At 44.6% G+C, this 144179-nt stretch overlaps 1 protein-coding gene across 1 annotated transcript; it reads right to left on the bottom strand.

The window, feature by feature from the left end:
* Positions 1–47550: 47550 nt before the first annotated feature.
* On the bottom strand, positions 47551–137923 carry COL6A3 (collagen type VI alpha 3 chain). The gene is made up of 44 exons (XM_064286502.1): positions 137810–137923; positions 123319–123436; positions 121153–121770; positions 113988–114590; positions 107998–108582; positions 105369–105968; positions 103360–103932; positions 101334–101936; positions 100163–100768; positions 97795–98409; positions 95706–96305; positions 94338–94675; positions 93229–93307; positions 91889–92034; positions 89379–89471; positions 88316–88369; positions 87052–87123; positions 86320–86346; positions 86165–86209; positions 85997–86050; positions 85476–85538; positions 84757–84822; positions 83945–83998; positions 81298–81333; positions 80690–80752; positions 79258–79320; positions 77327–77389; positions 76215–76277; positions 74215–74265; positions 73947–73982; positions 73124–73186; positions 72013–72075; positions 70697–70729; positions 70573–70609; positions 70457–70468; positions 69867–70360; positions 67844–67940; positions 65666–66364; positions 63786–63888; positions 60611–60981; positions 58276–58539; positions 57339–57437; positions 49082–49246; positions 47551–48332 (listed from the first exon to the last, which is right to left on the bottom strand). Exons 1-44 carry the CDS (start codon positions 137870–137872, stop codon positions 48292–48294), a joined length of 9591 nt encoding a protein of 3196 aa, XP_064142572.1. The 5' UTR covers positions 137873–137923; the 3' UTR covers positions 47551–48291.
* Between the last annotated feature and the right edge of the window lie 6256 nt (positions 137924–144179).

Here is a 144179-nt window from a genome sequence, read left to right as displayed (position 1 = left end):
GACGCACAAGGTTTTGTGTAGTTTTGATATTGTTGGCATCAGCAGCTGCTCTCAGAAACCATTTGGGTCAGTTCTACTCTGTCCTATAGGGTCACTATGAGTTGGAATTGACTCAGTGGCAATGGGTTTTCTCTCCTATGTATGTCTCAAAAACTTGGTTATTCCCTCTATCCTGTTCTTTATTTCTTCAGTCTCTCTCTTATTTTGTAAATATCCTTTGTGTTGATTTGGTTCCTTTTATACCATTTGGGCCACATTTACCCTGTATGGGTGGATGGTACATATATCATGGTAAAGTGAGTTCTGTACACACAGAATAAAACAGAGATTAGAGACTCAGTCCAGAAAATATTTAGTCTATGACTCTAGCCTTTGAATTCCATTAACCAACTCAACCAGTATCCCAAAAATATCCTCTATTGCTTAATGGTTTCTGTTATTTGCAAGTACAATGTTTTACAATAAAGAAAATAATTGCAAGTAACTAACCCTAATATATGGAATTGGCTCAGTAGAGATGGATTGGCAACTATTTAAGATCCCTCCACCTTTGGAAGGAAAACTGGCAATGCCTTTGTTTTCTGGGGCTCAGTCCATATGCCTGCTGAGGCTACTGCTTTAAAAAACTTGTTAGCAAATGTCATGGTGCCAAAATGTTTTGACTCCTTCTTTATACCTTTAGCTATGAGTTGAAAGATAATGCAAGCTGTGGTCCAAGGTCTGTGCCTGAAACCAGAGAAATAGCAGCAGGACAAGTTTATTCTTTCTTAGGGGAAGTTCTTTCTCCCTATTGCCAGAAATACAATACACTAAGTTGCAGATAAACATGGCATTAGCTAAACTGTACCAGGGGAATTCTCTGCCAGCTCCCATATCTAAAGCTAAAGTTAGGGTGCCGATAAGGAAAACGATGGATCCTCATGAATGGAATGAAGACATCTAGAAAGATTTGGAGGAATTCAAGATGTTAGCTCCTTTGGGCCCAAACCAAACACATTCCTATCTCAGAGGCTCTGTATTTGTGGTCGCTTCTTCCTGGGATAAGGAGTCCTCGTGGCGCAGTAGTTAAGTGCACTCAGCTGCTCACCATAAGGTTGGTGGTTCAAACCCACCAGCTGCTCTGTGGGAGAAAGACGTGGCACTCTGCTTGCATAAAGATCACAGCCTTGAAAACCCTATGGGGCAGTTCCACTCTGTCCTATAAGGTCACCATGACTCAGAATCGACTCAACGACAGTGGGTTTGGTTTTGGTTTTGAGTTCTTCCTGGGATATTCCCTCATCACCATCACCACTCCCATTCATAATATCTTCCAGGACGGCTCACATCTTCACTTCCTCCTGTTATCTGCTCAGACAGCTTCTTTGCAGAAAGGCCTTCCCTCAACACCATTTATAAAACATACATACATTATAAAACACCCACCCCCAACACCCATACACAAACACACACATAAATAAGTTTTCCTACCCTGCTATACTTTTCTGCTTAACACCTTTCACCACTTAACGATTCATTTACTCTCTCTATATATTACTTACGGTAGGCTAATCTGATGTAATAACAAGTAGACCTAAACATGCCATGGCTCAACACAATGAAAGTTTTATTGCTTTTTCACATAGCCATCCTGGATAGGTATTCAGGTTAGCATGTCAGTTCTCTTCCATGCAGTCATTCAAAGACCCATGCTCCTTCCATTTTGTGGCTCCATCATCCCCTGAATCCAGCAAACAGAAGATAATAAAACATGGAGAGATGTGCATCGGGGGAGGGACCATTGGCTAGACCATTGGCTAGGAATTGGGACATGCCACTTTTGCTTGTTTGGTTGGAAAGGACTTGGTTATGTGACCATACATAACCCTAAGAGGCATTGGGAAACAGAGTCTTGGTGTTTGTCCGAACAAGAGGAGACTGGATTTTGCTGAACAGGCTGCACTCTCCATCCGACACCTCGTCACTAAAATGTAAGCTCTTTGAAGAGCTTTCCAGCCTCAAGAGTTCACCTGCATTCCTTGGCTCATGGCCCCATTCATTTCTCCATTTCAAAGCCGGCAGCATAGCATCTCTCCGAGCCTACTTCCATTGTCATGTCTCTTTCTCTCACTCTTTTCTTCTGCCTCCCTCTTCTACTTTTAAGGACGTGGAACCAACAGTTAAATGCTTGACTACTAATCAAAAGGTTGGCTGTTAGAATTCACTCAAAGGCACCTTGGAAGAAAGGCCTGGTAATCAGCTTCCAAAAGGTCACAGCCTTGAAAACACTGTGGACCACAGTTCTACTCTGCACACATGAGCTCACCATGAGTCAGAATTGACTACACAGTGACTGGTTTGGTTTTTGGTTTATAACCGCATTGGGCCCATCTGGATAATCCAGGATAATCTCTCTATTTACTGATTGTTGCTGTTGTATGACATCAAGTTGATTCTGGCTTGTCACAACCCTATAGGAAAGAGTAGAACTGCCCCATAGGGTTTCCAAGGACTGGCTTGTGGATTTGAACTGCCAATATTTGGTTAGCAGACAAACACTTAACCACTGTGCCACCAGGGCCCCATTTGCTGATCAGCAAACTTAATTCAATCTTCAATCTTAATTAACTTCCCTTTGCCACATAACGTAACATATTCACAGGTTTCAGGGATTCTGTCTACAAGGTTGCAGAGACAACATGTGGCAGAGCTATCAATGTGAGCTTTGTCATTAGACTTCTGTCTACAAACACAACTGCAAACACGAGTGTCACGACAAAGCTCAAATCCATAGCTGTCATATTCTCATGTCTCTTGTCTGATTACCTTGCTGCTTTTTCTGCCCCTTGATGACTTCTTGGGACACCTCAAGTATGCCTGTATCGAAAGCTTCCTTGTTCTTCAAAGCCCAGCATGACTTTCATCTCTGCCATGGAGTATTTCCTGAGTAAACTCTCACAGCATCAAAGCCGCGTGGCCAAACTCCCAGCTGTAGCCTCCCTTCCAAGTGTTTATACAGTCTGGGCTTGAGTGTATTCAGGATAAAGCATCAACCCCAGCCCTGTGTAGCCTATCTTATTTTCTACTCTCTACCCATCTAGTTCTAAACCTTAAAATAATCTCTTGGAGCCCTGCTCGCACAGTGGATAACAGCTTGGCTGCTAACCAAAAGATTGGCAGTTCAAATCCACCAGCTGTTTGGAAACCCAAAGGGACAGTTCTACTCTGTCCTATAGGGTTGCTATGAGTTGGAATCAACTCGAGGGCAACGGATTTGGTTTTTTTGGTTAATGGCCTCTTACCAGGGCCGCATTACCCAATAAGCAACCTATGTAGAGGTCCAATTTTGCCTTCCCAACAATCTGCAGTGCACAATTTCATCTGTCCTCTGCCACAACAAAGTTGTGGTGAGACCCATGGATAATTGCTCACCACAGGTTAGCAAGAAAATAAAACTAAGCCCTTGCGTACCTTGCTCAATGCAAGCCGGTGCACACCTCACTCACTGGTTAATCTTCCCCGTCTCTTACCGCCACATCTTCTTTTTGCCACCCACAGAGCCACTGAGTGGGTTCGAACCATCAGTCTTTCAGTTAGCAACTAAACTCCTTGAACTGATACTAACATTGATTAAATTTCTGAGATACTTGCAATATGTTACATACTACTATTAACTTACACTTCTGCGTGGTTTAAAGTCAAGAAAGAGGTGCGTCAGGGTTGCATCCTTTCACCACACTTATTCAATCTGCATTGTATGGGCAAATAATCCAAGAAGGTAGCCTATATAAAGAAGAACGGGGCATCAGGATTGGAGGAAGACTTATTAACAACCATGCAGATAATACAGCCTTGCTTGCTGAAAGCTAAGAGGACTTGAAGCACCTACCTGATGAAGATCAAAGACTACAGCCTTCAGTATGGATTACATCTCAACATAAAACAAAAATCCTCACTTCTGGACCAATAAGCAACAACATGATAAACACAGAAAATATTGAAGTTGTCAAGGCTCCCATTTTACTTGGATCTGCAATTAACACTCAGGTAAGCAGCAGTCAAGAAATCACATGATGCACTGCATTGGGTAAATCTGCTACAAAGGACTTCTTTAAAGTGTTAAAAAGCAAAGGTGCCACTTTAAGGACTAAGGTAGGCCTGACCCAAGCCATGGTGTTTTCAATCACTTCATATGCATGCAAAAGCTGGATGATGAATAAGGAAGATGGAAGAAGAATTGATCCCTTTGAATCATGGCTTTGGAGAATATTGAATATACCATGAACTGCCAGAAGAATGAACAAATCTGTCTTGGAAGAAGTATAGCCAGAATGCTCCTTAGAAGCAAGGATGGTGAGACTTCATCTCACATACTTTGGACATGTTATCAGGACAGACCAGTCCCTGGAGAAAGACATCATGAATGGTGAAGTAGAGGGTCAGCTAAAAAAAATGAAGACCCTCAATGAAATGGATTGATACAATGACTGCAACAATGGGCTCAAGCATAACAACAATTGTGAGAATGGCACAGGACTGGGCAGTGTTTTCTTCTGTTGCACACAGGGTCACTATGAGTCAGAACTGACTTGAAGGCACCTAACAACAACATGGTATTAGCAGTTGAGCACAAAAGTGGTGTATGACACTTTAGCAGAATGAGATGAACGGGATTATAAAATTTTTAGTGGATGTGGGTGCCCTAGGCTGGGTTCTATACAGAAGCAAAACCAGTAAAGTGTATACATATATATAGACAGAGATTGATATCCAGGAAATTGCTCACGTGGTTCTAGACACTGGAAGTCCCAAGTCTGTAGGTCAGGCTGGAGGCTTCTACTGATCCACGTAGCTGCAGGGGCTGATGAATCCAAGATCAGCAGTCAGAGAGCAGCGCCGTGGCTCACAGGCTACGAATATTGAAGATGAACAAATCCCAGGATCAGCAGGCAAGACTGCAGGTAAGCTGCTAGCTCAAGTCCCAAGAACTGGAGGTCAGATGAATGGGAGCCAGCTGCAGGATCCTGAGCTAGCAAAAGCCCACAAGCCTTGCTGGAATGTCCACTTATACTCTATGCAGGCCACATGCCCAAGGAAACACCTTTTCAACTGACTGGCTACTAACAACAGATCCCATCATAGGGATGATCACATAATATCAGATTTCAACATGGAAGTGATCGCAACATCATACCACTGCCAAACCACTGAGAATCATGGCCCAGCCAAGTTGACACAGAATCTTAACCATCACAGCAGGGTACTAATATTTTATTATATAACACATTTTCTACAAAAAGAATATTCTACAGCAAAGAAAATAAGTGAACTTAGTTGTTTCAACAATCAATGTAAGGTTCTGCTGATCTCCCACAATGAAAAGCTGACTTTCACCAATTTTGTTTTAAATGGCTCATACTTCAATTTTGTTGCTAGTTTCAAAATAAGTGCTATAATTATAAATGAGCACATGAAAAGATATCATAAAATAAAATTTAATGATCAAAAAGCAAATATTATAAATCACTAATTTTATTTTTAGATAGATATTTCATCTCTAACATGTTATAATCAAGAATATTTCTTTCTATTCTTTGCTCTTACAAATTCAATGACTTTATCACAATTAAGCTGCCAAACAATATCTACTTCCATACATAACAAAGATAATGAGTTGAGTCTTTCTTGAATAATTATTTTACACTGAGGGTTTTTGAGTCTCTTTAAGGATGAAAATAAGCATTCTGCTGTGCAGTCTGTGATCATTAACGTTAGGAATCTGCATAAAGAAATTTCAACATTGGGAAATACACGTTGTATTTTATCTTCTATTATGGGATCATACATGCCTATGTGAGTAAAATTTGTCTTTCCTGAATCTGTAAACTTAGTTCTCACATAAGAATGAAATTGTTGCCCTTCTCCGTAAAGGTTTTATTTAAGTCACCGTGATAAGCCCACACTAATTTCTTGGATGCCTTCATGCATTCTTCATCAGCTATGTTCACATTGTTTGAGAAGGAAAATCTACTTGAATGAACTTCATACTCTTTTGCCCTTCAAGTGTGTCAAGTGTGTCAAGGATGGTGTAGTGTGTGGTTATGTGAAATTGGTCTCTGGCACTCGATGATACTTCTGGAGCGCTTCCGTCATTTACTCATTTATTTCTAATGCTTGTGCAACGGTGAACTCCTTGATAGTATTTGGCAGTATTTGTTTTGTTGCATTTTTTAAATTCTCAAAATCTTTTCCTAAATTATGTAAATACCCTGTTAATAACTGGTAGAGATCTGTGCATGTCTTTAAATTTACTTCTGAATTTTGGAGAGCTTGACTCATCTGATGAAAATGCTGCAATATATTAGTCCACATAACCAACAGAAATACACACCCTAGTGTTTGCTTTTTGTTGGCGATATTTTCAGTTTCTCTTTTGGTATCTCCTTTTTGGGTCTGGCCTTCAGCATTAATTTTTTTTTTTTTTAACTTTTATTAAGCTTCAAGTGAACGTTTACAAATCCAATCAGTCTGTCACATATAAGTTTACATACATCTTACTCTGTACTCCCACTTGCTCTCCCCCTAACGCGTCAGCCCTTTCAGTCTCTCCTTTCGTGACAATTTTGCCAGCTTCCCTCTCTTTCTATCTTCCCATCCCCCCTCCAGACAAGAGATGCCAACACAATCTCAAGTGTCCACCTGATATCATTAGCTCACTCTTCATCAGCGTCTCTCTCCCACCTACTGACCAGTCCCTTTCATGTCTGATGAGTTGTCTTCGAGGATGGTTCCTGTCCTGTGCCAACAGACGGTCTGGGGACCATGGCCGCCGGGATTCCTCTAGTCTCAGTCAGACCATTAAGTATGGTCTTTTTATGAGAATTTGGGGTCTGCATCCCACTGATCTCCTGCTCCCTCAGGAGTTCTCTGTTGTGCTCCCTGTCCGGGCAGTCATCGATTGTGGCCGGGCACCAACTAGTTCTTCTGGTCTCAGGATGATGTAAGTCTCTGGTTCATGTGGCCCTTTCTGTCTCTTGGGCTCTTAGTTGTCGTGTGACCTTGGTGTTCTTCATTTTCCTTTGCTCCAGGTGGGTTGAGACCAATTGATGTATCTTAGATGGCTGCTTGTTAGCATTTAAGACCCCAGACGCCACATTTCAAAGTGGGATGCAGAATGTTTTCATAATAGAATTATTTTGCCAATTAACTTAGAAGTCCCCTCAAACCATGGTCCCCAGACCCCTGCCCTTGCTCCGCTGACCTTTGAAGCATTCATTTTATCCCGGAAACTTCTTTACTTTTGTTCCAGTCCAATTCAGCTGACCTTCCATGTATTGAGTGTTGTCCTTCCCTTCACCTAAAGCAGTTCTTATCTACTAATTAATCAATAAAAAACCTCTCCCTCCCTCCCTCCCTCCCCCCCTTGTAACCACAAAAGTATGTGTTCTTCTCAGTTTTTACTATTTCTCAAGATCTTATAATAGTGGTCTTATACAATATTTGTCCTTTTGCCTCTGACTCATTTCGCTCAGCATAATGCCTTCCAGGTTCCTCCATGTTATGAAATGTTTCAGAGATTCGTCACTGTTCTTTATCGATGCGTAGTATTCCATTGTGTGAATATATCACAATTTATTTACCCATTCATCCATTGATGGACACCTTGGTTGCTTCCAGCTTTTTGCTATTGTAAACAGAGCTGCAATAAACATGGGTGTGCATATATCTGTTCGTGTGAAGGCTCTTGTTTCTCTAGGGTATATTCCGAGGAGTGGGGTTTCTGGGTTGTATGGTAGTTCTATTTCTAACTGTTTAAGATAACGCCAGATAGATTTCCAAAGTGGTTGTACCATTTTACATTCCCACCAGCAGTGTATAAGAGTTCCAATCTCTCCGCAGCCTCTCCAACATTTATTATTTTGTGTTTTTTGGATTAATGCCAGCCTTGTTGGATGGAATCTCATCCTAGTTTTAATTTGCATTTGTCTAATGGCTAATGATCGATAGCATTTTCTCATGCATCTGTTAGCTGCCTGAATATCTTCTTTAGTGAAGTGCGTGTTCATATCCTTTGCCCACTTTTTGATTGGATTGTTTGTCTTTTTGTGGTTGAGTTTTAACAGAATCATATAGATTTTAGAGATCAGGTGCTGGTCGGAGATGTCATAGCTGAAAATTCTTTCCCAATCTGTAGGTGGTCTTTTCACTCTTTCGGTGAAGTCTTTAGATGAGCATAGGTGTTTGATTTTTAGGAGCTCCCAGTTATCTGGTTTCTCTTTGTCATTTTTGGTAATGTTTTGTATTCTGTTTATGCCTTGTATTAGGGCTCCTACGGTTGTCCCTATTTTTTCTTCCATGATCTTTATCGTTTTAGTCTTTATGTTTAGGTCTTTGATCCACTTGGAGTTAGTTTTTGTGCATGGTGTGAGGTATGGGTCCTGTTTCAATTTTTTGCAAATGGATATCCAGTTATGCCAACACCATTTGTTAAAAAGACTATCTTTTCCCCAATTAACTGACACTGGTCCTTTGTCAAATATCAGCTGCTCATACGTGGATGGATTTATATCTGGGTTCTCAATTCTGTTCCATTGATCTATGTGCCTGTTGTTGTACCAGTACCAGGCTGTTTTGACTACTGTGGCTGTATAATAGCTTCTGAAATCAGGTAGAGTGAGGCCTCCCACTTTCTTCTTCTTTTTCAGTAATGCTTTGCTTATCCGGGGCTTCTTTCCCTTCCATATGAAGTTGGTGATTTGTTTCTCTATCACCTTAAAATATGACATTGGAATTTGGATCGGAAGTGCGTTATATGTATAGATGGCTTTTGGTAGAATAGACATTTTTACTATGTTAAGTCTTCCTATCCATGAGCAAGGTACTTCAGCATTATTTTTAAAGACTTCTAGAACGTGAGTATACTATTCCAGGATTGCACTCATTCCTACAGCATGTGCTTCCCAGTGTGTATTAAGAAAGACTTTTTTGTTGTTCTTGTACTTTAAATGAAGGTTTACAGAACACACTAGTTTCTCATTAAACAGTTAGTACACATAATGTTTTATGACATTGGTTAACAACCCCACAACATGTCAACGCTGTCCCTTCTTCTCTACCTTGGGTTCCCTATTACGAGCTTTCCTGTCCCCTCCTGCCTTCTAGTCCTTGCTCCTGGGCTGGTGTGCCCTCTTAGTCTCATTTTATTTTATGGGTCTGTCCTATCTTAGGCTGAAGGGTGAACTTTAGGAGTGACTGTATTACTGAGCTGAAAGGGTGTCTGGGGGCCATATTCTCAGGGTTTCTCCAGTCTCTGTCAGACCAACAAATCTGGTCTTTCTTTTTGAGTTAGAATTTTGTTGTACATTTTTCTCCAGCTCTGTGTGGACCCTTTATTGTGATCCCTGTCAGAGCAGTCAGTGGTGGTAGCCAGCGCCATCTTTGTGCTGGACTCAGTCTGGTGGAGGCCATGGTAGTTGTGGTCCATCAGTCCTTTGGACTAATCTCTCCCTTGTATCTTTAGTTTTCATCATTCTTCCTTGCTCCCAAAGGGTGAGACCAGTGGAGTACCCTAGATGGCTTCTCACAGACTTTTAAGACTCCAGATGCTATTCACCAAAGTAGAATGTAGAATATTTTCTTTATAAACTATGTTATGCCAATTGAGCTAGATCTCCCTGAGACCATGATCCCCGCAGCCCTCAGCCCAGTAATTCGGTCCCTCAGGGAGTTTGGATGTGTCTATAGAGCTTCCATGACCTTGCCTTGTACAAGTTGTGCTGGCTTCCACAGTACTGTGTACTGTAGAAAGACATTTTAACACATGATAATTTCATAAATATGTTTTAAGAACTGCATATCTGTGAGTAAAGGGGCAGCAGAACCTCCCCGCCACGTGTCTGTCAGTTTGTCATACTGTGGGGGCTTGTGTGTTGCTGTGATGCTGGAAGCTATGCCACTGGTATTCAGATACCAGCTGGGTCACCCATGAAGGACAGGTTTCAGCTGAGCTTCCAAACTAAGACAGACTAGGAAGAAGGACCCGGCAGTCTACTTCTGAAAAGCTTTAGGCAGTGAAAACCTTATGAATAGCAGCAGAACATTGTCTGATATAGTGCTGGAAGATGAGCCCCCCAGGTTGGAAGGCACTCAAAAGATGACTGGGGAAGAGCTGCCTCCTCAAAGTAGAGTCAACCTTAATGACGTGGATGAAGTAAAGCTTCTGGGACCTTCATTTGCTGATATGGCACGACTCAAAATGAGAAGAAACAGCTGCAAACATCCATTAATAATTGGAACCTGGAATGTACAAAGTATGAATCTAGGAAAATTGGAAATCATAAAAAATGAAATGGAGTGCATAAACATCGATATCCTAGGCATTAGTGAGCTGAAATGGACTGGTATTGCCCATTTTGAATTGGACAGTCATATAGTCTACTATGCTGAGAATGACAACTCGAAGAGGAATGGTGTTGCATTCATCATCAAAAAGAATGTTTCAAGATCTATCCTGAAGTACAACGCTGTCAGTGATAGGATAATATCCATACGCCTACAAGGAAAACCAGTTAATATGACTATTTTTCAAATTTACGCACCAGCGACTAGGGCCAAAGATGAAGAAATAGAAGATTTTTATCAACTGCTACAGTCTGAAATTGATCAAACATGCAATCAAGATGCATTGATAATTACTGGTGATTGGAATGCAAAAGTTGGAAACAAAGAAGAAGGATCAGTAGCTGGAAAATAGGGGCTTGGTGATAGAAACAATGCCGGAGATCAAATGATAGAATTTTGCAAGACCAATGACTTCTTCATTGCAAATACCTACTTTCACCAACATAAACGGTGACTATACACACGGACCTCACCAGATGGAACACACAGAAATCAAATTGACTACATCTATGGAAAGAGATGTTGGAAAAGCTCAACATCATCAGTCAGAACAAGGCCAGGGGCCGACTGTGGAACAGACCATCAATTGCTCATATGCAAGTTCAAGCTGAAACTGAAGAAAATCAGAGCAAGTCCACGAGAGCCAAAATATGACCTTGAGTATATCCCACCTGAATTTAGAGACCATCTGAAGAATAGATTTGACACGTTGAACACTAGTGACCGAAGACCAGATGAGTTGTGGAATGACATCAAGGACATCATCCATGATGAAAACAAGAGGTCACTGAAAAGACAGAAAAGAAAGAAAAGACCAAGATGGATGTCAGAGGAGACTCTGAAACTTGTTGTTGAGCGTCGAGCAGCTAAAGCAAAAGGAAGAATTGAGGAAGTAAAAGAACTGAACAGAAGACTTCAAAGGGCCTCTCAAGAAGACAAGTAAAGTATTACAATGCCATGTGCAAAGAGCTGGAGATGGAAAACCAAAAGGGAAGAACATGCTCGGTGTTTCTCAAGCTGAAAGAACTGAAGAAAAAATTCAAGCCTCAAGGTGCAATAGTGAAGGATTCCATGTGGAAAATATTAAACGAAGCAGGAAGCATCAAAAGAAGATGGAAGGAATACACAGTCATTATACCAAAAAGAATTAGTTGATGTTCAACCATTTCAAGAGGTGGCATATGATCAGGAGCTGATGGTACTGAAGGAAGAAGTCCAAGCTGCTCTGAAGGCATTGGCAAAAAACAAGGCTCCAGGAATTGATGGAATATCAATTGAGATGTTTCAACAAACAGATGCAACGCTGGAGGTGCTCACTCGTCTATGCCAAGAAATATGGAAGACAGCTTCCTGGCCAACTGACTGGAAGAGATCCATATTTATGCCTATTCCCAAGAAAGGTGATCCAACCGAATGTGGAAATTATAGAACAATATCATTAATATCACACGCAAGCAAAATTCTGCTGAAGATCATTCAAAAACGGCTGCAGCAGTATATCGACAGGGAACTGCCAGAAATTCAGGCTGGTTTCAGAAGTGGATGTGGAACCAGGGATATCATTGCTGATGTCAGATGGATCCTGGCTGAAAGCAGAGAATACCAGAAGGATGTTTACCTGTGTTTTATTGACTATGCAAAGGCATTTGACTGTGTGGATCATAACAAACTATGGATAACACTGAGAAGAATGGGAATTCCAGAACACTTAATTGTGCTCATGAGGAACCTTTACATGGATCAAGAGGCATTTGTTCGGACAGAACAAGGGGATACTGATTGGTGTAAAGTCAGAAAAGGTGTGCATCAGGGGTGTATTCTTTCACCATACCTATTTAATCTGTATGCTGAACAAATAATCCAAGAAGCTGGACTATATGAAGAAGAACGAGGCATCAGGATTGGAGGAAGACTCATTGTCAACCTGCGTTATGCAGATGACACAACCTTGCTTGCTGAAAGTGAAGAGGACTTGAAGCACTTACTAATGACTATCAAAGACCACAGCCTTCAGTGTGGATTACACCTCAACATAGAGAAAACAAAAATCCTCACAACTGGACCAGTGAGCAACATCTTGATAAACGGAGAAAAGATTGAAGTTGTCAAGGATTTCATTTTACTTGGATCCACAATGAACAGCCATGGAAACAGCAGTCAAGAAATCAAAAGACATTGCATTGGGCAAATCTGCTGCAAAGGGCCTCTTCAAAGTGTTGAAGAGCAAAGATGTCACCCTGAAGACTAAGGTGCGCCTGACCCAAGCCATGGTATTTTCAATCGCATCATATGCGTGTGAAAGCTGGATAATGAATAAGGAAGACCGAAGAAGAGTTGACGCCTTTGAATTGTGGTGTTGGCAAAGAATAATGAATATACCATGGATTGCCAAAAGAACGAACAAATCTGTCTTGGAAGAAGTGTGGCCAGAATGCTCCTTAGAGGCAAGGATGGTGAGACTGTGTCTTACATACTTCGACATGTTGTCAGGAAGGATCAGTCCCTGGAGAAGGACATCATGCTTGGCAGAGTACAGGGTCAGCGGAAAAGAGGAAGAACCTCAACGAGGTGGATTGACACAGTGGCTGCAACAATGAGCTCAAGCATCACAAGGATTGTAAGGATGGCGCAGGACCGGGCAGTGTTTCGTTCTGTTGTGCACTGGGTCGCTATGAGTCGGAACCGACTCGACGGCACCTAACAACAACAACAACAGAAAAAAACCAACTGTTTCTGGACAATAATCTACTTCATTGTATCCAATAAGATTAAGCGAATTCAGAGCACATGGTATGAAAATTGCATATTCATTACATTCTGTAATTTTCTGTTGCATGCCTTTATAAAGCCCTGACATATTGGCAGCATTTTCGTAAGACTGGCCTCTGCACTAAGAAAAATCAGTTTTGCAAACCATGTAAACAGTGAAGTACTTGATTTGTAATCTCTTCAATGATATGATTTTTTAAGCTTGTTGTTGTTGTCAGGTGCCGTCGAGTCGCTTCCAACTCATAGCAACTGGATGTATAACAACAAAACACTGCCTGGTCCTGCTCCACCCTCACAATCATTGCTATGTTTGAGCCCATTCTTACAGCCACTGTGTCAATCCATCTCACTGAGGATCTTCCTCTTTTGTGCTGACCCTCTACCTTGCCAGGCAAGATGTCCTTTTCCAGGGACTGGTCCTTCCTAATAACTTGTCCAAAGTATGTGAGATGAAGTCTCGCCATCCTTGCTTCTAAGGAGCATTCTGGCTGTACTTCTTCCAAGACAGATTTGTTCGTTCTTTTGGCAGTCAGTGGTGTATTCAGTATTCTTCTCCAACACCCTAATTCAAAGGCATCAATTCTTCGGTCTTCCTTATTCATCGTCCAGCTTTCCCACGCATGTGAGGAAATTGAAAATATAATGGCTTGGGTCAGGTGCACCTTAGTCCTCAAAGTGACATCTTTGCTTTTCAACACTTTAAAGAGGTCTTTCACAGATTTCCCCAATGCAATAAATACATCATTTGATTTCTTGAGTGCTGCTTCCATGGGTGTTGATTGTGGATCTAAGTAAGATGAAATCCCTAACAACTTCAGTATTTTCTCTGTTTATCATGATGTTGCTTATCTATTCAGTTGTGAGAATTTTCTGTTTTCTCTATGTTGAGGTGTAGTCCATACTGAAGGCTGTGGTCTTTGATCTTCGTCAGTAAGTGATTCAAGTCCTCTTTGCTTTCAGCAAGCAAAGTTGTGTCATCTGCATATCACAGGTTGTTAATGAGTCTTCCTCCAATCCTGATGCTGCCTTCTTCTTCATATAGTCCATCTTCTCAGAGTATTTGTCATTGTACAGATTGAATAAGTATGGTGAAAGGATACAAACCTGATGCACACCTTTCCTGATTTTAAACCACACAGTATTCCCTTGTTTTGTAAATGTGATAAATAGCTCGAGAGGTTTTTCATCTATTGGACATACATATCTTAAGACAATACTTAGCTGATCTGTATGAGATCAGAAGTGGAATCTGAAGACAAACCAAAATATTGAGTATACTTATTTCACTGAAAATAGATAATCACTTATTAAATTCATTAATTTGTCACACTTTGTTTTTGACATATGCAGTGGGTTTCCCTTTTCTGTGTTACCATATTTTGAGATGCAACTTGCTAAAAATGGATCAAACCGAGCCACAAGTTCAAGTAAACCCAAAAGTTTTCCATTTTATGGGAACCCAAACACTTCATTTCTTCCTAAAAAGACAGTCCATATTCAGTGATTGTTATAATGACATCAACAATGTGTTGCAAAACAGCTTTCCAATACTGATGTTCTTCATTAGTGTTTCCAGCTCATGAGTTAAGCCAAAGCCATGTCTCCTATTTGAATATGACAACATACAATCTCTATAAATTGAACTGTTTCATGTTTGTCAATCATGTTCGAGTTGCACTGATCACCAAATCCATCTGTAGCAAGTGAAGAATTAAATGATTTAGGACTGAACAGTTTGCAAACAAAACAAAATACAGAGCTGACTGATAGAGAACACAGTAGCCACTCCCTCCTATAATTTTCACTGGTAGCTTTGCACCCTAGAAATATATTCTGGCTACAGAACCTTGCTTGTTTACCATCCAGAAATTTTCAACGTGAGTTTTCAAATGGTGCACTGTGATGTTGACAATCACTTGGCGCTCTTTCAATCCAATAATTTTCATCTTTAGAAGAAAAATTGTTCCACAAAGCAGGATCTTCATTTCTGTTCTTTATGGAGCCTGCAGATGCAACAATCTCAGATTTTAAAATAGTTTTACTTTCTACACCATTATTAGTTTTTTTTTTACTACAGAAGGAATGGATGAAGAATTTTGACAAATACTGTTTTATTCATATTGCTATCAGTAATTTCAGTATTTGCAGAACTAGTACAATGGTTTGCACCCATTAAACTCAAGTGCTCAATGGAAGAAGTCTCTTCTGATTCATTACATTTTAAAAAAGAAGTTAATTTTCACATTGTCTTCAGGGATTCACAAATCCTTTTCTTTTTATCTTCTGCAAGATTTCATTTTTGTGCTCCACTTAGTTGTTGCCATTTCATTTTACCTGGATATAAAATTATGTCACATTTTAAATTTGTTTCTACCATGGCAAATAAATTTGAATAATTGAAAATAAAATTTACAGAACAGGTAAAATCTATAAAGTAAAATTTACATTTGAATTTGGGCCTAAACACAAAAATTTATTTTTGAAAATTAGTAAGTAAAAAAAATATTAGGAACATATAGTTTTATTTTTCAGGTTTGGGATTGTCAAAAGAAATAGTACTCACAAGGCAGTTGGAAACAATTTCATTCGTTTGTCATATGATGTTTGTTGGCGGGCCCTTCACAGATCTCCAGGAGTGTTTTTTTCCTCTTGAAATAATACTTAAAACCTTGCACACTCAGTTTCTGCCTTTTGGTGCCGCGTCTTCACACTTCATTGGAGGACTGCTGATACCTGATAGGGACAAGAGCAATCGGAAAGAGCATGACACAAATTCAAAGGTATGCTCAGTCTTAAAAATGTATTTCTGTTTGCTTTGCGCAGGACCAGAGCATGTCACAAGTTACATGATTATAGTGCCGCTGGCACCTTCTATTTGGCTGACGAGAGAGAACTGAATATGACGTTATACCCGATGGGTCTGAAATGAAAAGGAAAATATAATAGTTATCATATACAAAATTTATAAAATGTATCAATTTCATTTAGTGCCCTGCCAATTCCCTTCCACCGTAGCACTCGCTTTTCCTTGTGTCCTGTCTGCTTGGCATCTGTGGGTCTTTGACTTGGACAAGGGCCCGTGTTTGGTTGATGCCCTAAGCACATGCTTAGCCTGCTTATTGGGTAACCCATCCCTACTGCTTCCGTAAAGATTTACAACCTTGGAAACCCTACGGGGCAGTTCTGCTCTGTGCTATAGGGTTGCTATGACTCGGCATCAACTCACTGGCAATGGGTTTTAGTTTAGAGATGACAAAAGAGAAAATCAGAAGGCCAGAGTCATATAACCAGGCCTGTCTTCTAAGCCTTCGGACAAGTTGCTGAGATTCCTCTTTCCTGTCTGTGAAATGAGCATAGTATCAGCTCTGCCCGTCTCTCCGGGTTACGGTGAGTATCAATTTGGCTGAGATAATTGTGCTGGGAAAACCACAAACACACTCTCCAGTGTTGTATATTTGGGGCAACTGTGATGTCATCCACAACACACCTTTCATGGACCTGCCTCAGTATCCTCAACCAGCTCAGAAATGCCATAGGTCCAAGTGCAAACCCCAGGTAAGATTTACTGGCAGTAAATTCCTTAAAAGTGAACCTTCTACCTCTGGACAGTTTTGAGGTTAAAAACAATGCATATGAATGAAAACGTTGGTAGTACTAATCCCAAGAGAAAGTCAATCCTGCTTTGTTTTAATAAAACAGGTATCATACTTCACAACCCAATTGCTATGTATGAATGTGCTTTAGAAATATCTCTAGCATTTTGGGGTGGTTCATAGAAAGTAAGGAGTTAGACGATCACATTGAAAGAATACTTTTGATCACTTACCTTATGAATGGCCCTGTGCTCTGGGCTGCGGGATACACCAAAGCACCATTTCTGCCCTCAAAAAAACTTCAGGTGTGTCAGATCTCATGCACGTACAGCCGCATCTGCTAATTGGTGCCACTCAATAACCAAAGGGATTGATGAGCATGTGTTTTCTCGACTTCCCGTCTGAACACACAGCTGCTATTGGAGGTAGCTGAGATGTGGTGAAACAAGGATTACAGGCAAAAGACAAAGTGTGCTTCTCCCTCACCAGATGGGGTGACCTTAACCTAGCCACTCAGCGTCTCAGAGCTTAATGTCCTCATCTGTAAGGTGGGTTCGTAGTACCTTCTTCACGATAGTGCCTTCCTCATCATAGTACTTTCTTCATAGTACCTTCTTCATCGTAGTACCTTCCTCATCATAGTACCCTCTTCATCATAGTACCTTCCTCATCATAGTACCCTCTTCATCATTGTACCTTCCTCATAATAGTAGCTTCTTCATCATAGTAGCTTCTTCATCATAGTACCTTCCTCATCATAGTACCCTCTTCATCGTAGTACCTTCCTCATCATAGTAGCTTCTTCATCATAGTACCTTCTTCATCATAGTACTTTCCTTATCATAGTACTTTCCTTATCATAGTACTTTCCTTATCATAGTACCTTCTTCATCATAGTACCGTCTTCATCATAGTACCTTCTTCACCATAATACCTTCTTTGTAGAACTGTTGCAAAAGTTAAATAAAATAACTTACAGGAGTCCCCGAGTTATGAACATTTGACTTATGGACAACACGTTCTTAAAAACAGAATGCCATAAAGCCCATTGTATTAAAAATTTGAGTTAAATACAATGGTTCTCAGTACAATACTGTATGTAGTTACTTTTATTATTATTGTCTGCTATATTATTGTGTTTAAGATGTTTTGTATATTTGGAAGTATTTCATTAAGTGTTTTTATATGCATAGAAAGCTAAAATATATACAACATATTAAGACAAACATTCGACTTTCTCGTTGCTGTTGAGTCAATTCCAACTCAAGTAGACCCTATAGACAGAGTAGAACTGCTCCATGGTGTTTCCAAGGAGCGTCTGGTGGATTTGAGCTGCCAACCTTTTGGTTAGCAGCCGAGCTCTTAACCACTGTTAGTCACTTAACATCTGACTAACTGACTCTAAATAAGAACCATATGTACCTATTCTGACTTACCTACAAATTCAACTTAAAGACAGACTGAGGAACAGATCTTCTTCATAACTCTTTGAACAGCCAACCTCTAAACCACACAAGACCACAAGATTTCCATGACTAACACAGCAATAAATGTTTTCCTTAATTCATACAAGACCAACTCTGTGGATAACTGAATGTTGCTTTTGATCTCAAGCTTAGGATGCATCATGGTGTCAGAGCTCCCACCCATTATATCATGACTCCAGGCAGATCCACTTTTAGTCAAAAATAGAAACTCTGTACAGTAAAACCTGCAAAAGCTGGAACCTATGTAAGGCAGAAATCTGTCAGAGAAGGAAAACGCAAATATTTCCCATAAATATAGAGAGTGATATAAAAGTGGTAAGACTGCACCCTGTCAAAGGCAGAAAACTTGCAACACCTGGAAAAACAAGGCAGTCCTGTCATGTTCCAGCTCTCACAGGTTTCACTGTATAATGTATAAGCACTTTGGAGAAATTAATTGGGCACATCTAGACTTGAAATAACGGAATTCCCAGACTTGTTAAGAAATTATTTAAGGAGGCGGAGCCAAGATGGCTGACTAGGTAGAAGCTACCTGGGATCCCTCTTGCAACAAAGACTCAGAAAAACAAGTGAATGGATGACATGCATGACAATCTACGAACCCTGACCATCAAACACAGATCTAAAGAGTTGACCTGAGTGACAGAGACTGACAACGAACAACCACGGGGAAGCAGCGACTGTTTTTGGAGCCTGGAGCCAGCGTCCCAGTCAGGAAACCTTGGCGCCGGGCTTTGGACTGGGCGCAAGGGAGCTGAGCACAGCATCCTGAGACAGTGCAAACAAGGGACGCAGCCCTAGCCCCCAGAAGTGACCTCGGGGGAAGCCCAGCCAGTGCACGCAGGCAGCACAGCGATGAGGCTGACAGGAGGAGAAGTCACTGGGAGGCAGTGACTGGTTTTGGAGCCTGGAGTGCGGTGTCCCAGCCGGTAAACCTTGGTGCTGGGCTTTGGACTGGGAGTGGAGGGAATGACCACGGCATCTGAGACAGCACAAGCACGGGACGCGGGCCTGACCCTTGGGGGCAATCTCTACCCAGCCAGCGCACACAGTCAACACGCCCCTCGGGAATCTCAGATAAAACAGTCAACCCAAGCAAGATAAGTAACTTTGTCTATATTCCAGAGTGCTACTCTCTCCTATTCATCTGATCCCTCCCCTCCCTTTCCCAGGCGGCTTCATTAACATTGGAATTTCCTGAGCCAGAGAATGAAGTGCTCTGCGGTTTTTCTTTCTTTTTTGTTTTTTCCTAACCCATTCTCCTGCCCTGAGAGAAGCAGCTACAAAAAAACCCAGGGACCAAAAATTCTTCCCTAATTGGACTAAAAATACAGAACCGGCTCCAGCCAAGCATATGAGATGCACAGTCTTGGGCTTTCATCCCTACAGGGAACAAGCTGGCTATTATAATGCAAAGGCAATTCTGATAGGGATCTGACTGCAATTGTTTTAGGGGATTACTGGAAAGACAAGTTTCCCAGGTCTGATATCTCTGCTTATTCAACAGAGCCCTCACTGACCCACAACAGGGAACTGAGGGCTGAAGCTCCCCCCAGACCACCCAGCCTCCTGCCTTAGGGGACTAAGGAGGGTGACACCTACCAATCTGTAGAGGTACTTGCATTGCAGGCCTAAGGTACAGCTGCAGAGCCTGCCCAGCAAGGTGCTTTAGGAATAGAGACACACCTACCTCACTGACACTTGGGGGAAGCCGGTCAGCATCCTGCCCCCTCTGGAGTGTGAACCCCAGCTGCTACTAGAATCTGGTGCACACAACTATCACCACTACTTCTCGAGGTGGATAGGAGACAGTCTGCATCACACACTTGATGACCCAAAATCAGATTCTACTCAAGAATAGTGAAGGGACTCAGGCATGTATACCTGGTAACAGCCCAAACCAGCTGGTAATAGGACATAAGTGAGTCAAGGGCTACAACAATCCAGGCAGCGCAATCTAATAGCCCATCTACGTATATTGAAAGAAAACAAAACAAGATAAGACTCAGTGAGCAAATATAGAATAAATCACTACAATATCTTTGAGATGGCTCAGAGACAGCAGTCAATATCAAACCACATAAAGAAGCAGACCATGATTGCTTCTACAGCTCCCCCAATTAAAAAATCAAAATCTTTCCCAAATGAAGATACAATCCTGGAATTGCCAGATGCAGAATATAAAAAAACTAATTTACAGAATGCTTCAAGACATGAGGGATGACCTCAGAAATGAAATAAGGTAAACTACAGAAAAAGCCAAGGACCACACTGATAGAGCAGTTGAAGAACTCAAAAAGATTGTTCAAGAACATAGTGGAAAAATTAATAAGCTGCAAGAATCCATCGAGAGCATTCAGAAATCCAAAAGATTAACAGTAAAATTAAAGAATTAGACAACTCAATAAGAAGTCAGAGGAGCAGACTCAAGCAATTGGAATGCAGGGTGGGGGATCTGGAGGACAAGGGAATTGACACCAATATAGCTGAAAAAAAATCAGATAAAAGAATTAAAAAAAATGAAGAAACCCTAAGAATCATGTGGGACTCTATCAAGAAAAATAACTTGTGTGGGATAGGAGTCCCAGAACACGGAGGGATAACAGAAAATACAGAGAGAATAGTTGAAGATCTGTTGGCAGAAAACTTCCCTGACATCATGAAAGACGAAAGGATATCTATCCAAGATGCTCATCGAACCCCATATAAGATTGATCCAAAAAGAAAATCACCAAGACATATTATCATCAAACTTGCCAAAACCAAAGATAAAGAGAAAATTTTAAAAGCAGCCAGGGATAAAAGAAAGGTCTCCTACAAAGGAGAATCAATAAGAATAAGTTCAGACTACTCAGCAGAAACCATGCAGTCAAGAAGGCAATGGGATGACATATATAGAGCACTGAAGGAGAAAAACTGCCAGCCAAGGATCATGTATCCAGCAAAACTCTCTCTCAAATACGAAGGCGAAATTAAAACATTTACAGATAAACACAAGCTTAGAGAATTTGCAAAAACCAAACCAAAGCTACAAGAAATACTAAAGGAAATTGTCTGGTCAGAAAACCAATAATATCAGATACCAGCACAACACAAGGTCACAGAATAGAACATCCTGATAGCAACTCAAATAGGGAAATCACAAAAACAAATTAAGATTTATTTTAAAAAGAAAAAAACACTCAAAACAGGGAATCTTTGAAGTCAATATGTAAAAGATCACAATAATCAAAAAGAGGGACTAAATACAGGAGGCATAGAACTGCCATATGGAGAGGCAAACAAGGCGATATAGGACAATACAAGTTAGGTTTTTACTTAGAAAAATAGGGGTAAATATTAAGGTAACCACAAAGAGGTATAACAACTCCATAACTCAAAATAAAAACCAAGAAAAACATAATGACTCACCAAACATAAAGTCAACTACTATGAAAATGAAGAACACACAATTTACAAAGAAAAACGTCTCAGCACAAAAAAGTAAGTGGAAAAATGAAATTGTCAACAACACACACAAAAAGGCATCAAAATGACAGCACTAAACACATACTTATCTCTATGCTGAATGTAAATGGACTAAATGCACCAATAAAGAGACAGAGAGTCTCAGACTGGATAAAGAAACACAATCCGTCTATATGCTGCCTACAAGAGACACATCTTAGACTTAGAGACACAAACAAACTAAAACTCAAAGGATGGAAAAAAATATATCAAGCAAACAACAAGCAAAAAAGAGCAGGAGTAGCAATAATAATTTCTGACAAAATAGACTTTAAAGTTAAATCCACCACAAAGGATAAAGAAGGACACTACATAATGATTAAAGGGACAATAGACCAGGAAGATATAACCATATTAAATATTTATGCACCCAATGACAGGGCTGCAAGATACATAAATCAAATTTTAACAGAATTGAAAAGTGAGATAGATACCTCCACAATTATAGTAGGAGACTTCAACACACCACTTTGGGAGAAGGACAGGACATCCAGTAAGAAGCTCAACAGAGACACGGAAGATCTAATTAAAACAATCAACCAACTTGACCTCATTGACTTATACAGAACTCTCCACCCAACTGCTGCAAAATATACTTTTTTTTCTAGCGCACATGGAACATTCTCTAGAATAGATCCCATATTAGGTCATAAAACAAACATTTGCAGAATCCAAAACATTGAAATATTACGAAGCATCTTCTCAGACCACAAGGCCATAAAAGTGGAAATCAATAACAGAAAAATTAGGGGAAAGAAATCAAATACTTGGAAACTGAACAATACCCTGCTCAAAAAAGACTGGGTTATAGAAGACATTAAGGAGGGAATAAAGAAATTCATAGAATGCAACGAGAATGAAACTACTTCTTATCAAAACCTCTGGGACACAGCAAAAGCAGTGCTCAGAGGTCAATTTATATTGATAAATGCACACATACAAAAAGAAGAAAGAGCCAAAATCAGAGAACTGTCCCTACAACTTGAACAAATAGAAAGCGAGCAACAAAAGAATCCATCAGGCACCAGAAGAAAACAAACAATAAAAATTAGAGCTGAATTAAATGAATTAGAGAACAGAAAAACAATTGAAAGAATTAACAAAGCCAAAAGCTGGTTCCTTGAAAAAATTAACAAAATTGATAAACCATTGGCCAGACTGACTAAAGAAATACAGGAAAGGAAACAAATAACCGGAATAAGAAACGAGATGGGCCACATCACAACAGACCCAACTGGAATTAAAAGAATCATTTCAGATTATTAAAAAAATTGTACTCTAACAAATTTGCAAACCTAGAATAAATGGATGAATTCCTGGAAAAACACTACCTACCTAAACTAACACGATCAGAAGTAGAACAACTAAATAGACCCATAACAAAAAAAGAGATTGAAAAGGTAATCAAAAAACTCCCAACAAAAAAAAGCCCTGGCCTGGACGGCTTCACTGCAGAGTTCTACCAAACTTTCAGAGAAGAGTTAACACCACTACTACTAAAGGTATTTCAAAGCGTAGAAAATGATGGAATACTACCCAACTCATTCTATGAAGCCACCATCTCCCTGATACCAAAACCAGGTAAAGACACCACAAAAAAAGAAAATTACAGACCTATATCCCTCATGAACATAGATGCAAAAATCCTCAACAAAATTCTAGCCAATAGAATTCAACAACATATCAAAAAAATAATCCACCACGACCAAGTGGGATTTATACCAGGTATGCAAGGCTGGTTTAATATTAGAAAGACCATTAATGTAATCCACCACAGAAATAAAACAAAAGACAAAAACCACATGATCTTATCAATTGATGCAGAAAAGGCATTTGACAAAGTCCAACACCCATTTATGATAAAAACTCTCAGCAAAATGGGAATTGAAGGAAAATTCCTCAACATAATAAAGGGCGTCTATACAAATTTCTTTTTATACAAAGCCAACAGCCAAGATCACTCTAAATGGAGAGAGCCTGAAAGCATTTCCCTTGAGAACGGGAACCAGACAAGGATGCCCTTTATCACTGCTCTTATTCAACATTGTGCTAGAGGTCCTAGCCAGAGCAATTAGGCTAGACAAAGAAATAAAGGGCATCCGGATTGGCAAGGAGGAAGTAAAATTATCTCTATTTGCAGATGACATGATCTTATACACAGAAAACCCTAAGGAATCCTCCAGAAAACTACTGAAACTAATAGAAGAGTTCGGCAGAGTCTCAGGTTATAAGATAAACATGCAAAAATCACTTGGATTCCTCTACATCAACAAAAAGAACATCGAAGAGGAAATCACCAAATCAATACCATTCACAGTAGCCCCCAAGGAGATAAAATACTTAGGAATAAATCTTACCAAGGATGTAAAAGACCTATACAAAGAAAACTACAAAGTACTAGTGCAAGAAACTAAAAAGGACCTACAGAAGTGGAAAAACATACCTTGCTCATGGATAGGAAGACTTAACATAGTAAAAATGTCTATTCTACCAAAAGCCATCTACACATACAATGCACTTCCGATCCAAATTCCAATGACATTTTTTAATGTGATGAAGAAACAAATCACCAACTTCATATGGGAGGGAAAGAAGCCCCGGATAAGTAAAGCATTACTGAAAAAGAAGAAGAAAGTGGGAGGCCTCACTCTACCTGATTTTAGAACATATTATACGGCCACAGTAGTCAAAACAGCCTGGTACTGGTACAACAACAGGCACATAGACCAAGGGAACAGAATTGAGAACCCAGATATAAATCCATCCATATATGAGCAGCTGAGATTTGACAAAGACCCGGTGTCAGTTAATTGGGGAAAAGATAGTCTTTTTAACAAATGGTGTTGGCATAACTGGATATCCATTTGCAAAAAAATGAAACAGGACCCATACCTCACACCATGCACAAAAACTAACTCCAATTGGATCAAAGACCTAAACATAAAGACTAAAACGATAAAGATCATGGAAGAAAAAATAGGGACAACGTTAGGAGCCCTAATACAAGGCATAAACAGAATACAAAACATTACCAAAAATGACAAAGAGAAACCAGATAACTGGGAGCTCCTAAAAAAAAAAACACCTATGCTCATCTAAAGACTCAACCAAAAGAGTGAAAAGACCACCTACAGATTGGGAAAGAATTTTCAGCTATGACATCTCCGACCAGCACCTGATCTCTAAAATCTATATGATTCTGTTAAAACTCAACCACAAAAAGACAAACAATCCAATCAAAAAGTGGGCAAAGGATATGAACACGCACTTCACTAAAGAAGATATTCAGGCAGCTAACAGATGCATGAGAAAATGCTATCGATCATTAGCCATTAGACAAATGCAAATTAAACTAGGATGAGATTCCATCTCACTCCAACAAGGCTGGCATTAATCCAAAAAACACAAAATAATAAATGTTGGAGAGGCTGCGGAGAGATTGGAACTCTTATACACTGCTGGTGGGAATGTAAAATGGTACAACCACTTTGGAAATCTATCTGGCATTTTCTTAAAAAGTTAGAAATAGAACTACCATACAACCCAGAAACCCCACTCCTCGGAATATACCCTAGAGAAATAAGAGCCTTTACAGGAACAGATATATGCACACCCATGTTTATTGCAGCTCTGTTTACAATAGCAAAAAGCTGGAAGCAACCAAAGTGTCCATCAATGGATGAATGGTTAAATAAATTATGGTATATTCACACAATGGAATACTACGCATTGATAAAGAACAGTGAGGAATCTGTGAAACATTTCATAACATGGAGGAACCTGGAAGACATTATGCTGAGTGAAATTAGTCAGAGGCAAAAGGACAAATATTGTATAAGACCACTATTATAAGATCTTGAGAAATAGTATAAACTGAGAAGAACACATACTTTTGTGGTTACGAGCGGGGGAGGGAGGGAGGGTGGGAGAGGGTTATTTACTGATTAGTTAGTAGATAAGAACTACTTTAGGTGAAGGGAAGGACAATACTCAATACACGGAGGGTCAGCTCAACTGTACTGGACCAAAAGCAAAGAAGTTTCCGGGATAAACTGAATGCTTCAAAGGTCAGCGGAGCAAGGGCGGGGGTTTGGGGACTATGGCTTAAGGGGACTTCTAAGTCAATTGGCAAAATAATTCTATTATGAAAACATTCTGCATCCCACTTTGAAATGTGACATCTGGGGTCTTAACTGCTAACAAGCGGCCATCTAAGATGCATCAATTGGTCTCAACCCACCTGGATCAAAGGAGAATGAAGAACACCAAGTTCACACGATATCTATGAGCCCAAGAGACAGAAAGGGCCCCATGAACCAGAGACTTACATCATCCTGAGACCAGAAGAACTAGATGGTGCCCAGCCACAACCGATGACTGCCCTGACACAGAGCACAACAGAGAACCCCTGAGGGAGAACAGTGGGATGCAGACCCCAAATTCTCATAAAAAGACCAGACTTAATGGTCTGACTGAGACTAGAAGAATCCAGGCGGTCATGGTCCCCAAACCTTCTGTTGGCCCAGGACGGGAACCATTCCCAAAGACAACCCATCATACATGGAAGGGACTGGACAATGGGTTGGAGAGAGATGCTGATGAAGAGTTAGCTACTTGTATCAGGTGGACACTTGAGACCGTGTTGACATCTTCTGTCTGGAGGAGAGATAGGAGGGTAGAGAGGGTTAGAAACTGGCAAAATCGTCACGAGAGACTGGAAGGAGGGAGCGAGCTGACTCATTAGGGGGAGAGTAAGTGGGAGTATGGAGTAAGGTGTATATAAGCTTATATGTGACAGACTGACTTGATTTGTAAACTTTCACTTAAAGCACAATAAAAATTATTAAAAAAAAGAAATCATTTAAAAGTAGAGAGAGGTGATATCACTTAGTCTTTAAAAATATTAAATAACAGAAATGCATAGTAGCTGCCAGCATGAATATTAATATTAAATTATCTTTTGATAATGAGAAAAAGTAGTATTCTATAACATCAAAAGTAAACATTCATTAAACAGTTAAAATGAAAAAATTACATTGAACTGTGGAGTTGATGAAGAACATTTCACACACAGCAGCTCAATGCAGCCCTATTTTGCAGATGAGGAAACTGAAGGGTAGAGAGGTTAAAAAGCTTCCTCAGTGCCACAAAGACATTTCAGTCTCCAATTTGATTGTGGTTCAGATCCACCTTCCTCACTCCCTGCAAGTTAAGTTTGGCCTTGTGATTTGATTCGACCAGTGACATATAAGTGGCTGTGTTGGACCTGAAAGGCAAGTGATAAATAAACCTTCATTGGATTAATCCTACCCCATCCTAACTGATTCATCATCTCTTCCATAAAGTCACCTGCATATGGGCTTTGAGGCACGTGATAAGACCCGAAAAAAAGCTCGTTGCTGTCGAATTGTTACCCTATAGGACAGAGTGGAACTGCCCCAGAGAGTTTCCAAGGAGCGACTGGTGGATTCGAACTGCCGACCTTTTGGTTAGTAGCCAGATGCTTATCCACTGTGCCACAAGGGTTCCCAGTGACTATTTTTCTGTAAAATAATTTCCTCAATGAGAAGCAAGGCTGCATGGTATCCTGTGATGGTGAATGAGTGTCCAGTTCATGGACAGTGGTGTTGGCAGGAGCATGGTAATCTGGACAAGTAAACCCAATTTCAGAATAAGTGTCCATTTCAAGTAGACAAATCTCTGCACCCTTAAGGTGGACTGGGTCCAAAGTTATCAATCTGCCATGGCATTGTTGGTTGGTTCCTTCAAGGTACCACATCAGGAAGCTGAGGTTGGTCATGTTGCTGGCAGATCTACCATACAGCAGAGGCAATGACCAGGCCAGCCTTGATGAAATGGAGTCCACATAGCTGATCCTATACATATTCTTTGTCATATGATCCGGGGATACTTTGACGTTTAGCCCAAATCCTTGAGGTGGCTCAGGAAAATGTTGACAAATATACAAAGGTTGGGTCATCCCATCTATCTGATTATTAAGAGAATCCCCTGCAGTGGGAGCCTTTGGGTAGACTTTTATACGGAATGTCAATATTCTCAGCCCCAGGGTTTATTTCTAAAGGGCCAGCCTTTTACTCAAAACCTCCTCGTTTCTAATCCTTCAGTCTTTGCTCCCTTCAAGTCCCTGACTCTCCAGTTACTGCTCATGAATCAGTATAAATCCTCATCTCTTGCCATTTCTTCTCCCCGGTTACTCTGAAAGCAGTTAATGTGAGAGAGCCTAGTATGTAACACTCAACAACTAGTTGTTATTATCCCAATTATTAGCATTATTCCATGCAAAGTGAACAAGACGTTTGCTCCAGGTTCTGACTTTGGGAAGCTTTTCCCTGCTCTTCTGTTCTACTGGGTTACTCTTGAATAAGAGTTTAACATTGCGCGTGCCTGTTTTCATATGGCACTGGCATACCTCGCAGTGGTTTTTGTGTGTCATAGAGTTGGTTCTGACTCTTAGCAACCTCATATGACGGAGTAGAACTGCCACCATAGGGTTTCCTAGACTGTAGTCTTTATGGGAGAAGATCACCAGGTCTTTCTCCTGCAGAGCTGCAGGGTGGGTTTGAACCACCAACCTTTGGGTTAGCAACCAAGCCCTTAACCATTTGCTCTACCATGGACCATTTCTACTCTCCTCAGTAAAACAATCATGAGAGTGGATTGAACAAGGGGTGGCATTGGGATGGGCATAGGCAGCCTGCAGTGTGAGATTTTGCTCATGCCAGTTTCTTATGTCTGCAGACACGGCTTGTGCCAACCCATACCTTCTACTAAATAGTGGAGTGTTGCCAGCACACCTGACTTCACAGGTTGGTAGGCTAGGTAACAGCTGGTCGTGGCTGGTAACTTAGGTAGAATGGTCACCTGGTACTCACTATCATGACAGGAGCTATTTCCAAAAGGAGAGTTCCTATGTGCTCGAGGGAATATGTATTGGCTCCAAAATATGCTCTACCATGATTTCACCGAGTCAAAGCTTAACACAGGCTCTGTCAAGCTCCCTCATCCCCACAGAGAGTTTCAGAAGGATCCTATCTGCTGGATCAAAGAGACATGTGCCAGCCTCACAGATGGCCCCCATATCCTAGTTTCATCTGCCCATCTTACGATAAACTAAAAAGTCTTTAAGGAAAATAAGCTAACACAATAGCAGTAAAAATAAATCAAAAGTCACAAGGCCTGAAGTATAAGAAGTTAATTTTAAAAAGAATGAAAAGATAACTAAACAACCTAAACAAGCCATCAAGTTGGCTTCCCGCTCACGGAGACCCCACACACAGCGAAATGAAATGTTGCTTGGTCCTGCATCATCCCCATGATAGGTTGTGAATTGGACTATTGTGATCCATAGGGTTTTCACCAGCTGATTTTCAGAAGTAGATGACCAGACCTTTCTTCCTTGTGGTCCCTAATGACATCCTAATATCCTTCACCACCTAGCAGCCAACAGCCGTTCACGTACTCACCATTCTATGCATGTGCATTGAGCAAGAGACTCTCTGGGTCTCTAAGGGACATGTTGTTGTTGCTGCTGTCGTTAAGTGCTGTCAAGTCAGTTCTGGCTCACAGTGACCCCGTGCACAACAGAACGGAACACCGCCCGGTCCTGCACCAGCCTCACAATCGTTGCTGTACTTGAGCCTGTTGTTGCAGCCACGGTATCAATCCACTTTGTTGAGGGTCTTCCGCTCTTTCACTGACCCTCTACTTTACCAAGTGTCATGGATTGAATTACGTCCCCCCAAAAATGTGTGTATTAACTTGGTTAGGCCATGATTCCCAGTATTGCGTGGTTGTCTACCATTTTGTGATTGTAATTTTATGTTGAGAAAATTAGGGTGGGATTGTAACACCACCCTTACTCAGGCCACCTCGCTGATCCAAGGTAAAGGGAGTTTCCCTGGGGTGTGGCCTGCACCACCTTTTATCTCTCAAGAGATAAAAGGAAAGGGAAGCAAACAGAGAGTTGGAGACCTCATGCCACCAAGAAAGCAGCACCAGGAGCAGAGCGCATCTTTTGGACACGGGGTCCCTGCTTCTGAGAAGTTCCTCCACCAGGAGAAGATTGAGGACAAGGACCATCCTCCAGAGCTGGCAGAGAGAAAAAGCCTTCCCCTGGAGCCAGCGCCCTGAATTTGAACTTGAAACTTGCTAGACTGTGAGAAAATAAATTTCTCTTTGTTAAAGTCACCTACTTGTGATATATCTGTTATGGCAGCACTAGATGACTAAGACACCAAGCATGATATTCCTCTCCAGGGACTGATCCCTCCTGACAACATGTCCAAAGTATGTAACATGCAGCCTCACCATCCTCGCTTCTAAGGAGCATTCTGGTTGTGCTCCTTCCAAGGAGGATTTGTTCGTTCTTCTGGCAGTCCTTGGCATATTCAATATTCTTCGCCAGCACCATAATTCAAAGGCATCAATTCTTTTTCAGTCTTCCTTATTTATTGTCCAGCTTTCCCATGCATATGAGGCCATTGAAAACACCACGGTTTGGGTCAGGCACACCTTAGTCCTCAAAGTGACATCTTTGCCTTTTAACACTTCAAAGAGGTCTTTGACAGCAGAGGGACATACCCATGAAAAAAACCAATCATAAAATCAAGTTTTAAACTACCCAAAGTTGTAGAATTGTGTGTAGTAAGTGAAAGTGATATTGAAGGACTTCTGGAATCACAAAGTCTGGTAGAACTGTTACAGACGAAAAGGGCACAATTCAGAGAACTGGTGATGTGTTCTCTGTGACTCACCACAGAACACCCCAGACATCAAAGGAAACAAGAGACCTTGGAGATAATGGAAGAATCCCTAGAATGTTTTAGCAGCAGTGACCATCTTCACGAACTTGCTAGTGTCAAATAAAAGATGTTGTACAGGGCTATCACACATTTTTGTGGTCGTAGATCAAGTCAAGCCTTGGTCTGATCCACCATGGATCCTGGAACATGAAGTGCACCACAGAGTTGCCCTGCCTTGAGGAAAAGTTATGAATACCCTAGAATAAATTTTCAAGGAAATTTTCTGAGCTGTAACTATCAAACTGAAGAAAATATTTTTGATAAATATTTTTTATATAAGTCAACATAATTCTGAATTTAAAAAACCTCAATAAACTAGAAAGATTTTTTTTAAAGTACATGATTTTTAAAACTCTGAATTCAGGAACTAAAATCAAACAACAATGAATAAGTCATTTCCAGTGAAGATAGTATTGCTTACTATGATGCCATGATCTGTAAAAAAAAAAAAAAAAACGAGGCAATTCAATAAAATAAGAAAAAAAAAAAAATGACAGCTATAAATGTTGGAAGCTAATAGCAAAGACCACAGCCTTCAGTTTGGATTACACCTCAACATAAGAAAACAAAAATCCTCACTACTGGACCAATAAGCAACATCATGACAACAGACCAAAGACTGAAGTTGTCAAGGTTTTCATTTTACTTGGATCCACAATCAACACCCATGGAAGCAACAGTCAAGAAATCAAATGACGTGTTGCATTGGGCAAATCTGCTACAAAAGACTTCTTTAAACTGTTAAAAACCAAAGATATCACCCTGAAGACTAAGGTGGGCCTGACCCAAGCCGTGGTGTTTTCAATTTCTTCATATGGAGGCAAAACCTGGACAATGAATAATAAAGATGGAAGAAGAATTGACACCTTTGAATTGTGGTGCTGGAGAAGAATATTGAATATACCACGGACTGCCAAAAGAACGAACAAATCTGTCTTGGAAGAAGTACAACCAGAATGATCCTCAGAAGCAAAGATGGCGAGACTACGTCTTACATACTTTGGACATGTTGTCAGGAGGGATCAGTCCCTGAAGAAGGACATTATGCTTGGCAGAGTACAGGGTCAGTGAAAAAGAGGAGTTTGTTCTCTTGGCTTGCTTTTCTTTTGGGCCTGCTTATCTATTTTCAAGTGTTCTTTATTTACTGAGTGGCTTTCACAAATGGTGCAGATTTTAAAATGACTCGTCATTGCCTTTGTTTATGTTGCTTTAAACTTTTGTGAACGCAAATCTACTATTGTATTTTTTCCCTTACAAACTTTATCTCTGCAGCCACTTATAAAAATACCACCTTTACTTTCAGATTAGAAAAGCAGACTAGTAGATGCTGTTTGGGTGTCTGTCCCGCCCTTGTGCCTCTTCTCTGAGAACCACCACTTGCCTGCCTCCTCCCAGCAGTGCCAGATCACCCAATGAGCAAGGTAAGCACCGGTTTACTAATCTGTAGTGAGCAATTTCACATTTTCTTCACCACTTCCAAGATTCTGCTTGGCTGGCATCTGTCTTTCTCTCAAACCCACAGCACCTTTCTATAGAATCAAAGCCTCTTCCCAAATTTACAATCCCTGATTTTTTTGGCGGGGGGGAATACGGGTGGAATACCCAGTAAGCAAGGTAAGCATGAGTTTTCTTGTGATTACTTACTATTCTGTTAGTGAACGATTCCACAGTGAAACCCACATGGGTTGTATCTTAAGTCAGCCTCTGAGCCACAGCTATCCTGTTGAGGATTGAATTGTGTCCCTCCAAAAGATTTGTGGAAGTTCTAACCCTTACACCTATAAACATGACCATGTTTGGAAATAGGGCTTTCTTTTGTTACGTTACTGAGAGTAGGGTGGGTTCTAAACCTCATCCCTCCCCTGAGAAGTATCTTAGGAAAAGAGCAGAACAGACAGAGACACACAGGCAGGGGGAGGTGGAGAACAGAGACAGATGCTATCTGGGGACCTGTCTTCAAGCAAAGGATCGCCAGCGGACAGGCCAAGCTAGGAGAGAGGCCCACAGAAGGAACTGACGTGGCCGAGACCCTGATTTGGAATTTAGCCTCCAGAACTGCTAGGCAATAAATTCCTGTTCATTCTTTCTTGTTATGTTTTTGTTACAGCAGCACTAGGTGACTAAGACGCCCTTCGTCTTCAACATGAACAGCTCCCATCAAAGTTGGCAGGATTAAATGCGATAACATGCGCCGGGCACGGAGCGCAGTCCTGGGCCCATGTAGATGTCACAGCTCATCTTTTCACAATCATTTAGAATAATTTCAGTGTGTGTGAAATTTTAACTTCACTACTAAAGAAATTAAAGTAATATTACTTCATCACATTTGCAACGATTTAATAAAACGAACGTATCCTCATCAAAGAGATGAAGTGTTTCAAAGATCATTTTTGATGTTATATGCCAAGAGTCAATTCCAATTGATAGTGACCCATGTGACAGAACTGCCTCATAGGATTTTCTAGGCTGTAATGTTTACAGGGCAAACCCTGGTGGCATAGTGGTTCAGTGCTACAGCTGCTAACCAAAAGGTTGGCAGTTCGAATCTACCAGGTGCTCCTTGGAAACTCTATGGGGCAGTTCTACTCTGCCCTGTAAGGTCACTGTGAGTCGGAATCAACTCGACGGCAATGGGTTTGGTTTTTTTTTTTTTGGTTTTTAATCTTTACAGGAGCAGACCACTAGGTCCTTTCTCCCTTTAAAGACCATGAGTGAGAGTATAAATTGGTCTAGCTTCTCTGGTGGACGATTCAGTGGTGCGTACTAAAGACTGAAAGATATGCGCACCCTTTGACCCGTAGATCCCATTCTTATCTTTTGCTCTGAAGAAACAAGCAGATAACTGTGTGAATATCTGTGTCCCAGCTTCCTTATCACTGTGTTGTTTAGAATAGGGAAAAAGTGGGAGGAACACGGATGTCCAAAGAAATGCAACAGCCCTGCATGCAAACCTATGGGGGATCAGGAGCTTATGAAAACAGGGCTGCAGAATCATAATCAATAGCAGGAAACATGACGTGTTCACTAAGGGCTGGTGACATTCTCCTTGGAGGAATCCTCTTCCCCCATCCCACACTCTTGTCCTCCAGAGCTGACCTTCCTTATCCTCCTGCTCCCCCTCCCATTCCGCGTCAGCCTCTGCTGAGGGTCTGCCCCTGGATCTACCCTTAAATGTTGCCATCCCCCAGAGCCTGCCCTTGCTTTTCTTTAACCCACACATGCTGCCCAGGCAAAGCATTTAAATCCAAGGCTTCGACTGTACCGAATTCCTTCCGAATCTCCATCACCCCATTGACTTCCTACTCCTCTTCCACTGCGTGGGTCTAACTGTCTGCTTGTTAGCTTATGCCTCATAAGAAACTCCAGTGCATGATTTTCTTGGATTCCTTATTTTCTTGCCCAATCTATAACTCATCATGCTTTTCCTGTCTTCAGGAATGGCTCTACCAGTCCCCAGTTATATAAACCGGACAGCTGGGAGATATCTCTGACTTGCCCCTCTCCTCCCCGGCCACGTCAAGCCTGCCACCACGTCCTCCCATTCTGTATCCCCAGATTCTGCCACTCCTTTCCACCTCATCATCTCTCTCTAGCTAGACTGTGAATGGCCTCCTGCCTGCCTCCCTGTTCCACTTCACGTAAATCTAAGAGCTCATTACAGCAGGAAGTGAGGGTAGATTGCCCTGCTATAATGAAATAAAATTAAGTCACTTGCTTAAATTTTAGTCCGTGTCCCTTTCCCCTTGCTGTACTAAATATAAACTCTTTTGTATAACAAGCAGGGCCCTTCAACCTCCATTCTTTGGCTATCTGTCCAGCCTCATCTCCATCACCCCAGCAAGATCCCGCAAGAAAGAAACAGTTCATGTCCTAAGCACCTTCCTTTCTCCAAAGCCTCCGAGCATTTGTACGGATGGATACTCACCTAGAAGCACTGCCCCATCCTCCAAACTCCACTGGCATGCTAGCCCCGCCTTAAGCCTCCTCTGGTGCTTCTCACCTCCCACCCTTCTCCATACTCACCTCTACTGCAGCAACAGTATCTCGTGTTTCCTTGTCTGCACATCTCTCTAAATGCTGTGTACGAGCAAGAACCATGACTTTTCATTTCCTTAGCTGACTGCCTCTCACAGCACCTAGATTCCTAGGTGGGGCAAACAGTTGGCACTGGACTACCAGCCTAGAGGAGCCCTGGTGACTCAGTGGTTAAGTGCTCAGCTGCTAACCAAAAACGTTGGCGGTTCAAACCCACCAGCAGCTCTGTGGAACAAAAGACCTGGCAATCTGCTCCCACAAAGATTACAGCCTGGGAAACTCTATGGGGCAGTTCTACTCTGTCCCGCAGGGTTGCTACGAGTCAGAATCGACTCGACGATACACATGAACAACCCTAACCAGAAGGTGACAGTTTGAACACACCCAGCAGAACCACAGAAGAAAACGCCTGGTGATCTGCTTCTGTTAAGATTACAGCCAAGAAAACCCCATGGAGCAGCTCTACCCTGTAACACATGGGGTCACCATGAGTCGGATTGGACTGGATGGCAATTTACAGCAAGGACAGCAATAAGTTTCTGAGTGCTCCTCGACTACGCGTGTGTCTTTATCAAAGCTCTTGTCACACGGCACTGCAGGTATATTTTATATGACTCTTTCCCCTACTGGACTAGGTGAACAAAGGCACCTTTCATCGAGCACCGCAAATGCTGCAGGATGCACAGTACTGAGTGGTTGCTCTCTAAATGCCAAAGGAGTTAGACGCTAAAACTTCACACAGACTTCCACCCACTGCGGCGTGATTGCCCTTAGGGCTGCCTGGGATTTATGATGACCAGGTATGATGATAGCCAGAAGAGGTCAAATCCCTAAGTCCAGTTTGAGAAGGAGGCCCTGGCCTGCAGTTTTGCTTCCAGAAGTTCTTTCTCCAGGCTCTTTGCATGTGAAAATGACTTCACCATTTGGATCATCTTGCAGCCTCGTCTGCTCTTTCCTTGTGGTCCTGAATGTTTAGTTCATCCAGGACGTTCACCTGCGTGGTGTCAGGACACTTCTCTGCCTGCATGGTGTCAGGACGCTCACCAGCAGGGTGTCAGGACGCTCACCTGCACAGTGTCAGGACACTTACCTGCACGGTGCACCTGACTGCACAGTGTCAGAACTCTTACCTGCAGGGTGTCAGGTGCTTTACTTATTATTTACCAAAACAGCCTTGCTTACCATGAATGGGCTTAAAACAGCTTCAGCAACTCTCATATTCACACGTATTTACAGTGAAGCCTGTAAACCACACCATCAGTACAATCCTTCTGATGGGGTCACGTTCAATGATTCTAACGTTAAGGGTCCCCTACTTTACATGGTTTCTTTCTAGCAACATATGTCCTTATCTAGCAGAGAGGGCCAACGAAAACAAAGAAAATCCTCATGAGATGGACTGATACGCTAGCAACAACAATGGACTCAACCATATTAACAACCATGAAGATGGCGCAGGACTGAACGACGAGTTGTTCTGTTACACATAAGGTCACCATGAGTTGGAGGTGACTTAATGGCAACTAACAATAACACATGCCAAGGGGATCATTTCCAGGCCAAAGCTGCAAAGGTTTACCCAGTTGCGTACATCCAACCAAACAGAGCCACATTGACTTGGAAATTAGTTCTAACTCAGCACCTCTAAACCAGAGACTGCAATCTGGTTGTCCAAGGGCCAGATTTGCCTAGAAGATTTTTTTTTTTTTTGTAGCAATGTGTTAAAATCTTCCAGCCTGAATGCCTATAAGATGGACATTTCTCCCTGCTTTGCCTCAAGCCCCAGCTGTACCTATTGCTTACCTCTCCTGTAGCCTGATTCATTCAAAAACCCTCCCAGCCCTTGAAGGCATTAGAGTCTGTGACCCTACCTAGCCCCAAAATCCCAAATGAGTCCCCAAAACACCACCAGGGACTGAGCCTGAGCGTGGCCTGTGAGACAGAGTCACAGTGGTGCTAATATATTTCCTGGGCATGATTTCACTCCACCCACTTTGAAACCCCCTGGTGAGAAAGGTGAGGACTCCTGGGCCCTGGGAGCCACAGGAGGCAGCATCCTCACAGACAGGACGAGTACAAGAAAGTGTGGAGGGCCATGAGTCTTCAGCCTGTTTCCATTTCTCTGAGAACCAGAAGTTAGTTTGGGGTGGAGTTTGAGTAGCAGTTTTGCCAAACAAGGGAATTGGCACAGTTCTGACGTGACCCAGCAGACAGCCCCTATACTTTAAGGCAGATGAAAATGATTGCTGGAGCAAAGCCCGTTGAATGACACCGTTATTTTTAGCGCTCCTCCGCCATGCTGGTCGCTGTGTCCCCGCTCAGTGGCAGGCAGTGTGTCCCCTGTGTGCAAACTGGAATGCCGTGTGCGGAGAGCCTCCAGAGCAGAGCAGGCTTCCTTAAAAGGCAGGAGAGGCTCAGAGCACAGCAAGCGGATGAGCACCTGCACCCTGGGCGGGGGGTGGGTTTCCATCCCAGAGAGCTCTATGGGGACAGCAAATGAGTAACAAGCCCCTACTTCTGAGCTCCTTTATGTGAAAATGCATTTTTATTTTGAAATTCTAATAAAGGTAAGGAGCTGAGCCAGCAGTTAGATTGCATTCTGGTCATCTGAGGAAAGACTGTCCTTGAATGATTCATGGCAGCAGACTCCAGAGCCACTCACATAAATTCCCCTGAGACATTTACTTTACAAACCAAAGCCACTTGGCCAGTTGGTTAGAGGCTGATATGAAACAGACCTAGTCCCCAGACTCAATCCCTTACCGGGACAGCCTCAGAGAAAGAAACGGCTCTCTAAACATACTCTAAGACAGACAGAATGCATAGAGCAGAACAGAATAGAATTAGAATATATCCCAATTGGGGACCTTTATTTTGAATAATATAAAACAAGTATATGCTTTTGTTTCTAGAAAAGGGTAACAATTCACTTTTGTTATCATCAGAAGGATTAATTCCTTTGAGGTGGGAAATTCAACAAATTATTTATCGTGCATAGATAAGTGTGAGATACTCCGTTGCCAAAGTCCTCTGAAGTAGAGAAAAACCAGGCCGGAGAAAAGTTTTAAGTATTTTCACACGACACTGAACTCATACTCAACCACGATCCTGTCTTCCGATCATTGCCGTAGGTCACAAGCATCAGACTTGGCCCAGGGATTAATGAAAGCACCGGAAATCAAGAAGGTGGAGAACTTGGAGCGGGCTGGAGTGCTGGGCACAGACCAGCAACATCCAAACCTAGACATGCAGGGAGTTGGTGCCGAGTTGAGGTGGTTGAGTTGATAGTCACGTACGGGCCCATTTGGCCCACGGTGAGAGAGTCGCAGTCACGGCTCCAAAGGTCAGCTAAATCCATTAGTTCAAGTGCTTCCCTTTAACCAAAACTGGAAGGTTTTTTTCCAGGGGCAGATTAACCAGTAAGCACAGTATACACCAGCTTGCGTAGAGCAAGATACCCACAGGCTTAATTGTGTTCACTTGCTGATCTGTGGTGAGCAATTTCACACGGGTTTCACCACACCTTTGACATGGCGGGGGACAAGTGACATTGTTTACCACAGATTGGTGGGAAGGCACGATTGGGTCTGTGCGTACCTCACTTATTGGGCAATCCGGCCCTCTTTGTTTCTATTTTGATTTTTCTTCAGAGCTTCATAATAGGTCATGTATTAGTTACCTGCTGATGTTGTTGTTGTTGTCAGTTGCCATAGACTCATGGCAACCACATGTCTAACAATGAAATTTTTCCATCCTTGCCATCCCCACAATCATTGGTATCTTTGAGTCCATTGTTGCAGCCACTGTGTATTTGTGCTTTCCATCCTAGAAGACTCACCTTCCAGTGCTCTATTGGACAATGTTTTGTTGTGATCCAGAGGGTTTTCACTGGCTAATTTCCAGATATAGATCTCCAGGCCTTACTTTCTAGTCTGTCTTAGTCTGGAAGCTCTGCTGAAACCTGTCCACCAGGTGATATACTTTCCAGCATCATATCAACATGCAAGCCACGACAGCACTGCAAACTAACAGACAGGTGGTAGATTAGCTACCTAGGGCTGCTTCAGCAAGGTACCGCAAAGTCCATCCTCCCTTCTGTCTCTCCATGGCCAACACCTGGTTCAAGTCCCCACCTTCTCTAAACGGTACTGCAGCAATCCCTCCCCTGCCACCCGCCACCTCCCAGCTGCTCTCTGGGCATTCCCTATAACCTCTGCAAACCATTCACACAGTAGCCTGGATAGTTTATTTTATCAAATCAACTCATGTCGCTTCCTTGCTTAAAACCCTCAATGTCTTTCTATCACACTTAAAATAAAATCAACAAATTCTTTACAAAGTTGACAGATTTACGTAATCTAAACTGGCTGACCGCTCTCTGACTTCAGCTGCCTTTAAAACTCCTTCCTTCAGTGTTTTGCCCTGGCCACAATGGCTTTCTTGCTGTTTCTCATTTCCACCTGGGTGCTTTGATCCGGCTGCTCTCTCAATCTGGGATCCTCTCCCCTCAGGTCTTCCCGTAGCTTCCTTCCTTGTCCTCTGGCTGTTAGCTTAGAAGTCAATTCCTCAGAAAGGCCTAAGTTAGCAACCTGTAGCTCATCAGAGCCTCTCTGCCACAGCTGATGAACAGTTCGCATTGTTTGCCTTCCATCTCCTTTGCTGGACTGTAAGCTCCGGGAGGGCGAGAAGTGTGTATTATCCACCCCTTTATTCCCAGTGCCTTTTATAATGCCTGGCACATGTTAGGTGCTCAGGAAACATTCATCAAATGAATGACTGAATGAATGAAGGTGTATCAGCTGCATCCTAGTTTGCAAGCAACAGAAACAAACCCTAGTTAATATACAAGGAAATTATTATATTGGAAGGGTAGTGAGTAGCTTGTAGTAACAATGGGAAATCTAGAAGTCCAGGTCTGAAAATAGGAACCACGCGGGCTGGGCAGCCAGAGCACAGCCAAAAATATACATCACAGACACGTCATAGTCACTATTGCATTCGCTGGAGCCCCTGGATCACGGGACTCCAGGTGGTCCTTTACTGGAAAAGTTTGCTGGCTTCCATCTGGTGGAGAGCTGCACATATACTGGGCTTATCACAAGAACTCAGAATCTTGGCTCAGTAAGTGAGTCTCCTCATTTCTCTCCATTAGAATCTGGAGCCACCCGAGTTGTCGTGTCCTTTGTAGTCTTCATCTAGACAGCTCTCTCATCTACTTGATTTTATGTTTCCACTTCAGTTTGTATAGTTTCATGCCCAACTTGGCCAATGCTGTTTATGCCCTGCCATTCTCCTCAGCCCACCTCTGAGGTCATCTGCAGCCACAGTGGATGTGTCAGGGTGTGCTGCCAGCACCTCACCTCAAGGGCTTATGTCTCTGCTTCTCTGCCTGAGGCCTTTCTCTAGCAAGTGCGTGCAGAGCAGCCTGGGAGTGCTGAGGACTTAATGATCCCAGCGGAAAAATGAGAGTCAGTAGACAAACATCCAGCTTCTGTTTTCCCATTGCACTCTCTGCAGTTTCTCAATGGATCTCCAATGGGATTAGTCCAGCTGCTCATAGTAGTAATCTGCTCATGAATGCACTTCTTTTATTGACTTTTCTCAATTCTCTGTCTTGCTTCTCAGTTTCTTTATATTTGCTTCCTGGGATACCTTCCCAAACAAACTACCTGCAACCAAAACTTTGTCAGAGTCTGCTTTTGGGTTTACAAATGATCAGTCAATCCACTGAGCCAGAACTCATATCAAATGCAACTGCTCTCATTAGGGTCCTTAGAGACGGAAATATCCTTTCTCCACTATATAAGCTCCACATTTTTTTTTATTATGCTAACTGTTTCTATTTGTAACACCTCCTGGAAAATTCATGCAAGTACTGGAAATCTAGCATTCCTTTTGAATTCAAACATGCTTGGCTAATTCCCTCTGCAGATGCCAAATGCCTTCTGCTAGATGGCTTTTTGCAACAGCAGTGTGAAGGTTTTCACAGACATCTCTGACTCAAGACAGGAAAATGGTATCTGTTTTCCACGTTAAGTATTACTTGGAAGGTGCCACCATCACAAAGAAGCCCTTTCTTCTTTCGTTGTTTCCCAAACCACCCATATCAAATCGCCTACTACCAAATGGCTTCTGGCTACAACAACTGGATTTTTAAATGTTATTCCTTTGATGTTTTGCTTTTCAGCAATTTTATGCCCACCATGGGGTCACAGAATCATTAAAAATGTGGAAAGGGATTCATGAGCTGGATCCAATCTGAGCCTCAAGACCTCTGAAGGGCGGTCCAGCTCAAAGAGTACATGATTCCAAGCTAACAGGAAGACCCCCTGGGAACTCAATGAATCTAAGAGCAACTCACCAGTGGCACTTCAGCTCCAAAGAAAGGCAAGACACAGGCAGCATCAAAGCTTAGGCCAAAAAACTAAAGTCATGGAAGGAACAGACTAGAGGACAGCTACCGGACCATGGCCCAACTGATCCATGCCATCAGCCCCCAACTTCTCCAGAAGCCATGCCCCAGTGGGTGGAAGCCAGAGAGGCTGGCTCCCAAAGAACTGCTAGACTCAGTTGAAAACCTGACAGCGAGGAAAATTTGGCTGAAGACTGTGAACCATTCCTAAAAATGAATCATCACAGGGAAGAAATTTCAAAATGATCTTGAGGGTTCACAATGATGGCTTCATACAGAAAGGCTGGCACCCATCACATGGGCTGTGGTTTCTTTGTAATTATGTTGAAAATTGTAAAGAAGGAGAAGGGAGAGAAGAAACCACTTCTATTCACAAATGCAGCAAAGATGATGTTGAAAGGGCTAAAATGTGCTAACCTTGAGTCCAAACAGATGTCCAAGGACATGACCTCAGAGGCCCAGGCCATCTATTCTTGGCACAGGTCACCTTCCACACAAGCCCTTTAACATGTGTCCGAACATCCAATGTTTCCAAGTCCTTTCCTAAGCCACAGCAGCTTTGAATAATGAAAAAGAAGTGGAAAAGGCTGTAATAAAAGGAAGGGGGAAGGATAGGGATCACTGTCTGCTAGGAGTAACAGAAGGTCTTGGATATGGTCTGGGGAACCTTTGTGCTGGAAAGTGTACTGCCTGCCTTAGCTCAAATTCACCTTCCAGAAGAACAAGCAGAAGCCTTTGGAGAATAAGCGAGGGTCCCACAGGAACCAACACACCCTTGGGAACCCTGGAAGAGCTTCCAGGTCATCATGATTCTCTCAGATGCAGCCTTCCTCCATTAGGCAGTAGCTGGTGGACTGGACCTCTCTGAGCCTCTGTTTTATCACCTGTAACTTCAGGAGATGATGGCTCCTGAACTGTATTGTCTGAGATAACATGTGTGAACCACCTAATTAGGTGTCTGATGTACAACTCCTGCTAGATAAAGGTTAATTGTCTTAATTAAGGTAACCTTAGCTACTAGAATGTATGGATTACACCTCGACATAAAGAAAACAAAAATCCTCACAACTGGACCAATAAGCAACATCATGATAAACAGAGAGGAGATTGAGGTTGTCAAGTATCTCATTTTACTTGGATCCACAATCAACAGCCATGGAAGCAGCCGTCAAGAAATCAAAAGACCCATTGCATTGTGTAAATCTGCTGCAAAAGACCTCTTTAAAGTGTTGAAAAGCAAGGATTTCACCTTGAGGACTAAGGTGTGCTTGACCCAAGCCATGGTGTTTTCAGTCGCCTCATATGAACATGAAAGCTGGACTATGAATAAGGAAGACTGCAGAAAAACTGACAGCTTTGAACTGCAGAGTTGGTGAAGGATATTGAATATACCATGGACTGCCAAAAGAATGAAAAAATCTGTCTTGAAAGAAGTACCACCAGAATCTCCTTAGTAGCAAGGATGGCGAGACTACGTATCACATACTTTGGACATGTTATCAGGAGGGATCAGTCCCTGGAAAGGGACATCATGCTTGGTAAAGTAGAGGAAGACTCTCAACAAGTTGGATAGACACAGTGGCTGCAATAATATGCTCAAGCATAGCAACAATTGTGAGGATAGTGCAAGACTGGGCAGTGTTTTGTTCTGTTGTGCATAGGGTTGCTATGAGTCAGAACCAACTCAACGGTACCTGACAACAAAAACAACAGCAGCTGGAACGGCCCAAGATCTCAGTGCCTTGCCACAATCAAAGTTTATTTCTTGCTCACGAAATCCACCTTTCACATGACCAGGCTGAAGCCTGCTCTGGAGAGAACTGTGTGGATATTGGGTTCAGGAATAAGCCAGGATTCAAAGAAAAATCCAGAGCTGGTGGCATGACCTGGCAAGGATACCCAAAAAACACCCATTGCCATTGAGTTGATTCTAACTCATAGCAACCCTATAGGATGGAGTAAAACTGCCCTATAGAGTTTCCAAGGAGTGCCTGGTGGACTTGAACTGCTGATCTTTTGGTTAGCAGCAGTAGCACTTAACCACTATGCCACCAGGCAAAAGATAGATCTTGGAAATAGAGATCCATCATCAGTCAGGAGGGTCAGGAGTCCTGCTACTCAAATCATGCTCTTCTGAAACTTAAGCTGGGACATAGGATCTAACCCAGAAAAATGTAAAATATTGGACTAAATACAAAAATTGTATCAATTCTTGCATATTTTGTATCAAAATATTTATCTTGCATGTAGTCAAAACTCATCAAACAAAAAAAACTTAAAATGGGTGCATTTTAATGTGTGTAACTCTTTAAAAAAAAACCAAACCTGCTGCTGTCGAGTCCACTCCAGCTCATCGACTCCAACTCGTAGCCACCCTATACAGAGTCGACTTGCCCCACAGAGTTTCCAAGGAGCGCCTTGAGGATTTGAACTGCCAGCCCTTTGGTTAGCAGCTATAGTACTTAACCACTACACCACCAGAGTTTCCAATGTGTGTAAAGGGTTTCCAAAATACATTTTACTGTACGTAAAGTTTTTTTTTTTTTTTTTTTTTTTAATGTGATGGGGTTAACAACTCCCACGTGAACACTGCCAGGAGCAAGAGAAGTCCAGGAAGTAAGATGTCCGCTGTTCTGCCATTTTGTTCTCTCAGGTGAGGTGCCCTAGGATTTCCTGGAGGAGATCTTAAGCAGCTGGGGGAGGTAACAAGAAGGGGATAGTTAACTCGACCATTGGGAGAGAGGACTTTTGCACATGAGAATGGTTCATTAAAGGGAATTTGTATGAAGTGAAGCTGCACAGAGCTTGCTGAAAAATTTTTCCCTTACCTTCAAGAAATACTCAGTAAAATGTCCATTTCTCACTAATGTGTCGGGGAGGCAGATCTATTTGCAGATGTTTTGATGGGCTGAGTCTTCCTTCAAGGAGGGTAAGAGGCAAGAAGAAAGACTAAGCATAGGTAAACAGTCATACAGGAGTTAGACAAAGGTGAATTAGCCCCTGCCCCTTTCCCCTTGCAGGCCCTGGATGGTACAAACGGTTGACATGCTCAGCTAACTGAAAGGCTGGATATTCAAGTCCACCCAGAGGTTCGGGTAGCCCCAGGCACTGCTTGGTGTTCCTTGGTTTGTAGATTCTCCTTTCCTCTGTTGTCCCTTCATGTACCTTCTCCTCTTTCATACAACCTCGTGTTGACTGGTAGCATCGTCAATGACCACATTTCCAAACAAGGTGACATTCACAAGTACCAGGAGTTAGAACTCCAATGCGTCTTTTGAGGGGACCCAGTTCAACCCATGACAGGGCCTGCCTGAATCGTCCTGTCCCACCCGTGTCTTGGTCTCTTAGTTCTTCTATAACAGAAATACAAGTGGGTAGCTTTAATGAGTGGAAATCTATTTTCTCACAGTTGAGGAGACCCAAAGTCCAAATCCAGGGCTCCAGCTCCAGAGGAAGGCTTTCTGTCTCTGTCGACTCTGGGAAAAGTCCTTGTTTCTTTTCAGCTTCCGTTCCTTGGTTCCTTGGTGATCTTCATGTAGTGTGTATTTTCCCTCTGTTTATGTTTACTTCTCTGTGCTTAGTCTGCTCTTTTTATGTCTGAAAGGTGATTGGCTTAAGACACACCCTACGCTGATATGGCCTCATTAGCATAACAAAGAAAACCCTATTCCCAGATGGAATTACATCCACAGGTTTAAAACCTAATCCAACTCATAGTGACCCCATAGGGTTTCCAAGGCTGTAAATCTCTGCAGAAGCAGACTGCCACATCTTTCTCCCATGAAGCCACTGGTGGTTTCAAACTGCCAACCTTTTGGTTAGCAGTCGACTGCTTTAACCACTGTGTCACCAAGGCTCCTTTCCACAGGGGTTAAGATTTGTAACATATATTTTTTGGGAGACACAATTCAATCCATAACAACCACCAAGTCAGGGGCTGGAAGCCAGCTCTCAACTGAAAGTTGCCTAGCCACTGGTCGTGCAGGAGCACAGTGATTGAGCTGAAAGAGGGAGGCCAGTTGGTGTGACAAGGTGGTGTGAGTTTCTGATGGGTTGAGTAACCCACAGAAGGTGTCTGGACTTAAGCCAACTTTCCTACACTGTACCCCAAGAGAGTGGTTTCCTGGATGAAGGGACCAGGGCACCAAGAATGTGTGGGATGGACTTCCCCAAAAGGGGGTTGTGGGAGGGGAGGAAGAGTTCACCAAAGCCAGCTTGCCCAAACTAAGGCCCCACAGATTCCTCCAGAGAACCAATATATTCCCCGACAAGAGAATCAACATGGGAAGACCTACTGCAGACAGGGAAATAAGGGCAGGTCAACGTCAGCTGAGGGAGAGTCAACAGCAACCAACAGAAAGTGAAGTCCAGCTAGGAGCTCCAACACAGAACCTACAGGACTGGAGGATAAAAAGGAAGGTGCAGGAAAGAAAACCACGTTCCTCTCTACCCCACAAACTCCATCCAGAACTGAAAGTCTAGCCTGTGCCAGTGTTTAGAAAGGCTTATGAATAGGGCCTGACATCTAATATGGTTAGGACTCATCCTTGAGATGTAATAGGGATATATATATATATACTTATAATAATATAATAAAATAGTGATGGTTCTAATAACCAAAAGTGACTAGGAAAAGGTAGAATTAGGCTAACATCTTTTCAATACTACCTAAGAGTTAGTGATGGGTCAACATAGCAGAGTTGGGAGTGGGTACTGGAAATGCTAAGATTTCGTCATGTTTACATCCCGCTATACAACCAGTAAAGCTCCTCTTCCTTAGCCCACTGCACACATCCCTTTGCTCCAATGGGATGGACTCAGATGATCACACCCAGCCTGGGGGGAGGCATGCCAACTGATGCATATGGAAAGGGGCTGTTCCTGTGAAGCTGGAGAAGTTTGAGGTGGACATCACAGAGAAAGTTCGAGAATGCACATTTCCTACCCAGGAAAAACGGGTATCTGAAGGGAATTCATGACCATAACTGAGCTCCTTTGAATCCATTGGGTTGGCCTCATGCTGAGAAGGGGAGGCCTTCAATGATGGGAGGGGCGGGCATGACTTAGAGTGCAGTAGGGACCTATCAGAAGGAAGGGATGGTTTGGTGTGTTGCTTACCAAGAACAGTGATGGACAGAGGCCTCCCACGGGACTCGTGAAGGCCACCTGAGCAGAGGTAGTCCAGAGACCTACCTCACTGTGACAAGCCCCCCAAACTTTGCGATTCTCTGAAGCTGCCCTGATGCTGCCAACATCAAGATCACAAAATCCTGAGTCCTTCCCAAGGTCCCTACAAATTCCCAGCTGCCCTCCGCCAATACCACTTTCCACTTCTCCCTCTTGTCTCAATCCTCTCCTCACTGACTAGGGCACACAGTTCAGTTATTTCACCAATTTCTACAAAGATGTGCTCACTTGGAGTATTTTGAGAGTTTAGAGATTTTATTTAAAAATCCGGTGGGCAACGCAGGGATGGTCTTTGCGATTCTCCCATCTCCCAGCATCTCTCTAGCTCTACACACATCCTTTCTCCTTCTCTCTCCCCTCCAAAGAGACGAACTCACAAATTCACCCTTTGATCTTAAAACAGCTCTACCCCAACCCAAGACCCTTTCAGCTCCACCTTAAGTATGCGTCAGGGTAAGTGCATTTCACCAAGTAAATACAGTTGCCTTCCTAAGTAGAATTTCGGTGCCACCTAAATGTGTGTTTTTGTTTTGTTTTATTGTGATAAAAATATATGTAACAAAACATTTGTCACTTCAACATTTTTCACGTGTGAAATTCAGTGATAATAATAATGTTTATCGTGTCGTTCAACCATTCCATTTCCAAATGTTTTCATCACCCCAAACAGAAGCTCAGTGTGCCCTAAAGAATGAGTCTCCTTTTCTTTCCCTCTTGCTTACTCCTGGTAACCAGTAATAAACTGTGGCCTTTATACACTTGCCTATTCTAGATATTGCCTGTAAATGATACCGTATATTTGTTTAAATTTGTATTGTTGTTTGTGTTTTGTGCTATCTCTGATGACAGGAGAAAACAGTCTTAAAGGAAAGAAAAAAGAAAAAAAAAGAGCTTAGGCTTTGTCTTTGAGACTCCAGAAAAGGGAGCCGGGAGAGTCCTGGGGAAATGGCACCTTATCTCTCAGCTACTGTGGGTGAGGGCAAACTGAACCCCAGGGAAAGAACCATGTCAAAGAGGAGGACAGGGAGGAAGGCTGAGGCCCAGGCTCTGGGCCCCAACTGAAAGTAAAAGGAGAGGTTGAAAGACCAGAAGACTCCAGGGATCCCAAGGTAAAGAATGGGATCCATTTGGCCATTGGACATTGGAGAGGGTGCGACCTGGATCCATGAATGAACGGATGTGCATCACCATCAGGTCTCCTCAAGCTCTGTCTGATAAAGCTCTCTTGCCCTGGATAAGAGATCTGGTTATAAAAGGGTGGTACCCTAGACCATGGGCCTGAACTGGGCCTAATCTCCCAGGCCTAAGCATGATTCTGACAATTGGTGCTATGGAAACAAGGCAGCCAACAAGACCACAACACTTTCAATATACTTTATTAAAAAGTTTCTTTGTATAAATTTCCTAAAATTTTTAAAATTAAAATTAACCCCCCCACAAAAAAAAAAAAACTACAACATTAGAGGAATGCCAAAAATATTCTATATTATGACTTTGTCAAAATTCTTTAATCAAGACATTGGTCCCAACAGTGCACCTAGATTAAGGGATTTTGCTTCATTCTAACTAGATCATTTGTTACAGGCTTTAAAAGAAGAACACTAGCTTGAAATCTAATCCAGGAAGCTGGAAAAAATGGAAAAGTTGGACTCTTTTTATCCACCATACACAGGCTTTCCATCTAAAATCATGCTTAATTAAGGGGGAAAAACGAACCAAGCGAAAGTATATAGAGTAGCTGTGAAGTTGAGGGTTATCTTCTAGACCTTGCATTTGCCTGAAACAGGCATAACATGAAACTCCAGAAGGAATCGGAGTGTACAGAAATGTTCACATAAACACCAGCAGTGGGTAACTGTTACACAACGTTCAAGGTATACAATGTAACTGCCTGGAGACAAAAAGCATTGGGTCCACAGACACATTTAGCACCATATTGATAGGACATGCAGCAGAACGTATCCTCTCAAGTTCGAGTGTAAATCAAAGCATGAAATGATACAGGGCAAGGTCATCTATACCCACAGCTTCTACAAAGACAAGTTGGAAATGGCTGACTCCTTCTTCTTTAAGAGGTAAGTGTTGCTGGCCGGCCAAGTCTAGGTTCCTATTGCAGTGATGGCGCCGGGGTTGACAAGTACTGGACGTTCATGGAGGGATGGGCGGGGTGAGGGGTGAGAAGAAGGGAGGGAAAAAAAGCACATTACCGACCAAAAAGGACACCATGCATTTACCATGAGAGTGATCGCTTTGCCTCTGGTTTTCATGGCTAATCTCACTTCTCTGCTCAAATACCTTCAATGGTTCCCATGACTTTTTGGCTGGTGTTCAAGACTCTATGCAACCTGAGCCCTTTCTTTTGCCTGTATCGTCTGCCAGGTCTTTAGACAAGCTGCACTCTCCCCATTTTGGTACTGGCCCCAGGCTCTGTTTAAAGATGTTATTTTGTTACCAGTTGAGCTCCCCAATGTAATAAAGATATTGGTTGGTCCCAGTATTAACATTACTATTTATAGGAAGGGAAATTAAAGAAGGATATACAGCAGTCCTTTACCTTTGGTGTTCTCTATAGTTGTTCATTATATTACCTTCTTACTAATCATGATTGATACAGTAACAGGGACTTAGTAGCATTTCCAAAGAGTGACAAGTAGTCAGCCCTGTGTTTCTTCATCAGCAAAAGCGCAAGTATACAGGCATGTTTTTAAGAAAGAAAATAACATTGCAGAAAATGTATTTCATGTGTTTTACTTGAATACCTTTCTGATCTGAGGCTACAATTTATTTTCTTTTTCATAGTGTATCATAATCATCACAATTCAAATGTTTTCCAAAGGCAAATGATTGGCCTGAATTGCTTATGTTACTTGGAAAGGAATGATCACTTACCAGGAACGCAAACTTTTTCACATTCTTTCTGTGAATTGAATCTGTTTTCATTTCCACCACAGCCTCCATACCAAAATCGGGCACAGCTTTTGGTCTCTGCATCATAGTACCATTTTAACATGAACTTTCTGCAAGTTCCTTCTTCTTTTGGCAACTTGCATATATCTTTAATAGAAGACGAGAAAAGGGTATTAATTGCATTGTGCATGTCACTCTGCTTCCATTGTTAGGGGCTGGGAGGCTGATCACAGCACTGTTGTCGAAAGAAAAGAGAAGAGGGTTTCCAGGTGGACAGTCTGTCTGTGAAACTCCCCAAGTCTCGGCTTCTCCACTGGCTAATGAACACAATCGTTTATAGCAGCGTGGGGAATAAATACAATGACACTGACGAAAAAACTTCATCAACTGCCGACGGTGACACAAACGTTGGCTATGAATACTGAATAATTAAAAATGAAATGAACTAACTTTCCCCCCTTTTTGATCATTGGCCCTTTGATTTTCTAATCCCTTCAATGCTAAATCCCCAGAGAAGAAACTGAATTTTAAAACCTTGGAGTTTTCTACTTGTGGGAAAAAGTGGCAATTAAATTGTGTCCCAAATGCAGTTCAAAGGTAAGGCTGTGCATTTCAGCACAAGCCGGGAAAGTAAAAGTTAACGTAGAAAAGAAAAATCCTTCATGGGCGATATGTGTGTACGTGTGTACGTGTGTGTGTGTGTGTGCGCGCACAGCCAAGGGCCTTCGCAGCCTGCCAAATTAAACAAGTCTGTAAAAAGAGCTGCTAACACTGATATAAACTTCAGGAAGGCAAAAATGTCCCACAGCAAAGCTACTTTGAAGGAAGAGGAGCCTTCTTTCTCCAGTTAAGGAAGTTAACGTTTTAAACGCACACTTCTGACGGATGCCAGCTGCAAAGGAAGATCTACAGCCTCCTCAGTGCCTGGAGAAGAAAGTTCACAGCTCTCACACAGCAAGGCTTCTGTTTACAGAGCTTTCTGGTAAACCCCAGAGTGTCTGGGAAACCCCAGATTGCCTGGGAAGGGGAGGCATTGATGTCTCCCGCTAACTATCTAAAAGTTGGAAACATGTAAACCTCCTATCAATAAGACTCCCTGGAGCCGATGATACTTCATGTTGACAGGAGTGGCTAACATGTAGGAATCATCCCGCACGCCCCATAAAAGGGATACAGTTTCCATTTGCCTTTATCCTCAGCTACATCAGGCTGCTCACAGCCCCAGAGGTGGTGAACATCTGCGTTCCCCACTGATATCAAAAATAAAAGGAAAACCTAAGTCACTGAGGTAGGGAATCAAAGCTCGAGTCAACCGTGATGAACCAGACTCAATGGGACCACAGGGCTGAGGGCTCAGAGAGGGGCTAACACACTCTGCGTGTCCCTTCGGGGAAGCTACAACCCAACCATGAAACTCAGTGGATGTGTCTACACCTTATCACCTGATTGCAAACCCCCTCAGAGGTCCAGAAAGGCCAGCTGGGATACCAAGAGCTTTTGAAGACCCAATGAAGCCAGAATAAAATGATGACCAATTAGGAAAACAACTTCTTTCTTTCAAATGTGCCTATAATAGAAGGAAAATGCCTGCCTTTCAAGGATTTTCAGGAGGGAAAGGAGCAAGTCAAGATCACTCAGTCACCAAAATGTATTACTTCTGTATTGATGAGTTTCCCTGTTAGCGGGAGGCCCAGGCAAATGGTTGCCTCATGCCCTGTCCTTTCCTCCCCTGGGCATCCTCCAAACAGCCCGTGTTTGTTCTACTCTATTTGTTCTTTTTCTTTTTTTTTTATTTGTTCCAAGTGTTCTTCAGTCCTGGCCACCTGTGTTTAGTTAGTCTGTCCCATGCCCTTGGGCTCTTTTGAACCAGACCCCATAAATCAGCTCAGGCCCCCCATCACCACCCACTGCCGTCGAGTCGATTCCGACTCGTAGCGACCCCCAGAGACATCCAATTGATAGATACCACTGCAGGGGGCGCTGTGTTCCATAGACTGCTTGGCTTTTCTGGCCCTTTTGATTTTCATCTAAATGGTTCGGTACCAGACTATTGCTCTTGCATTTTATACCCCTTATTCCAGAAGATCACGGATAAGACGCTGTAAGGTTGACAAATGGAGTCAAAGGACATTCTCACTATGGACACACAGATTTATGAAAACCCAAAGAAATAGATGCATATGAGCCCACACTGTTCAAACACAAAAGCCTGGGATTTTCTATTTTTAAAGCATACAAATGGGAAATTTTATGTTCCTAAGACTTATAGCTTTTAAATTCCATATCGTCTTGACAGGACTCTCATTAAAAAAAAAAAAAAAACACCAAAGGTATTGCCATTGTGTCAAGTAGAACTGCCCCATAGGCTTTCCAAGAGGCAGCTGGGGGATTCGAACTGCCGGCCTTTTGGTTAGCAGCCAAACGACTCTCCTAAACTGTCTATATATGCTAAAACAACTGTTTTAAGGCCAAAAGAGAAAAGCCTAAATTTCCTGTAGCCCGAAGAGGGGTGATCGGACTCGTTGAGCTTAATCTGTCTTTTTCCCAGCACAAGTCTTTGGACCCGGCAATTATTTATGTTTTCCCTTCAGCGTGAGCTTCCACTGTTGGGCGCAGTCTTTGGCCACATCCTTGCTAATGTTCTCTACTTCATATTGAGAATCTAATGAAGCCTAAAAGACAGTAAGGCGTGGGAATTATCAATGACCTCTCCTGGCTCCCTTTCGCCTGAAAGCATAGTTAATAGCGATGTAAACAAATTTCCTTTTAAAAGTGAACTTTTGAAGGGCTGCCTGATTCAGATCGCCATCTGGTAAAACATCTGGTGTTTTATCTCTATATTAGCCAATGTTGTTGTTGTTGTTAGGTGCTGTTGATTGGGTTCCAACTCATCGCGACCCTATAGGACAGAGTGGAAGTATCCCGTAGGCTTTCCAAGGAGAGGCTGGTAGATTTGAACTACAGACCTTTTGGTTAGCAGCTGAGCTCTTAACCACTATGCAACCAGGGTTCCTGGGCTTCAGGGGGTATCCAGATATGAAAAAGGAAATTTATGCACATGTAATGTGTGAGAATAAAACCCTACTCAGAGAATCCCTCCTGTTCACAGAAGCCACGGAGCCAACCTAAAACAGCAAAGATGAGTTGGAACACGCTCCGTTTTTGTAAAAAAGATATACAGGCGTGTGTGCATCACGGGTCCAAACGTAACATTCATAGAATAGTCGGAGCGGTATGCATCAGGTCATGAGTTACGGTCACCAGTGACCATCAACAGTGGGAATCGGATTCCTTACTTATCTTGAATATCTATTAATTTTACGACCAGAAAAAATAATATTCTTCTTTGAAACAGACCACACGGTGAATTGGAAAGTGTTGCCTTTTTCTGATTTGGGATTCCCATAGCGTAGATTTCCATGGCACGGACATTTTCCAAACCAGGAAGTTATCACTACGTGAGTGCTTCCCTGAGCAAAGGAAAGGGTGTGGGAAGGGTTTATGCTGCAAATGTAAATATGTTCCTTATCAGTTTAATGGTTTCAAAAACAAAATGAAGGTTTAACAGCCTTCAGGCCTGGCTTTGTTGACAGAGTCAAAAACAGCTTCCAAACCTTGAAAGCATGCATGATTCGATTCAATTAAAAAAAAAAAAAAAAAATTTCCTGTACCTACTTTTTGATCATTGATTGGCTTGAAAAGTACCAAGGGAACTTGTTGTAGTTTTCACCTTATTTTAAAAGCAATTGTGGTTAAGTTTTGGACCCTTTGCTGTTTCAGATCTTGACCAAGAGACTTCTTTTAAAAGACTTTTATATGTCACAATACGAAAAAAAAGCCAGATAGGCTTTGAGGACCAACATAAGCCAAACACTGCAGCTGACAGATAAATTCTTATGGAGCAGTAAACAGACAGCCCTGAAGATGGCTATTTCTGTAGACCCAAGAAGAGCAAATATTTGTAGCTATTTAATTTACTTCAACTTGTGGGGCTACATTAATTCTTTAAATTACTGTTGACCTAAAGTCAGGTCTTTTCCCATAATAACAAGCTGTGCAGACCATGATATACCTTTGGCTGGAACGCAGTCAACCAAATACTGCCTTTTGTCAACTCTAAGACATCTTGATTTTGTGATTTATGTTCTGCTGAGTGACACAAAGCACTGCCAATAAACCACGACATGCCATCAATTGTAAGTCGTAGTCCAATTTCTGAAGTGTTATGAGTAGGAATCAACTCAATGGCAATGGGTTGAGTTTGTTTGTTTTTATGACGGGAAAAAAATGATACATCTTAGAATCAAAAAAATCAGTAATATCTTGGTGAACTTATTTCCTCCAGAGCTGAATTAAGTACATATGATTGACGTAATTAATATCTGCTTGGAGCCTTGGTGATCCAGTGGTTAAGAGCTTAGCTGCTAACCAAAAGTTTGGCAGTTTGAATCCACCAACCACTCCTTGAAAACATTATGGGGCAGTTCTACTGTGTCTTATAGGGTTGCTATGAGTTAGAATCAACTCGATGGCAATGGGTTTGGGTTTTTTGTTTGTTTGTTTGTTTGTTTAATGTCTGCTCAAGTAAAATGTTGTGGCCAGTTCTACCGATGGCTAATTTCTAAAATACTTAAAAAAGATTGTCATGCATTTTGTTAATTACTTTGGCTGTTCTGAACATTGAGACACTTCTTCAACATGAATAGATAAGCCAATAATTTAGGATTTACTTTGTAAAAACACATAAGGTAAATTTTCTGAGTCAGTTCTGTGTGCGCACACACACATGAAATGGTGAGAGAATATGCAACTCCATAAGTTTGAGATTTATGTATCAATCAGTACAAAAGAAAAAGATTTTAGATTCATCCGTATCAAACTACTTATAGCCTGGAAAGAAAACATGAGCCTCATTTTCAAAAATTCTGGGTTATTTGTATCAACTAAACACTGTTTATATTCTTGTTTCTTCTGGACCATGCATAAGAAATTCAAAGACATTCCCAAACTTTGCTGCCTAGTTGACTCCAAGCCATTTTCTCTCAATGAAACACTGAGTTTGCTTGAAATTTCCCATTCCCCATACTCTATTGGGGTAGAAGTAGCCCTGTGTATATGGGTGGGAAAGCATATACACAGATTTTAGTGACTCTGAAGTCAGGGTTGACTCTATCACATCTTTGGAGAAGTTCTAGTATGTTCTTGTGGCCTCTCTCTGTGCCCAAGCACATGCTGAGGCAGCTGAAGAGCAGTACTCTAGGAGTGGAGCTAGGTGGGTTAGGAGCCACAGTGCCAGCAGTGCTGGGGACGAAGGCTTATCCCTTGACGTGAGACACAGAAAACTGCTTATAAGCAGAAATTAAAGGGGTTGAGACTTAAGCATTATTCTACACTCCACCCTTCACTCTGCAACCCTATTTCTTTTTTCATTTGAGTTGAAAATCACAACATTAAAAGGTTTTGTAAAATCTTTTTATACAGTCCTTGACTTAAAACTTAGTCATCTAATCTATCATAAATTGCTGAATTGCCCCTGTAAATTACTCAAGATCATTTTCTATTTTTCTGTCGATATTTCCACTAGAAGGGGTGGGGGGTTTGAACAACACACGGCTATCTCTAATATAGACTAATTCCTAAGCTTACTCCCCAAAACAAACTATTTTAAACCATTTTCCAGTTCTATAAGTAGTTCATTCATTTACCCTTATTACACACTGGTGTATATAATACTTTTGCAATTTCTGCACTGACTTGGTTACCTTCTATCTAGTAACTCCTGATGCCAAATGTTAGTGTGAGTTGTGGCCCTACAACTCAAAGTAAGTGTTGTTAGTGACCAGTCAGTTGGCTTTGACTTACGGCGACCTTATATATAACAGAACAGGACATTGTCCAGTCCTGTACCATCTCCATGATCTTTGCTAGGTTTGAGCCCATTGTTGAGGTTATTGTGTCAATCCATCTCGTGGAGGGTTTCCCTCTATTTTGCTGAACCTCTACTTTACCATACAACTTATATATGTCTGGGTTATATGTAAATTATAGACATACAGCAACATATGCACGGACAAATAGACATAACAGAGCCCTGGTCGTGCAGTGATTAGGCATTTGGCTGCTAACCAAAAGGTCAGCAGCATGAACTCATCAGCAGCCCCTCGGAAGAAAGATGTGGCAGTCTGCTTCCATAAAGATTACAACCTTGGAAACCAAACAGGGCAGTTCTACTTTGTCCGATAGGGTCTCTATGAATTGGAATCAACTCCACAGCAATGGGTTTGGTTTTTTTTTGTAGTTGTTGTTAAACAGACATATAGACATTTCTGTTACTCTCTAGTTTCAAAGGAAAGTCCATCAAGTAAAGCACGGTAGCAGTAGAGAACATTTCCTTTAGAAACAACTCAAAGAATCAAGTGGCCTCTACTCTCCAGTGGCCTCAAAGAGATGGGGGTATGGAGTCAGAGACTACTACCACCATCTAAGTTTATTTAAACAGATGAACTGGGGCGCAGGCTGTACATAAAGAGTAAGATATTGAAAGAAATGTCATTAAACAAGCTTATAGCAGTAAGAATAAAATAAGGAACACATACATGATGACCTCAAAAACCATGTGTTATTGCTTCTGACAGTGCAATACTTACTGAAAAGGCACCAAACCAAAAACCCAACTCATTGCCATCAAGTTGGTTTCAACTCACAGCAGCCCTTTAGGATGGGGTAGAAATGCCCCATAGGATTTCCAAGGCTCTAATCTTTACAGAAGCAAACTGCCACATCTTCCTCCTGCACAGTGGCTGGTGGGTTCAAACCACAGACCTTTTGGTTAGCAGCAGAGCACTTCACCTCTGTGCCACCAGGGCTCCCTTGAAAAGGCACATCTGGTTTTAAATCTTGCACAACACAAAAGCAGGTAGGCACTCAGCAAACCCCTTTGGTCATCATCAACAACAGAAACAAACATCGTAAAGAGAGGGGCTTTCCTGCTTCTGACTGTAGACGATGCACCAAAAATAATGGGCTGTCCCCAGAGTAGTGGACACTTTCTGCTTTGGAGGCTCCAAAACAATAATATATCTAAATTCCCACACAATTTTGATTCTTGACGTAAGTAACAACACCTTTTGCTGAACACTCTTAAACAAAACGTATTGACCATTGGAATAGTCAGCTTCTCGTGGATGAGAGACCTGAGCTCACCTGTGGCTGAAGGAGGGGTTACAGTCTCTCTCCAGCAGTAGAATCCCACTGTCCAGGAACAAAGGGGCTAATAGCAGACAAGTCCTGAATCACGTCCGCTTCTCACTGATCTGACATGAAAGGTATACAAACACTCCAGGGCTCAGGCCCACAGCGTGGTGGGACAGCGGGTCGAACTAGTAATGCTTTGGGAATTAACACCAGAATACCCATGGGTCACATCCAAAACTCTGTGTCAGGGGTTCCAGTCTTGTGTTCTCAAAGAATATTGAACGTATCGTGGACTGCTAAATGAACGCACAAATCTGTCTTGGAAGAAGTACAGCCAGAATGCTCCTTAGAAGCGAGGATGGCCAGACTTTGTCTCACATCCTTTGGACATGTTATCAGGAGGGATCAGTCCCTGGAGAATGACATCACGCTTGGTAAAGTAAAGGGTCATCAGAAAAGAAGAAGACCCTCACTGAGATGAATTGACACAGTGCCTGTAGCAATGGGCTCAAGCATCACAAAGATTATGAGGGTGGAGAAGGACCAGGCAGTGTTTCGTTCTGTTATACGTATGGTTGCTATGAGTCGGAACCAACTTGAGGGTACCAAACAACAACTCGACAATCTGGGTTGCTTTGTGTGCTTCTAAGCTGTTTTTCATTAGATTAAATTACTGGGTGGACGAAATCTTACTCTTTTCAGCATCGCAGACCACAATTCAACTCCAGCCCCGATATGAGGCATACGGGAAATAACTAATGGGTACATGAATTCCTGGCTGCAGCCCCAAAAGGAACTCCCATCCAGTTTCCCTTAACAGCCTGGCGACAGGCAAGGTAAGTGGCCCTCACAACTTGGAATGTGCAGAATAAGACCACGCCGGGCCACACAGAGACAATTTGGAACTTCCTGAGCAGAAGTCATGCCTGGTCTGAGACTTAGTGCTCAGTCAGATGACCTAGACTCAAGACTTCAGAGGCTTTACAATTTTTGGAAGAATATGTCTTGTAGTGCCACTAACGAATTTCATATTTTCACAGCTCACCTGTTTCAGTACCAACAAAAGGTTCGGTGCTCACCATCAGATTGATGGCTGAACTAGAGGCTGACCTTGCTGGTTGTGGAGGTGGTTGGTGAGTTTTCTCTATAAAAGAAAAATATATGCAACTAGTAAGTAAATCAGAAATGGAAGGGCTTAAGAATCCTTAGCAATTGACGCAAGTTTGCCTTTCATGACAAGTTTGCCTTTCATGCCAGAGACTCCTGAGACATATATATGTGCACTACTTGTGTTTGTAGTCTGCATCTTGGGTCCATCTGTTCACAAACTGAGGAAATCCCTGAACTCTTGAACAAACCCTCTCATCTCTCACACAAGCTCTTGTGCTGCCAAACGAAAATAGAAAATAGAAACCCTGGGTTTGGATGGGTCTTTTGGACTCATATCTTATGGCGTTACCCCATGGCAAGTGGTGGGAATTCTCTTCCCTTGATCTAAATAACATGGCCCATGGGGAAGAGGAAGTGAGCTTCCTCTCCACATCCTAGGAGCAGCGGGGGTCAAGAAGGATGGTGGGTGAGGATCCAGAAGAACTTAGAAAGCAGGGGCCAGGAGTAATTAAGGAAGGCTAGAAGAGAACCCCAGAGCAAGCCCCCAGTGGAGCAGAAGAGCCCAAGGGACAGCAGATGACAAGGGTCACGGCCAAGGCATGGTGGGACCAGGGCAGGGAAATTTGAATGCCCTTTCCGCAGTGGCTGTGGATGCCCCAGGACCCCTGGGGTGGGGAGACTTCCCCAACTCCTCCCTAAGGAGGCAGCAAGTCTCGGTGGCATTTTCTGTCCACTAAACATGGAAACGTTTAGGAAACACAGAAAGGTGGTGGGCAGTAAGGAGTTCCAGCTGGGTTGTGGTTAGCTGCCATGGAGTCAGCCCCAACTTGTGGCAACCCCACGCGCAATATGGCGCTGACCTGCATACTCACTTGTACTGAAGCTGCCTTGGTAGGTCGCTTTGACCTGAGACCTCAGGTAGCAGACGATGGAGACGTGGTAGGTCTGCCCGGCAAGCAGGCCTCCAATGACGCGGTCTGTGCCTGTGAGGTTCTGCTTCAGAACTAGGGACTGATCCTGGGCCGATGTGACAGTGAGGTCATAGAAATATGGACTTGGGGGCTCAGGCCTGTCCCAGTGGAGCTTGGCACTGTTCTCTGTGATCTCAGAGACATGGACCTCTCGGGACACCCTCCCTGCAAGATAAATCGAAGCAAAGTATAGAGAGCAGATAAAAAATAAACTTGACACAAGAGAGGAAACCTGAAAGAGGGGGTCAGTAGGCAGATAGTTACTTCCCAAATTTAGATAAGTTAGGAACTGATTTTTCCCTCAAGTTCCTGTGAAATACTGCTTCTTGCAATTTAACAATAACCACCAAATGTTAAATTCATAGTTATTAGGAATTTAATTATTCATCAGTAGGCTAGCATGCTAACCTGAAGTTAATTGCTCAATACAAAATGAGCCCCTTAATTTAAAATATATTGTCACGAAATTTTAGGGCATGACATAAAATTCTTTTAGAGGAATCTCTGCTCTCTTTCTGTTGGTAAAATGGACAATTCCCATCTTTCTCAAGAACATACCGCTTTCTGCTTTCTTAACAGTCTATGACACTCTATAAAACCTTCTAGTGTCTTCTTTGAAAGAAAAATAAGATAATACACTCTGGGCCTCATTAAACTCACCTACCTTTCATATCTAGGAGTCCTTGAGTGGCGTAAATGGCTAAGCACTCAGCTACTAACCAAAAGGTTGATGGTTCAAACCTGCCTGGAGACACCTCAGAAGAAAGGCCTGGTGATCTGCTTCAAAAGGTCACAGCCATGAAAACTTTATCGCGCACAGTTCTGCTCTGACACACATGGGCTCGCTGTGAGTCAGAATACTCAGTGGTAACGGACTGATTTATTCCCCATATCTAATTCAATCTGGTACATAATTCCCTCATGGTCGGTACCAAAAACCCACTGCTGCTGAGTCCATTCCAACTCAGAGAGACCCTGTAGGACAGAGTAGAACTGTCCCATAGGGTTTCCAAGGCTGTCATCTTTATGGAAGCAGACTGCCACATCCTTCTCCCGTGGAGCAGCTGGTAGGTTTGAATCACCAACCCTTCCGGTTAGCAGCCGAGCACCTAACCGCTGTGACACCAGGGTTCCTTTCATGGTCAGTATTGGGACTTAATTCAGTCATTAGGCTCAACTTCTCAGTCTGTTAAACTAAACCACACAGACATTGCTATGGCGCACATCTTGGTGTCTCTTCTGCAGATGACATGCTTCCTACAGGGGCAAAGTCTGTGAAGGGGGCCACGCAAGTCTTCTCGAAGCCACCTCTAAAAGGGAGGTGGGCCTGGCCCCACAGCCCAAGCACAGAAACATCTGTTTAGCCCCTAATGAGTGCACAACAGACTTTTCCTTTCTTTCTCTCTCTACTCTGTAAATGAGGCCTAAGACCCTACTTCTACTGAGAACCTTATCCCTACAGCTGAAGACACCGGATTTCCAGGGGAGGTGCCTGGCCCTCCCAGACATCTCAGGCAGAATGAGAAGGGCAGGTTTGGGGGACCAGGGTGGGGAACTGGAGGAAGCAGACTGCAGAGGGGCCTGAGGCCCTTATCACTTGCTCTTTGCATGGGATGTGCCAGCCTCACAGAGAACGACTCCTTTCAAATGCACCAAGATGCCCCTTCAAAACACAGATGTACAAATACCAAATCAACGACTGGATTTTGCCTACTTTATGAGCAGGCTTGGAGTCTCTGGGTGGCGCAGATGTTAAGCGCTCACCTGCTAACTGAATGGTTGGGTAGATCAAACCCACCCAGAAGCACTTCAGAAGAAAGGCCTGGCAACCTACTTCTGAAAGTTCACGGCCACTGAAAACGCTACGGAGCGCACTCTACTCAGACACGGATGGGATCGCCACGAGTCAGATTTATCTCGATAGCAGCCGGTGGTTGGTTTCTAAACAGGCTCGGAATCCCTGGGCGGTGCCGTTAATGTGCTCAGCTGCTAGTGAAAGGGTAGAGGCTCAAGTTCACCCAGAGGCACCTCAGAAGAAAGCCCTGACAATCTCCTTCTGAAAACTGAGCCACTGACAACCCTGCTGCTCACAGTCCTGCTCTGATACACATGGGGTCATAGGAGTCACAGTCCACTCAACAGTGACTGCTGCGGCCCAGAAACAGGCTTCTGGAGACACGCCCTTGAGGCTGAAAATGAGGACATAGTCATGACAGCCCGCACCGGGCTTTCTTACCCCCAGGCTTGATGGCAGCTGGTTTTCCTGCTGGTGGCCTGGCAGCCTCAGGCTTTGGGGCAGCAGGCTTTGTGGCTACGGGTTTTGCAGCAGCCACGGGTTTTGGGGCAACTGGCCCCCGGGCGGCAGGCTTCGGGGCAGCTGGCTTTGCCGCAGCCGCTGGCTTTGCGGCCAGTGGTCGTACAGTGGCCGTCTTCTGGGTCTCAGGCTTGGTAGCCACAGGTCTCACAGGGGCTGGCTTTGCAGATGGCAGATTTACGATAGTTGCTGGCTTCGTTGTTGTGGTCACTGGCTTTGTTGTTGTGGTCACTGGCTTCGTTGTGGTCACCGGTTTGGTTGTAGGACTTGAAGTAACATTATTTGGGATGTTTCTGTAAGAAGAAATTAAATATTAAACCCACCCGTGCAGATTTTTCCCTGCTAAAATAGGGAAACCTTGGTAGGGTAGTGGTTAAGTGCTATGGCTGCTAACCAAGAGGTCGGCAGTTCAAATCCGCCAGGCGTCCCTTGGAAACTCTATGGGGCAGTTCTACTCTGTCCTATAGGGTCGCTATGAGTCGGAATCGGCTCGACGGCAGTGGGTTTTTTGGTTTATGTAAAATAGGGAGTATGTGGATGGTGCAAATGGTTAACACACTAGGCTGCTAACTGGAAGGTAGGTTGGAGGCTCAAGTACACCGAGAGGCACCTCAGAAGAAAGTCCTGGCAATCTGTTTCTGAAATATCAGTTGTTGAAAACCCTCTGGAGCACAATTCCACTCTGACACACATGGGGTCACCATGAGTAGGAATTGAATCTATGGCAACTGGCTTTTTGGTTTATCTAAGATAGACAAACCAAAAAACTAGCCAAAATTTGTTGTTTTAGCAAAATACATGCAGAGTAAAGTATTTTTATGTTTTATGTATTGTTTAATATACACGTTCAATTCCTTCCTTTTAGGGCCTGTACCACAGAAGAGAGCTCGAACAGCATGTAAAAGCATAGAATCCTGAAAAATAAACCCTATATTACATTACAAATACATCTGCTATCTTATTTTCAATTCATGGAATAAAGACAGGGAGAAAGTAAAATAGGCAATAACAAATAATAATATTTGAACAAGGTCCTAAATTTAAAAATTAACCATCTGAAATATATAGACCAAAACTTAAGTAAGATCCATTAATAGTAACCCTCATTATAAGAAAGTATCCACTCAGCAAAATGCCATGTTGGTCTGGAAATGTATAAAAAGCCAGTACACACTGTTTTACTCTCAAGGCTTATTGTTGGATGTGTGTATATTTTCTGTTTGTGTTAAATATTCATGTTTTTATTTTATTTTTTTAATGATTTTTTAACCTATTATGAAATTCTCAAGATAAAAAATTCTCAAGATAGTACCAACATAAACCAAAGGCTACAGAGGCACAGACCCACACTGTTCTTATGTAGCTCTTGGATGAAAACCTATTACATTATAGATATAAAAACAAAACAACAACAACAAAAAAACTCAAAGTCACTGCCATCAAGTCAGTTCTGACTTGTAGCGACCCCATAGGACAGAGTAGAACTGCCCCATAGGGTTTCCAAGGAGCGACTGGTAGATTCAAACTGCCAACCTTTTGGTTCGCAGCCGAGCACTTAACCACTGCACCACCAAGGCTTCATTATAGGTACAGCATGCTACATGTCCTATATAGTATGTTTGCAAGTTGGTTTCATAAAATTTCAAATTCTAGGTTATTCTGTTCATTCTATTTTCCTAAAGATAAGAAGCTTGAGCAAGCTTCAGAGACTGTTCCAGGGAAATAAGAAGGATAATGAAAGGCTAAACACAGAGCTTACAACCCTGGATCAAGCAGGACTAGCATCACTGTGCCCAGATGCTGGCCACAGCTGCCTTACCAATGATTCCAAGTTAGTGTGCTGGACTGGAAACCATTCTCTCCAAGGACAAAGGCAAGAGCTGAAGGGCTTCCGGGGTGATAGAGAGAAAGGCTTAGAGTAGGAAGGGATGGGCGGGCTTTCCCCACCCTCCATGTTGGCCAGGAGTAAGCCAGCTACTCATTTTTCAAGGATAATTTAAATCCACAGCTCATTAGGGCTTGAAAATCAAGACCCTTGCTTCTGCCCAAGTGTGCACACCCTGGCATTCTGTTGAGGGGCACACATTGCTGGCATCTCACTTGAGTTTGGTTCTTGCTGCCATGTCCCCTGCTCAGCACTCTGTCACATGGCTACACTGCTCTCCTCTCCTTTCTGCCCCTGGAGGTGCCACCAAAATTGGAGCCGGGAACGAGGCCACCGAGCAAATGGCAGGGGCCAGCATCACTGTGGGCACCACAGTCCCAGCCCATCCACCAGCTCTCTAACCTATCTTCCTAGAAGACTAAGAAGCCACCAGAAGGACTCTCAGAGGCATCACCGCTTATGTTGTTACAGCATTAATAATTTTAAGAAGATCTGGAGTCTATTTTTTGCTTAATATATCCAATCATTCCAAATCTTTGCACGCCAGACATGGTAGATCTGTGGCACAAGTGGCTCCAAGTATCCGTGCTTGCAGTATCCATGCCCTTCATGAGGTGATGTTATAGGTCCTCCCATCAAGTCTAGCTCCCCAACTTGAATCTAGGCTGACTTTGAGAGATGCTTTACCCAGTAGAATATAGCAGAAGTAACAATGTGCCAACTCTAGCCTAGGCCTCAAGAGGCCTTGCACACTTGTGCCTTGTCTCATGAAACCCTGCCCAGTCATCTTGTGAACAACCCAGGTTAGTTAGAATGAGAGACCACATGGAGCAGAGGGGCACTATCCCAGCTGAGACCATCCTAGACCAGCCATCCACAGCTGAGCAGAAGCTGGCCAAAACATGAAAGTGAATCCAGCAGAGGCCAGAAGAACTGCCCTGCTGAGCCCAGCCAAAAATTAGTAACCCACAGAATTGTAAAATAAATAAATGGTGGTTGTTTTAAGCCACTAAGTTTAGAGTAGTTTGTTACACAGCAAAAACTTACCGATAATTCCAGGTACCTTGAGAACGATAACACACTTAGCTTTTGGGAAGCCATGTTTTCTGGATCTCAATATCTTCAATGACCCATAAAGTAAGGGGATGCTCGGCAGACCTCTGTATCCCTTCTAGCCCTGCACTTTATGAGCCAATGATTATAATCACTTACACTTGTTTGTGCCCAAACTTCACAGAATTCTTGGCTGGCTGGTCCCCTTGGAACCAATCACATTGTTTCCTGATGTCTGGGGACAAGTAAAAAGCATTTTCACCTAGAGAGAATCAGAGAAAAACTATTTTAACTTCATTTGAATAGTGTGCAAATTAAAATCAATCTGCTAATGAGTTAAATAGGTCACAGAGAAGGTGGCCCACAAATATTTGTCGAATTAATTAATGATTTTAAACATTGAGTATTATGACTCCTGATATAATAAACATCCTAAGCCAGTATCTTCTGTCTCGTGATATTTGAGTCATTAGGTTAAAGATAATGTTTACTCAGTATGAGGAAGAAGACAGGAGAAAAAGAAAAATCAAGTTTAACAAGTTCCAAGCTCTTGAACATCAAACTATAATCAAACCAATTTTAATGTTTTCCCAATGCTTTCTTTAACAGAACTTTATTAAATCTTTTTTTTTTTTTTTTAATCTTCTGAGGGCAGGAACAACGGCCCTGGGTAAACTTGCTGACTTATCTTTGCTTCATATTTTTCCCTAATTCTTTGGGGAATAGGCCTTCACAAATGTGAATCCTGTTTTCTTAGACCTCAACATTCTACTGAGTAACAGACTTTCAGTATACTAAACCAAACGAAACCCATTGCTGTCTAGTCAAGGGACCCTATAGGATAAAGTGTAACTGCCCCATAGGATTTCCATGGCTGTAATCTTTATGGAAGCAGACTGTCACATCTTTCTTTAGCAGAGTTGCTGGTGGATTCAAACTGCTAATCTTTCAGTTAGCAGCTGAGCACTTAACCACTGAGCTACCAGGGATCCTCAGACTTTCAGTATACATATGTTTACTTATTCTCTATAAATCCCCCTCATTTGTTCAGTAGTTTTCCCATGCCATTCTGTGTCGTGTCTGCTGATAGGATCTGGGGAATAAAACAGTTAACTAAACACTTCCTCAAAGAGCCTACTGGGACAAAACCAAAAAAACAAACCCGTTGCCGTTGAGTCAATTCTGACTCATAGCAACCCTATAAGATGGAGCAGTACTGCCCATAGGGTTTCCAATGCTGTAATCTTTACGGAAGCAGACTGCCACACCTTTCTCCGGCAGGGCAGCTGGTGGGTTCGAACCGCCGACCTTCTGGTTAGCAGCCGAGGGCTTAACCACTGTCCCACCAGGGCTTCTTCTGCTGGGACCACAGGCCTATAACTGAGCGGCCACCATGCCACATGAGAGAGGCTGACTTCGTGGTGATACAGCATCCAGATTCATGCCGAGGAGGCCTTAGGAGCTGGACCCATCGGGGTGAGGAGGGGTCGGGGAGCTGGGTTTGGAAGACAATGACTGATCTGCAACCAGAGCAGGGGTGGAGGTCATTCTGGGGAGAGAGCACCGCACTGGCCATGCCCAGAGCAACCCAAGCATGAGGGCTGATGGCTAAGCCCAGATAAATGCAAGTCCTTATTGATGGCTTCCCTAACTGCCACGAACTGGATACCTATTTCTTACGACTGGCCACATACTAGACCCTGTACACTCTTGGTGTATGTGACCCAGTTGCCCACCTGGATCGTAACGGTAATTGTTATGGGACACTGCTTCATCACTGGGAGGTGCCCAGGCAAATTAGGCTGAAAAAACAAGTGAATGAGGACAGTGATTTGTGTCTGTGTTGTTCACAGATGTCTCTGGCCCCTAAAAGAGTGTCTGGCGCATAGTAAGTGCTTATATATCTGGTGAAGGAATGAAGAAGTTAGCACCCCCACATTAGCTGTCCTTTCCACGCCCATGCCCCGCTCCCCATTGGCCTGAAGGCTGGGCTCGCATAAAGCCCTGGCCAGGCTCCTCACCACCAACACGGGACTTACTGCTAATAAAGGTAGGCAGCAGCCGTGCAAAGCGCATCAAAGGTTCCTCGCTCAGCTCGGTCGACTTGTCCACGAGCTTGAAGAAGACATCATTTGGCTCGCTGGCAAAGCCATACACCTCCTTGATGTTCACCTTCCGGCCAATGCCCAGAACCACAAAGAAGTAGCCCTTGCATTTGGCCTGCAGGACGGCTCGCTGGGCCTCCTCCAGCTGCTGCTTCTGCACCTCGCCAGTCAGCATCAGAACCACGATTTTCAGGTCCCGTGGGTTTGGTGCACTTTCAAACACGTTCTCTATCGTGTATTCAATGGCACTGCCCAAGGCCCTGGTTCCTTGCAGCTGGGTCATTCCACTGCTGAGGAATTCCACCAGCTTCTCCTTGGAGCCGTAGTCGGTCAGGGAGAATTCCACCTTCACAGGTGGCAGACTGGTGTTCCCCACAGATGCGTAGGGCATGTGCTGCACTACTGCCACTCTTGCAAGGTGCTGGGAGGCCTTGGGGTCTGGGCTCATGTCCAGCTGTCTGACCAGGTACGCGATGTACTTCTTCATCTCATCGAACTGAAACAGTGTGGTCGACTCAGAGCTGTCTAAGATGAAAGCCATGTCGATGTCTTCGTCGCTGCCAGCTGCCCTCCTGTCCCTGAACACTGGCCTCCAGCTGCCAAATCCACAGGATGGGTCAATGTTGCAGATGTCTAGAAAGAAGCATGGTGACCCTGTTATTCTGTGAATCCCATGGGGGACTACTGCACACCAATCTCCTGGGAGTCTGAGGCCATCAAAACTGTCACATAGTACAAAAAAAAAGAAAACCAAACCCATTGTCATCGAGTTGATTCAGAGTCATAACAACCCTATAGGACAGGGTAGAACTGCCCCATAAGATTTCCAAGGAGCAGTTTGTGGCTTTGAACTGCCGACCTTTTGGTTAGCAGACATAGCTCAGCATAGCTCTTAACTACTGCTCCACCAGGGCTCCAATAGAAAGCTATTCATGCCTTGTGGAACACATCAGTCTAAGAAGAAATACAATGAGAATGCTCCTTAGAAGCAAGGATGGCCAAGACTTCAGTTGAGTTACTTTAAACATGTCATCAGAAAGACCAATCACTAGAAGAGGACAAGATGTTTGGCCGACAAAAACGAGCAAAACCCTCAATAAGATGGATTGGCACAATGGCCACAACAATAGACTCAACCATACCAGTGGTCATGAAGATGGTACAGGACTGAGCAGTGTTTTGTTTTGTTATACATAATGTCACCTAACAACAACTAACAACAAAAAGCCATTATAGTGACCAGACTTCAGTTTTCATCACCTAATACTTATTAGATGAAACAAATCATAAACTGAAATCATTATTAGTGATCATGGCAATAAAAAAAGGAATTACTTTAGTTCTTTGTCACTCTTTGAAGAAATGTGTTCTAGAAAAGTCACTAGAACCAGACATTTAAATTCTGGACTCCAAGGTAAAAATTTAAGCAAAGTCCACCTTCTTTTTGGTTACCTATAAAACTTGAGGAGTCCATTTTAACTATGGAAACTACTTGTATAGTGAACGAATCTGTCTTGGAAGAAGTACAACCAGAATGCTCCTCAGAAGCAAGGATGGGGAGGCTGTGTCTTACATACGTTGGACATGTTGTCAGGAGGGATCAGTTCCTGGGGAAGGACATCAAATTTAGTACAGCACAGGGTCAGCGGAAAAGAGGAAGACCCTCAACGAGATGGATTGACACAGTGGCTGCAACTATGGGCTCAAGGATAACAACGATTGTCAGGATGGCGCAGGACAGAGCAGAGTTTCATTCTGTTGTGCATATGGTCACTATGAGCCAGAACGGCATCTAACAACAAAAACAACTTGTATAGCATCTACACTGGTAAGTGCAAGGCTTTGTTAATTTTAATTCGAGTTCTTCTAACTCAAGCTCTTCATAAACCAAAGCCTAACCCATTGCTGTCAAGTCAATCCCGACTCAGAGCAACCCTATAGGACGGAGTAGAACCACCCCATAGAGTTTCAAAGAGGGCCTGGTGGATTAGCAGCCATAGCACTTAACCACTATGCCACCATTCCTCTTCATACGGATTATAATTATTCACTCAAAAATCCTTGTACAGATATCACTCACTGCAAGTGCGACTAGGCAGAGAAACTCCTTACCCAGGCACACGTGACAAGTCAGGACATTCTTCAAGAAGTCGGTGAGGTCCCCCTGAGCAGGTAGAACAAGCGCATGTCCGACTGCAGTGTTATTGATCTGGGTTATACAAAAGGAAACACTTGGTAGTAGGGCATTTGATAAGCAACTATTTAAAGGTACAGCTGAGGAATAAATCAAAGTCATTTCCATAAAATAACCTCCCTGATACATCAGTGTCTTCTAGGTTTGGTTTCTTCTTCTTTTTTTTTTTTTTTGTTTCACTTTGGATTTCTTGTCTTTTTTCTTTTTTTTATTTTGTTGAGGGGGAGGGTTAATGGGGAGCACACAGTACAACAGAAAAATGTAGGTTTTGTTCTGACGAGAGGAACTGGCGTTCAAGTTCCTCTCTGGGGCTTAGTTTCCTTGTCTGTAAAGTGGGAATAATGGTACCTTCCTAATGGAGTTATTTGGAGAAGTGAATTAGATTATGTATGCAAAGTGTCTGGCATGTCCTCTAGCAAATAGTGGGTACTTAAATGGTATCATTATTTTTAACAATAATAATTGTAGCTAATAAAGGTTAGCCAGCTCCATTCTTCCCTATCTCCCAGGTTTAGAAAGGGATATAATGACAAAGCAAGTGATAGAATCCCTCATAAGAGACTCCAAAAGTCCTGCCCATTACAGATTGTGTCTTGCCTGGCACCCAATCAGCAATCATTCATTAAATGATGACTTTCCAATCTTGCTGAAACCCTGACATTAGGAAACTGCATGTTCCGGGTGATTCAGCCCCCATCAGGGAAAATGTACATCAACGGGCCCTCAGAGGACATATGGCTGGCTGCCCAAGTTTAGGACTGCATTCCCAAGCCAAGGGGTCTGTGCTCTAATTGGCCCATAGTTTGGCAAAATGAACATGGTGGCAGTGATATAGCTACCTCTTGCTGACAGAGAAAATGGTAAAACCATAGAATAGTCAAGTTGGAAGGAAAGACATTAGGGATCATCTCACCCAATTCAACATTCAGAGATGAGAAATCCAAGACATGGGGAGGTGACATGACATAAACTGTGTTCTATTAAATGGCTCAAAACTAGAGAGTGAATGGATGAGAATTAGACCCAAGGCCTCCTGACCCTGAGCTCAGGGCTCTTTCACTTCATACCCACCATCCACATGACTTGAACAATGCCTAGCAGAATTGGCAACAAATATTAATTGATTAGCTGTAGTAATTAAAAGATTTCTTTATTTAAGCAATGAAAAGGGGCACTTGGCCTCTCCCCAGGCTGGCCCTCAGACTTCCACCTGGCTGAAGAAAGGTTTGAAGAGTGGTGCAGATGAGGGTAGTGGGGTCACTGAGGTGCCAGGGACATCACTAAGAAACCGAAGGGCCTCCTGGCCAGCCCTGGATGATGTTCCTCCAGGGCTGGTAGGTGAAGACTGGGCGGGGCATTAATAGTACATAGACTTTAGAGTACGATGTGTCTCGTCCTCATTTGAGCCCCTCACTAACTACAAGATTTCCTTAACCAGACAGTGGGAGTGATACAGAAATGACCAACCTGTCCTAAGAAGCACATGCTCAGTATAGGGTCACTCACCTGTACTGGGGCCCCCAAGATCATCTTGGAAGTGCAGTCACTCCAAGGAGGAGAGCTAGCACTGACCCAAATTCTGAGGATCTCATGAAAAAAGCAAATAAGTCATACTGTCACCCCTGTTAGTAGATAGAATATATCGACCAATGCTAACACATTGGACATAAATCCTCATTGACTGGCAAGAACTGTCACCACAGAAGGCGGGATATGGTGGGAATTAGGTGCAGGCATGTGGATGTCTATCTAACACCAGAGTCACTAGGCTGTTCTGGACCTCTGACAAGAGAAGACCTCTGTCAGACCAGCCTCATCTAGGACCTTTCAGGATCTGTGGGATGTGAATCCACCAAGGAGAGAGGGGATGGGCATGAGACCCTTCTCAGAGCCCAACAAGGAGAGAGAGAAAGGGGCCAGCAGAGGCCTTAGAGCACACACCTGCAAAGCATTGATAAGCTGCTGGTCCTCCTGGCTCGTAAGGAACAAGGGTGTAATTCCAGCATCTGAGAGCTTCAGCACAGCCTCTCTGAGCTGTGGGGATGCTCTTGTGGGTTTATTACTGAAGAAAACAGCCACTTTCCTCATCAGGAATCCACTCCGCACGCGCTTAAATGTGTTTCTGGCCACGAAGGACATGGCAGTTTCCAGACTCTGTTGCTTGGATGTCAGAGACACTTGAAGGTTGTTGATCCTGTCCAAGAGGACAGACTTCTTCTTGGAGTCAGCAAACCGGATCTCAGTGGTCACCTCGTTGTTATAGGTGACCACAGCCACGCGGGCCCCCCTTGGGCAGTTGCTCTCGGCGATGGTCAAGTCACCCACAATCTTCAAAAGCACATCTCTCATTCGGTTAAATATGTCCTGGGTGACCCCCTCAGAGGTGTCTAAAGCAAAGGCCAACTCTGTTGGGAAGACGGGGCACTCCAGGGGCCCTGTGGAAAGTGGGGGTTTTCAAAGACACATTTTACTTACTAGAATAGAGGTTTTTCTTTACTCAGAAGAAAGTCAAATCACTGGAATCAACTTACCATAGCAGCAAGCTATAAAAGAAACAAAGAGAAGGGTGAAAGGCATGATTATGAAGTGAGAATTCCAAATGTAAAAATATAAATTAGTCACAAACAACAGAAAATCAGGTACTTACGACATTTATCTCTGATGCTTTGGACAAGGCCACATTGCTTTAAAAGGAAACAAAAGAATATGTTCAAGGAGAGTAGAGAAAAGGCTTACAAAGCAATGATTTGTTTGGGACGTGGGCAACTTACATCAATTGAGTCTCCTCTGTTTCCTTTGTGGCCCTGTAAAATCAAGGAAGAGAAGGCTGAGAAACACAGAAAAAGCTCCAGATGTGGAATTTAAAAGAGCAGTGTTTGGCTCCCAGAAACTTGACAGAGGAAATGAAGGTGGACTTTGGCCAACCTTGATCATTTAAAATAGCCGACTCTTCTTATAAATTTGACTTTAGTGCTCGAAGAGCAAACACGAAAAGACTTTGAGAACAAAAGTATCTCCTCTGTGAGGTCATCTGGCTTTTGAAATAAGTCCAAACCCTGAGACCATCAATATAAACCAACATTTGAGCATGAGTCTAAATGCTGCTTCTCCTGAGAGAAGAGCTTCCTTCCACTTGCTGGCTTCATACATCCTGTTCAGAGAAGGGGCAGTGAGGAATCACTCAGCTCAACTTCACCGTCATCTCTAAAGCATCCTGGCTAGGTTCTACCATCAGGTTGCTCCAGGGATAGACCTTCAGCTGCCCTCATCATCTGGCCCCAATACATTGTCACTCTGATGGTCAAGAAGTCACTCTGGGACAATTGGGTCTCTTTGTATATGGCTATTTCTGCCTGTTTGATCTTCTACGATAAACTAGCTTAACATTCTCCGTTAAACACTTCTTTCACTAAAGGTGATAATCAGATCCACCTAACTCAGCCTTCTTCTCTTGGGTTCAACCAAACTAATCCCTAACCTTTCTTACTAGGACTGATTTTTCATCTTCTGAGTAATCTTTTCCATTCTTCTTTGAACCTAATCAATTTCAATATGGGAGACAAGACAGAATTCAACTATTAGAAACCAAGACATTGGTAATGAAGAGATAATGGAAGGATGGCAAATGATGGACTCCTGGCTCCTGATGGCACGGCCATTTGTGGTTTTAAAACCACGAGTCCAGTAGTTCCCTTGGGGATTTTATAAGCCAGAGGAAGTACTTCCCAAGCCATGGTCTGACATAATTATACTACTTTTTCAACATGCAAGCAAAAGGTATTTACATTTGCCCTCTCTTGTTTCTCCTATAAACAAACCCATACCAGAAAACCATAAAGGCAAATTACAATACATCCAAGACTACAGAGAGCCACAAGCAACTTTTTAAAAAGTTTCTAAGCCTCAAAAATCCTTTCTTCATTGTGAAATCGGAAGAGCTGTGGTTAAAACAAAGAAGCAAGCAAAAATAGAAAGCAACACAGTGCATTTTCTTTCTGAAGACAGGAGGTGCTGGTAAATTTTCTGAGACCATGTATAAAGTCATCCAGCCCCCAGGAGGCTCGACTGGAACTGGGTCAGTACTTACAGATGGTCCTGGGTAGCCAGGGTCTCCCTTCTGTCCAGCTATCCCTGGGGGTCCCGAATTTCCCTAGAGAGCAAAGAACAAGCATGGCTAATGTGTGGCAGGCAACATAAAATTTTCAACTCTTAAAGTTGGAAAGGATGGGAAAGATGATCTAGTCTAACTTCCCCCATCACCCTGAGAAATCGCTCCCCTTCAAGGGAGCTCAAATGTTCCCAAAACTCAGGAGTAGGGACAAGCAACCTGAACAAAGCTGACATGCACCTCCCCACAACTCTGCTCTTTGGTAAAGTAAGACAGGTGCTTGCCCAAGAACCACTGATAAGATTATTTGTGGGTGCACAAGAGAATTGCTAACTGGCAGTTGATTAGACAATTGGCCAGTGTAGATAATCAAGCCAATGTCTTCAAGGTCTGCCTTGAAGAGTATATGAGGTAGCTTGATCTCTGCACTGATCAAGTTAACAGGATAATTATGAGAGTTGCTGTTTAAAAAATAATAATAATAACGGATTTTAGGCTAAAAATAACAACTTTCACCTATATCTGGATCATAATTTGCTAATTTAAGACTCAGTGCAATCTTAGAAGAATCTGTAAACATCCACTGAAGATACAAGAACCAAAAGTGGCTTCAGGAAGGGGGTCTTATCAGGCAGTGGGGCGAGGTGAGGGCCTGGTTGGTCTGTGAACCCAGTACACCATGAGCAGCTGGGGTAACTCATTAAGTCCTGTTGCCTTACCATCTGGTGGACATGGCTGTTGTGCCTGCACAGACTTCCGGCGTTACCCACTCTGAGCCTTGGGCCTCTTTGGCACCATGCTGGGGGTGAGGCTTGTGTGCTGGCTCTTGAGGTTTGTTAGAAGAAGGGGAACCTGGGACCCCCTGTGAGGGCAGCATGGCTGAGGGAGGACAGCTACCGACCACAACCACAGGGCTTCTGAGGACATCGGCCTGGGGCTTAGGGTTCCTTTCTTTCCACCCTGACTATCACCGGCCAAGTTGCAGGTGAAGGATGATGCCCAGAGGTGCTCTGGAGACTTCAGCACGTAACCATGCCGCCTCTCACAGAGTTCTCACAGCCCACCTACAGCCAAGGTCATGCGGACTTACCCTTCGACCTCGGATCCCCTTGGGTCCTGCTGCTCCATCTGTCCCAGGCTCGCCAGGAGTGCCCTGCGAAGAGAGCCAAGGAGGACGGCATGAAACTCCGGCAAGGGAAAACCTAGCCGAGAGTCCTGGGCAGCACCTCTGCGGGGCACCTGGGTCACCTTTCCCAGGGCCTCCAACAGTCGACTTTAATTCACTTCTCCACCGGGTTACTAGTCTGTTTGGTGGCAGCTGCAGATTCAGCCTTAGTTTGCAGTTGTTGTGAGCTGCCGTCAAGCCGGCCCCCCACTGATGGCAACCCTGCGTGCAACGGAATGGGACCGTTGGATCCACAGGGTTTTATTGCTTCCTAGTTTTTTTAGTTGTCTTAGTCTAGAAGCTCCACTGAAACCTGTTCAACATCTTCGCGACACACAAGCCTCCACTGACAGGTGGCTGCACGTGAGGTGCGCTGGCCAGGAACCGACCTGGGTCTCTGGCATGGAAGGCGAGAATTCTACCACTGAACCACACTGCCCTCCAGACTTAGTTTGTGTAACCAATAATATCATGTAGATTCCAGCATTTTACAGTTTACAAAGCACTTTTACTGCAGTGCTATTTCATTTAATCCTCACAAACACCATGACAAGGGTGTAATGTCATCACCATTTCACGGAGGAGGGAGCTATGTCTCAGAGAGAAGACAGTAGGGTCTTTTCCAGGGTCACCCTGTTTGTAAGTGGCAAAGCCAAGGCCAGAGCCCACCTATTTGGATTTTCAGTCCATGGATACCCCAGACTCATCCTAAAACAATGGTACAATTTTACCACTGGGGAATATTTACCTTTGGTCCTGGGTAACCAGGGAATCCTCTTTCTCCCTATAACAGATAAATGCATGACTCAATATGTGGCTGCAATTTCAATTCGTCTAAAATAAATTGATCTTGAGAAGAAAAGCATGATTGTAGAGTCATCAAGGAAAAAAAGCACAAAAACACAAGTAAATTCAGGGAGAAGGGAAATAATCCTATAAAAACATAACATGTCACAAGTTGTCCTTGGAGCCTGCTGGCACCAGGAGCTCTCCAAGAACTGTCAGCAGATACCTACCTTCTTGCCTTTGCGTCCTTCACTGCCCACACCATCACGTCCGTCATCTCCCTGAGAAGGGAAAGATAGCGTTACCCAGGACCACGTGTTGGGGCACACCACAGCCATTTCAGTCCAAGGCCATCTGAGCAGAGGGGCCTTGAGTCCCTGAAATTTTCTGGGATCATGGTCCAGAATCAGGGGCACTCCCTGTTCCTACCTGTCCTCCAGGCAGAAAGCAAGGCCATGTCCCTAAGTGGTGGGCCTAGGGGAATTCTTTTGCAAATGGTGCTGGTAGGCTCAAAATACAGAGAAACTGCTAATAACATCTGATAAAGATCCTGTTTTGATGTAGAGTCAAAGACTCAGGAACCAGACAATCTTAGAGTGAGAGGACTCTTTAAGGCCACCTTGATTCTGTACATTTGTGAGCCTTTGATCTGCTGCTAGCAAGAACACTGGAACCCATCCTTCTGCCCCCTGAGTCTCCTGCGCCCAGGTCTCACCCCTTCTCCCTGTGTCCATCCACTCCTTCCAGTTGCAGCCTTCTAGACTGCCCTCCTTCCTAAACACCCTCCTCCTCGTGTTCACAAATCTGTCCCTGTCATGCTCCCACACGGGGCATTCAGAACTGGACGCCGTTCATGATTTCAAAAGAACGAGAAGAATTTATGTTGAATATGTGTTAATATCTCTAAAGCATGTACGAAACATGCTACTTAGTTAATTGATGACTCTTTTTTTTTAATTTATTTTATTTTTGTTGTTGTTGAAAATATACACAGCAAAACATAATTGATAGTTTTCAAGGAACAGCATATGTTTTAAAAGTCCTTTCAGCTGTTGCCCCCAAACTTATGGAAACAGATTGAGGAAGAGATTTCCTTTAATGATTTGGATAGATTTTAAAGTCTGATTTTTCCCCCTCTGCTTCTTTGTTAGTGGTGAGGCCAAGGCCAGAGCACACATATCCTGATTTTCAGTCCATGGACAGACCACACTTATCCTTAAACAATGGTACTATTTTACCGCTGGGGAATAGCTAGCTACCTTTGGCCCTGGGTATTCAGGACTAACTTTTTTTTTTTTTAACTTTCATTCGCTGCTGAGAAGTTACAAAGCTTCGCGCTTTTATAAACCCTCAGCTCAACCAGGTCTGTTTATGTAGTTTTCTGGGGCAGTGACTCATTCCAGAAAAATTCCCAGTGTACTGTAGGTTTCTTTTTCCTAAATAGAAATGCATATTACAAAATTATTACTGAGAAATTAGAGTATTTTTAGGTAACATTTTAAAAATGAGTTATCAAGGGAATGGTTTCTATGCCTCGAATGTTTTATTCAGGAGAAATTGTTTCAGTCTGGACCAAGACCTTATCAAATCCAGTTCACTTTAACCCAAAGGACATTTATTTCTCTTCAGAGACACTCCAGTGCGTCATGCTCACAAAATGTTTGCAGGACCCAGAATGAAGCTGGTTCACACTTCAGCAAATCACCACGTCCACTTTTTAGGAAAAATTAAGGTGAAAAAATATCATTACCCACTAACCCCACCCCCACTATGAAATGAAGTTTATTTGCTCTTGTGATAAGTAGCAAGTTGCACAGTTTTTAGTCATATCCTCAATACTACAAGAAAATTAATTTTAAAAATTAAAAAAAAACCTCATTGCCATCGAGTCAATTCCAACGCATAGCACCCTACAGAACAGAGTGGAACTGCCCTATAGGGTTTCCAAGGCTGTAATCTTTACAGAAGCAGACTGCCACATCTTTCTCCTGAGGAGCAGCTGGTAGGCTAGAACCGTCACCCATCTGGTTAGCAGCTGAGCACTTAACAACTGCACCACCAAAGCTACCAGCACTACAAGAAGCGAATTTCAAGGCTTCTCTATTTGGAACCCACCCCAATTTGCAAGGACAAAAAGCTGACCCAGAGCAGGGCCCTATCTTCTCACTTCTTGAACCTTTTGGCAAAAACTCAGAGATAGCCTGGGCCCCAAGAAGCATCATGATCTTACCGTCTCCCCACGAGGGCCACGGTTCCCAGCACCTCCTTGTGGTCCCAGCTCTCCAGGCTCACCCTAGGAAGAAAAATAAGGCTGAGACACCTGTGGGTCTACAACCGCTTCCAAGCCCTGCTTTCATTCTGGGTGATGTCACCAGTAGGGTTGCCGCCAGCAGCTAGGGCTCCCCTTGCTTCATCTGTAGGTTTTGATTAAATGATTTTTTTTAATGCAGCATTCATATGTGGACTCCTGGAAAAGAATCTAGAAAGTTTTGTGTTTGTTCTTTTTGTCATCATGGACATGGTGGGTGGGGCATGCTGACGGGGAAGAGAGAGAAATGAGGGGTGAAAGAAGGCACAAAGTTGGTGGGCTTTGAAATCAGCAGTGAAACCCAACACCACTCCACAGAGGCATACAGAGGGCCCTGGATTCCCATGAACACATTTCTTTTCTTGAGAAAATATTTAAACAAAGATCAATAGAACTGTCCTCGCTGTCGCCCATACTGTAACAATACCTGTCTAGTCTTAAACAAAACAGTTTACCAAACAGGACCTCAAAGAGCCATGGGTGCTAAGCATCTTTCTTAAGGAGACCACAGTCACTCTGAAATATGCCGTCTTCTCAGATACGTTATGATCAGTTGTAGCTTTCCTCAAGCTTGACAGAAAGCAGGTTCTCAGACAGTCTCCAGATAACAAACCTGCTCTTATCTAAACATGGTCAGCAGAGCTCTGCACGCAATGCCAGGATCTAAAGAAGGTGTGTCCGTATGATGCTGAAACAGGGCTAAGTGCTGTTGTTGGCTCTGAAGGCTCAAACGGCCCTCCAGCCCCCCTCTCACAGCCAGATGCAGATGGATCAAATCCCCCATCAGCTGATGGAACACTCCTGAATGCCAACGCCCTGAGCCCAGGCTGTGCATCCCCTTGTATGGGGAAGGTCATCCCACCGGCCAAGATGGCTCTCAACAGGGGCGGCTGGTGTGGCAAAGACCCGTGGTGAGCAGAAGGTCTGTCCAAACTAAGCAGACAGACAAATGGACAAATGAGGAAGAGGCAAGGAGTATCATCAGGCCAGGTGCCCATCCTTAAGAAATGAGCTCCACTTTGCTCCAGACGAACCTTTCTTCCCAGGGGACCGCTTCTGCCACGTTCTCCGGGAACCCCCGCGGTCCCTCCAGCTCCCTACAGCAGAAGGAGAAGGGTTTGTCAGTGCAATACACAACGTCTGAGGAGAAGTGTCTGTCAAGCCCTCAATCCTGCCTCTGCCCTAATTAGAGGCCAGACTGCCAAGGGGATGCCACCTGCGCTGCCCACAACTTTCGGCACTGGGTACAGAGCGCTGGCTAGAGACTCCGTATAAACAAGCGCGGAAATGGCTTTTCAGACCTGTGAGGTACTGTGCAAATGCAAAATATTAGCATGGCCCCTAACACCAGTTTTCACAAACTAATTGTAGTTATTAAGGTACATATTAAATAATGTATATATTGAAGGGACCAATCCCTGGAGACAGACATCCTGCAAGGTCAGGTAGTGGGTCAGCAAAAAAGAAGACCCTCAATAAAATGGACTGACACAGTGGCTGCAACAATGGGCTCAAACATAGCAACAATTGTAAGGATGGTGCAGGACCAGGCGGTGTCTCGCTCTGTTGTACATAGGGTCGCTATGAGTCGGAACCGACTTGAGGGCACCTAACAAAAACAATGCGCGCATCCTATGTTGCTGACTAGGCAACAAGCTATCAGATATGATGGGACTTTTTTCCCCCTCTCTCTTCACCCCCCACAATAAGTACCTACATACACAGGCGTATAAAGGCCTGTTAAACGAACAAACAAATCAATGAATGAAAATAGCTCTTAAAATGTGGTGCGGGCTGCATAGCCCAGAAATGACCCTACAGGCATGGCAAAAACTAGATGGCGGGGAAGTGTGGTCCTGGGTTATTGGTGAACTATTTGAATAGCTTTGCCCCTATACCACCTTAAATTCTGATCAATTAGAAGTTAAATAAAAGTAAACACACACACGAAAGCTTTGAAACTAGGTATTTATCAGACTCCAAGCTCAGGAAGGAGTTGCTAAGCAAACAACAGCCTTCACAAAGTGCCTGTCTACATCACTGTGAAATATTTTTGTGCGATTTTGTAGCAACGGGCCAGCTTGTGGCCAGGTTTTTTTATTCCCTTGTAACAAATGATAGGCTGACTCCCTCAATGTCCCATCACACGGAGGAAAGCAGGGGCAGAGCCATTGCCGCTGGTCCCCAGCTCAGCAGGAATGCCATGTTTCTGCCTGCTTATCCCTAATAACTGAGGTTCATGTCCAAGGTCATGGGGAGTTTAAGCAACATCATCATTATTGAACTTGAGGGTGGGGAACTCCGTAACGAAATGCTAACTGGAGGGGTTTCCTCTGGGAACCAAACATGAAACGCTTTGGCATAATCTAGGAATTTTGGTAGGTTTAATTTGATTTTGTGCCCGTGGGTGGTGCCAATGGTTAACGTGCTCAGCTGCTAACTGAAAGATTGGCGGTTTCGGTCCACCCTGAGGTGCCTCTGAAGAACAGCCTGGTGATTTACTTCCAAAAAATCAGCCATTGAGAGCCCTATGGAGCACAGTTCTACTCTGACACGCACAGAGTTGTCATGAGTTGGAGTCAACCCGATGGCAACTGGTTTCATGAGGTTTTACACAGTTTCACCTGAGAGCTTCTGCGATGAGGTAAGTCCAGCCCTTGCTTACTACCCAGTTGACCTACATCTGCGAGGAGTGACCGTTTATTAATCTCTACTTCCCTACCATCTATTTTTTGCTATATGTGTTAGGGTCATTTCTGGGCTATGCATTGGGGCTTAGAAGTCCCCAGAGCACTGAGAAAAGGGGTCTCATACTTCCTTGGGGTGAACTAGCCACCCATGTGAGGACCAGAGTCTGAGTTAACTAAGAGTCTGTCTACATTAACGTCAGCCAAGAAGCTCTTGACCTCCTGGGGAACCGCCTGTCTGTTCAGCAAAGGGAGGGGTGGGAGGGAGGCAGACTCACCCGAGATCCAGGGATGCCTTGCTCGCCAATCAGGCCTGGAGGCCCAGTGGGACCAGGGGGACCCTGAGGAGGTAAAAGGCCAACATCAGTGCTGAGCTAGGGTGACTCCGTAAGGAGTCTCAGGGTGGTATCTGTGTGATATACAGAGCACAGCCTCAGATTCACCAGCCAAAGAGGCCAATGGAGACATTGTTTCTTCTGTCTTAGCAGCAGCCTCAATCCACAACCTGAGTGTGAATGTTATTTAAAATATGTATATGTAAGGAACAGGTGTTCAAATAAATCCTTGTAGACAATGTCCATAGCAGTGCTATTCACAATAGACCAAAGGAGGAAATAACTTGTGTCCATCAACAGATGAATAAACAAAACATCATACATCCATACAATGCGATATCATTCAGTGGAGACGCTAGGGGTGTGGAAGGGGGTGCGGAGCACGCCGAGTGACGCTGTCAGAGGGGGTGACACCAAAAGGACTGTCTATTAAATTTTTGCGCAGCGTTTCAGCAGAAATTTACTACTTTTATAAAAATATCCCTGTAGTTAGTTATAACAAGAAAAACATTATTCTTAAGCCCAGCTTATGCGTAACAATCTGCCTACAAGGCTGAAACTCTATTCCAATTTACTTTTTGAACCTTCTAATGCGCTCTGGTCAGAGCTGTCTTTGTTACCCAATGACTAGGACTCCTCGAATCCCTGGTTTCATCTGCAGGGGCTGCAGGCACGTGCTGTTGTTTTCATTACCCTCCCCCACCCGTGTTTTTAGAGTTGCCGATTTTGTCAAATTTTCTGGTGTTTTAGCTACAACATCGTGGTGATTAGTATTTGTGAACCTATACCAATAACTGTTTTGAGGATGAAGTAGTAATTAAAGGAAAAGGGGTGATACATGCGAATTACGATTTATGGGTAACGTTAGTACAAAAAATCATCGCTAAGGATACCGTATGGTCAGGTACGGGAGGAGAGCCATAGGGTGGGGGTGACACCATGACTAACCATGCTGGGTGACACTAACCGTAGTGTTGCCACAGATATCATTCAGACATAAAAAGGAGTGAAGTCTGATACGTGCCACCACAGGGATGAACCTTGAAAACATACAGTAAGCGAAAGAAGCCGGACACAAGAGGACGCACACCGTACGATTCCATTTATATGAAATATGAGGAATAGGCAAATCCCAGGGGCTGGGAGAGAGAAGAATGTTGAGTGACTGCTTAATGGGTATGGGGTCTCTTTGGGGGTGATGAAAATGCTTTAAAAGTTGGTAGGGATGGTAGTTGCGCAACATTGTAGATATACTCATGCCCCTGAATTGTACACATGAAAATGGTTAATTTTGTGTATTTCATCTCAATTTAAAAAGTGCAAGAGCATCTGGGAAGATATCATAAGGCATCCTATTACATAAGGGAGTACTGACCTGTGCACCTCTGGTCCCCTGTTCTCCCACAAAGCCGGGCTGGCCTGGGTTGCCCTTGCTGCCCTAGAAACAAGAGGAGATGCAGGGAGGGGTCAGAATGGCATATGTCAACGTCAGCTGTTTGTCCCACAATCCTTTCTGGACAAGGAAAACGAAGCTCCAAGAAGGGGTACAGGTGGTTACCCCCTGGGGTGGGACATCTGGCTGATGGAGCCGGCCGATACTCCATGCTCTACAGTTGTTTCTCACACTGAACTCACTTGTCTTAAGGCTCTAAATGCCCCTCGCCCAGGTGAGAAGGCTGAGGCACCAAGAGGTGTGTCTTGCTGGTGGTCAGACAAGGGGGGTTTACAGAGAGGAGACACAGGACCTGTGTCCTTGGTCCTTTTCCCTCCTTTCCCCCTCGTCCATGGTCACCACGTTCACAGGCCTTTGCAGAAGACGTGGTGGGAAAGATGGTCTAGTTAGAGAGCCTTGATGGCCTCGGGGGAGAGGGTTTTTTATTCAGGGACTGGGTTGAGTCCGGACCCTTGGAAGGGCAGTGTCCTGTGAAGACATGGTGAGTGAAACAGCAACTACAGCAAAGAGGCGGCCACTTCGAGGCTTACCTTATTTCCTGCTGGTCCCCTTCGGCCAAAGCTGCCCTGTGGAGGGAGAAGTCATACAGTCTGTGACAGGAGACGGGGCTGTGGAGAACCCAGGCTGGGGCGCTGGTCTCTGCGACTTAACCCACACTCATCTTTCCCTCAGTGGATGGCTCTGAGCACCCACTGGGTGCCAGGGGCTCTGCCTGGGCAGCAGTGGGGACACCCACAGAAAAAGAGCCCATTCTTTCTGCATCTGTCTTGGGAAGTTTTCTTCCGTGCTTCCCTGACAATCACCCAAATGGAGGTTGCCAAGCAAAACAATGACTCCGTCTGGCTGCACATTTCCCCTGGCCACCCTCCCCCAGCCAATTTCAAATAAGGACTGTGAAGTGAGAATGTCAGCCTTCTCTTTTTCTTCCATTTTCCTAGCTATCGTGAGAAGTAATGAAATACGTTACTTATAGTGGAAGGGAGTCCCAAATTCTCCAAAATATCCTGGCCAAATGTAACATGTCCTTAGTTGAGTAAAGGATGCAAAGTGCACACATGTGGACCCAAAGACCCAGGGGATGCAGGTGGGCCCCATGACTGGGTGGCTTTCCCTGGATGCTCCAAGGGTGACCCTTAGTTCAAATAAACGTGGGCTTGCTGCTTGAGTAATCTGTTAATTCCCACTTTGTGACTGCTTCCTTTTCGGCAGGAGGGCTTGGAGTAGGAAAACATGAATGTCCTGGGTATGTCTTTCTGACACGGTTGTTAGCAGCTGTCGAGTTGACCCCAACTCGTGGCAACCCAATGCACAAAGGAACAAAATGCTACCAGTGTTCCACTGTGAGCCACAGGGTTTTCACTGGCTTATTTTCAGAAGTAGATCACTAAGGCTGTCCTCCTAGTCTGCCTTGGTCTGGAAGCTCTGCTGAAACCTATTCAGCACCATAGCAACACACATGCCTCTACTGATAGGTGGGTGGTGGCTGCAATGAGGTGCCTTGGCTGGGAATCGAACTCGGGTCTTTCCGAGGGCAAGGATTGGTATTCAGGAGACCATAACATGTCAGCTTTTTCAGGGGCTTGGCCCATCTGCTGCATCAATCCAAGAACCAGGCCCTCCACCCCCAGTAGTCCAGCACGGTGATCTTCTGGTATGCCCATTTCACCATTCCTCACTCTAGTGGCAGCTGCTTCAATGGAAGACCTTGGCCTCCTTCCTTGGATGGCACATGGCAAGTGGAAGAGCGTGGGGGGTCACTCCCCTCTTCCACAGAGCAACCGTCTGCCCTGGCCCCTCCCAAAGGGATTCCTAGAGAATTATAGAGGCCAGCAGTCCTCTATGACGCCTTGCTCAGGCCAGGGGGAGCCTGTGGAGGCTCAGGAGGGAGGTAGGGAGTGACACAGCCTCCGTGGGAGGGACATATCTCACCTTGGGGTCAGCCTGGTACAGCGAGGTGCTAAGGGACGGGCAGGAGGCCACAAAGCCAGTCCCCGCCTGCCTCAGGGAAAAACTGAGTCTACAAGAGCCTCTACGGCACCAAATTCAAGTCCAAGTTTCTACCACGTGTATAGAATTAAAATCAACTGTTTGTACTACTCTATTTTAAGTCGTTTCCATGAAAGCAAGTTCTGGCTCCCTTCTCGAGCTGAGTTGTCACAGCACGTTGTAACAACTGATGACCGCTTCCTTCTTACTTCTTCATGACATAGCTCATTATTGAATAACAACGTGTGAACATTTTAAAATAACATTTTCAAAATTCAGGTTTTCTTCTGGATTTGAAAAGCAAAATTATACCCATTACATAATTATATTGTTCAATTTGGGGTGGGAGTTGTTCTTTTAAAAGCTCCTTACCCCAGAGTGTCTTCCCTGTGACGATCCAGCTGGCGATGCCCCTAATCATCCTTGCTGCCACTTGGGAAGTGGCTGGACAGCCCCAGTGTGCAGAGACCTGTCCTAGGCACCCACAGCACCCTGGTCTCCCCTGAGGACTGACAAACTTCCCGATCACTACTTCCGCTGCAGGGACCACCTTCTTCCAGGCAATGGGCCCAAATTCTCTGTGCCCCAGGGTCCTAGGGCTTCCAGGTGACTTCATTGTATCATTTACGTTATGGCGTCGTTAGCATTTCTTCTAAAAGACTTGAGGCATTCGATGAGCTATCCTGCAGTAGACGTTTCTGAAACACCTTGAAAAGGCAATTCAAGACGCCTTAAGCTAGAAACCTGAATCTAGTTCCCTCGTTTGCATTTCAGTGGCACACACAAAAAATATACGATAAAGACACCAAATATACACCCTCTTCAGATTTCTTGCCCCTCGTTCCATCCCTTCCCCACTAATTTGGTTTGGATTTTGAAAATATTTAGTGCAATAAAACCTGGCCAAGTATTCGAAAGCAGCAAAAGTGCTAGTTTTGAGCAGTGTTTGTTTTGTGTGCTATTTTTTGTTTTGTTTCTTTGAAGGAACAGGATACGGGGAAGGAAATAGAATGGAGTGCAGAGGAAATTGTAAGAAAGGAAAGTTTCTATGTGCAGCAAGATTCCAACGCTTTCAGAAATCCCACAAAAGGCCCTCACTGAGACGTCGCAGAGCAACTGTGTTTGGCAGATTGGTGTGGCTCTTGCTGAAAACAATCTCTGAGCCCCATCCCAGCCCCAGGAGGCACTCACGTCCTTCCCAGGCTCTCCAGGACCTCCGGACACTCCGTCTCTCCCAGGGAGGCCCTGGTGAGGAAAAGCATGAAGTCAGAAACTCATCCACAGGGAACAATGTCTAGCTCTTGTATCTTGCACGAGACACGACAGGAAAGGGGACCAACACGCAGAGACAGGCCCATCTGCGGGAGGGCCGAGGCCGCTAGACCAGCGTGCTCACACCTTGTCACACCTCCGGCCTCCACAAGCACGTCACTTCCTGACAATATCTTTTTTTTTTCTTTTTTCTAGTTGCTGTCGAGTCAACTATAACTCACCACAACCCTGTGCGCATCAGAGTAGAACTGCGCTCCTCGGGGCTTTCAGTGGCTGATTTTTCAGGAGTAGATCCGCAGGCCTAGGCATCTCTAAAAACCCATTGCTGTCAAGTCAATTCTCACTCATAGTGACCCCACAGGACAGAGTAGAACTGCCCCAGAGGGTTTCCAAGGAGCAGCTGGTAGATTCAAACTGCTGGCCTTTTGGTTAGCAGCCAAGCTCTTAACCACTGTGTCCCCACCTCTGGATGGACTCAAACCTTGAACCTTTCAGTTAGCTACCCAGTGCCCAAACTCTGCGGGTGGGGAAGGCCTCATTTGGGAAGAATTGCTTTGGTCCTGCATATGTGCACAGTCCATCTCACCAAGGGCCTCTGCTCCCCACCTCTACAGGAGACCTCGTGAGGTGGCTCCCACTGGCCCAGGGTTCAAGGGCTGAGGATAAGCCAAGGTAAGCATTGCTTCCTGGGCCTCAGCACAGGGAGGGTCCAGGACCGCAGGAGCACTTACCATGGGCCCGATCTCACCGGTTTCTCCTTTGGGTCCTGGTTGCTGTCCGTCCCTTCCGGAGTCACCCTGCAAACATAGGGATCAGGGAATGAGGCGCATATACATGGAAAGCCACTGTAGCCCAGGCTGGACGGTCCGTGTGGGAAAGCCTTAGTAAGGCTCAGAGGGCACAGCCCCTTGGGCCACAAATACCCAGATGGTGCCCATCCAACCAAGACAGAACCTAGCCGTGGGGTCAGCAAACCACTCTGAGCCCCAAACACAGGGCAATGCTTCTTCTTCCCCAGGGGAAGGAGCCCCCAGCTGGCCGCTGGGTTAAATGTCACTCTCGCCTTACCCTTGTTCATGAAGGAGGGAGGCTGTCCCAGTGAGGGGCATTTGCTCACAGGTTTTACAAAAAAAAAAAAAAAAAACAGGTTTTACAAAGCCATAAAATGAGAAGAGGCACTGAATCTTCCCCAAAAGCAAATTTGAAGTGTCCTGAGATCACATCTTAGAGACATTTCTCAGGGTCTCCATATAACCACCTTGTAAACACTCATCAAGCGCATTGCCAACCACCCCAGGATTGCAGGGAAAGGAACAACCCACACGTTGTATCAAGCTTCACACAATTTCAACAGTAAAAATCTTCCTTTCATCCCCACTTCCCCCACAGCCCTCTTCTCCTGCTTCTTCCCCAGACTCAGATCTCAACTGTCAATGAGGATGTTTCTTACCGGGTCCCCCCTGATTCCAACATCCCCTCTTTCTCCGTTGTCTCCACTCGGTCCTTTATCACCCTAGATGAATTAGAAAAAACACAAGCGGAGGCAAAAGATTAGCTAAGACTCCAGATTTTGAACTTGATCTTAAAATCACGTCCCTTCAATTCATACATCTCAACAGAACGGCGTTTGTCAGTCACTCGTTTGCCGTGAAGAGAGAATCACAAACGTTTCTGATTTGTTCAGTGAATACACAAGTACCTGGGGGGTCTAACTCTCTGCCAGACACTTGAGATTTACTTACAATGAAAGAAACTCAGGCCCTGCCCTGTGGTACACACAAACTAAACAAGAAAATGGAGTGTGTCACAGGAGATACAGGTACAGGGGATATCACGGACACACCTGGAGGAGAACCAAGGAAGGCTGCCTGGAGGAAGCAGGTTTAACATGTAAGACTAAAATAAATAAATATTCCCTAAAACAGAATGTTTCTGTTTTCCCATAACAGCAACTCATGGAAAGATACCTACCCTTCTTCCAGGACTTCCCTTCTCTCCTGAAGAGCCAGGCAGCCCATGGTCTCCCTGCCGAAGACAATAGAATGTCATTCCTGGCATGGTTTCTACAGAGGACTGAAATGTTAGCCGCTGCAATCTTGCGAGCCAAAGCCTTTGACCTTAGAGGGTAAAATCACTTACATCTTCACCATCGAGGCCGTCCAGCCCTATTTCTCCTAATTCGCCCTGTGAGGGAATAGACACACAGGTGAGGCTAGAAAGCCATCTGGCAAAGGAAAAATAAGAAATCCCAGCAAGGTTTAAAGAAACAAACAAACAAAACCAAGCTTGAATACCTTCTCTCCTGGGAAACCACGAGAGCCCTGGAAGGCAAGGGGAAAGGGGAAAGCGTTAGCTCCCTTTCTGCAAGGTCGGTCACTTAGGGCCACATAGGCAATGCTATTTCTCTGTCCCCTCAGTCTGAAAGCCACAATGTCTGAAAATCCAGTGGCAGAGAAGCACCTGTTGGCGCCTTCTCTCTCCCTATCACGTGGCTGGCCATAAAGCTAGTTTGGCTGGAATTGAACACTTGGGGGAGGGGGCCTCAGCTCCCCAGGCAAGAGGGGTGGGCCCTCAAAGCCAGGACAATGGCCTCCAAAGACCACTGAAGAGGAATTTCATAGACTGTAACTTTGAGCCCTGCCAGCCTTCCCTCCAGCACCCACTTCCTTTCAGACCGAAGGAGCCAGTCCAGGAGCCCTTGAATCCAAGCCTTTCTGATCAAAGAGGCTTCCAGGATGACAGTCCCCTCTCCTGGCTCCTTGCCCACACCACCAACCTTCTCTCCCCTGCCCCACTCTGTGTTCTGCATGTTCCCTGGCAGCTGTGTATCTCCATGGGAAAGGATTTCTCCGGTCTTAGACTCCCCTCCAACTGCAGGCCAGCTCCTCCAAGGAGGCTGCTGGGCACTGGGAACAGAGAACACAGGGCCTTTCTCCCCCGAGGCCTCTGAGAGCCCTGCTCCACTTCTGTGCGCACCGCCGAGCCCGGGCCCCTCCCAAAAGGTAGCATCACACCCCCCCTCGTACCTTTATCCCCCGCTGACCAGGGCAGCCCTGGAAACCTTGGGTGCCATTCACGCCGGGTGGGCCTCTTTCTCCCTGTCATAAGAGAAAAAAGATGTGCTGAAATTTGGAGCTCCATGGCGTGGTCTGTCCACTGAGAGCTTGTCACTGAGAAGGCATACAATGGAACACGGATTTCGCTAGCCCAGAGTGCAGATTGGCCGCTGAGCCAGGCGGTGACTCCACAGCCTGCCACCCAGCCAAGGCTGCAGAGGCTCTCGGGTTGGGCCAGGCCTTGAACCTACATTCCCACCCCTGTAGCAAGTGGGGTCTGGGTGGGGTCTGCCCACCCATTGTGAGTGGGGCCTGGATGCTGGGCCGGTGTGGGCACTGAACCTCCATGGAGAACTCTGTGACCTGATTCCCCCTCCCTGTCTCCCCAGCTACAGCACTGGGCTGGGTCTTGAACCTACAATTCTCTGCCCTGGAGGGAAAGGGGTCTGTGTGAGGTCTGCGTGCCCAGGGTCAGAGGTCTGTACATGAGGTTGGTGTGGACCCCCAAGGAGAAACCAGCAGCTGATTGCCCCTCCCTGGCTCCCCAGCTCCCCACCAGGCCCCGGCCCTGACACCAGTGTGGGCTGGCCCTGGGGCCCTCACTGCTTGCTGAGAACCTCTGTCTCCCCATCCCAAGGCAGGCCTTGTTCTAGTGTCTCAGGGCCAGTCTCCTAGGCCTCTCAGACCAGTGTCTGCCAGGGAACTGCCCCCCACCCACCGCCCCAGCCCTCCTCCTGGAGTCTGACCCACCCTCGACTGGACCCTTTTCACTACCTAGGTCCCCATTCAGCCAAACCTTCCCTACCCGCAGAGACTCCTCCTAAAGAATGCAGCCCTGACCAGGCTCCTTGTCCCCTGCTCACCTCACTCCCACCCAGGCTTCTTGCCCCCTGCTCAGCTCACTCCCACCTCTGCCAGGAAGTTAGAACTCAGCAGAGACTCTGAAAGGACATATTGGGTGGTCCTCTCTCTTGGAAACCTTGACTCCCTCCTTTGGAAGCAGAATCGGTAAAAGCCTGCACACCCTACTCCCGTGTGTCTCACTTTGTCGGGTCATTGTACTATTTTCCATAATGCAGAAATCCTAGTACCTTTGTTAGGAAGTTCGAAATCAACTTTCCTCCAAAAGGGAGAGTCACTGGAAACTGAGCTGATCAAGAGCCCCACAACTCAGTCCCAGCTTGAGCGGAATGAGGAGGGAATAAAACTGAAGCAGTCCACAGCGCTCACTTACCGGTCCACCCTCGTCTCCAGGGTAACCCCGGTAGCCATCTTCTCCAGAAATGCCCTAAAACAGAGTAAAGTGGGCCCTTCGTTAACCCCGTGGTATTTTTTGTTCCTTGGAAGCAAAAATGGCAAGACTTCATCTCCCGTACTTTGAACATGTCATCAGGAGAGATCAGCCCCTGGAGAAGGACATCATGCTTGGTAAAGCAGAGGGTTAGCAAAAAAGAGGAAGACCCTCAACAAGATGGATTGACACACTGGCTGCCACAATGCGCTCAAGCATAACGATGATGGTGAGGTTGGCGCAGGACTGGGCAGTGCTTTGTTCTCTTGCGCACAGGGTCGCTATGAGTCGGAACCAACTAGCAGCACCTAACAACATGCTCCTCATTCATTTGGTACAGCAGAGCTTAAAGTTAGCATGTCTTTGTTTCCTGGAACTTCGTAGATTTTTCTACTCATGATGTCTCTGTAGTTATTCTGTTGGGATCTTTAGGGGTCTTGCTCTGCCAAGAAAACCCATTTCCTACTAAATTATAGGCAAATGTGAAGAATCCCACTGACAATCTGCAGAGAGGTCACTAGTCAACGATGCCTGCTGGTTTTGACATAACTCTGGAAAAAAGAACCAGCGTGTTAAACAGAAGACGGTCATGTCGTCCTCGGAAGGGGAAAATGTGACGATCATTGGACCTTCCTAAGCCAGCTTTGGAGTCCCTGGAGCATGCAAATGGTTAATGCACTCAGCTGCTAACTGAAAGGTTAGAAATTTGAGTCTACCCAGAGATGCCTCGGAAGAAGGGCCTGGTTATCTACTTCCAAAAATCAACCATTGAAAACCCTAAGGAGCAGAGTTCTGCTCTGGCACACATGGGTCTGCCATGAATTGGTAAACCGTCTTTATTGGTGGATCTGCACCTCAGATTTCTTATCCTACAAAACAGGAATACCCTTTCTTCTCCCTTATCCATCTCCATGCCGTGATATTAGAGAAACAACCATGGCCAGAGTAATGCCGGGTTTGTGAAAGCTGGTCTTAGGCTTAAGAAAAGGGGGAGAAACAACCTTACCTTCGGCCCGATGCTGCCAAGGAGCCCCCGGTCTCCCCTTTGTCCAGAGCACTTGCAGGGGACCCCACAGCAAGCTTTCTCGGCAATGTTGTCCTAGCAAAATGAAAAAAAAAAAAAAAGTTCATGGCTTAGGAAATGCATAGGAAAAAAGCACACAAATCCTGAGCAAGTCAAAATGTGATGCAAGTGGGTCTTCACAGTGAGAGGAAGTCACTTCCGACAGCATGAACCCAGGGCTGGCTTAGCCCGAGGGTCCGCCTCTTGGGGACAGGTCAGGGGGTATCACTAGTAGGAGAGTGAAGAGCAACCCAAGTGCAATAAAGCATATTCACACTGTTTGGCAGGCCTTATGCCCAGATGTTTCCAACACGGATACGCACATTTCAAAAGTTACATATAATGTTCATGTCTTTAAACAGCGAAGAGCAAAACCTGACAAATTGCAAATGGCCAGGTCGGAAGGCAGCTCGAAAATGCAGATACATAGCATGTCCTTCCTCAGAACCATGATCACAGTCACAGAATAGGACGCTAGCCTCCAGGACAGCCATGGGTGGGGGGCAGGCACATGGGGTCCTTGCCTCCTAGTCACAAACATATTCAGCTCCGGACCACTAGGGCCTCTAACACCCATCAGACACTGTGACAGACCCTTCCCATCCCAGCTCCCAATCCTACACGGAAAGCGCACACCCAGAATATATCCCCATCTCCTAAACTAGTGGTAAACTAGTCCACCACCTGTCTGTCAGTTTGTTGTAATGTGATAGCTTGCATGTTGCTGTGATGCTGGAAACAATGCCACTGGTATTTCAAATATCAGCAGGGTCACCCATGGCGGACAGGTTTCAGTGGCGCTTCAAGACTAAGAAAAACCAGGAAGAAAGGCCTGACAATCTATTTTTGAAAATGAGCCAGTGAAAACCCTATGTACCACAACAGAATATTGGCTGATACAGTGCTGGGAGATGAGCTCCCTAGACTGAAAGACACTCAACAATGGACTCACACCAGTGGTCATGAGGATGGCAGAGGACGGGGCAAAATTTTGTTCTACTGTGCATGGGGTCGCCATGAGTTGGAGCCAATTCAATGGCAACTAACAACAAGCCAGTGGTCGTCACATGCTTTCTCTCACAATGACCTTCCTAGAGCTTTCACCTTCTCCCGTGTCCCAGATTATTCATCTAATCACCTCCATCCACCCAACTAAAAATCCTGATTCCAGTCCTTGTAAGAAGGGCGGGAAGGAAGGAAAGGCAGAGCCAGCCCATCTCACTCCTGTAGCAGAGTCCACTGCTACCACCACCAAAGCCTCCGAGTCCAAGACTCAGCCGCACGTTTCCCCACCACCATCCCCACACCCAAAGCCCTGGGCTCTGCCAAGCCCCGGCCCACCGAGGAGTTGGCGCCTCCTTCTCACTCAGGACCGGAGCCCTGGTGGAAGTTTGAATACACCCGCTGCTCCTTGGAAACCCTATGGGGCAGCTCTACTCTGTCCTGTAGGGCCTCTATGAGGCAGAACGGACTCGAAGGCAATGAGTTTGGTTTAATCAGTGAGGATCAGGAAGCCAAAGGGAATGAGAGCAAGAGAAGGCAACGCAAGTACTTCTCCATCCAAAGGTGGCTGTACTTCTCAATATTTTTTTTTCAGCATGGAAGTGTACAGATGCTGAACACGCTGCTTCCTGCTTGGGAGTGGTCAATTATAATGTTTTGCATTCCCAGAAATCTTATGAGTGAAAATACAGTAAAAGGAGCAGCTACTACAGGGTGCACAAAAAACCCTAGAGACCCATTTTCCCTCCCGCAATCTGATACCTCTACTTCCAGGATTCCCTTGTGTTATGGCAATAAGACAGGTCCTAAGTGAATTAGGAGTCCCTGGACAGTGCAAACAGTTATCATGCTCAGCTGCTAACTGAAAGGTTGGAGGTTCGAGTCTACATCAGAGGCTCCTCAGAAGAGAGGCCTGGAGATCTACTGCCGAAAAATCAGCCACTGAAAATCCAATGGAACCCAGGCCTGCTCTGACAGAGTGGGATCGCCATGGGATAGAGTTGACTCAGTGGCAACTGGTTTAAGGGAACAAAATACACCAAGTTCCCCGCCTGCGATCCCCCCCGCGTTCACCCAGTGATCACTGTTCCCCGCCTGCGATCCCCCCCGCGTTCACCCAGTGATCACTGTTCCCCGCCTGCGATCCCTCCCGCGTTCACCCAGTGATAACTGGTACCCACCTGCGATCCCCCCCGCATTCACCCAGTGATAACTGTCAGGGAACTGAGAGACCCTCCAGTTCTAACTCCTCATTTTACAGTTGAGGAAACCCAGGGCCAAGGTCAAGTAGTGGTTCTTGCGAGTTCATAGTTCTTTGATATTGTGGAACAAATGAGGTATAAAATACCAGGGTATGTCTAGTGACCGCACTATAAATGACTTGGCTGTCTTGAAATGCTGAACTCCGCAGCGTTTAAACCGACTTGTGTGTAAAGACATGGAAGACTTACAAGTTGCTCTGCTAGTTCGTGATCCAAATCCAGCAGGTTCAACCTCAGGGGCCTGTTGTACATGAACCCTCGGCCGAACTCCAGCTGCATCAGCCTCTCCAGGTTGGCCACCCGCTCAAGGCCCACGAAGATCAGAGCGTGGACACCTGCAGAGAAAGGTGGGTTTGATCAGGCTCACCCAGGCACTTGAGAGACGAAACACCTTTATATACCTGACTTTCCTTTTCTTTCTTGTTTTTTTTCTTTTTTAAGAAAGGCTAACTATAAAATTTGGTCTTTAACATAAACATTTTTAGTGGAACTAACGGTCTCTTTAAAGAGCTGAACTACAGAAGCTTTGGACTCCTCTGGGCGATTGTTTCAGACACACCGATAGCTACATATTCTGCCGTAAATGCAGCAGTCGTGAAGTAGAATTGTGTGTATGTTCTCCAGCTCTGGTCTTACGTAACACAGACGTGCCCTGGGAGGGACTGAAATGCCAGACCTCCAAAATAATAGTCTCATCTCCAATGCTTGAGTTAAGCAAGCTAATGAATAGAATGATCTTATAAGTGAGGTGCCCTGGTGGTGCAGTGGCTAGGAGCTCAGCTGCTAAACAAAAGGTCGGCAGCTGGAACCCACCAGCAGCTCCTTGGGAACCCTGTGGGGCAGTTCTACTCTGTCCTGTAGGGTTGCTATGAGTCAGAATCTACTCGATGGCCAACATTTGTTTTTGGTTTTGGTTTTTGGTAATAAGTGAAGTTTCCATATATCCCTCTTACACCTTTGGTGTCAGCAACACTTTTTTTTGTGTGATAGAGCTGCCATATCCCAAAGCAAACAAGCAGTCAGATGTTACATCCGATATGAGACAGCTTTGCTTATCTGGTCACCTTGATTTTGCTAAGTATGCTTACATTATTTATTTTATATTATTTAAGTACATTTTTATTTAAATGGTATAGTATTTTTGAGCTGGGATAACTGCAAACAGAAAATGCAGCAATATCCTGTGTTTGCAGACAAATTCCCGGTTTATACGATGGAACTAAATGAATGAGTTCTTCACATCTCTCTGCAAGGAGCATCACACCTTCCAGACTCTGAGTGAGTCTGAGAGCCTGTGAGGCTTGTGCCAGGGTTTGTGAGGAAGCTGTGTATGTCCCTAAGTAGCCCTTGTTTGCCCCATCCATTGCCCCCTGTGGGCGATGGAGGACCAAGGTGCCGAGGGAAGAGCCCTCCCAGAGAAGCTGCTGTTCCCTCCAGGACCTGTTAACCGACTTGCCGCTCCCCAGCAGAACAGTGCAACCCTGCCTCCCCCAGGTTACTCCTCATGTTTAGAACACCACCAAACCTACCTTCTTGTCGGAGTTCCTCAGACGCTCTTTGTAAAGCACCCAGGTCCCCATCCACCCCGTCAGTAAAATGAATGACCACCTAGAAAGAAATATGTAGAGGGGGTTAGAAGTTGGCAAAATGGACACGAAAAGAGAGTGGAGCAGGGGAGCGGGTTGTCTCATTAGGGCGAGAGTAATTGGGAGTATGTAGCAAGGTGTATATAAGTTTTTGTGTGACAGACCGACTTGATTTGTAAACTTTCACTTAAAGCACAATAAAAACTATACATATAAAAAAGAAATATGTGTCACACTCCAGCTCAAGGGGAGAAGAAGCACCAAAGACTACTATAAAGGAACTGAGAGACCATCTAGTCCTAGCTGAGGAAACTGAGAGCCCAGGTCAAGTGATGATTCCCCCACGTTCATAGTTCTTTGATATTGTGGGATAAATGAGGTATAAGATACATGGGTATACTTTAGCGCCTGCACCAATGATAACAATAAAAAGAGTTTATCTCATTCTATTATTTGTGTTATGGAGCTTCTGGGAATCATATATGTATATGGTGGCACGGTGGTTAAAGCACTCAGCTGCCAACCGAAAGGTCGGTGGTTCAAACCCACCAGCCACTCCACAGGAGAAAGATGTAGCAGTCTGCTTCTGTAAAGATTACAGCCTTGGAAACTCTATGGGGCAGATCTACTCTGTCCTATAGGGTCACTGAGTCAGAATCCACTGTATGGCAGTGCGTTTTGTTTTGGTTTTGTTATATATAGAAAGAGAGAGAGAGAATTATAAGTAGAGAACGTATCTTATTTAATGGATAAGACTATAAATAAACATGAATGAATCACAAATTCAACTCAATCAAGCTTAATTACTGATTTCTAGAATTTTATTCTAGTTTAAGTTAAACTAGCAAAATGAGGAAGATATTACATTTTAGGCTGTGATGACCAGTTAATTAGTAAAGGACTTCTGTGTATACATATTACCTACCCAGTCAAGCATGAAGAGTGTGCATATGATTGGTTGGGGGACTTCCAGACACCAGGTATTCCCGCTTACCAGTAAAATCCCAGAAAGTGGATAGGAAGCATCTGAACAAGGGGGAGCCCCTGCTCACCTTCACATTGTTCGATGAGGACGCCCTGAACGTGTTCTGATAGACCTTCAGCGTGTCAGCAGTGAGGACATAGGGGTGCTGGGTGCGCATGTTTTGGAACTTCTCGAACAGCTCCGGCTGGTACTCGTCAAAGGGAAAGCCCTCCACCGGCCCCGAGGGCGTGTTGGCCACTATGGACACTCGCACCGTGGGCGCCTGGTTACCAGTACAGCTGATCCTTTGCATCTGGCTGATTCTATTCAAGATGTCGTCCACCTTGGACTCAAGTCCCTTCTGGGCCACGAATACATTCTGATCACTTGAACCATCAAATCCCAGAATCACGTCTATATTACAGGCTGAAAAGGAGAAATGCAAGCAATGAGCTCCAAGTCGGGGCTGCAGAGACAACAGGTATTACTTCTACCCATGACCAGCACAACCCAGGACACAAACCCAGGACATGGTGTTCATGGATAGAATGGAATCTTGTACATGTGAGCTTTGAGGAGCAATTCTATTTGCCTCTCTCATGGGGAAAAATGATGCCAACTATGAGGACACAAAATTGTTGGCCATTTTAATACAGATTTGCTTTTTGGTGATGTTACTTAATGTTGGTGTGACAATCTTCAGTAGGTTTTTAGATGCAGACCAAGTTTCTGATTGAAATTAAACAAACTTGAGAACTCAAATACTCTGGTCTGCAGCAACTGATCCAATAAACCTATAAAGAGAAGTAAGGATCAGTAAGTCTGAATCATTTCTGGGATCAAAGAATAGGATAAAAAGAGTAAATCTTATAAGGACAAGAAAAGAAAGACTTGTACTCTTATTATGGAAGAATGTACTACAATAGCCGCTGGGTGAGCACCAGGACCCAACCAACTTATACGTGAATGTAAGTAAATGTCTGAAGTAACCAAGTGCTCAAGGAATTCAAGGTATCCAATAACTAAATATCTTGCAAATACGAACACACCACTGAGGCTGGACGAACACCCAAAACTATCATCTTTAAATCTTAAACCTCAAACTGAAATTTTCTCCGAAAGTCTGCTTTGAACCAAACAACAATTTAGCTTAATTAGTCAAGTCTGACTGCCTTGAGCATTGAGCTCTTTCAAAGGTTTATCTCTGTGGGCTCAATTGACAAGAGCAACTCGAAAGGTTAGATGAGAAGTTTAGGGGGCAGAGTTTATGTGAACAGTGGTAAATTGCAAAAGCGAGAATGATTACACAACTTAAAGAACGTCAACAATGTCACTGAATTGTACATGTAGAATTTCTTGAAATGACGTATTCTTTGCTGTGTATATTTTCACCAAAATATACATATATATATTTTTTAAAGGACAGGATTGAAAACAGGCACATAATGGGAGTTACCTTTGGAGACATCAGATACACCAGGACATAAGGTTTCATGCATTGCGTCATGCAATGTTTCCAGAACTTGCTCGCTCAGCTCCGACAGCTCCTGCACGTTCGCCACTCGGAACGCTGTGGCACTGTTGGACGCTATCTTCCCAACCTCCTCTGAGTCGATATTCCTCACACCCACCGCAAAAACCTTGACACCTTTCTGGGTGAGCACCTGGCTTGCCTCCTGAGCGTCCTCCACTGACTTGCCTCCTGTGATCACAAACGCAATCTGCGGGACTCTCTGGTCCAGGCGGCTCCCCGCCTCAGGCACGAAGTGGTTCAGCCGCAGGTGCTCAATGCCCACTTTGGTGTTGGCATGTCGTCCCCCTTTGTAGACCACTTTGTTGATGGCGTCAATAATCTGCTCCTTGGTGGAAAAGTCCTTCAGGAAGAACTCATCCGTGGGGTCAGAATTGTACTGGACTAACCCCACCTGGATGGAGTCACCCCCTTCATAAACCGTGTCCACAATTTCAGACACAAAACGGAGCACTTCCTGGAAACTGTCCCTCTGGAAATTGATGGAACCATCCAACAGGAACACGATGTCTGCTTTCTTTTTCTCTAAACATGATTAAAAGGGGAGTGGGAACAAATGTGGTTTCCATTTAAAAAAAAAAAAAATGAATATACAAAAGGTAAATTAAACTAATGAAAACAAGGCATTCCGATAAGTTATTGACATTAAAACCTTCTCTCTATCCCATGCTTTTCTAGTTCTTGAATTCACAGCCCTTATCAAAAAGTTCTATAAAGGTGTAAGGGTTAATTGCAGACTCATTGGTTTTCAGTACTGGACAGAAGCTTTGAAGTCAGCCACCCCATGCCCTGATGTACATGTCCTTAAGGTCAGCATATGCCCGAAAAATAATGTTAAAGCCAAGGAGGTAAATGATCATCTAAACAAAAAGGGAAGGAAACATGAGATCTCAGTGAAACTGAGCCCCAGTAATTCCTGGCAGTGCAACAGTATCCCAGGAATTCGATAGGGAACTGGATTCAATGGTCCATGATCTCGAGTGTTTCAGGGAATGTCACTACACCCTTTCCTTCTGGTCAAACGTAAGTGATGGTCTCCAGCCAGGATGAGGGGAGATGTGATAGAGGCAGTACACGAAAGCGCTGGAGAAGCAGGTGGGAAAATGAGAAGGGGACCCCATGAGTCTTTGAAGGAATAAGTGCTAGTGTGTTGAAAGCCTCATGGCAGCCTTCTGGAAATCAGTGGTGTTTGGGACTGATTTCCTAATTATAATCATGAAATTGAGGCTGGAGCAGAGAGGAGGGGAGATCAGGAGATGGTATAAGAAGGGCCATAATTAAGAGATAGAGAAGCAATGACAGGGTTAAACAGGAATACAAAGTACAGCTCCTCCCTGGGAAACCAAACATAATCATTTGCTTTGGATGCTGCATGGCCATCATCTAGAGGAAGGCCAAGAAGACACGGGGTTAAAGAAGAGATGTGGGCTGGAGGAGGACTTCCATTTGCTCTTGGCAGCCCCAAAAGTTAAAACCAGTGAAGTGGGGTAGAAGCTTTAGGTGGACAGTTCCCCCAGGGTGTTGCTTCCTAACGGTCAGACCTGTCCAGGAAGGAGTGGTGCCTGGCCATGCTGGATGTCCCATCGCTGGGCATAGGCTGATCTCACGGTCATGCCCAACAGGGCGTGAGGTGGCTGACATCAAAGATTCTGCCCAATTCTGAAAGCCAATGAGTCTGTGATTAACCCTTAATATATCTTTATAGAGCTTTTTGATAAAGGGATGAAAGAATCAATGACCACACACTTCGTGGGTTATCTTTTCTTCTACAATTTCTCTGGGTTATATTTCTGGTATTTAATTTCTATCTGCAGAAACAACCCTGAGAGAAGAAAAATATTAAAAAGAATGCTAGTTATTTTCATTTCAAATCTAAATTTAAATATTAATTACATTAATCTTTGATATACATTTTAAGTTAATTAAATTCGTGTTTAATTTAAAAAACAATCTTTTCAATTATCCTTAAAAAATGGATATCACAGTCTGCAGTCACAGGCCACACAGCTCATACCTGGCCGTGGGGGTGAAGGTGTATCCACTCCCTGAGGTGCAGGCGTGGCTCCGGAGGGTCCGAATGAGTTTATAACCCTGTCTTCTATGTTGGGAAGCTCTCTAAACTCTCGCACGGTGAAGACCAGCCTGGGGTTGTTGGTGATGGTCTGCAGCTCAGCTCTGTCGATGTTGCGGTCTCCGACTCCCAAGCTCACAATCCCAGAGGAGCTTATCACCTGTGAAAACCTGGAAACATCATCCTGGGATTTTCCGCCAAGAAACAAGACTAGGTGTTGGGGCACACCGTCTTCTATCCTGCTTCCAGCCGACTTCACAAAGAGATTTCTTGCCACAAATTCCAGGGCTTGGCCAGTGTTCAGCGGAGAGCCTCCTTTGAACCTCAGGCGACGTATGGCATCAAGCACAGTGGCCTGGGATTTATAGGTCTTCAGGTAGAACTCGGGAAAGACCTCGTTGCTGAACTGCACCAGACCGATTCTCACCTTGCTGGGGCCAATGTTGAGTCTTCGAACAATCCTGATAACAAAGTCTCGAATGTGTGCAATGCCGTCAGTCTTAACACCGTCAGAACTATCAATTAGGAAGACGATGTCTGCAGCGTCGCTCTCAATAGCTGAGGATAGAAGAGAGAAAACAGGAAACTGCAGTACATGACTAGCCCTCATCTGCTTTTGTCTCTGCATTTTGCATTACATTCTGAACTTTGTTTCATATTCTCACCATAGCATCAATAAACATGAAAATTATATCTTGATATGCATGTATTGTTTATCTCTTGGGCTTTTTAAAATTCATCATTAAAAAATTGGACTTTCTTCACCAAAACAATTTCCACTTCTTGAAATAGTTTACGTTCTCCAAAGCTTTCCGAGTTTATTTTAATTTTGACTTTGTGGTCTGGGTTACCACTAATTTTTTGAAAAAATAAGCAACATTTAGAAACGAATTCTGTATTACAGTAGTATACAGAATCATGAGCTGTTACTACCGGAAGGATCAAGACCTCTTGGACCAACATCTTTGTTCTACAAAAGACAGGGGTAGATGAGGCCAAAGGAGCCTGAGTGGCTTGTCCAAGATACCACTTTGCTAGTGACACCCAAATGTCCAGCCTCTGGCCCAACATGCCATGACATCTCTCCAGCCTTCACCACCACCCTGTCCCAACCCATCGGGGCAGGGTTCTCACAGTACAATACTATATGCACCAAGTCACAGTAGAGCTTCCCAGGGGTTTGTTTCATAGTATTTCTTTTTGCTCACTTATCTCTAGTATTTACACAAATATTTTATTTTCATTATTATTTCCCCTATTTTCTTTATGTGAATCCATTTTTAACTATAAAATCAACCCTGAACTCCTGAGAAAGATGAGCCCTTGTTTTCCTACTAGCTAGAATCCAAGGTTCTTCTCAGATGCCATTTTATTGGGCTACTCATAGGTTGCCACTCAACAAATTCCAGCTTATCTTTTGTCTCCTAAATCACTGGGCTTTTTGTAACAGCAATGCAGCACAGCAAAAGCTCAGCAGGTCATGTCACTGAGAAAGAGAAAAGCAGCCTCAGACATTTGGGAGCCGGCCTGGCTCACCCAGCCAGACATTGGGTTCTCCTGTTCAACTGAAACACTTTCACATCAACATCAGACTAGGCCACTCTGGGACCATGATGGACTGAGACAAAAATGAGACCACTTTGTAACCTTATCTGAACACAGACACAAGGAACATTGTCCAAACCACAAAAAATAACTAACACCATCCTGTACAGTCTAATATGGATGACTGCTGCTTCTTTACCAATTAGAGCTTTAACCTTGCTCTAGACTTTCCCCCTTCTAGATAAGATTTATTAAAATAACAAATCTTAGAATTATCTCCACTTTTTGACAGTATCCAATCCAAGGCAAAGTCCTATTTCTTTAAACCGTCCGCAAAATCATCTACCGCAAGCCCCAATCCTATCTTCAGTCCTTTATAACAGTCTCTTACTGAGAAAGCCTATGGTTAACCACGGTGCGCATTCTCCCAATCTGTTCAACCGTGGGTATGTCCTAACGGTTTTTCACTGGAGAGCATTGACCACGTAAAAGGGAAGGAGCACTACCAGGTGTCCCTTTATTTTAACTTAACATGATGGAAATCTTGGTGGCGTAGTGGTGAAAAGCTAGGCTGCTAACCAAAAAGGACTGCAGTTCGAATCCACCAGGTGCTCCTTGGAAACCCTATGGGGCAGTTCTACTCTGTCCTGTAGAGTTGCTATGAGTCGGAATTGACTTAACAGCAATGAGTTTATCACGACTTCCATGGCCCTTGAGACTGTTATTTCTTATATCAAAAGCATTCAGAGAAAAAAGCAAATCTTACCTGGAGGAGGATAACGCGTGCTGGCGAGGATACGTTGAATTTGCTCAGAAGTTAGGGTCGTGATGGGAGTAAGCAGTTTCTGCTCCAAGCTGGGCAGCTCCCTGAAGGTGCTCACAGAGAACACATATTCAGGGCTAAGAGAGATCTTAACCAGCTCCTCCTGGTCTACATTCCTTGCAATGGTAAAAGGTGCCACCCCAAACTGCTTGATCTCTGCTGCCGAGTCATCCACCTGGTCATCAGACTTCCTGGATAAGATGAGGACCAGGAATTGAGGGACACCCTCTTCGATGCGGCTTCCCAGTGGCCTCTTGAAGATGTTCTTTGACACGTACTCCAGGGCCCCCCCAACGTTGACTTGTCTGCCACCCTTGGGCCTCAGCCGCCTCACAGCATTCTGCACCTCATCCTTGCTGGAGTGGGCATTCAGCAGAAACTCCACTTTGGGGTCCTCACTGAACTGGATAACTGCAACCCGGGTGGTGTCAAAGCCCACATCCAGGTAGTCGACCAGCCTTTCGATGAGAGTGCGGATGTACTGAAACTCAGGTCCAGCACTTTGAGATCCATCAATGAGGAAGACCACATCCTTCTTGTTGCCAACACCTGTTAAGTCAAACGTTATCACAGGCTTCACCTTCACTGACACAAAATTCTTAGCATTACTGGACCACCTCCCAGTTTGTCACACAGAGTTGCCACCTGACAGGCAAGGGGTCCTAGTAACAAGTATTATATGTAAAATGCCAGTCAATAGAGTGAAAACAGAATGAGGCCTGGACATCTCAAAGAATGCCAGTGGTCAGACTCCATGCCTGAACACAGAGGCTGATGGCTGGATCTACAAGGGGGAGGTTGGAACCCATGTCCCTTCCAACTTCTATCCGTAATGCTTTATGCGGAGCTAGGGAGTTGGAATTATAAGCTAAGTACATGCCCCTCTCTGAGACTTTGATTTGGCCAAATGCACAAATCCTAGCCTCCCTCTGAGCTTCTGCCATTTCCGGCCACCAAGGCCAAATAAGGCATGTGGTTCCTCATTTTTCACGTAACTCTATTTTTCATCCATACGGCAGAAGAAACAAAATTGAGAACTTTTTGTGCCCCATCATCCAAACAAGTAGACCCAGATGATTACAAAGACCAAGGAACCAAAGAACCCCCTCTCTACCTGGACTTGGTGGGAGGACTGGTCGCAATCTGTCCAGCTCTTTGCGGTTGAGCTGGATCACTCTCTCAGAGACAAGCTGGTTGATGGTCCCCAGATCCTGGAAGGTGGGGATGGCCACGGCAAAGTCTGGGATGAAGGAGATGGTCTGCATCTCCGAGATGTCGGCGTTCCCGATGCCAATGCCGATGGGTACTGCCCCTCCCCTCTTGAGGACCACTGAAGGGCCCTGCACGTCATCTCCAGACCTGTCAGCCGTGAGAACAATCAGAAGCTGGGGGACGCCTTCTGCAATCCTGCTGCCCACAGAGCTGGTGAGGATATTCCTCAGGACAAACTCCAGGGCTGCCCCGGTGTTGGGAGTCGGCCCCCCCAGAAGGGTCAGCCTGCGTATAGCGTTGACAACGCCCTGCTGGTCCGTGTACGAATTCAGGTAGAACTCGGGCCTGGTCCGGTCACTGTACTGCACCACCGCCACGCGTACCCGATCTTGGCCCACATCCAGGCTCTCCACCAGTCTCTGGACAAACTCTTTCAACAGGGGGAAACCACTCCTGACGCCCTCGGAGCCGTCAATCAGAAAGACCACGTCCTTTTCACCTGAAACTGAGATGAAGACTTTGCTGACTCACACAGGTCAGAAAAGTGACAGTTTCATACCAAGTGTGGCCACCTAAACGGCCCCAAAGAGGGAAGGATGGAAGCAGAGTTCAGAGGGGAGGGAAGATGCTACACCACTGGATTTGAGGATGGAGGAAGGGGCCACAAGCCAAGGAATGTGAGTGACCTTGAGAAGCTGGAAAAGGCAAGGAAACGGCTTCTCCCCCAGAGCCTTCAGAAAGAACACAAGGCTGCTGACACCTCGATTTTAGCCTGGGGAGGCAGGTTTTGGATTTCCGTCCTCCAGAACTGTAAGATAATAAATTTGTGTTGTTGTAAGGCACCCAGTTTGCGGTCTTGTTACAGCAGCAGTAGGAAACTAACGCATCAATACACAGCCCTTTTCTTTCAGAACTTTCCAGTGCTTAAATAGCGCTGTCCTACTAACCTTCAGCAGTGCGCTCAAGAAAATTCTTTTCTTTCTTAGTTGGGGAGAGATACTAGATGGCAGAGCCAACAGAGACACTGCCATTTCATCGATGGGACATTGAGGTTCCAAGTGATCTGCTGCAAGTCACAAGTGAATCGGTGGGGAAAAATGTAAACCAGATCTCCGGGGTAAAATCCAAAACCAACAGTGAACGTGTCCAGCAGTCAATGTAGACTCTGTAGATGCCCAGTTTTTAACCAAAAGGATCATATGCAAAGTTAAACATTCTTTTTACTGCAGTTTTGTCCCCAAACGAGAAGTGGCTAAACACAAAGCCATGGTAACGTGCACTCGCAGTTGGAGACCTTAACCCGGTGTCTGTGACGGGAGTTTCCTTGCTCCTCTAGTGCTTCCTGATGTTGAGGAGCGGAGCACAGGGGTTAAACAGGGCGAACGGGAACCCTCGCTGGGAACTCAGACTCCCTTAAAGGCGCTGGGGCTCAGGGAGACCGTCGTAGCTATAATGGCACCACTGTATGTGTGCGCTTTTATTAGGAGCGTAGGAAAAGCTGTGTTGTGAAAAGGAGGATTTTTAATCACTGATATGTCTACATCTTTTTAATGTGTCTTATTGTAAAATATTCCGATGTCCTTTAAAATAGCCATCCCGATTATCCTGTTTTAGCTAGGGATCAGAAAGAGTGTCAAAAACCAATATAGATTTAACAAAAAAAAAAAAGAAAGAAAACCCTTGAGAGCAAGTCGATTCTGACTCATGGCGGCCCGATGTGTTACAGAGTAGAACTGCTCGAAAGGGTTTCTTGGCTGTGATCTTTACAGAAGCAGATGGTCAGAGAATCAAAGCGGGGGGAAGAAAGCAACTCATATTCTATTGTTACTGCAGAAACCACATATTAAATCGGCCTTCCCTGTCAACCCACGGAGGGCTGCTTCTGTCTGAGGACTTGGAGCCAGCAACCTACCCCAGCTCATGCATACCTGGTGTTGGCGCCCCACCATGCACTGTCTTTATGAGGTTCACGATCTGGGGCTGGAGCTCGCCAATCTTGGGAAGCGATTCAGCAGCCAGAATGAATGCAGGAGACGGCACTAGCTGCTCTAACTCTGCAGGGTCTGCGTTCTTGGCTTGGAGGATGAAAGGCACCACGGAGCTCTGTCTCAGGTTATTGGCGGGCCCATCAAAGCGGTCGGATGACCTCCCAGCCACCAACAGCACTAGGAACTGAGGCACTGCGTCCTCGACCCGGCTCCCAGCTGACTTCACAAAGATGTGTTGCTGCGCATAGTCTAGGGCGTAGCCCAGGTTGAGGGCTTTGCCCGTCTTGATCTTCATCCTCTTCACTAGGTTCAGGATCTCGGGCTTATTCTGGTGCTCATTGAAACGGGACTCCACCCTGACATCATCGCTGTACTGAGCCACCGCAATCCGGGTCCCGTCAGGCTTCACGTTCAGCTCATCGATGACCTTATGGAGGAAGTCTCGGACAGCTGGGAACTGGCCCACAAGATTGGCTGAGCCATCAAAGAGGAACAGGATGTCTCGCTTGCTCTCTACAACAAAAGTGGATGAGGACATGATGAAAGAAGAGAGATTAGCAGGCACCAAACCAACTTCAGCCCAGCACCACCGGCACTTGATAATAAGTGTTTGCGAAATGCATCTGAAGACCACTGTACCAGCAAGAAGAGAGAGAACCACCCCAGCTGTCACTCAAAGGTCTTATTTCAACGCAGTGCATGTTTGCAAAGCAATAGGATGGCTAGCTCAGTTTATCCAATCGGGCGCTATGCTTCATCAACAAAGCGAGCCAAGGAAAGCAACCCACAGAGCTCTGTTCTTGCGTTGGGTGGCAATCACACTAGGAGAAGAGTCAGATTGTTACAAACAAAACTATTGAAAATGTGATCCTCATGGTACTGGTGCTAAAAAATTTGACCTCCATGTCTCGTGATAAAGACTGACGTAGGTTAAGCACCCAAGCATAACTGAATGGCCACGTTTCTGCTCTAATTGGATCATGGTTTTATTAAATGTGAATTTATGGATTAGAACCTAAAATAGTGCCTGCCATTGCTCTGCAGGCTAGGTCCTCTCTCAGTGTGTGTCACTTTTCTGTAGCAAGACGACAGAAAGCATGAGCAGCGACCCACAGGTGGCTACCCAGTGCACTGTGATTGTTATTTTCAGTTCATGCACTTCTCAGAACTACTGTGATTGGGCTTCAATTGGCTCAGTTTTGCTACCCATCTGTGTGACATCAGGGCTGGTAGACCTAATGCTTCATGTCTCTCTGCTCTATAATTTTGAAAAAATCTAAGCTTCTTTTGGAAACCTTTTTACTATTGCATAAAGATACAGCCTTTGTTGAGCTTATAACAAATAACTTGCTAGATACAGTGGATCTCGAACATAAAAATATCATATAAAGAAAATAAGTTCAATGTTTAAATGGCTTCAATGCATACTCATGTATGAAAGAGATGAGTCTTTCTCATTTCCATCATATCCATCTGGATTTGAACTCCAGAATCTTGACAGGGTTTGGAGCAAAAAATAAAACCAAAAAAAAACAAAAGTTTCTGTGTAAAGAGTGGGACAACATGGCGGCAGAGCATAAGCCGAATCGGCTACTCTTGCTTTCATCAACGAATACCCTAAAGCGTGTTCTAGAGAAAACCAAACCCATTGCTGTCGAGTCGATTTTGACTCATAGCAACCCTATAGGACAGAGTAGAACTGCCCCATAGGGTTTCCAAGGCTGTATCCTTTACAGGAGCAGATTGCCACATCTTTCTCCTGAAGAGCAGCTGGTGGATTTGAACCGCCAACCTTTGGGTCTAAAGACAGAGAATCTCAACTTGCTGGTACAGTGTCTCACCACCCATTCAAAGGATTTATGACACTCTTAGGTTCAGATTGGTCAACTGTCCTCCAGGGAGGTGGCTGAGGAGGGAGAGGGAGCCCGCGCGCAGTAAGGTGGGTTTACCTGGCTGGGCGAGTGGAACGTCTTCCACACCTCCACTAACATATGTGGTTAGGGGCTGAATCAGCTGCTGAGGCAGAGCTGGCAGGGAGCTGAAATCATCCATGAGATACACCAGGCTCGGGTTAAAAGCAATCTGCTCAAGCTCGGCCTTATTCGCCTGGCTAGTGCCCACGCAAAAGGTCAGCACGCCTGCGCGCGCTAGCGCATTGGCAGCTTGCAAATAGGAGTCCTCAGACTGCCCGGCTGTAAGCAGAAGCAGGAGCTGCGGCACGTGTTCATGGATCCTGCTGCCGCCAGCTTCGGTGAAGTGGTTGGCATGCACAAAGCTCAGGGCCGAGCCCGTGTTCAGGCCTGAGCCCCCCTTGAACTGCAGCTGCCTCAGATGGGCCAGCACATCTGACTTTGTCTGGTATGTGTCTAGAGAGAACTCCGTTACAGGGGTGTCACTAAATTGCACTAAACCAATTCGAATATTGTCATGTCCGACATCAAGGCCGTTAACTAGGTTCATTACAAAGTCACGAACATAAGGGAAGTTGGCTTTTCCAATGTTGAGTGATCCATCCAAAAGAAAGATGAGATCCCTTTTGTTTACACGAACTGCAGTGGAGCACAGAAAACAGAGTGAGACATACATGACCTGGAAGGTCTTCCCATGTGTGCACACAACACATGCACACATGCCAACATTGAGCACACAGAGACAACCAGGATGGCAAAGCATGTCCATCTCGTAAAATATGGCAGGCGGCTGCATATTTTCTTCCAGTGTTGGCTCGTGTCGGTGAGGCATGTGGCTAGCCAGGGTGGCTCTCACAGAGATGCAGTGCCAAAGTTCGCATTTTTGCAACCAACCAAAATGATCGGAATCCTTGAAACTGAACATTCCTCCCCTGGAAATGGAATCCACAAGTGTGCTGTGCCTTCCCACCTCACTCATACATGTGGCCATGGTCACGGCCACCTGTGCAGTGCACAGCTGGATCCTACAAACTGAGAAGAACTCTCTACCTACAGCTTAAAAACTATTTGCCCAAAACCAAAAAACAGCTGCCATCAGGTCGATTCTGACTCGTGGCGACCCCATGTGTGTCAGAGTAGAACTCTGCTCCACACGGTTTTCAATGGCTGATTTTTTGGAATTAGATTCCCAGGACTTTCTTCTGATGTGCCTCTGGGTGGGCTCGAACCCCCAACCTTTCGGGTAGCAGCTGAGCACATTAACCCTTTACACCAATCAGGGACTCCCAGTTTACCCAAGTCACCAGGAGATCCCTTAAGGCTTAAAAATAAATAAATGAAAGCAGTGTCTTCTGACTTTGAAGTATTCCCAGCACCTTCCAATTTGTCATTCTCCACTGGTATTCTTGTCCTTTTGGGAGTCCTAGCATTACTAGGTAATAACAAAGAGGGCCCTATGGGAATTTTCCCAAGGGGTGATTAAAATACAGAGACTATTTGATTTGCCTGACTGAGGTCACACATATGGAGAATAAAAAGTATAAGCCCCAAATTAGTGTGTTTCCCCCAACACATCTAACATGAGCCCTTAAATTTTTCATTTCCGATTTCTTTCCTGATGCCTCACTAAAATTTAGATCTCACAACTAATTTTACCTTATGTTCTATCAAGTGGAAACCCTGGTGGCGTAGTGGTTAAGTGCTATGGCTGCTAACCATGAGGCTGGCAATTCGAATCCACCAGGTGCTCCTTGGAAACTCTATGGGGCCGTTCTACTCTGTCCTATAGGTTCGCTATGAGTCAGAATTTGCTTGACGGCAGTGGGTTTTGGTTTGGGTTCTATCAAGTTGAACTTTGGCTACAAAAGTGAGTGTTAGAAGTTTTAAAGAAGGAAAAACAATTAGAGTGAGGATTTAGGAAGACCAGAAAGTCTCAAGAGAACACGTGCTTCCATGCAACATAGTTCATGCATCGAACGATCCTACATAAACTTGTGGGGTGGAAAGGTTTGTTTCTGTGAGATTCATCTTCATTAAGGACGGTGATTTTTACATATTCAATTCACAAGCCCATAGACCTTGACATTGACTTAAAAACAACATTTCATTGATCATCATATCACATGAGGGATTTGAAGAACCACCAGGTAAGTGATCTTCACACCCATTCATTCAACATGCTTTCTTACAGGATGAAATCCCTTAAAGAGAAAAGAGGCAGGTTGAAATCGGAGGGCACTATGTCCTATCCTAGCCAGGTTTGGCCTTTGAAGTAGACTCAGGACAAGGAGAGAGGCTAACTCCACTCCTGACAGTGGAGAGAGGAGGGGGGCAGGAGTCACCGTACAAACAGAACAGCACTGGGGACTGACCAGGGATAAGAGCTGAAGTGACCACCTCGGCCACACACCTCAGCAATAGGTGGTCCTAGGTCCTACCATCTAAGTCTCACATCATTCTTACTGTAGGACATTTTAAGTCGTACAGCTTTCAAATCAGGGTAAAAGAGAACCTGAAACACATCTTGTTATTGCTGTGGTTTTCATCATTTAACAGTTGTCTGTGTTAGGTGCTTGTTAGCTAAACACAAATAAAACTCTTTTTTTTTTTCTCAAAGCTTCTGCCTCAAGACCACCCTATTGCTTGTCTGATGCTGCCCCCACCATACCTTCAGTGGTTCCAGAGAGGGTCCTGAGGGGCGCCAGCAAGCTGGGCAGCACGCCCTGCAAAGGGGCAACCCGGAACTCTGCGGGGACGAACACCAGGGAGGAGTCGAAAGCAATCTCTTCCAGCTCAGCCTGATCGGCAGCCTTGTTTCCGATGGCGAAGGCCATGATGCCGTTTGTCTTCAGCTCCTGGGCAGGCTGGCTGACCCCATCTAGGGACTTACCGCCTATGATCAACACCAAGAGCTTAGGCACCTTCTCTGCAGCGCGGTAGCCAACCGCACTAGTGAACAGGTTGTTGCGGACAAAGTCCAGTGCCGAGCCCACATACAGGCCCGAGCCATTTAGGGGCTTCATTCTCCGCACGGTGTTCATAACTTCCCTTTTACTGGGGTAGGTATTAAAATAAAACTCAGGCCTTACAGTGTCTGCAAATTGAGCCACTGCCACCTGGATAAGATCCTGTCCAATCTCCAGCCTCTGGATGACCTTGGCAATGAAGTCGCGGATTGCATTGAAGTTGGCCAGTCCCAGTGCAGAGGAGCCATCTACGAGGAAGACTATGTCCCTCTTGTTGACTTCAACGACTGCAGGTAGCAACATGACACAGTGAGAAGGAGGGCCTTACCAGTCACCCTCAACAATGACTCTCTACTCTAGAGGAAGACTAGGTCCCTCTTGTTGACTTCAATGATGGCAGGCAGCAACATGACACAGTGAGAAGGAGGGCCTTACCAGTCACCCTCAACAATGACTCTCTACAGAGATAGCCCCATTTAAGGTATGCTCCCATTTGCTCTGGCCAAGGTGAAGTCACTGATGGACCCAGGCAGCAAATTGTCCTAATGCACATATTTGTTACAGCTGCACCGTTCCCTGCTGAATGACAGGTCAGGGTCCCCTCCCACCCAATCCACTCTTAGTACTTTTTACAAAAGAGTTTCACAAAAACAAAATTTGCTTTAGTGGCCATCAGTTTAGCATGCTGACACTTAAGTCAGTAAGCTCTTTTCCACCATAAATATATAGTTTGGATTTGAGAGGCCAGAAGGAAGCCATCATTTTAATAATTAAAGGAGCAACTGGTGTGTGTTCGGTAAGCCCTTGACTTCATGGTCTTGATTTCACAGGATACACGTTGCTAAATGCTAATATTGGAAGAGCACACACATCTTCACCCCCTCTAGTTCTGTTTTCCAGGTGGAAAAAAAAAATGACCTGGCATCATAAACTTATTAAAAGGAAATGAACATCAAAACCAGCAAGTGGCACAGAAGTACTTTCATTCAAGTATGCTGTTGTAAAGGTCCTAAATAATGTTTTAAGACTACGATAACTTAAAGACAAGTCACAAAGCAGAAAGGTGACAACAAGATCACTTCCTCGAAGTGGCTTATGAACAGCTTTCCAGCCAGGGAAAGGCTGTATCAGCGTATAGAAGATCCACCTGAGTTGTGGGACAAAGGATGGATAGGACCAGAGCACCTATCCAGAAACCTAAGAGAGCTTTCAAGACTTATATGAGTACAGGTGGTTAAACCTGAGGGGGAAATTGTGCCATCAATTTACTAATTTATGAAGTCATCACCATACTGACTTGAGGAGCCCTCTGTCACTCTATTCTGTTAGGTATATTATATGGCAATTCAATTTTGTAACACTTCAATTCACTTGAGATGTGATGATGTTAATATTATTGGTCCGAACTCTCTTCTTTAAGAAAAAACATATGAATGCATACAGAGATAAAAAGCATCCACTGAGGGCACTTGGGGACCATTGCTTTGGCATCAAGTTGTGATCTAGACAGTGAATGCCAGATTCTCAGACTTCAGGTAGACACACAGGTATGTGGAATTCTCACCACAATGCCTGATCTAAGACAGCAAGTGCCCCACGCCTGTACTGTCTCCTCCTCCCTCCAGTGCTCTCCAAATAGAGATAAAAGATAAGTAAGCATAGATACATAGAGATAGGAATAGATGTAGGTATATAGATATGGACACAGAGATAGAGATAGATACTGTTATGGATTGAATTTTGTCCCCCCAAAATATGTATTGAAATCCTGACCCACACACCTGTGGATGTAATCCTGTTTAGATCTAAGATTTTCTTTGTTATGTTAATTAGATCATACCCAAGTATGGTGGGTTCTAAATCTAATCATTTCTGCAAAATGGACACAGAGACACACACAGGGAGAATAGGAAGGCAGATGATGGCAGACGACAGAGATGGATACATCAACAAGCCCTGGAATGCCAGGGCCTGGCACAGCTACTAGAAGCTAAAATAGACGAGGAAGGACCTCCCCATAGAGCCACGCCCTGAATTCAGATTTGTTGCCTCCTGAACTGTGAGAAAACAAATTTCTGTTCCTTGAAGTCATCCAATTGTGGTATTTCTGTTGTAGCAGCACTAGGTAACTGATACAGTCATAGATGTAGACATAAAGCCTTAGACACCATCATATAGACATAGGCTTAGACATGTAGACATAGACATATAGGCATAGACATAGACTTAAATATAAACATAAGGACACAGACATAGAGACACAGACATGTAGACATAGATATATCGACACCTCTTCAACATTTGTTGACTATAAATTAATTACTAAGATTAAAGATGGTGTTTGTAAAATGCTAATAAGCTAGGGAAAAATTAAATGAGGGCTATGTTGTACCTGGGTTTATTTATTTATTTATTTATTTGATATGGTACCTATTAATACCAAAGAATTTAAATCTTCTCCTAGAATGGAAATATTTTCATCTACTTTAACTCCTTTGCTATAATTTCAAGAACCCAGAGCCAAGAGATGTTGTACGACCTGCCCAGCATCAAATGGCCCGTCAGCCCAAGACCTGGGACCAGAAGCCAGGTCACCCGGACCACAACCATGGAATTTCCTCAGTGTTTACAAAATGATTGTAAGTGGTTTGTTTCCAAAAGTACGCAAGCCCAGGGAAACCAAAATAGGTTGTAAAGTCTCACCAGATTGTTTCCATATTTACCAGGGTCACAGGAATGGTGCCATGATGGAAATGATCTCAGGCAAGTCAAAGCCCCCCATTTCCATTGTTCTCCCCTGTCCATTTCCATTTCTCATTGTATCCAAAGTTCTAACCTCTCTGTCAGCTCACCTGAAGGATTGTGGTCAGTGCTAGGATCCCATCAAGCAAGGGGAAAAAGCCAGACACCTAAATGAGATTAAAGGCAACCACTCTGGGTTGGCCTTACTGATTTAAATAAATGTAATTAAAAAATATCCTCTAGAGAGTAAACATCATTTACGCTTTTCTTACCACATCACCTGGACACGGGGCAGCTCTAACATCCAGAATTAAGTGTGTGCTTTAAATAAGATGTCCCCATCCTGAGCTATCTTCCTACGTTCGTCATTACGATAAAGGCCCCATTTTAAAATCATTGGGAGGGAGTGTGAACCAACTTTGTTTGAATTATGTAACCTTTGTAAGGAAATGCAGTGATATTGCCTTCACATCCATGCAATCGCTACAACTCAGGGTTAGCAAAGCGCTATCAGGCAGAGGTCAACTCCAAATACGTGAGTGGATAAAGCTGGTTTTTGTTTTCCTTTGTTTTTATTAAGACTTTCAAATGCTTCTCTCTTAACTTCGTACAATGGCACGACTTCCAAAAAAAGTTTATCTTTAAATTATTGACCACCCTTCTTCAAAGGAAAGCCTACCCATAACCTCAACTAGTAAAATGGGGAAAAACAGCAGTATTTTACTAGCAAATTTACTTTGTAGACACAGGTATGCGGCATTTAATTAAAAAGATAACAAGAACCCTAACACTGTATCGATCCACACAAGAAAATCGGCATCACCGGTTGCAGACGACAACCAGGGTCTTATATCAGCCTCAGCATTGCTTCATCAAATACTTATGGAGCACCTACTATGTGCCATTATCTGTTTTGGTACCGGACGGATGGTGAAGAAGAAGACTGACAAGGTTTTACCCTCAAGAATTCATCTTGTTAGGGTCTTCCAGGGTGTAAGCTATAGCGGGAAGTGAGCTGGATGCTTCTGGAAAGGACTGAGGGGACAGTGCATCACTAATTCACTGAGTGGCATCCCATTGGCCTGACCTGTCTCAGAGAATACTTGATCAGGGAGGGGAGACTGTGCCTACTCCCCTGGCTGCCTAGAGAGAGTTTTCCACCACAGCCCGGAGACCCTCTGCTATTTCTGAGAAGCAGAAAGTTCATGTTCACAGGTTTTCCTACCAGCAGGCAGAAAACCTGGAGTCTAGACCTATGGCTGCCTCTGCATGACTGTGCAAGTTTGATAACGTCCCGCAACACCAGGAGCTCCGATCTCTCCTCATCTGTAAGCTGGGAACGATGGGGACATCCTGCCTGCCCCTCATGGCGGTCCTTTGGACCGATTGCCGGGTTTCCACTTCTATTTTATTAATGTTGAAAAATAACTCCAGTGAGAGAGACGTCTAGAAATATCAAGAGAATTTTTAAAATGTAATTTCACATCAGTTCTGATATACCCCACCCAGCAACATGTTTAATACTATCCGTGGCAAAATCTCTGACCGTGCGAGAAACCTCCGGGTAACGTCCCGCAGTGTGACTGGATCTGCTCCGTTTGTAACTGCCACAGCATCAAGCCCGCCTCTGCTCCGATTTAAGTTTTGAAAGTACCCCCCCTACCTCGCCTGTTTGTTAAATGCATGTTTGTTCCGTGGCTTGGTTAGTTTTGTCTTTTTTAAATCACTCCTATGTTTTGTTTTGCCAAAGGCCTGACTTTTGAGTATATGTCATCATCTTGCCACTCAAAGAATCACCCCTAAACTTGATAAGCACAGAGGAAAAAAAAAAATGTTTATAAAACCCCACCAAACGAATGTTGCATTTCTTACCGTCAGAAGAAATTCAACTCTCCACGGCCCTGGCACAGAGTGCCTTTGAGGGCTAGTCCTCACTGTGCACCTCTGTTGCTTTTGGGAAGAGGCTCTTTGCCTGAGTGCACGTCCGACACGCTGATTTTAGGGGCCAACACCATTACCGTGGACTAGTTTTCTCAGCATTGTAATAAAAGCGAGTTGCTGTTGCGTCAGCTCCGGGTCCTGGCGACCCAGGTGTGTCAGAGTAGAACTGTGCTCCACGGGGTTCTCACTGGCTGACCTTTCACCAGGCCTTTCTTCCTAGGCACCTCTGGGTGGACTAGAACACCCAACCTTTCAGTTAGCAGTGGAGGACACTAACCATCTGTGCCACCCAATTCCCCACTGCAGTCAAGTCCAATTCTGACTCATGCCGACCCCCTAGGACAGAATAGAACTGCCCCCACTGGGTTTCCAAGGTTGTAAATCTTTTCTGGAAGCTGACTGCCACATCCTTCTCCTGGCGAGCATCTGGTGGGCTCAAACAGTTGAACTTTCAGTTAGCAGCTGAGGGCTTTAACCACTGCACCACCAGAGCTCCTGCCACAACCCAATAAGCTCCCTCTAATTCATTTTTAGGATGACTAGACTATAATTGGAGCCCTGGTGGCTCAGTGGTTAGGAACTCAGCTGCTAACCAAAAGATTGGCAGTTCCAATCCACCAGCCACTCCTTGGAAACACTATGAGGCAGTTCTGCTCTGTCCTATAGGGTCGCTGTGAGTTGGAACTGACTCGGTGGCAATGGGTTTGGTTTGGTTTCTTTGGACTATAAGCAGATTACACAACGATGCTAACTATCCTGGAGTGAGTATTGTGTTGAGTTCGCCTTAAAAGCACACTTTCTTGACAATTCACCCACTCGTTGATCTTCAGTCTTTCAAACACAGCAACAATCACAAACACCTCACCTAGGAGCTCAGCAGAGAAGGACTAGACTGTGGGTACTTACAGGTTCTCCTGAGGCGAATCATTCTGGGGCCCGCCTTACTTCTACAAAAACCCACACACACAACACCCCCCACCCACACTGATGTCGAGAAGAGCATACATACCTTCAGTGACAACGGTTGGGGGTTGCAAGACAATGCGTCTTTGGGCCACGCCAACAATGTACGGCAGTAATTGCTCCTGGAGGTCCCCAAAGCTACGGAATTCCGGGACAGTAAACACCAAGTTGTCATCGGTAGCTATGTGCTGGAGCTCTGCCCTGGAAGCGGCCTGGGCGCCGAGACCGAATGAGAACACGCTAGCCTGCTTCAGGGCTACCACCGCGTCACGGAACTCGTCACTAGAAGGCCCGGCACTTATGAGGACTAACACCTGGGGAACCCCTTCCTCCACTCGGCTGCCCCCTGCCCGGGTGAAGTGATTCTCCACCACAAAATCAAGGGCAAGGCCAATGTTGGCCAACTCCCCACCAGTGAACCTGAGGGCCTTGACCGCCTGCAGAACCTGTGCCTTGGTGGAGTAGGTGTTCAAGGAGAACATGGTTCTGGGCTCATCGCTATACTGGACCACCCCCACTCGTATCTGCTGAGTCCCAATCGAGAGTCTGTCAAGGAGATTCACAAGGAAGTCTCGAATGACTGTGAAATGCACACTTCCGGTGTTGTCTGATCCATCAATAAGGAAAATTATGTCAGCAGAGTCTTGTGCTTTAAGGGAAAGAAATGCAAAAAACGTGAAAGCGTTAGAACAAATGATAACATGCATCTGTTCGGCGTTCTGACATGTTTCTTTGGAAACCAACAAGAAACACGAAATACAGACAAATGGAACACATGTTGATTAAGGAATGTGACATTCTCCTTCAGGTCTGCATTCTGATGGATAACAGGCAACTTCCTACAAATTATCACACAAAATAGGAGCACTTATATCTTATTTCCAGTTATGCCTTTTTTGTAGTCAAATTTCAGATCATATCTACTTTTGTCAGGAAGAAACCTTGGGGGCCTGTTCTGGAGAGTTCCACTAAGTTTGGCCAGGAATGTAGTTCCTTGGAATTCTGCATTCCCATATCTACGGGGGAAAATAAATGAGTCGATAAACAAAAATCAAAACATGATTTCTAAATTTTGGACATTGCTCCAGACTTCTTAAGTGATAATGAGGATTTTTTAGTACAAATCCACAGCTGCAAAACAGAACCCGAAGTCTGGTGACTCATCACTCCAGTGTGTTAAACCCTTAAGCAACTATCGTTTCTTCCTTTTTCTTTAAAAATCAAAATGGCTGGGCACATGCAACTTTGAATCCAAAAGGAAGAACTAAAATTACATGTAAACTTTTTATTTTAAAATACCTTAATGAGATTTTGGTTTGATTTTCTTTTCTCATGAAATGCTTAGTTGTATGATACTCAAAGGCAGGTCTAGGCCTGGGCTAGATGTTTGTTCATTTAGTTTGTTGTTGCCTCTGTATTCAATCATACAATGCAGAACAATGTTAAACAGGATGATATGCAACCAGTCATGACATAATTATCCAACATTATTTTTATGACAACCCAAACTGATTCATGAGTATATAGTCAACCCTTAATCAGAATTAGCTCTGGGGCTATAGCAATGGACGTAAAAATGGCTCACCAAGACTTCTTTTCTCCCCCCACAGTGGTGAATATGAAACTCCCATTCTGTTACCAAGAATGGGGTCCCACAGAAGCACTGAACAAGGAATAGAAATCAACAAATCTAAAAACCAGGGCAAAATACTTCAAAGGTCCAGCTAGAGTGTTTAAATTATATTGATTTAAACTACAGGAAACACAGCATTATTCCAGTAAGTATGTTTAATGACTTCAGCCTGTGTTTGGAACAGGAAGAAATTTTGTGTGAGCACATATGATATTTATATTCTGATCTTTGTGATCACAGTGGACATTTCATATTCACAATTATTTTGTCCTTGTGCCAGTAAAATTGCTTTCATTTTCACTGCGGAAACAGGATACAAATTTTGTCTCATAAAATTGAAGAATTTTGGTGTAGCGAAATTATATCCTTATACAAGCACTCCCCTTGTATAAATTGAAACAGAGCTTCCTAAACTCAGACCCACTCTCTTTCCCCCTTTATGTACTTAAGACTTCCTGACAACATCTTTGTAGATGAATCCTTTTCATAGGGAAAGATATTGACATGGGAACATTGATGTCACATCCCCTTTCTAACGCCTAATGTGAAGGATAATTACTTTTTATAGTAGTTAAGATCTTGTGCTTTTAACAACTGTCACACAAAAGTATTAAATAAGACCAAGCCTTTGCCAAGAAATCCAAGGCATCTGCCAGTCTTTAGCCAAAGTAAAGATTCTTAAAGGATCTTTGGGAGGATGGGTGTCAGGGAGTGTGAATTACATAGCAGGTCATAGAAATGGCTTGCATCATCATGTGAGATAAAGACTCTGCGAATGACACCACATAAAACTCTCAGCATTTCCGAGGCCTAAATCAATGACCTTGAGGACCAGGGGAGGATCTTCCACTTACTGGCTTTATCAAGAACACTTCAAAGAAGGATTAGCTATCATCGTAGGGTCGATAAAAGAGAAACGATACCTAAATCATAGGATGACACTATCTCTCATTAATTTACGACATACTTTTTGGTTCTAATTTACAGTACTATAAATAAGATAAAAGAATCCCCCCCCCCAAAAAAATTCTTGGACATTTCTCTTCTGAAAGGCTGAACATCTACTACAGTGGGTCATAGAAAAATGTTGAATAATTTGTCATCACTGAAAATAAAATGTCATTGTCTTACACACACGATGGCACACACATGAGCATGCTTGGTTATCCAGGAGAGCCAAAGCCTCAAGTAAACACAGGACCATGGTTTCTTGGGTATATCAAAGCATATCAATGACCAACTCCATGCTAGGAGTAATCAATCTATCGAAAATAAAAAATTTGAAGCCATCTGGTTTTCTCCTTTTACGGCTTATGCCTCATCCATTTCTGTGGTATTTTCTAGGGTGGAAAGTCTTGAAAATGTCCATGGAGAAATCATAAACTCCTTCAACACCACTGGAAACACTATTTTTCTGAGCACATTTGTGTGAGCACGATGCCTTCCTTAGCTCACATTCTTATTTCATAAGCAAAACACAAAATCTCACAAATGCTTTGGGAATATTTCAAATCTTCGTATTTTGCGGGGACACAAAAGCTCATGTTGAGATCCTCACCAGTTCTGGATCAGCTTGACCACTCACTGTAGCATACAGGTTTGTATCATAGTCATAGAAAAACCAAACCCGTTGCTGTCGAGTCAATTCCCACTCATAGCGACCCTAGAGGACAGAGTAGAACTGCCCCATAGGATTTCCAAGGAGCAGTTGGTGGATTCGAACTGCTGACCTTTTGGTTAGCAGCCATAGCTGTTAAGCACTGAGCCACCAGGACTATGTCAGTCATAACCATCTTTAAAAGGATAACAAAGGGATTTCAAAAAACACAACTGATCACCTTTAGAGACTGATTAAGTAGAATTCATTTAGAACAGTGGTGATCATTAATATTGTAAACATATGTGTGTTTTAAGATCAAGTACACTCTATGGGGAAAAGTTACCTAGCCAACAGGTAGCCAATGGGAAGCAGCCCCTAATTTACTAGCAAACACTATAATACCCTCCTAATACTTTTCCCAAAAATTATAAGCAGAGATTTATTATTATTACTATCATTATTTTTGTATAGAACATGCAGTGGGACACAGTACTGGAGGAATTGCAGAGTGAAGTTAATTAGGAAAGACAGCATAAAAGGATTAATATTCCACCTTGGTGCTGTGAGCGGCTTGAACGCTAGAAGACAGAGATGTTTTCTTGGCATAAAAACAAAGGTTTTATCATCCATGTGGAAACATGCTACGCTGATTGGCTCATTGAGCACTCAGTATGGGATTCTAATTGTTTGCTCGCTTATATAACGGTTAAACACAATGGAAAACTTGTCTACTCCTCCTCCGGGGTTTGCCAACACATCAATAAAGAAAAGATGCCCCATTTGTCTACTGATCCTCTTCACTGCTTTTCAACATGGACTTGTCTTTTTCCCTATAGTCAGAGCTGTGATGAATCAGTCATTCTAATGGTATTGTAGAAAATAAAGAGTAGGTCATGGTAGATACCCTTTTATCATTTCATTGTAACCTCAGCTGCTTTGTTGGGGATGCTCTTGAGGACACCCACCTTCTTTTCCTGTCATCTGGCAGGATGGATATTATGTAATCATGCCAGAAGTGGGGCGTATCACTTGGAATTAGGATCTATTCCCCTGTTACAAAGGCCCATTAAAAAGCCTTTTAAGTGCTAGAGATAATCTGAACATTCTTCTCACTCCTTTCAGTGCCCAATGAGCAGGGACATTAGCACCCCACCCCTATCAAAGCTGAAACCACGAGGAGCCATTGGGGAAACCATTTTACAAACAACCTTCTGAAACACGTCAGGTTTGCTTAGTTCTGAAACCCTTCTCTTAACCAAGCCATTCTCACTCAAGACTGCTGGCTCCGTTCTGCTGACATCTAGTTGTCCCACTTCCTATCTCCTGCTTTCTGAATCCCTAGTACTCTTTCTCCAACCAAAATGAAAACCAAACCCATCGCCATCCAGTCAGTTCCAACTCATAGCAACTCTATAGAACAGAGTAGAACTGCCCCATAGGGTTTCCAAGGCTGTAATCTTTACAGAAGCAGACTGTACATCTTTCTCCTACGGAGTTGTTGGTGGGTTCGAACCACCAACTTTCAGTTAGCAGCTGAGCATTTAAGCACTGGACCATCAGAAGACTCTACCTTTCTCTAGCTTCTTCTGCTCTCAGCCCTTCTACCAGCCCCATCCATCTGGCCCTTTAGATTGCATGATTTATACTTCAAAGCCTCAACTCTTTCTTTTTCCCACTCCACCGACCATCTTGAAATAGCCAGAGCCAGACTTTCTGCCAGTTGCCTCCTGAAATCCTCTAGATGGTAACCACTTTCACAAACTTGGGGAAAAAGCTGGGTACAAACCTTTTTTCCCTATAATCACTTCCTCTCTGCCGTGGTGCCCACTTAGGTCTGCTCACCCATTCGCACTTTTTTTTTTTGTTCAAATAATTATCCATTTCTTTCTTTTTTTTTTTTTATGGCAACAAACAGAAGTTCTCCGACCTTCCCGAATGATTTCAGCTCCATCGTGCTCAGCCTGCGTCTACACTCCACACCCCACCATCATCTCCAGAAACTTTAACATCTGTGTGGGTAACTCCTTTGAGCAGCAGCCTCTTGGGTCTTCAATGGCCTCTGTGTATTGCACTCTAATCTCATCACTTGGGACCCCTCCACCCCGACCTGCCCTCCAAAGTCTCTCTCTCTACAGGCAGTAGGGTCTTCCTTTCACACTCAGCTGCCTCTGGGGCTTCTCTCATTCACCTGTCCCTCTCATGCTCTGGTTCTCCAGAAGTTCCCCAAGCCAGCTTCCCACCCATCAGGACCTGATGGTCGGCTATTTTGGGAATTTACTTGCCACCACTCTAGATTTTCTTTCCAAGAAAATGTTCTTCTTGACTCTCTGTCATTTCTTCTTTACTAACACTGAATTTGGTCACTCCTTCTGACCTGGAGTGCCTGAGATATCTGCAGAAAGTCATGGAGCCACACTAATGGCAACAGCCAATGACTCGTACTGTGTGCCAACAACCGAGCGTCACTGCAGGTCAGCAGTTATGTCACGAACATTCTCTGACTCTTTATTTCATCCTTGTAGCAACTGTTCAAAAATAACTTCAAATTCTTGCAAGTTCCCAGATCCAACTGCCTCTCTCTCTCTCTGTCATCTCCCTTTATGGAGATTGGTTGACACCAGGTCAACTTGAACTCTCTCAGCTTTCTTTCCATCCACCTCCAAATCTCAGACACACAGCCCTCTCTTTTCCTTTTCCTCCCTGGTGGTGTAGTGGTTAAGAGCTACGGCTGCTAACAAAAGGTCAGCAGTCCAAATCCACCAGGCACTCCTTGGAAACCCTATGGGACAGTTCTACTCTGTGCTATAGGGTCGCTATGAGTCAGAATTGACTCTACGGCAACAGGTTTGGTTTGGGGGGTTTTTTTCAGAGGAAGTACCGCCTCTCCTTCCCGGAGTTCATTTCTCCTCTGATGTTTTTTGATTCATTTTAACTCCATGCCCATTCTACCCAGAATTTGCTTCCATCAACTATCAAATGTCCACATGGACTCATTTCTAACAAAGGGAGGTCCCTCTGCCCTGCCCATCACTTATGAGTAAGCCTACCCCTGGTGACTGGTCAAAATCGCCCTGGGATGGTACATTTTAAATTTTCCTTGTCAAATTCCTTCCCCATTGCTCTTTTGGGCACTTAGAATTGGAAGGAGAGCTACCAGGCTTGGTGGTTACACAACTTGCCTCCAGATTAGGTCCGCACAAGTCACCATGCAACAGCACGTGGGCGCCATGCTCACACGCGATCGGTACTTCCAGGGTGGTGCTGATGAGCACCATTGGAACCAGAGGTGTCTCTGTGGACACAGCCACAGCTATGGCATGGAGAAGATGGAAGAGGAGCCGGCACACAGGGCTCCAGCTCTAGCTCTTCCCCTAAGTGCACATCACCCACCCTCTGGAGGGCTCAGTTTCTTCAAAGTAGATTTGGGCTGGATCATATCCAAGGTTTCCTCCAACTCTAATTCTATCAATCAAGTCTCTGAAATGGATTCCACAGAGCAGAAGAGAGGAGCCCGGTGTCATTCCAGTGGACACAGGTGGATGGGCTCTTTCCCGTCTCAGCTCATGACTTTGGGACATCGAGCTTTCTTTAAGGAAATGGGTGCTCCATTCCGATAACAGACCAAAGGCTTTTTTATTAGTTGCCTTCCCAGCTGAGCCGAGGGTTTCTTTTCTAAGGAACGCGGAAGTACCCCTTTTTAGGTCATGATGTCAGAAGGCAGTTTTTTAGCGGTAAAATATTAGTTGTCTCAAAAGTGAAAAAATCCTTGGATGTGCGTAAATGCTCTATGTTAGAAAGAGACTACAGAAGAATATTTAAACCTTTGTTTTTACACCTGTGAATATTCATCTCTTCCCTAATCTCCCCCGCCCCCACCACCTCCACCTTTAGCCAGAGTGTTGCTCTAATGCCAGCGGTTGCCAAGCTTATCTCCAAAGAAGAGCAAGGCAGGGAGCAGCTTGGCGATGTTGCCATTACCTGTGATGTCTTTAAGGGTCCCTGTGTCTCCAGCTCTTTCTGGAGCCACGGATGAACGAACACAGGACACTAAGTTTCCTACTATGTCATGCAGGGAGGTAAAATTCTCTAGGTTGAAAACATGTGTATTGAGCGGTTCACTTGCTATTTCTTTTAACGCTCCTCCATCTGCATTCTCAACTCCAATTGCAAACACGTTAACATCAGCAGACTTAAGTTCCGCTGAGGGCAGGGCAAGGCCGTCCTCCAAGCGTCCATCGGTTAACACTACGATAACCTGAGGGACTCCGTCACTGGCCCGGCTTCCAGCAGCCTTAGTTAGGTGGTTCTGCATTACGTATTCTAATCCTTTTCCAGTCTGATTGCTTCCCCCAATATAAGACATGTTGGAAATATGAGAAAGGACTTCTTGTTTCGTACGATAGGTATTTAACAGGAACTCAGTATGTGGGTTTCCGTTGAACTGGACCAGAGCAAAATGGAAATCATTTTCTCCCACAGCTAAAGATTTTATAACATCATATAGAAACTCTCGAACGAGTGGGAAATGTTCCTTTCCAACGTTCCAAGAGGAATCCACTAGAAATATTATATCGGCAGCGGCACCATTTTTGACATCTTCAAAAAAAGACATTGGTTTAGGTTTTTCTACTGTTCAAGCAATGCCTTCCTATCAGTTCGAAAGCTTCCTAAACAAATTCAGCTTACACTATGCTGTTGCTAAATGTCTTACACCTCGCTTGCAATGCAGGCAGGTAGACAACTTACCTGAGAAGTAGAGAGCCTGGGCATGTGAACTCAACAACTGATAGTGTCTGGCCATTGACCGAACTTCCGTATGCAATGACCACCACTTGTGAACTAGTAATGTGCTCCAGATGCAAAAATAAACAACATTTCCTGGGGTGTGTTTTAACCCAAGCATGATTCATTATGGCAGTTTGAACCCCAAGACCCACCTGATCAGACCAGAAGGCTATCTTACCACAGATGACCAACTGTCACTTTCCAAATTAATTCTTTAGTTTGAGATATGGAACTGGGCCTCGGCAGAAGGAAAGTGGAAACTATTTTTGTTTTACATTAACCAACTCCCTGTGCTTTGGGTAATTTGCTAGAAAAATAAATGTAAAAAAAATACGTCTCATTTAAATAAGGAAGACCCGCGTGTATGTAGAGAAAGACAAAAGTCTCATTTTTCTCAGGCTCTTGAGCCTGATGAAAGGTACCCTTACTGGTCACTCCACGTTCTTCAGAGCCAGAAAAACCTTCAGAGATGTCGAATGTTATTTATCTCTTTCAAAAATGGATCCAGTTCTCCCTCAACGGTAGAAACAGGAGGCTAAGCATTTCAGCCCTTCAGTGCCTGCGGAGGCGCCTTCTGACTATGGGCCATGCTGGCTGGGCACAAAGGCTCCTAGACTCTACAAGCCCCACTGAGCTGATGCTCCAATCAAAATGCCTTTGCCACTGTGGTGGAGCTAGATTTCCCCCCATCTCAGTGCAGCCTGTCTGGTAGGAGAACCCCTGTCAGTGGTCCCAGCTCCCCACGAAAAAGAGAAGGAGACCCAACTCAACGCTATCTAGCTTATAAACTACCGTTTTAAACGCAAGAGGCATTTCTCACTTTTTTAAAGCTCCACAAGCAAATTCTTAACAGGATTCATTAGGGTCTCTTTTTTTTTTTTAAATAGTTTTAGGAAAGTGATTCTTTAATGATTCGATGATTAGAAAGATGAAAATGTCTTTCTTCATTCAGAGTTATAGAGAGAGGGATCTTTATTTTTCATGGAAAATTTTTTTTTCCTTTTATAACTTGTCTTCCCCTGATTTTGCGTGTGCAGAGACCAACCAATGCCAGAAATTTGGAAAAGCTCTTCAGATGGTGAAATATTCAAGATACAAACATTCTGTTCACAGCCAATATAAAAACAAACCACTTGCAAACCAACTCCAGGATATCAAACCCAAGTTTTAGTAACCTATCTCTTACTAGATACGGAGTATCTGTAAAAGTCTATACCTAAATAAATATCCTACAATAAAATGGCTTATCTATCACTTAAAAACGTATCTAGGCTCTACCTCAAGCTCATGATGGCTGAGATCTAAAATCAGCTAGCACTGTTTCTTGTTATGAAACTAAGAGATGTTTCCAGGTCTTACCTGCTTGTTGTTGGGCATGAGTCGTGGAAAAGCCCAAGAGAAAGAGGCAAAAGAGGGCCACTAATGGCAAATGTCGGTGTTTCCTCATTTTGAATCTGTCTAAGCACCAACTATGGACCTAAGAGAGAAAACAGGGCAGGGGGGAATGATCAGCTTTATTTGTGATACACAAGCCCTCAGAAAATAAGAAACACTGTTTCTCTGCCCTTTTTAGATTTCCAAGGTGACTTTCTGACTTACACTTTGAACTAGTAGCAAATTCATAGATGACAGATAGATAGACAGACAGATAGAAACACATATACAAAGATGTAGATAGATGATAGATGGATAGATTACAGATGGATGGGTGGGTGGATGGGTGGGTGGGTGGGTGGATAGGCGGGCGGGCGGACGGATGGATGGAGAAAGGGAGATATCTGATAGCTATATACATACATACATATGTATATATATGCATACATACACAGATCATTAAAAAATCAAAGGAGAGAGGAAGAATGGAAAGCAGGAAGGAAGGAGCAAGCGAACAAATGAAGCAACAAAGAAAAATTGATAGATGAATAAGAGGTGAATAGATAGTACTCTGTCTAAGGAGATCTCAGGCCTCTTGTAGCTCCCAGAATCAACTCATCCTCTGGCTGAGCCACTCGCTGTCCTGGCTGAACACTCTTAAACAAGTGTGAAGAATACAATTACATTTTTTTAAAATAGGCATTCATAGTGGTTTCTTTGCAATCTAAAACTGTTCTTTTTCTTTATCAAATTACTAACTAATGGATCAAGGATTTATCTCTTTTTATGAAAAGATGTTTTGATCAAACATCTAAGTGAGAATCTGAATTTAGTGACTGTGTTACATTGGCCATGGCTAGTAACTATGACATTAAATCTCTTTTCCTCCCAAATTGAGATGGGCAGTAATAGCATATTTGTAAACAAATGGCAAAACGGAAATGGGTCAGGGTAAAGGTACTCAGAAGCACCAAAAAGTAGCCAGTTTGTGACACCCAGCTTAACTGCAAGCCATGTCTGAAGGAAGCCCTAGAAGCTTCAGTTTCCAGTTGGGCTTTGCCCAAATCATGCGGAAACTCAACCACAGCAGCTGGTACCAAGCCCGCAGCCTGCGAGTCAATTCCAACTCCTAGCGACCCTGTAGGACCAAGTAGAACTGCCCCATCGTGTTTCCAAGGAGCTGCTGATGGATTCGAACTGCCGACCTTTTGGTGAGCACCCATAGCTCTTAACCACCGCACCATCGGGGCTCCTCAGCAGCTGGTACTATTTTCATCTTGCCCTTATTCTCTGTTAATAGTTAGCACTCCAGTGAAAATCTGCTGTTTGCCAACCGCCCCACCTCAGAACGGAGCAAGCCCGGGGATATTTAATTAGCAGGACTTCACGCCGGACTTCAGGGCTAACGGCTCCCATGTGCCAGTGGTGACTGCAGAGCAGACTTCCAGCCACCAAGCTCACGCTCAGATAGCTCAGCAGCCTGTGTCACCAAACCTTTTCCCTGCAAACTTCCCCTTCTCTCCCCACCCCAAACCAGAAAACACCCCTATCCTCAAATGTTCATGCCCATCTCTTCACCCTCCAATCCCAGGTCTAATGACATCAGCTTGGGTGCTTGGAGTTTTCCAGAATTTCCCAAATATATTTTTCATACAATCTTTTTTTTTCAGTAATACCTATTGGCATCTCATGAGACTGACTGCACGGAACACAGTTTGGGAGCGGTGGGCTGCCCATTCCTAGATCTGAGCTCACTAAACTCTTGTTGCTCTGAAGCACCAGCTTAAGGTATCTCCACCTGCCCAAGTCTCTACCTGACCCAGGCCACAGGGTTTGCAAATGTCTGTATATATTGATATATCGATGTCTGTCTGTATACTAAATACACTATGGGCTGCCAGAAGAATAAACAAATCAATCTTGGAGGAAGTACAGCCACAATGCTCCTTAGAAACAAGGATGGCTGGACTTCATCTGGTTTACTTTGGACTCGTCATAAGAGGGGACCAATCTCCGGAGAAGGACATCATGCTTGGTAAAGTAGAGGGTCAGCGAAAAAGAGGATGACCTTCAACAAGATGGACTGACACGGTGGCTGCAACAATGAGCTCAAACATAGCAACAATTGTGAGGATGGCACAGGACCAGGCAACTTTTCGCTTTGTTATGCATGGAATTGCCAGGAGTTGGAGCTGACTCCACAACACCTGACAACAACAGCAAGCCTGAGATCAGGCCTAGAAGGAGGAAGATCCGGAGTTGAAATCTGTGGCCCAGTGGTGAAAAGGGGAGGGACACAGAGAGTGGGCCCTATGCCTGGCCTGCCAAAATCAGTGGGGTAGAGAAAGATAAAACCACACAGAAGGGGATGAATTCCAAGACCTACTTGTGGCTTTGGACTTCCAAGGAAAGTCAACAAAAAGTATTGCCTGTGATGAAACTAAGGTATCCTGTGGCTGAAGAGAGCTTGATGACATGACGTCAGGGGCTAAAATGGAACCACCTATCAATACAGCTTTTTCTTGGAAATTTATCAGTAGTGAGACAGAAGTGCAGTTATAATGACATTCAGTAGGCCAGTCATCAGAAGAACATTTCTTTCTGCTGTGCAGGGGCAGAGAGTCGTGATAACACCAACATTGCAAAAAAACCATCCAGTCTTCTTGGCTTGAATGGTCTACCCTTGTTGGACACTGATATGTGCAATCTAGAAGAGACGTCTTCAACTTGCGATGCTTTGGTGTGACAGTGCCTCCAAGTCCTAGCCAAATCCCAGCCAGGTCAGTGCTCACAGCACCCCCTGTAGGCAGTGTAAAGACCCACTGTTTGACTGGCTCTGCTCGGCTGGCTGGTCGGCCACCTACGCTGTGGAAGGCCTGCCTTGCCCACAGCCGCCACACTGCCCCATTCTCCCTCTAGGAATCCCTTGGGCCCATGCTCTACTTGGGAATCTTCCAGACCTTCCATGGAGCCTTCCCTTCCCTCTTCCACTCTGCTAGACCCAGGCCTGAGTTTATCTTTAAAATCTCAAAAGCAAATGCACTGTGATTTTGTGTGTGTGTCAGTTAAGGAGACTTGCTTGACTGCTACCCAAAAGGCCAGCAGTCTGAACCCACCAGCTGCTCTATGGGAGAAAGACATGGCAGTCTGCTTCCATGAAGATTACAGCCTTAGAAACCCTATGGGGAAGTTCTGCTCTGTCGTATAGGGTCCCTAAGAGTCAGAATCCACTTGACAGCAACAGGAGAGAGTAACTAAGTAATATCGATGTAATAACGCTGGAAGGTTGTTTTTCCTTTACTTATTTGACCAAAAAGGAGCTTTGGTGGTGCAGTGGTTAAGCGCTCAGCTGCTAAGCAAAAGGTCAATGGTTCAAACCCACCAGCAGCTCCATGGGAGAGAGATGTGGCAGTAGGTTTCCGTAAAGATTACAGCCTTGGAAACCCTATGGGGCAGTTCTACTTTGCCCTATAGGGTTTCTATGAGTTGAAAGCGACTCGATGGCAACAGGTGTTGATTTGGTCCTCAGTGAATTGATGATCTACACTTTAGAATAATGTAAGAATGCATTGTATATGTGCTACCCTTGATTCTTTTCTCTAAATCTAACATCAGATTTTTTTATCAGGAATAAAAAGAAACAGTTTGCATTGAGTCAGCTCCAACTCAAGGCAGCCCCATGTGTGTCAGAGTGGAACTGTGTTCCACAGGGCTTTTGATGGCTGATTTTTTTCAAAGGTAGATCTCCAGGCCTTTCCGGGTAGATTCGATTCTCCAAACTTTCAGTCAGAGGTCAAGCAGGATCACTGTTTGCACAGCCCAGTAAAATTTAAATCGTAATAGCGTGAAATTGATACTGTCTTTCTAGGCCACTGCTTACTGACTTCAACCATTCTCTAAGGGAAATGAATTTTTAATTGGTTGAAAATCATATGTAAGGATTTTTATTTCTAAGACATTAACCTTTAAAAGGGTAGCCCCCGAATTGTGTCCATTTGGACACAAAGTAGGGAAATAAACATATAGTGAACAGGAATAATCTTTTCCAAAGTCCACCCAGGTTTTGGGAAGAGGGGGGAAAGGAGGGGAGGGACAGGAAGGGAGAGAAGAGGGGTGAGGAAGAAAGGAGAGGAAGAGGGGAGGAGGGGAGGAGACAGAAGAGGATAGCTGAGGGAGGGGAGAAGAGAGGCACTCTTGAAATTCTGAAAAAGAAGAGCAGAAAGGACGCCTGTGGGACGACGAGACTTCCAGGCTCCACCATGACTAATCAACACTCATGGCTTGCTTGAGCTGATTCTCAGGTAGGACAAATACCTTGGGCTACACACACCTTTTCCTTCCAGTCCTGTGGCTCAAGAGCCCCTAGCCCAGCTGTTGAATACCTAATTGCTAACATAGTGCTTTTCAATCAAGCCTATTCTACCATTTGTCATGTCTTGGAGTCCCAATTTACAAGACTGAATTTTCTGGCAGTGAATTTTGGAGAAGTTTTTCATTTAGTTTATTGAAAGCTGTCAAACACCATTTCCCCAAAAGATCACCTGTCTTGTCCATTTTAATAAAAGGAAGTTGAGGTAGCCACCTTCCCTCCCCTCTCCACACGCACACATTCTCTCCACCCAGCTGGCCAAAGAAAGAGAGACAAGGCGGCACAGGTCATATTTTTTCAGCTCTAATCTCCAGAGGTGGGATTTCATGCAGGCCTCCCTACAACCCATTGGCTACTCTTTCCTCCATTTCCTACCTGGGAATTTGAACCCAGGTGAGGCAAAGTGATTTGCCTAAGGTCACATAGATAGTTCAAGAACAAACCAGAATCCCAGCCCATGTCTGTGATTCTAAAGCCTAAGTATGGGACGAAGCCCAGGAAACCCTAGAGATTATGTAGGATTTGGCCCCAATCTCAAGGAAACTCCCATGTCTTTGGGGGAAGAAATAGACTTCCTTGGTGGTGACAAACCACAGAGCCTGTGTTGACAGAATCTGACTGTCTGATGGCCTATTCATTCATAGACGGAAAAAGAAGTCAGAATTGGCTGCTTGAGACTCTTAGGCTGGGTGGAGTCATGTGTTGCTTTTTAGTCTATATTCTCCAACCCAGAGGCAGCAGAGCCAATAATAGGACTCATTAAGTTTTCATTCTTATCTTTCTACTCAGCATTGTTCATCCCTTTTTATTTACCTATTTTTTTGCTCGGCTTCATTCTAAAAGGATTTGAGACGTGCCTTTTTCCATTTTGTAGCTGTCTACTTGGAATTTTAAAAGATACCTCTTATTACAAAATTTGCCCTACGTGGTCCTTCTTTTGAAATCCTATTCAGTTCATATCCCAAAGGCTTTCCCAAGCTATTCGGCAACCCTGTGAAATTAGTTTTCATTAAGCCTATGATTCAAAAGCCTTTCATTTTCCACGTCTGGAAATCTTTTTTTTTTTTTTTTTTTAAGAAAGAGAGACACACATGCACACAAGGAAATAATTTTGAAACAAAGGCTTAAATGCATCCAGAGGGCCCATTTTGAAGTCATTTATTTGGTCTTTTAAGAGCAGGCTGTTCCCCTATCACGTTCTGGGACTTCTCTTACGAGCTCAGTTTTAAACGGGGGCTGCAAAAATAGTCAAGACCACAGCAAAAGAGCCACCACGTACCTCCCAGGAAGTGGGAAGAATTGCATTCTGTAAACCCTGGGGGTCTTAAGTTGGCAGCACTCATTCAGCCGTTGGTGGCAAGAATGGAAGCACCCCACTTTCTCCCCTTTCTTGCCTGGATCGTGGGAAAGGGGTGCCCATTCATTCCTCAAGGAGGAAATTCAGAGGATTTATTAGATCCTCCATTTAGGGAAGGAGGCTGGGGGATCTCATGGGCCATTGCCATTCGAGAGGTCTTTGGAAAATCCTCAGAAGAAAAGTATTTGGAAACACTCTAAAGAAATGCATCTGAAACTAGGTTTTTTATTGTTTCATTTTACAACTCCTACATCAAATTACTATCCCATGAAAATACTCAAAGGCAGAATAAGATCGGCAGTGTGCAAATACCTGTAAACAATAGCCAGTTTGACTCAGAATCAGAATGTTTTTAAAACTCTGCCTGTGCAAGCGTGGTGAGCTTCCCTGACTTGGCCTTGCTGCCAGGTGCCGTTTAGGTATTTCATCTCTTCCTGGTAAAATCAAATAAAACGATGCCTTTTCAGCAGCTCCTGTATTACCATAAAATAATACAGGAAGAGAGGGCTTGGACATCCCCTAGCCATTCGCCTCCTTCATCACTGAGATAACATGGGAATGTTCTGAGCACAGTGCCTGGCCTCAAGGTCTTTGCTCCTCAAAGGTTAGTTTTCTTTCCCCTACAAAGGCAAAAAGTCCCTGGGTGGCACAAACGGTTCGAGTACAGCCGCTAACCAAAAGGTTGGCAGTTCAAACCCACTCGCCGCACTGAGGAAGAAAGGCCTGGCGATCTGCTTCTGTAAAGACTACAGCCAAGAAAACCCTACGGAGCCATTCACCTTTGTAACACATGGAGTCGCCATAAGTCGGAACTGACTCAGCAGCAACGGCTAAAACGGCAGCTTTAAGAACCTCCAGATTAACGGCCCAGATATTTGGAAATTCCTTCTAAAAATGTGTTCCTAAGGTCCGGGGTAATAGCCATCAAGCAGAATGTCCCACGTCTGCTGTAGTCTGAGAAGCTCTAACTCCACGGTGCAAATGTAAGAAGTATTTTTCAACTCTTGCTTGCATGGCAGCCAGACAAGACTCTGTCCCCACTAACATCACTAATTATAAACGTTAGGAGGAAACCAGACCAGCCTTAACGTTAAGGAAGAGAGCGCATTAAAAAAAAAAAAAAATGCTTCAAAAGAAATTGCACAATCGCACTTCCATTCCAGCCCCATGACACACGATGATGCCAGATCTGGATTCGTGCTCCGCGGCTCTCCCGTCTCCTCCTGTTTAACCCCTGACTTCAGTGCTGACGACCTCGCCAAAGCCGTGGTACGACCGTTAAAGCGAAGTGGCCAAATGTTCTCACATTGTAAAGAAAAATGAAGTATTTGTGCTTGATTTCCAGTCTGATTTGTAATCTAGTATGTTGTTTTTGGGAGCCCTGGTGGTACAGTAGTTAAGAACTTGGCCGCTAACCAAAAGGTCAGCAGTTCGAATCCACCAGGCGCTCCTTGGAAACCCTATGGGGCAGTTCTACTCTGTCCTACAGGGTGAGTATGAGTCGGAAAAACTAACTCGAAGGCAATGTATATGATGTTGTTAGTTGCTGTCAAGTCGGCCCCCAGCTCGTGGCAACCCCCGTGTGTTACAGCGTAGAATGGTTCCGAAGATTTTTCTTGGCTGTAATCTTTACGGAAGCAGGTCGACAAGCTCTTCTGCGGAGCCCCTGGGTGGGTTCCAGCTGCCAACCTTTAGGTTAGCAGCTAAGGGCAAAATACTTTTGCCATCCAGGCTCTTCCAGTCAAGTGTACCCGTTGCCATCAAGTCGATTCTGACTCATAGTGACCATGTAGGGGTCAAGTATAGAAAATTATTTAAAATCGTGATTTAAAAAAATTAAGTTGACACATCTTATAAAATTTCATTGACGCTGGAGTTGGTAAAATATCCTGGGAACAGTGGCAAAGTGGTTAAGCACTATGGCTGCTAACCAAAAGGTCAGCAGTTCAAATCTACCAGCTCCCCTTGGAAACCCTATGGAGCAGTTCCACTCTGTCCTATAGGGTCGCTATGAGTTGGAATTGACTTGACAGCAATGGGTTTTTTGTTTTTACTGTCTGTCTCAGTAATGGTCAGTTAACCTCTCCCGGCCACGTTGTTATCAGTGGTGCAGTAAAGATAGCTGTCCCATACTCTGACAGGCAGCATTTCTGCTACTGCTTTCTTCTGTTACCCTGGGATGCCTGCCTCCCTTTTAGACACAGGAGCCCCCTGGTGCCCTCTGGGGACTTAGTGCAATCTGTGGGCTTATTTGAGCTGGCTCCAGCTCTGGGTGCCTGCACCAGGCTGCTGAATCAACTAATGAAGATTCTGGAAGTCAAAACCAGCTTCCTGGAATGGCTTCCCAGGAGACCTGAGTCATCTCCAGCTGCTGTTCAATTTTCAGTTTTGAAATTAAACCGATTCCTGAGCTCTTCCTTCCAGGGGCCAAATCCTGATGTCCCAGGTCTATGAATACCAAATGTATAGCCCAAATGGGGGTGAGTTCACAGACATATTCCCCAGTGTACTGTCTCTGGTCTCTCCAAACTATTAACTGTTTCTCTGAATTTCCTGAGACTTAGAATTCAAGAGAGCAGCAACAGAAGTCTGTGCTAAATGCAACCAGATCCCTGACAAAGACGAGCAATTTGCCTTTGGGAGAGGGTTTGGCAGAACGTTGAGTATTTGTTTTATTTTTCTTTTCCTTTCCAGTTTTTTTTTTTTTTTAACAATTACCCCTCTGCTAAGTAAAGTTAAAATTTACTACTCCAAAGAAGACTGATGCGTGTAGAGAAGTGCTTTTCTGCACACAATACTCTAAAATGTACTTTTAAAGGCTTGTACCCGTTCCCCCTCCTTTTAATGTATGCGTACCAGGTGTCAGCCTATCGAGTGCATTATGTTTGAAACATTAGACTGTGTTAGAGGAACATTCAGAAACATTGGGTTTGCGTCCGTCTACTACAAGCACTGTGACCTTGAACCAGTAATGCACTTTTCTGGACTCCGTTTCTTCCCTTGACGTATAAAGGGCCTGGAGAAAGAATTCAATATTTCAAATACACAAACAAACAAACAAACAAGCCCATTGCCACTGAACCGATTCTGACTCTCAGTGACTCCCTGTGTTACAAAGTCAAACCGTTCCACAGGGTCTCTGTGGCTGACATCTTTATGGAAACAGGTCTCCAGGCCTTTCTTCCACAGTGCCGCTGGGTGGGTTTGACCTGCCAACCTTAGGTTAGTGGTGGAGCACAAATCATTTGTGCCACCCAGTGACCTAATAGCCAAAGGGAAATCAGGTTTGCCAACTAGAAGAGCAAGGACTGCGTCTTAGTCATTTTTGTCCCTTTCTCCCTCCTGACCCCAAACACAGGGCAGTGGAACACACTGGTACTTGTTAAGCTTAAATGAATATGGGAGTCGACAGACCGGCTAAAATGTTGATATTCTTTGCCCTGAGCTGGAATTCTGTAGCTCAGAATTCTATCAGGTAACGGTCGGAAATATGAGGGTCAGTTATATATGTTTTTACTAACAAATAGGAAAAATGGGATAGCCACAATTATAGTTTGTGTGAATGTCTTTTTGAAAATATGTTAAAGGAAGTTGTCTAGTAAGGGAAATAGCAAAGGACAGGTAGTGCAAAGCTTGAGGGTTACTGGATCAGTCGCCGTTAACATCCTTCCAGTCCTAAAATTCAGAATTTCTGCATGGACGCAGCAGGCATGCATAGACAACCTTGCCTTGGTTCCAAAGCACCCACTGTGGTCAGCTGAAGCCGTTATTAGATGCGGATAAAACGCCCCCCTCGGAAGTTCTCAACTGCTTCATGCCCTTGATGCACAATTGTTCTGTAGCGAAGAATGTCTCATTTCAAGGCACAATTTCATCTCAGATGTATTCGTATCTGAGCACAGAAAAAAGCAAAACTTTAAGCGTGTGTCCACATCTAATATTATGACCACAGAGCCCTGGTGGCACAATGGTTAGCACTCGGAGGCTAACAGAAAGGTTGGCAATTCGAACCCACCCAGTGGTTCTGCAGGAGAAAGGCCTGGCAATCTATTTCCATAAAGATAACAGCTTAGGAAACCCTATGGGGCAGTTCTTCTGTGTCCTATGGGGTCTCTATGAGTCAGATTCAGTTTGATGGCACCCAACAACAACGGTGTTATGAACAGCCATGGGAAAAAAAAAAAAAAAGAAAGAATCAATCAATTGAAACAGCATCAAGGTCGGGGCTCCTGGAGAGGAACATTAGCTAACTGGCTGCAAACCCTGAAACTCCATCTGGGGAGACTCCCAGCAAACTCCTTTCGAGATTTTTCTGGAGCTTGGAGGGATACACTGCCCTCTAGGGGACATAGAGCCACACTGCACTCCCAGAGCTGACTCTCCTGGAGTGAATGTGCTGCTCAAAATTTCATCTCTGTGCCAAAACAGAAGTGTGACATCACAAAGTATTAAACTTATATTTCCTAAATTAGCATAAGGATTTCCCGAACAGCTTTTCCCTCCGAAAATGAGGACGCTGGGTGTGCTCCTTGAGGCCGAGATCCGCATTTTCCTTGCTTTTAGAGAGGTAAACCGTGTCTTTCTCTTTAAGGCTAGGATTGTCTCCCAGGAGTTTTACATTTTTACAGAGAAAACACACGTAGAAATAGGGGAATGAAGAGAACCGCCCTGGTCCCACTCACATGGAATTCTCTTGGGCTTTCATTTCCTTAGCTAGAGCTACTAATAGGGTTTTTGGGGTTTTTTAAATCCCAGCCCACTCCTCAAATTGTCAGTTATTTATGGAGTAGTGGGGTGGTTTTCACCGCCTGCTTTTCCAGCTAAGACACCACTGAAAATTTCCTGTGGAGTCACTGTGGAAAAGTCGCCTGCGGTCCAGAACCTTCCACCCAGACAGGGAAACAGCCCCCAGTTCTTCCCCAGGAGATACGGGATACTCATCTCCCTCCAAAAGGAGAAATGACAAAACTGCTTGTCAAATAAAACTTTTGGCTGATGATATTATCATGACAGCAAGAAACTCGAACGCGGCAGAATCCGTTATTACCGGTGGATTTTAAAGGCCAAATGTGGAATTTCACATAAAAGTGGCTGGCGACACAGATCGCTGCTAACGAGGGCACTCTACCCAGTTGTCTGAACACTGAGCAATGAAGTAGGTGAACTTTCAATAAGGAAGGAGGCCTCGCTTCAATCTGGCTTCCAGTATGGGTGTCTGTAGACTCCTAACCCACAAGTAAAGTCAGGATGGAAAGACTCATTGAAAACACAAATAATAACCCAACTGAATAGAGGGATTTCTTTCTATTTTATCATCAAAAAAAAAAAATTGCCTTTGAGTCGACTTTAACTCATGGAGACCCCACGTGTGTCAGAGTGCTCCACAGGGTTTTAATGGCTGATTTTCCAGAAGTACATAGCCAGGCCTTTCTTACGAGGCACCTCTGAGTGGACTCGAACGCCAACCTTTCGGTTATCAGTCGAGCATGTTCACCATGTATAGCCCCCAGGGACATCATTTTGTCATCAGCGGCATATTAAATTCTAATATGTAAAAGTCAGAACACTTATGAAGTGAAAGTGAGAAGCAACGAACCCTAGGTGCCTTGGAAGCACAGTAGCCGCCCCCTCATCCATGGTTCTGCCTCCTGTGGTTTCATTTACCTGAGTTCAACCCAGTCTGAAAATGTTACGTTGGTAACCTGATGAAATCTTGTACCGTCCTGCCCCATCCCTCACAGGGACCACCACACTCTCCTAACTTTCACTACAGCATATAGTTGTAAGTGTATAGTTTGATGATATTTTACTATTAGTTATTGTTGCTAACCTCTGACTGTACCTAACTTATAAGTTAGACTTTATCACTGCTACGTATGTATACCATAATAGCGTATGTAGGGTTGGATATTATCCTTGGTTTCAGGCATCCATGGGGGGCCTTGGAACATATCCCTCGCAGATAAGGGGGGGCTACTGCAAAGGGAAGAGCGGAGAGAAAGAGCAAGCCCACTCAGAAAGACGCTTAGTGCATTTCAAAAATATCACGAAGAGGCGAATTTGGACTTTTGCCACATATCCCATCACCTGAGTGCCACAACCATGGTGCCATGGAACATGTGCCCCTCCCAAGTCAGAGAGAAGCCCTGGCCAAGGGTCGGCATTCTAGAAATTTCTGCAGCCATCTCCCAGGAAGGTATGGTGGCCGCACCCTCCCATTGGCTGATAGGAAAAAGCCAGGATAGCTACACTTCACCCCAGCTTTGGACTTCTTTTGCCAAACCCTCTTCCCCACCTCTTAATGGTCTTCCACTATCTCTGTCCTTGCTATGAGTGAGGAAAAGAGAAAAATAAATAAGCCTAAACAAAAAAAGATATCAAGACCCCATGGCTGTTCTTATGTCCTGAATTTCTACCAAAGCCCCCTCCTCCTCACCCCCATGCCTTTACCCTCTGCAACAAGCCCACACCAGAACGACACAACACTCAGGTCCCAGCTTGGGCCCCTAGACCCCAGAGGTGGCCTGAAGAATGGATAAACCCTCTGTTATCCTGGTCAAGCAGCAACACTCTGTTGCCATGGTCTAGCCCGCGTGCCCGACCCTTCTTCTATTAGTGGGTATGCCGTTAGGGAGTGTCAACTAAATTTCACCTTACTTTTAATAGAGCGTCCTAGGGGAAAATTAACTTCAGGGACAAATCAAATATCACGTTCCAAGTCTAGATGTGAACTAGTTTGGGCTTCCCTGTCACTAACTGACCTGCTCTGGGCCCCCCTGCAATAGTAACTGACATCACTGCCACTCAGCCACCTACCAGTTCTGGGACTGTGGCCAAGTAATTCAGCACCTCTGACCCTCTGGATCTTCGTCTTTAAAACCAGGGAGGTACTACACCAGTGGCTTCCAACCAAGAACGTCTTTGTTGCCTTTAGCCCACCAAAGAACCCAGAAGTTCCAATAATCTCAACAGAAGCCCACCGTGCTTCAGGATCATTTCAGCTAAGAGCAAAGGATACATTTCCGTTTGGTTTTTGGAAGTTCTGAGAGTGGGGCCCTGGAAAGGTGGGGGCTCCCAGGTTGGGAGTAACCTGTACACATGAGCTTTGAGCACGCTCGCAGCTCCGAGATTCTCAGGTCCTCATCTAGCGTTGGCTGCGGGTAGAGGTTGCTGATGTGGGCCAACGTCCCTATATTCCCACTGGGTGAGGACACTCCCTTATGATCAGAGATTGGCCTTGGGGCTCATATCAGCCTCTACTGCTCTGCAGGCTCTGAAATGCTGACTTTTCTTCTACCACTTCCCAGTGCTCCAACTAGACCCCCCCCCAGTGACCCCACCCATCCCAGTCCATCTTTTATCACAGCAGACCATTGTACCAGGTCCCCAAAAAGGCTGGCACCTCTCCCATGCCCCAAGAAGGACCAGCTCCCCACCCTACACCCCCCCACTCCCAGCAGATGCGACCCCAGTTCTGCCCTCCCAGCGGGGAACAGCCCGGGGCCTCCCAGCTTGGCATCAGCCTCATACCTGGCAGCACAGGCCAGCCCCAAGTCCCCAGAGGCCCAGCCTCGTCTGCTAGGCAGGCCGCCCAATCACCAAATTCCTTCTCCTCTGAGCCCTGCAGCTCTTTTCAGAAACCCCAAAGGACTGACTCCAACAGTGCCTTCAGGCTCCTAAAAAACGAAACCCTGGTGGTGATTACTGAGTAACATTTGACTTGGTCCTGAGCCTGGCGCCAGAGTCACCCAGCCCCACGAAAGCTCAGGGCTGCTCCCCAGCCCTTGCCATGGGTGGCCCAGGGCATAAAAATCCGCCTGATACACCCTGACCTGACACCCCACTCAGAGAGCCCAGAAAATCTCCGAATGTAGCTGCTCTACAGATAGCCCTCGCGTTCCTCGGCAAAGACCCTTTTCAAACCAAGCAGATTGCAACTGAGCTTTAGAAGAAGGGAATGACTCCCAATAAATCACGAGGCGAAAAGCGTTGCCGTCAGACCCAGGAAAGCCTGGAGGAGTCTGGGCAGCTCACGGCGCCTACAGCAATAAACCAGCTGATTCTCTTAGGCAAACCGTGGTCTTAAGCCAGTTGCCACAAACTGAGAAAGAAAAATCAGCAGAATCTTCCAGAGACCTAAACCATGGGCAGAAAGGACTCTAACAGAGTTGCTAAAACCACCTAGAAGCGGCCACCTGGGGCTGAAAGGATTTCCTACTTGCCGCAAGCCTTGGAGAACAGCGTGGGGACCGGCACTTACCTGAGCAAATGTGAAGAATTCGATGTCCCGGGACTTCCAGATTTAAATTATGTGGGAATCTGATGCATATTTTTCCCCACTCTCTGAGCCTCTTCTCTCCCTGTTGTTTCTCCACCAAAGCAGAGGGACCCCAAGAGCAGAGGAGGAAGGCTTCCTGGCAGTCCCTGCAGGAGGCTGGAGTCCTGGAGGACTGAGTGCCTTTGGTAGAGGACTGAGCTCCTGACTGGACAGGGTCCAGGGGTACAGTCAGGGCTTCCTCCAGCTCCTCCTCCGCCTCCCCGCCCCTGCCCTCCTCTCCCCCTCCTCACTGCAGACCGACCCAAACTGTAAATGAGAACCAGACTCCCTCGCTCTGTTGCTCCTGGCCCCTGCTGCAGGCTGATGTCACCCTCTGTGTGCTGTCTTCAACCTACAAGCGCTTAGCTGGGCTCCTGCAAACCTCTACTCCTAAAAAAAAAAAAAAAAAGAAGCCACCACTTCGCCTCGTCACCTTTTGGCCTGGGCCCCTGGTGGCAGAGGGAATGAAGTTTGGAATTTCTTCGTGGGTCTCCATGGTTTTCCTGCGATGTTTTCCAACACCAGCTGAAAGGAAAACAGGAAATGCGGTCCCCCTCCACCCGCACCACACCCTTCCAGCTCTTCTTGAAGTTTCTGAATCAAGACTTCTCATAGTCTCCCCTTTCAAATATTAAAAAACAGCGACTAAAATCGACTTGGCTTCCTGTTAACCAAAGCCCTGTTTGCCATGAAAGGGCAAGGAAAGGAGGCTATAGTCTTTTTTTTTTTTTTTTAAGTTCTGCACACAGCATTTCCGGTTGTGAGGCTAATGGCCCCCTCCAGGAAACAAGGGGAGTGAGAACGGCTATTTTACTTGGAGTGTCAAGCAAATTCTTCAGTAAGAACCTGTGTTTCTCCAAGGCTTTGCAAATGTCAAAACTCTTCAACACACAGTATCTCCTTTATCATGAACATTGCCGCCCTGTGCCTTTAAATTTAAATACCAGTAGCCGTCCAACTTCGACTCATGGTGACCCCACGTGTGTCATGGTAGAACTGTGCCCCACGGGATATTCAAGGGCTGTGATCTTCCAGAGGGAGTCCTTTAGCGGCAAAAACGGTTAAGTGCTGAGCTACTAACAGTTGTCGGTTTGAATCCACCCCAGAGGCACCTTGGAAGAAAGGCCTGTCAATATGCTTCTGTAAAAAATCAGCCATTGAAAACCCTACGGAGGGCAGTTCCACTCTGCAACAATGGGGTTGCCATGAGACAGAATCGACTTGACAGCAACTGTTTTGGTTTGGGGTTTTTTGGACCTTGCAGCAGTAGACTGCCAGGCCTTTCTTCTGAGGTGCCTCTGGGTGGACTCGAACCTCCAACCTTTCAGTTAGCAGCCGAGCATGTTAGCCATTCGTACCACTCAGGACTCTGTCCTTTTAAACAGATGTGTCATTTTTCGATTGATGAAATTGTGGTCCCATTTTACAGATGACACGTAATTATTCCAAGAGAGTGACATCGTCAGTGTCCTACCTGGGGTTAGTCACCAAGCTCCGCTTGGAACGCCAGTCTTGGACAACCCCAAACCTCTCGCTGCTGCTCCCATCGCGTGGCCTATGTGAAAACTCTGCTAATGTGAAATACCGAGAGACAACTAAAGGATACTTGCAACTTCAGATCCTGCTAAAGCCAAGTTTAAAAAAAAAAAAAAAACCCACTGCCATCGAGTTGACTCCAACCCACAGCTACCTTATAGGACAGAATAGAACTGCCCATAGGATTTCCAAGGAGCAGCTAGTGGATTTGAACTGCTGACATTTTGGTTAGCAGCTGAGCTACACTGTTAAATTCCTTCCTGAGATTATCCCCTTCAAGTTCAGGGAAGAGAGGGAGCAGCCCACAAGAAAAGACATTCTGCCCCCTTCCTGCAGCTCCGAACATAAAAGGCCTTGCCTTTCTCTGCCCCCCAGAGGTTCAGCTCACAGCGTGTTGGGCCCAGGAACAGGGATGGAGACCTGGATGGTGGCATTTCCTGCCCACTGCCTTTACCTGTGGAAAACTTGGTGGCATAGAGATTAAGTGCTATGGCTGCTCACCAAAAGTTCAGCAGTTCGAATCCACCAGGTGCTCTTTGGAAACGCTGTAGGGCAGTTCTACTCTGTCCTATAGGGTCGCTATGAGTCAGAATCAACTCACAGCAACAAGTCTGGTTTTTTTGTTTTTTGGGCCTTTACATGGAAGATGCCCAGGTGGCACTTGTCTACTAACTTAAAGGTTGGCAGTTTGAACCCACCCAGGGGCTCCATGGAGGAAAGGCCTGGCAATCCGCATCCATAAAGATTACAGCCAAAAAAAACCCTATGGAGCAATTCTGCTCTGTAACTCTGAGTTGCCGTGAATCAGAATTGACTCCAGAGAAAAAAAGGTTTGGTTTTATTTTACTTTGGGGTCTTTTTTTTTTTTTTTCCTCTTTAAGTGGAGAGGCTCTGAGTCCGGAAGGATGTCGCCTGTGTGGAGTGTGGGAAGACGATATTCCCTCGTGGGAAATCCAGCTCACCCAACATCTGCACCCTTCCTTCACAGGCCAGGCGAGGACTTGGGCCCAGGAGCACTGGGACTTTGACTACCGCGTTCCTGGTTCACATTTGCAAGTTCAGCACTGGGGGTAACAATTCTTCCAGGGCACACTGCCTGCAAACAAGACAACCGTCGACTACAGCCTTGTGTCCCAAGCAGCACAGCATAGCAAGGATAAGGTTACCTGCAGGAGGGCCTATTGGGTGTATTCTCATTCAGGCTCCCCCAGACATGAACAAAATCCCCTCGGATTCTGGATAGACACCCCAAATGAATACACTTAACATATTCAGTGAGGGACCTTACGCTTGAATATTTAATCATTGCTCCACGGGGTTTCATTAGCTAATTTGTGGGAAGAGATTACTAGAACTTTCTTCCTAGTCTGTCTTAGTCTGGAAGCAACCCCTGACACCTGTCCAGCATGGATGACCCTGCTGGTATCTGAAATACTGGTGGCATGGCTTCCAGCATCACAGCAACATGAGAGCCACCACAGTTCCACAAACTGACAGATGGGTGAAATATCACCAGAATGCCCCTGAGAAACAAGGATAGGGAGACTTCAACTCACTTACTTTGGACACATCATCAGAAAAGAGCACCAAGTTTTCACAAAATCACTCATTAGAGGACAGATAGTTGCATTCTTCTTGGGGAAGAACAGGGAGGGGGTAGGTGTAAAGTCAGGGGAAACGGTCAAGGACCCCATTCTATCAAAATGGTCCCCGAGTATCCCTTCATTTGCCAGTACAGCGCAACATCCCCGGGTTTTACGGACAACCCTGTGCGTTAAACCCTGCGCTTGCAGGAAAAGCAGCCTTTGGGCATTTCTGCCTTGAAGATAAAAATCAAACTCCTGGAAGAGGTTGGGCCTGGGGGGGCAGGGGACGGAGCCTCGCGTTCTGTCGGCCTGCCTGCCAAGCCCGGCACAGTGCCTGTCCTCAGCAAACACCTGCATCCTTGATCGTGTTCACAGATTTGCCTGTTGTGACAGTAGGGCTTCATCTCAGTGGAGGGGAGCTATGACCCCAAGTCCGCTCTAAGTTAAGACGCAAATACAGGCCATACTACTATCTCCGCAAGCACAGGCGAGGGAGGCGGGGGCCCCCCAGTGAAGAGGAGAGTTTGAGGTTTCCTTGGACCCCACGGTCTGGAGGCCAGCTCAGATTTCTCATTCCATCTCTGTGCCTGGTTTAAGCCTCCTCAAGCAGCATAGAGGGAAGCTGACGGCCAGTCTGGGAATGCGGGTCTGGTGCCTCCTATGCTGCTGTCCACCCAGGCCTTGGCGAGTCAGCTCAGCTTTCCACGGCTCAGGGTCCTCACGCACAGAAGGAACGGCCACTGGACACAGTAACCACCAGGACCAGTCCAGTGCTTTCCTCCTGGGAATCTGGGCTATATTGGCCACACGTGCCTTGTCCAGATTTCTGCCCTCTATATCATCCCCAAAGAGCCTTGGTGGTGCAATGGTTAAAGCACAGGGCTGCTAACTGAAAGCTAAGCAGTACAAACCCACCAGTGCTCCGAGGAGAAAAGGCCTGGCAATCTGCTCCTGTAGAGATTACTGTCTTAGTCATCTAGTGCTGCTATAACAGAAATACCACAAGTGGATGGCTTTAACAAACGGAAGTTTATTCTCTCACAGTCTAGGAGGCTAGAAGTCCGAATTCAGAGTGCCAGCTCCAGAGAAAGGCTTTCTCTCTGTGTCAGCTCTAGGGGAGGACCTTGTCATCAATCTTCTCCTGGTCTAGGAGTTTCTCAGTGCAGCAACGTTGGATCCAAAGGAAGCACTATGCTCCAGGTGCTTCTTTCTTGGTGATATAAGGTCCCCATGTCTGCTCACTTCTCTCTTTTATATCTCAAAAGAGACTGCCTTAAGACACACCCTAATCCTGTAGACTGAGTCCTGCCCATTAAAATAACTGCCTCTAATCCTGCCTCATTAACATCCTAGAGGTAGGATTTACAATACATAGGAAAATCACATCAGATGACAAAATGGTGGACAATTACATAATACTGGGAACCACGGCCTAGCCAAGCTGCCATACATTTTTAGGGGACAAAATTCAATCCATTACAATTACCAAAAACAAACCAAACCTGTTGCCAGCGAGTTGATTCTGATTCATGGCAACCCTATAGGGCAGAGTAGAACCACCCCCATAGGATTTCCAAGGACCAGCTGGTGGATTCAAACTGCTGACCTCCTGGTTAGCAGACAAACTGTTAACCACTGTGACACCAGGGCTCCCCTATAAAGATTACAGCCTAGGAAACCCTATGGGGCAGTTCTACTGTGTCCAGTAGGGTCACTATGAGTCTAAATCGACTAAGTGACACAGAACAACAAGAACTGCCCCAACCTGTAACCTCAAGTTGCCATCTCTAGGATCAGCCCCACCCAAACCCCCAGGAACAGGAATGAGGAATAAGTGATGGGCTAGCTGCCCCTCTCCTGCCCCCCATGAGCTTTGTACATGCATACAGATACAGTTCTTCCCCGACTCCATTCTACTATACATGGAATGCTGTTTCAGCAATTTTTGAGAATCTAAAGCTTAATAACACTTCACCTCAAACTACTCAACTATAGCAAGTTATGAAGGAAAATATACTCCCAGCAGGGGACGTCTGTTGTGTCATTTGTTTGGACAAGGACTTCCCTGATTCTGAAAATGCCCTTCTGCCACTTTAATGGTGTGGTTCAAAAGAGAGCTACCATCTTTCTGCAGAAACTTCCGCCACCATCTCCACTGTTTGGTCCAGGGATGTACACGTGACACAAGTGGTCCAATCAGAGCCCTGCCCTGGGTTTCTTAACTTCCCTAAGAGCCAGCCAGTCTCCAGCCCTGGATGGCAATGAAGTTATGAGATGTGATGCCAAGAGCTGCCTGTTTGCCACCGATGGACAAAGCCAGCCAGGGAGGATGAAGCAGAGAGAAGAGGAGGAGAGAGCACCATTACCCTCCTGGCTCTGGACATCTGAGTGGCCAAGTCAGCCCCCTAGTTTTGCCCTACCCTTCCCATCTCAATTCTGCCTTTGACTATGTGAGCCTTTAATTATTCACTTTTGACACTAATTTGAATTCACGTTCCCAACACTAAAGGAGTCTTAACCTATGCACTAATAAAAAAAAAAAAAAACTGTTCAAAAAGGGTGTTATGAATCAAATTCCTTTTGTGTGTGTCTCCAAAAAAGACATATTGAAGTCCTAACCCCTAGTACCTGTGAACACGACCTTGTTGGGAAATTGGGTCTTTGGGAAGATGTTGTCAGTTAGGTTAACATGAGATCATACCGGAGCAGGGTGGCCCTCATCCAATCTAAGTGGTGTCCTTATAAAAGAGAAGAGACACACACAGAAGGAAGATGGCCAGCCACGTGAAGACGGAAACAGATTGGAGTTACACTGCAGGTGCCAGCCAAGGAATGCCTGAACCTACCAGAAGCTAGGAGACAAGGAAGGATCTTCACCTGGAGACTTCAGAGGAAGTATGACCCAGACAACATGTTGATTTGAATTTCTAGCCTCCAGAACTGTGAGATAATAAATTTCTACAGTTGAAAACCACCCACTCGTTGTTGTTGTTTTGTTTGGTGCCACTGAGTCAGTTCCAACTCATAGTGACCCTATATACAACAAAACAAAACACAGCCCAGTCCTGCACCATCGTCGTGATCATCGATATGCTTGAGCCCATTATTGCAGCCACCGTGTTAATCCACCTTCTTGAGGGTCTTCCTCTTTTTCACTGACCCTCTACTTCACCAAGCATGATGTCCTTCTCCAGGGACTGGTCCCTCCTAATAACATCTCCAAAGTACATGAAACGAAGTCTCACCATGCTCGCTCCTAAGGAGCACTCTGGCCTTACTTCTTCTAAGGCACATTTGTTCATTCTTCTGGAATTTCACGGTATATTCAATATCCTTCACCAACACCGTAATTGAAAAGCATCAACTCTTCTTCAGCCTTTCTTATTCACTGCCCAGCTTCTACATGCATATAAGGGATTAAAAATACCATGGCTTGGGTCAGGTGCACCTTCGTCCTCAAAGTGACATCTTTGCTTTTTAACATCCACCTGTAATACTTTATTACTGCAGCCCTAGAAAACCAACAAATTTCTAAAACAAGTCCTAGGCTAGCAGGTCAGGCTATTACCATAATTTCTACCATAACTTCGTGAATACACCTGCCTTAGTAAAACTATACCCCATCTTGCCACCTTGATTTTTTTAATCATTTTTCCAATCAAAAAAGACCGGAAGTGAAGT

This window comes from Loxodonta africana, chromosome 6, assembly GCF_030014295.1.
Source record: "Loxodonta africana isolate mLoxAfr1 chromosome 6, mLoxAfr1.hap2, whole genome shotgun sequence".
NCBI classification, from domain to species: Eukaryota; Metazoa; Chordata; class Mammalia; order Proboscidea; family Elephantidae; genus Loxodonta; species Loxodonta africana.
The sequence above is the reverse complement of the archived record's forward strand: the minus strand, read 5'-3'. Positions and strand labels throughout refer to the sequence as shown.

Bases quoted from the DNA above. Each gene is read 5' to 3' on its own strand.
- COL6A3 (XM_064286502.1), bottom strand. From the start codon at position 137,872: ATGGAGACCCACGAAGAAATTCCAAACTTCATTCCCTCTGCCACCAGG. The intron at 105,969-107,997 runs GTATGGTGGGGG...GCTCCACTGCAG, and splicing joins CCTCTCTGGAACCACTGAAG to TTCGTGTAAACAAAAGGGAT. The intron at 76,278-77,326 runs GTTCGTCTGGAG...TTTTCTTCCTAG, and splicing joins GCGGTCCCCTGGGAAGAAAG to GGTGAGCCTGGAGAGCTGGG.